General features: G+C 41.2%; 7 protein-coding genes across 15 annotated transcripts in view; 3 read left to right on the plus strand and 4 right to left on the minus strand.

The window, feature by feature from the left end:
* The window catches only part of LOC117249196 (uncharacterized), a 49,086-nt gene extending 41,990 nt beyond the window's left edge, over positions 1-7,096 (plus strand). For all 4 annotated transcript variants that reach the window (XM_078165126.1, XM_033614656.2, XM_033614659.2 and 1 more), the window contains exons 3-6: positions 2,732-2,923; positions 3,021-3,174; positions 3,738-3,923; positions 5,000-7,096. In XM_078165126.1, the coding sequence (XP_078021252.1) occupies positions 2,732-2,923; positions 3,021-3,174; positions 3,738-3,923; positions 5,000-5,330 (863 nt within the window). In that variant the 3' untranslated portion in view covers positions 5,331-7,096. The remainder of the gene's footprint in view (positions 1-2,731; positions 2,924-3,020; positions 3,175-3,737; positions 3,924-4,999) is intronic.
* An 8,176-nt stretch (positions 7,097-15,272) lies between these two features.
* LOC117249452 (basic helix-loop-helix ARNT-like protein 2) lies at positions 15,273-45,660 on the minus strand. Of its 5 annotated transcripts, none has more exons than XM_033615120.2 (17): positions 45,376-45,658; positions 35,017-35,128; positions 34,832-34,870; positions 34,705-34,746; positions 34,337-34,494; positions 34,169-34,251; positions 33,984-34,076; positions 32,765-32,879; positions 32,370-32,519; positions 25,689-25,923; positions 25,113-25,219; positions 21,214-21,364; positions 20,892-20,947; positions 20,685-20,796; positions 20,453-20,546; positions 19,676-19,772; positions 15,273-19,392 (listed from the first exon to the last, which is right to left on the minus strand). In XM_033615120.2, the coding sequence occupies exons 1-17, from the start codon at positions 45,572-45,574 to the stop codon at positions 19,235-19,237; spliced, it is 2,001 nt and encodes a 666-aa protein (XP_033471011.2). In that variant the 5' UTR covers positions 45,575-45,658; the 3' UTR covers positions 15,273-19,234. The 5 variants fall into 5 exon arrangements, with proteins under 5 accessions (XP_033471011.2, XP_078021254.1, XP_033471013.2 ...); XM_078165128.1 differs by having other exon boundaries at positions 20,453-20,543; positions 20,892-20,944; positions 45,376-45,657; XM_033615122.2 differs by having other exon boundaries at positions 20,892-20,944; positions 45,376-45,657.
* Positions 45,661-56,795: 11,135 nt separating this feature from the next.
* Positions 56,796-71,273, minus strand: LOC117249289 (serine/threonine-protein kinase 38-like). The gene is made up of 14 exons (XM_033614853.2): positions 70,907-71,273; positions 64,849-64,988; positions 64,162-64,213; positions 63,930-64,052; positions 63,746-63,829; positions 63,519-63,642; positions 62,605-62,759; positions 62,391-62,493; positions 62,150-62,211; positions 61,512-61,629; positions 61,264-61,387; positions 61,004-61,099; positions 59,317-59,408; positions 56,796-59,047 (listed from the first exon to the last, which is right to left on the minus strand). The coding sequence occupies exons 2-14, from the start codon at positions 64,980-64,982 to the stop codon at positions 58,923-58,925; spliced, it is 1,392 nt and encodes a 463-aa protein (XP_033470744.1). The 5' UTR covers positions 64,983-64,988; positions 70,907-71,273; the 3' UTR covers positions 56,796-58,922.
* Positions 71,274-101,385: 30,112 nt separating this feature from the next.
* Positions 101,386-104,646, minus strand: med21 (mediator complex subunit 21). The gene is made up of 4 exons (XM_033614510.2): positions 104,523-104,646; positions 104,029-104,143; positions 103,568-103,668; positions 101,386-102,013 (listed from the first exon to the last, which is right to left on the minus strand). Exons 1-4 carry the CDS (start codon positions 104,616-104,618, stop codon positions 101,834-101,836), a joined length of 492 nt encoding a protein of 163 aa, XP_033470401.2. The 5' UTR covers positions 104,619-104,646; the 3' UTR covers positions 101,386-101,833.
* A 20-nt stretch (positions 104,647-104,666) lies between these two features.
* Positions 104,667-110,507, plus strand: fgfr1op2 (FGFR1 oncogene partner 2). The gene is made up of 6 exons (XM_033614450.2): positions 104,667-104,926; positions 108,445-108,581; positions 108,675-108,792; positions 109,033-109,175; positions 109,354-109,467; positions 110,027-110,507. Exons 1-6 carry the CDS (start codon positions 104,902-104,904, stop codon positions 110,162-110,164), a joined length of 675 nt encoding a protein of 224 aa, XP_033470341.1. The 5' UTR covers positions 104,667-104,901; the 3' UTR covers positions 110,165-110,507.
* Positions 110,508-111,302: 795 nt separating this feature from the next.
* On the plus strand, positions 111,303-129,590 carry tm7sf3 (transmembrane 7 superfamily member 3). Its single transcript, XM_033614150.2, has 12 exons — positions 111,303-111,581; positions 115,221-115,375; positions 119,899-120,049; positions 120,468-120,588; positions 123,035-123,206; positions 123,367-123,544; positions 124,029-124,115; positions 125,531-125,611; positions 125,743-125,895; positions 126,480-126,580; positions 127,542-127,704; positions 127,802-129,590. The coding sequence occupies exons 1-12, from the start codon at positions 111,491-111,493 to the stop codon at positions 128,053-128,055; spliced, it is 1,707 nt and encodes a 568-aa protein (XP_033470041.2). The 5' UTR covers positions 111,303-111,490; the 3' UTR covers positions 128,056-129,590.
* Positions 129,591-133,486: 3,896 nt separating this feature from the next.
* The window catches only part of gas2l3 (growth arrest-specific 2 like 3), a 30,729-nt gene continuing 20,036 nt past the window's right edge, over positions 133,487-144,179 (minus strand). For both annotated transcript variants that reach the window (XM_033615200.2, XM_033615199.2), the window contains exons 3-9: positions 142,709-142,895; positions 141,074-141,192; positions 140,570-140,711; positions 138,041-138,104; positions 137,819-137,960; positions 136,757-136,861; positions 133,487-135,718 (exon numbers count right to left, since the gene is read on the minus strand). In XM_033615200.2, coding sequence (XP_033471091.2) covers positions 134,330-135,718; positions 136,757-136,861; positions 137,819-137,960; positions 138,041-138,104; positions 140,570-140,711; positions 141,074-141,192; positions 142,709-142,895 — 2,148 coding nt within the window. In that variant the 3' untranslated portion in view covers positions 133,487-134,329. The remainder of the gene's footprint in view (positions 135,719-136,756; positions 136,862-137,818; positions 137,961-138,040; positions 138,105-140,569; positions 140,712-141,073; positions 141,193-142,708; positions 142,896-144,179) is intronic.

Genomic DNA, 144,179 nt, shown 5'->3' on the forward strand with positions numbered 1-144,179 from the left:
ACTAATCATCTTGTTCTTTTTACTGTTATGTACTTTTTCTATGTAATTTAATGTCTTACATACTGGCCATAACATGGTATGACTCAGTGGAGTGTTAAAAGCCAGAAATCTCAGCAGCTGGCCAAGTAATTGCTGAGTCATCAGCATTAATCAATAACCCTGTCAACCTGCCGCAGATATCATATGACCATTTTGTGCTACGGTGCAGAAATAACCCACACTTACTCTCCATTTGAGTAAGATCTTTCTGAAAAATGAGGGATGTGTTGTGTGACTAGTGACGCTGTGGGTTTACATGAGATTTCCTGCGAGTCTCAAAAATCCCTGCAGCACAATCTAACAATAGCTGCTGTATCACAAGACGACCTCTCAGAGGTATTGTAGCATAAGGAAGATAAAAATAGTACTTTCTGTCTCTCCATCTCTCTGTCTGTCTATCCAGTGAAAGTGCTAATCTCAGGCTCCCTGCATAGATAACAGACACAGAGGCCGAGCTGTGTCTGTGTTTGACAAGAGAGTGCAGAAAAAAGTGACAAGAAAGGAAAAACAAAAAAAGAAAGTGTGGGATAAAGAGAGTAGAAAGAGTCAGACAAGGACAAAGGAGAGGGGCAGTCAGAAAAAGCTATTGAGACAGAGTTACAATCTTCAGTTCAAATCTGAAACAAATAACGTATCCGCATACAACGGTTCATATAATATTTAATTAATTAGCACCCATTTTCACATTACATACTTAACATTAAGCTATGTAGGCTAGGTTTAGGAAAGTGAAGTTAGGTAGGTTAAGTTTAGGAAAGTAAAGTTGGGTAGGTTGGATATAGGGAAGTAAAGTCACGGAGGTTAGGTTTATGAAAGTGAAGTTACGTAGGTTAAGTTCAGGAGAGTGAAGTCATGTATGTTAGGTTTAGGAAAGTGAAGTTAGGTAGGTTAAGTTTAGGAAAGTGAAGTTACATAGGTACAGTTTAGAAAAGTAAAATCACAAAGGTTGGGTTTAGGAAAATAAAGTTAGGATGGCTAGGTTTAGTAAAGTAAAGTTACTTAGGTTAGGTTTAGGAAAGGGAAGTTATGTAGGTAAGGTTTAAGAAAGTAAAATCACAAAGATTGGGTTTAGGAAAGTAAAGTTAGGTAGGTTGGATCTAGGAAAGTAAAGTCACGTAGGTTGGGTTTAGGGAAGTAAAGTTACATAGATTAGATTTAGGGAAATTACATAGGTGAGGTTTAGGAAAAGAAACAAGGTGATGACATACCTAAAATAACTCAAAGTTTACCAGGTTTCAGACACTGCTGTCCTGGGGGAAGGTTCTATGTTTATTTAACACATCTACCACCCCAACCTACATCCTTACTGTACGTTCACACCAGAAGCTTCCAAAGAGGCAAAGTCTGTCGCGGACGCCCAAGAAGCACGACTGTCAAAAATATTTGTGGCAGCTTTGGTTGCTCTAATAGCTCATCATGTGAATCATTGAACGTTCGATCGTGCTTGTCAATTTAAAGGAGCCGCAAAGCGGACTACTGGCCTGAAAGCAGCATAGTTGCTGTTGTCCAGTCAAAAAGCTCACAGTTGGCCAACAGAAAGTTATGTTTGGTCAATGAAAACAGAAAACGTATGTCATCCCATTCAAACCAAGCAAAGAAGACTTGCATGCTATGTCGCAACATTAGCCTGCAATTCTCTCCTCTATTACTAACATTACACACTTTAAAACTCACCAGACCAACCAACTACTTCCGCGACACGGTCCCACGCCTCATTCTTCTTATTTTGGTCTCTGTAACTGAACAGTGAAACATTATACAGGACTGAGTGGGCACGAACGCAAGTTATCAACTTTATCCATTGTCGGAACAAGTGTGTTTTAGGAACCAAAGTTACATGGCTTGTTCTCTGGGACCCGCTTCATCGAAGCACGTCAGCATTCTGATTGGTTGCCGCCAAACTGTGTCAGAGCTCATTACCATAAAGTTGAACAAGTTTTAACTCCCCTCCGGAGCTGCTACGGTCGCTTTGGTTGCCCAAGACGCGCGGCTGACGACCAGGTCGCCCAAGTCACCGGGCTCTCATTGAAAATTAATGACTTCTGCCGCCTTGGAAGCTCTATGCACTGTTGGTGTGAACATACAGTTATGAGAACTCTTGCTCTTTCTACTACTCCTGTCAGCACATTGGTCATGTGATCACAGCCCTTCTGATTACATAGGTTATATTATACAAATTACTGGCTCATGATTATGTGGGTTATATACAAATTCTGGTGCAAAACTTTTCATAGGTATATGTACAAACAGTGTAGTGAGAACAGCCTGGTAAAAAACTTTTGCTACAAACATTGTAAGTGTCTCATTATCAAAGAAAGGCCATAATATACCAATGGTCTACAATCATACATGGTCCAGGATATGACTAATATACAATGAAGCAAGAGGATGTGCAGTTTTTTACCTACGGAAAGAGATTTTTGCTATTTCTGAAGTGATAGAATTCAAATAACTCCACTAATGTTGAGCCCACTTAAAAAACTCAGCGGATTGCAAGTAAGCACCTACTCTCTGTAGTTAGAAGAATACTCATGTCTGTATGCTAAATATGAAGCTATATCTGAAACATTTTACAAGGACGGATTAGCTCTTATGAGTCAAAACCACTGTTCTTTCTTACCTTCAGCTCTAAATCACAAAGTGCTTTGTTGATTTATGAAGTGACCGTCTGTTTCATCCCCTCTCCTCTCAGGTCTATCCTGTATCCCTGTCCTGCCACCACGCCGGGGTTCCTTCTATGTGGAGAGCGGCACAGGCGTGTCGATTGGTAGCGTGTTGGCCTTCTGGTGCAGAGAAGGATACCAGCTGGTCGGCAGTGACAAAATCTACTGCAATGTCAGGAATGGCAAACCGCAGTGGAGCAACTACCTGCCCGTCTGTGAAGGTGAGCGATTCATTTGGCTACAAATGCACGCTTGACAGTCATTTTCTTGGGATCTGCTGATTCAATAAATCTTTTAAAATGTAATTCATTCCCACAGCGATCCCCAGACCTGAGGACCGTGGTCTGAGAGTGGCTGTGTTGGCTTCAGTGGTGAGTGGCATTGTCATCCTGGCCATGTCCCTGTCCTTCCTTATCTGCTGCCTGCAGGAACGATCCAGTCGGGACCGAGCCAAGAAAGAGGGACGAAGCAGGTAGGACTGACAAAAGAAGTAAATATTTTTCTCAAATACCAACAGATATCGGTCTGACGAGCCTCTGGAGGCAACAGTCAATATTTTGGGGATTTCAATGTAGCCAAGATATCAGAATATCAGGGTCAAAACTACTTCTTTGGTGTGCCGGCCATTGTTTACAGAGCAATTAGCAATTTGAGACGCAAGAATGCAATTGGAGTTGAGAGATGTCGCAACGAGCGAACTGTCTCACAAGTAACCAGCTTATAAAGCTACATAATTGTCAGACAATAGCCAATGATTCCAAAATTGCATTTCTGCCTCTTTTGCTCTCCACATAAACTGTTTATCTAAGTGCAACCAAAGCCCTCAAACATGATTGGTCAGAACTACTTGGACTACAAACGGACTACAAACAGAAACCAGAATGCTTAACAAAATCTTGTCCCATTGCTTACGGATTCTGCATTCATATTAAATAGAGCTTATCCTCGATATAACCCCACCTGTTACATTTAGTTCTCAAACTTTCTCTCTGCTATATGAAGCCTACTGAGCTGACTAAGTTCTCTCCTCCTCAGGCGCAGAGAGAAGCGCTCGGCCCGCCGCAGCGAGTGTTGGCTAGAGAGAGAAGAGGGAGAATGGGAAGCCTTCCCTCCTCCCAAGATCTTCCATCTCTCCCAGAGGATGAACCCCCGTCTGGCTCCTGACAGCCCCCTCTACCTGACTGGGGGGCTTGGTGGATATGAAAACAGAGGATACCAGAGGTAAGCTGGCAGAGAACCAAATACATCATGAAGGTGTATGTTTTAACAAATGCATATAAGCAATGTCAGTCTACTGTTATCCTAAACAAATTTGATATTTATTCCTACAAATCATAATGTGAAGATGTTTCTGTTCACCAAGTTTCATAGTAATATGTTTGAGCTAAGAAGAAACAAAAGGACAGAAGGTTTAAGTCTATAGACTGTACTCAGGGCAAATGTTTGACACAAGCAAACCCATCATCTTACACATGTCTGCTTCCCAAGATCGAAATACACGGGTATATAACATGACAACATGCAAATACAAAATCGATAGAGAAATTTGTCTATGTCATAGAGCTCCATTGCTGTCCAAAAACTATTAAAAACACACTGTTGCACTGGCTGACATAGTCCTTCATTACCATGAACACATACTATAATTTTGAGTGAGTCCCACACACAGAAAGTCGTCCCTAACATATGCACCATTTTCCATGAAACTTTGAATTTTTGACCTGTTTTAAAAGATTTGCCTTCAGTGGTAACCGGTGGGCTTGGAGCTAAGTGCCATACAGCATATAGCAAAGTGCGCTAGTTATTAGGCTAATTTATGCAACAGGAAATGTCATAAGCACATGCTAATAACGTTAGCATGTTGTATATGTGAGGTAAATGTGTCTAGTATAAGACAATTGTTTTGTCTGTGAACTTTGTGAATAATAATGGAGCCGAACTTTGTAACGTTACATTTGCTAAATGCTGCTGATGTTCGCAGCTTAATAGAGGAAAAGTCTGCTAGTTACAAGGCCAATTAGGCTTTCACTAATAATGTTAGCATGAGTTATAATGGAACCAGACTTTTCACCTTTGTTTAATATTGTCGCTATTACGCCATGTTTTATGTGTTTTAGTTGAATCAATCAAACACAGTGGCATAGAAACCCACCGCCACCTAGCGTTTTGGAGGTATAATTGCAGAATGTCACAGACATGCCACCGCACAAGTATAAATACTGTCATTGGTAAAGGCCAGTTGCTGAAACATTCAGCTGATGTGACTCTCTTCCTTTCTTCTTCTGTCTTTCATTCAGGAGTCAGGAGAGTTTGCTGAAGGCCTCCCTGCCCGGACTCTACCGCTCTGAGTCTCAGCTTTACCCACACGTCGTCCTGCAGAGGGTCCCGACTCCAACAGCGCCTTCTGCCCCTTCTGCTCCATCTGCCCCCCTCTACCTCCACCTCCCCGCCTCCTCCTCCTCTGCTTCCTCACCCGTCCATGCAACCACCCACGGTCAGCCTCCCATGATGCCGCAGTATCCTACCCCGACGTACCCGCCCAACCCCAACACAGCTGTGCCCCCCTACCCAACACCGGCGCCTATCTACCCCAACCCCAATCCAACACCACAGAGGCCATGGCAGTAGCTACACCTTCCCCTACACATAGTTAGTGGGCGCTGTGCCGTCCCTGTTGAAGACGTCGGAGGGACAGATTCACAGACACATTTTGGGGACACGTGAAATCTTTTTACTCTCCCTCATTCCTGTTTTCTCCCACTGAAGGCTGCAGGTGCAATGATCAACACGGACACAAAGAAAACGTGTACAACTGGAGCTGCAGCCAGTTTAGAAGCCCCCTCTGTTACTGCATGCTTGCTGAACTTCTCCTGCATTTTGGACTTAACAGGAACTGGGCACTCTAGATTTTTCTTTGTCCTTAATTCTTACTGAACTGCTGCTGCTGCTGCGCTCTCCACAAGAGGAGATCTATGGAGAAAGTTGTGCTTTTTTAGCCATCAGATATTACAAGAAAGCTTCGAGTAGCCAGTTGACAAGGGAACACAGGGAGTTTAACTCTAAGGTATACTAATTTGGCTTAACCATTGATGTTAATGAAGGTTTTGAAGGATTATAAAGGACTTTGACTGTGGCCACCACCATTTAGGCAGCTGAAATCTCCCAGCAGTGTAAGCGTTTTTTAATAGTTTATTGGTAAGAAAAAGATTCCTATCAGCCTTCCTAAAGTCTATATAATCTAACCTTGACAGATATGTATAGTATACATATATACAGTTTATTTTTGCTTTGAAACTAAAGACTTAACATACATTTCTTATATCTCATGTGTGATGTGACAAAAGACTTAGTCTCTTTACAGCTCTTATTAATATGCCCTGATATTTTCCCACACTGTGAGGAGAAAACAGACTGATGATGGGGCTTTATGGGTAGCAAACACACTGTGATTAAAAAGCATCTGTTGCTGTAGCCACTGAATGCAGCCAGTGATATGGTGTTTGTATGGATTTCATGATACAGTCATTGTTTTAAATTGATCATTTCTTTCTCGCCAGAATTGTTGACGAAATGTAAAAAAAAAAAAAAAAAAAAATCGTGTTTATTTTTCTCTGTCTGTACTGCCATAACTCATTCTATCACCAAAAGCTAAAGCATTTTGGCAAAGTCATTCATGACCCCTGATGGATTTAGGAACATGTAGGGTATACATGTCTAAAATACTGACTGGAAATCTGAGCGGGGTCTAATGATAATTGCAAATAATTATCACAGCTTCAATTAATTATAGGCTAGTTTGAGCCATAGGTTCAGATAGTAACTTGAAAACTGATTTTTAACTTCAAGACAACCTCTTGTGCGATGTAACTAAGGTTCTCTGTGTGTAGCAAACATAAGGAGGTCAGACACACTGTGAGACTATTTTGTCCCTGATGCACTGGAAACTGCACAGAAAATGCACTGATAAGTCTGAGCAGCGAGATGGAGAAGCTTCCGGACCATGTCGACCTATAAACTCTGATTCACTTGAATTCTCTAAACTTCAGCTGCAGTTGTGCAGCTTTACAGCAAATGTTGAGATTGCTCCTAATTTCATTTTTTAATGAATAATCAACCTTTATTTTTCCCTTGGTCTACTGTATGTTCATGCATTTTAATCCTTAACTTTATCCAAGAGCCCTTTACTGTTGCTACTCTAGCTGTGGGGCTGTCTTTATTTTTAATAGAAGGACTTGAGTAGACACACTTACAAATCTGCACTTTACATTTTTTTGAAGGGGGGTTGAAACAGCTTGGACTGGACAGTCCTCAGTATTTCTTTTACTGTAAACTATTTGTTGTATAATAATAAGACTGCCATAAAAGCTGAATAAAGAGACTTTTGTTTAGTTGAACGGATCAGCATGCGTTTTCAGTGTGTGCTTTTCTGACTGATTCAGAGAGGAAGAGGAGGGAACTAGATAAAGAAAGGAAGGAAATAGACAAAGGAAGAGGGAGAAAGAGGGACAGTCAGGAAATTCAGAGGAAGATGGACCTAATTCATCACAGCGTCCTGACAGCTGAAAATGATTAGATGACCTCATTTGCCTGCAGAGCGGCACTGACACATGAGGAAGATGGAGTGGTTTGTCTGTTCACACTGGACTTGAGTGACAGGAAAGGAGATCTCAGATGGCGATGACAGCCATCTCTCATACTTAAACCTAAATAAAAGATGTTTGATGCTATTACGTGGGTTGAAAGGTTGATGTAGCAGCAAACATCTTTTATTTAGGTTTAAGTATGAGAGATGGCTGTCATACTTAAACCTAAATAAAAGATGTTTGATGCTACATAAACCTAAATAAAAGATGTTTGATGCTATTACGTGGGTTGAAAGGTTGATGTAGCAGCAAATAGAGAATTAGGTACTGTAACAGATGCTGGCTTTAGTTCACTGGCTGGGTCTCTGTAAAATTACTTGTTACTAGTTAATAGGGATTACAGCTGTAAATGAGCTTATAGCTATCTTGAATGCAGCTAAGAAGTTGTGCATTGTTCCTGTCAAATAAACAACTCAAAACAACTGAAAAGGAGAAGAAAATGTGTGGGGACCAGCAGTTTGGTAATGGAGGTGAAATATGCAACCTGGCCTCAGTATTGCAATTTAGTGAGAGGAAGATCATTTTAAAGTTTGGCAACATTTAATTCATGGGAGGTTACTTTTTTCTATCAAAAGAAAAAAAGTCAAATTTAATAATATTCACATAAAACAGCCCAGCCATCAGAAAAAAATGTTGGCATTGACGGTATCTGCAAACTACTGATATTTATATTTCATACATTGTATCATATAATCCCTGTATGACGAAAGTGAGAGCTGCGTCTGCATACTCAGCGTAAAGTCAAACACGTTCTCGGTGGGTGTTGGCCTCCATAAGGGTTGTCCCTTATCAGTGATTCTGTTTGTGATATTCATGGACAGGATTTTGAGGTGCAGCAGGGGGAGAGGAAAGGGTCTGGTTTGGGGACCTCAGAGTTGCATCTCTGCTTTTTGCAGATGATGTGGTTCTGTTGGCTTCATCAAACCGTGACTTCCAGCATGCCCTGGGGAGGTTGCAACGGAGTGTGAAGCAGTTGGCATGTGAGTAAGATGGATCAGAGTTTAGGTGCTGTGTCTGCAGTGATGTGGGCGCTGCATCGGACTGTCGTGGTGAAGAGGGAGCTGAGCCAAATGGTGAAGCTTTTGATTTACTGGTCCATCTACATCCCAACTCTCACCTACGGTCAAGAGCTCTGGATAGTGACCGAACAAAAGAGATTGTGAATACAAGCGGCCAAAATGAGTTTCCTCTGTGGGGTGGCTGGGCTCAGCTCTAGAGATAGGGTAAGGAGCTCGGACATCCGGATGGAGCTTGGAGTAGAGCCGCTGCTCCTTCACGTTGAAAGGGGCCAGTTGAGGTGGTTCAGGCATCTGATCAGGATGCTTCCTGCACGCCTCCTGTTAGAGGTGTGCTGGGCACACAGATGGATGGATGGATGGATGGATGGATCTCCAGCCTATTGTCCTTTTAGACCAGCAACTATTGGACTCATTCTTCAAATAGTATTCTTTTAAATGTCCCCAGGGTGCATTCAGGGCTTGGTAAAACTGCTTTCTCTTCTTATGCACCCTGGGTATGGAATAAGCTCCAAAATGTTGTTACCTTAGAGGTGCTCCCCTCCTTTAACACTTTTAAGTCTTTCAAAAACTGCCTTGAAGGAAACATGTTGCTGCTTTATATACTCCTTGACCTAGGTGGGATGTGTATGGATGTCACTGGTATGGCTCCCTTCTCCTTTACTACTCTCCCCTTTATTGCTTTATGTATTGTACAGTATGTGTTTAACTGTGTTCCTTTCATTTTTCCCCTGTTAAAGAGTTTTTGTTTTTTTTCTTGTCCACTGTGAGGGTCCAAGGACAAAGGGTGTCATATGTTGCAAAGCCCTCTGAGGCAAATTGTGATCTGTGATATTTAGCTATATATTGAAAAAACAAATTGACTCGAACAGTTGAACAGATTACATTTTTAAAAGAGTAATAGTTGTTACAATCTTTGACTAAATAAGAGTGATGGACAACACTTTCAAACAGTAGCACGTATAGCTAACCTTTTGGGAGTTATCAAAGATTTAACTTTGATAATGAGAACTGTCCCCATATAGAAAGAAAGACAGGAGTGAGCTGCAGATCTTTTGGGTCCTCTCACCTACACAGGAGACCATGAGCATGCTCTGTGTGCAGGGGAAAACTGGCAGTAAAATAAGGCAGGCAGACTGCAGCAATGCAAATCACCTATACTGCAAAGAAAAATACATTTTTGCATTTATTGGTGGAAAATCAACACTAAACACCTGCTCATTTGTTTCGTCTACCCTATAGATAGCTGTGCGTGTGTGCGTGTGTGTTTACATCATATGTTTTGAGGGCTGAACTGGCTTTCAGTTGCAAGTAACAAGAACTGTGAGAGACAAGAGGGGAAAGACTTACACAGAGGTAAGTTGGAGTCTTCTGTTTAGCTTTGGCTATGTTTAATTTAGTTATGCATAAAATACATCTAAAATGAGTTTGCAATGGCAACTTAAATACATTTCAATACCTTATATTTATATACCAGTTTTTGTGTATACTTTAATAATACCATCTTAAAGGGCCAGTTCACCCAAATTACAACTAAACATATTTTCTCATTTACCTGTGGTGGCAGCCATGCAAATGGTTTTGGCTGTATTTCTCCAGGTTCTGAGATGTCACCCTCTGAGATTTATGCCTCCAACCTAAAACAAAGGAGTTAAACAGAGTTTTATTTGTAGTTTTCACAGCTTTGAAAAATGACATTTAAAGAATTGAACAGCAACCGCTATTTCCAGAAACAGTTACCTCGTTACTCTAATTACTGCACTTATTCCACCTTTGTGGTGCAAATGAGGCAATGGAAGCAAAGAACAAAACAGACATCTGGTGAAAGTCTGAAAATACCCTGAAAACTCAGCGGGATGTTCCACAGTATGACTCTCTGTGTGCTCAAAGACACTTCTACTTCCAAAAATAATCCTCTCATTGTGTTCAAGAGCCTAATGCATGGCAGAAACAAGAGTCTGAGAGAGTTTTAAGGACGTTCAATTTTAGTTCAATTCTACCAATTCAAATACAGTTACAGGGGTCATAAGTAATGTATCTCCTCTTACATTATAAATGTCAAGCACAGGATGAAGTCAAATGTTGATGTTCGTTCTCTTTGACTTGGGAAATTTTGTCTAGGTGTGACACTCCTTCAAAGATTGCCAGCAGAGCACCTCCTGAGATACTGAGCAACATGATCACGGCAAAGGATAAGTTTATTACAGATATCTTCAGTAGGTGTCACAAAGAGGGTTGGGACAACATGTGGTTTGTCTCTGACATCCTTACCCTGGTCACAGGGGTGGTGGCTAACATTGCCCTGCTTTGGCTATTTCTAAGGGACAGGAAATCAATGTCTGCCTCAAAGGTAGGTACATCACCGGGTTTGAAGTATTTTATTTATGTTATGCAACAGGTAGTTTCAGATATGGGTTATCCAGCCCAGTCAGAGTAAAAGGTGATTGCATCAGGTTGCCATTGAAGAACAACTAAAAACATAACATATATGACACCACTCCCAAAATTTCACCTACCTAAACCTATTCCTTTGTCTTTCAGGTTCTAGGTCTGAATCTTGCTGTGATGGATCTTATCTTCCTGTCTATAATGCCCCTCTGCTTGATTCAAGACATTGCGAGTTATACCCGAGTCAACAGTAATCATTCAGGTGAACACCACCAGAGATTAGTCATGAAGCTGACCATTACATTTTTACATTGCCATGATTTTTCTTAGGTGAACTTGGTTGTGTGATTATGCACCTTTGACCAATTGCTGACTGTCATGTCAGTGCTGACGTTTGAGTGAATGGAGAACCAGAGAGTCTAAAATAAAAGAAGTATCATATTAACAGTGTTGGGTTGTATTAATAAAGCCCTGCCCAACCAGAATGGAAACCACACTTGAAAAGACACAGTTTAAAATCCACTTTTTTCCCTTACCCTTAGATTGGACCCAAGTGCACAAAGTTGAGAATGTAGCAGCGTGATTTCAGTGATTGATTGAAAATAGCTTACAGGCAGAGAGTTAAAATGGCAGTAGGTCCAGCAGGCAGGTAACAGCAGTGAAACAAGAACTGACAGAGGAACAAAGACACAGGACTGGTATTTGTAGAGCTGTAACTAATTAGAGGGAACAGGAAGAAGGTGGGTGATTGGGTGAAGCAGGGTACAAGGTGGGTGGGGAAGGACAAACTGAGCAGATTAGGAAAGTGGGAACAGGTGTGTAGATCAGTGTGGCAGGCAAGTGATGGGGAATTGAGGGAAAGGCAGAGAGCTTCTCGAGGACAGATGGAAAATGGCAAGGGTCCTTGAGAATAGGACAAAATATGGCTGAAGAGAGGGGCAGAGGGCCAGAATAAGAATTAATATGCACAGGTGAGGCAGACTTTGTGACACATTAGCAAGCCAGCTGGCTTGGTGGACTATCATGGCTGACAAGCATTAGCTTGTTCACAGCTAGCTAAAATGTTAAATGTGGTTTGCTGCTAAGCTACAGTAATTTGCCAAACAGCCAAACAAGTAGTCACTATAACACAGAGCTTTTAACCACTCGAGTTTTGTGAAAATGGTAAGATTTTCACGGTCAGATTTGATAAGAAACCTGGCACATTTTGAGCATGTATGTATGTGGGTTAATTTTTCTTCCCCAACCAGTAAAATGTAAAGCCACAATTACCTACTTTTTTTCAGCAAACTTACTGGTCCTCCTGTTGGAGCAACGTCCTTGTGTTCTTTGGACTGAGACTGGAAAATACAAGATTGAGTGCTGGGTGTTACTCTTGTGTCAGTTTGTGTGAACTTTTAAGAGTGGAGGCAGGTTGTGGCTGACACCGCATCATAGCCTACTTACCAGAAATCCCAAGTTCAGTGCCGATCTTCTTCCAGGCATTGTTTTTTAAAGCCTCAGCGCTCATTCGCGCTCACTCACTCACCCCTCCCATCGGGTAAGTGACGGTGGCCTTGTAGGACAAAAAGCCTTGAGCAGACAGCAAAGTTTTTCGAGTTTTTCAGGAGTATCTAGCGACGAGGTGAATATTTATTTAGGAATCTAAACCATGTTACGATATGGTATAGCTTACCAGTGAGATATAGATTATCTGTGAGATATATGTTAGGAGTGTTTTATTTCTAATTGTTTTGGTAACACGAGCATTAGCACAGTAATGCTAAAATAACAGGCGAAAAGGTGTGTCTCGGCTACCCAGAGGGAAGAGGAGGAGGAGAGGGCGGCAGCCTTCGCAGCAGCGCGAGAGGAATCAACAGATTAGGCTGTAGGCTAGGCTAACCATTTAGCTGTAGCTCTGGGATAACGTTAGCCAAGGCTAGGATAAGGTTAGCACGTAAACGTAGCTGTCACTCGAACTTAGACGAGAGGGAAAAGTAGTTGCAAACATGAAGCCAAAATGATTTTAAAATATCAGATTGAATTACCTGTCTAGCAGAAAGCAGGCAACCACATCCCTTGTGAAATCCTTCTCCTTCAGGAGTTCTTTCCACCTGGAATAAGCAACGCCGATATTCACTTGCGTTTTGTCCTGTCCTCGCTGATCTTTTTCTTTTATTTGGTGGCGTGGTTTCCCTCTTACGGGGCAAAACAAATGTGTGCTCCTCCATTTAAAGTGCGACAGAATCATAAAAGTACAAAGCAGGTTCACCCAGAAGAGCCCTGGATTGATCTTCACCTTAACCGTCTCCAGTGACGGCCAAGTTCTAGGTAAATGCAAAAGGCGAAGCGCGTATATCCCTTTCGGCCACTGTATTCAAATATGGCGACGCAAGAGGGCAGCCTCCAGCAGACCGCACCCTGCCTGTGTATATAGAGAAATCATTCTAAGCCTATGAGAAGGCTTCCATTTGTATGTGAATTGCATTACACTTTAGTAAATATATATTTATGAAAGCAATAGTAAATATTTGCTAATAAACAACCACATAATTACACATTGTAATTTTAAGTGTGGATTAAAATACTGTGTTAGGTATTAGCCCTGAGCCGAAATAATCAAGTTATCCCGATACAACAGTTTGTATAATGTCTTACAAATTAGCACCCCACTAATTACTTTACGTACTCAACTTAAAGTTACGCAGGTTAGGTTTGGAAAAAAAGAAACATGGTGACAACATACCTTAAAATAACTTAAAGTTTACTTGGTTTCTCATGGTTTCCAAAACTGGTCTCTTGGGGAAAAGCCCTGTGTTTCGTGACTCATCCACAACCCCAGCTGCCTCCTTATGTAGATTGCTTCCTTCTTTACTCGCATCAGGGCTTTGGTCACATAATTACAGTGTCCCTATTTCATGGGTTATGCACAATTTACTGGGTTACTATGTTTTATATACGAACTGTGGTGCATTTCTGTTTGTAGGTGTATGTACAAAACGTACCTTAGAACAGCATGAAATTATCAATTTATAAACTGGACAAAAGGAAAGGTAATGTGATGTTCTTCATCACATGACATGTGGTGCATGTTGCTGTGTTCCAATAGCTGAACTAGTCTACATTGAAAACAATGGATATGAGGGCACAAAGCATTTAAACAGCCCCTAAACTGGATCCCTGATTTGTTTTTCAATGCGACAAACTCGTTTCCTTTTCTTTTATTATCACCCTGTTGAAATTTAACTTTTGTGTGAAAATGGAGTTAAAAATGTTATTGCTAATCTAATAGGTGGAAACATACTAACACCGCATATAGGCCTATTTGGGAACCAATATGATGACAGAAATAAACTGAAGCTCCTTCTATGTTAATACTGTCCAAATGGTTTGAGAAAGCCTTTAACCTTGACCGCAGAAGCAAAGTGCTAACCTTGTAATTGTCTATTCACCAGACCAGCAAAATTCCAACATAACTTATCCATTTGAAGAGGCAATAGAAATCTTCAGTATGTTCAACCTGGTTGGCTGTCCCCTACTGTTGACCTGTATGTGCATTGAGCGCTACCTGGCAGTGCTCAGACCCGTGCTGTACCTCAGAGTGAGGAAGTGGGAGTACCGAATGGCTGTTTCTGCTGTGGTGTGGGCTTTAACCTTGTCCTTCTGTGTGGCTGAAGGTAAGTGTTAGGTGAGAGTTCAACATAGAAACTGTACTAACTTCCAAGCAACAGCTGCTAGTATGGCATCATGTTTGGGGGAAAAATCGGTTTGAAAAAACAACTGATAAAATTTCAGAATGCAACTTTCATCCAAAGTAGAATTTAATGTTTCAAATTGTCATTTTCATTTCCCTTCCCTGTTTTTTGCAGGTTTAGTGGGCAATGTCATTATGTTGCCTATTGCCATCATCATCTCCTGCCTCTTCATCCTCATGCTCGCCTGCCTTGGGGGTGTGGTCTGGTCACTGCTGCAGCAAAGTCCTACCCACACTGCATATGGTAACCAAGCCCGCTCTGAGTCACCCCTAAAGAGACAGGCAGTGGGTAATGTGCTGGTTGTGGTGGTGCCCGCAGTGATAGCTTACCTCCCAGTTCTGGTAATTGTTCCCATGGTCATATACATATACTTAAGTGCGTCTTTGACTGAAACCATGTGTATGGCTTTTGAACTGTCTATGTCATCCCCCCGTAATGGTGTGTTAATAGGTCCTCTGTTCTATCTGTCTAAGGCAAGACAAATGTGCTGCCGCCGTGGAACAGCAAAGACATTGAATGAATAGGGTCATGGTGCTAATATAGATATAATAGATATCTATATTATATCTATATAATATAGAGTTGTTAATTAATTATTTGTGTAATGAAATGCTTACTGAAAGAAGCTACGGTCAGGCTGAACTTAACTTTTTAAGCACTCTATTGGGAAGGGCAGCAATTAAATATTGTATAAAACCTTCAGTTGCTCCTTGTTTCCGCAAAAATATGAGCTACTCACATGATATGAGATTATCAAATTACTGTAACGACAATAAAGAATCTAGACCATTTATGAAAAAATGCTTTACTTTCAAAGACTTCAACCTCTATCCTCTTACAGCAGATACATCAACAACAATTTGCACATAGAAATATTAGACATTTTGTCTTATGATAGCAGGGCATGTTAAACAGGCTTTAGTGTCCATTTCAAATGGCACTGATGGCAACTGCAAATATTGTCCAACAGTTTTGCTTATAAAGCCAAAGACAGCACATAACGGTCAATTTACAATTGAACCCTGTCAGAAACAACATGTGTTCAAGGCGTCACAATCACATTATGCTTTCAAGATTAGAGGAATCAGTGATATAACAGGTGCAGCACGAAGGCCAGTTACTGTGTTTAAAGTAAAATCCACCCCCACATACTCTGTTAATATCAGTCTACAGTACATTTCAGGGGTTATTGTTTCATCAAATCTCATTTACTGTTTCGGTGAACTTACATCCCTCATTTGAAGTTAGGCCATAAGAAAATAAATAATGTGATCATTCATGATTGTGGCCACACCCCTTACTGAGACCTCAACCAGTTTTTTTAGCTCTTTGATTTCAAAATGACACCCAAAAAAAGCCACCAAACAACTAAATTGATCCAGAATGTGGAGTTTTCTTTTACCAGAGGCTGTTTTGGTAATGGGACATTCAGAAATAGATCATCTGCAACAATACTGTCTCCGTGGAATCACAAATTCTATGGCTAATTTTTGTGCAGTGTTGGGCTGTTCATATACTATTTCGGGGCAACAGGAAGGGCAAAGCAGGATGGGCATATTAGACATGACACAACAGTAATAAACTCTGGTCTAATAATGTGTTGGCTTGTCCCTTGTTAACACTGGAAAGCATTTCCCCAAACACGTAAGACAGCCTATACATACCAGGGCTCAGTCCTTTAGTTCACATTCAATATGAAAACCTTAGGGAGAAATACTCCCAGACCCCTCATTTCAAAAATGTGTTTTCCTCTATGGAAATCAATATTTTGGACTTAACAGGAGTGGTTTTCACCTACATTCCTTAGCTAAAGCAGGAATTGTCTTTGTACATAATAAATTGATTTGTGACAGCACAACTGGTATCTAATTATTATGCAAATTATGTAAGTGCAACATGGGAATGGGAAACCTTCAATACATCCAAAAAAATTACCTTTCGGCAAAGGTTGCAACAAGCAGTTAACCTTTTGAAACTAAAGATGTATCATTTAGTTTCGGCTTCCTTCTCTTTACCTCATAGACAGCACTGGGTTGTATTTGTGTGAGTTTTGATTTAAGAAAGTTGAATGTAGAGCCTGTTGCCAACTATTTATCCTGGGACTAAAACTGTAAACATGAGTCAATATTCAAGTATTCATTTAATCAAAAACAGTCCCAAAGTAAAGCTTTGGCCATGAAACACAACTCTGTGGTAGTTTTTGATAGTGTTAGCAGTCATTGCGAATAGCTGTTATTAGCTAGTTGGTAAAATCCGACATTACATGTTGGCGGCCTCATGTAATTTAGGTGCAAGAACTTTTTGTCACAGTATTTTCTGATGGTTCAAAGTCCAATAGTTCTTTAATGCTACAGTTGGTAACTTGAACAAAACTCTGTTGTATGTGCTGAAACCATGACTACATCAACACAGTACTTACTGAGACAGATGCTGTGTGAGAAATCGGATACGTCCAAGGTAGGCTACACTCACATGCAGTACACTGTGTACACTATGCACGCAAAATTTGCCAAGATAGTAGTGTCTCAAATCAAACATAGCCATTGCACACTTAATAGAAATGACAATCGCAAGATATGGCAACCTTTTGAGCATTTTCACCAAAATTTGTCAAACATTTGTCATTTGCCAAAATACATGTTGAGCTGCCATTGCTCACTTGACTTTTTTTGTATTTATTTATTATTTAAAAAATAAATGTGCTTTCATGGCACATTTCTATATGTATGAACATCCATGGCTGATACTGGCTGGCTCTATCACCAGCTGATCTACCAAGTTAATGATAGCTGCCACATTTTGCAAAATATTTACAACTTGTCACGCTTCTGACCATAAATGTAATACTGAAATCTTCGACAGTGAAGACGACAACTTAACATGCATAAACACCAAACGTAAATTACGCCCATAGATCTTATAGCTTACTCCACAACACAAGTAATGTCAGTGCCTGATGATAAAATGTGCCTGCGTTAGCTAGCTGTGTCGTAGGCTACCAAATTATTGCAGGATTAACACAATAAACAAACTGATGGCTTATATTCAAAAAACAGTAAAGTGTTAGTGAAAAATACACATGTATGTTTGTGCAATGCTTCAGTGTTCACCGCGGTAGTTGGTCAACATTTCATAAGTTTGAAATGTGTTTATGGTGAGCAACATGATGACCACTGAGGGTGAAAAGTGTCTAATGTACCACACTAAACTTTTTGACTGATTTCAATGCACTATATGGGTGCTCACAGTGTATTGCATTTTGCCATACTTCTCAGTGTGAGTGCAGTTATGATCTAAAAATAGCAAGTGCAAAGGCATTTAATCTGAGACACAGAAAAGTAGTATGTGAAAACAATTATGCCCGTCCTCCTCCTCTTATTGCCTCTAATGGCATTTGCTAGAGCCTACTGCAGCTCATGGAAAAACCAGTCAGAGCCGAGGACTCTCTAACCTGTTGTCCATCATCAGTGGTCAAAGTGTCAAATGGGGCGGCATTGATCAAATATGAATCAAGATTCTGCTACTGCATTGCCCATTTCTTGCCTAAAATGTTTTCAGGAATGTGTTTCAGGAATATGTTAGTGTTTAGCTGTAAAATGAGAAAGTTTGTAACCATGTTTTAAACAATCAAATAAAGCCCCAGGCACCACCCACATGCCAGAGCAAATTTTCTCATTTTACAGCTAAACAGTACACTAAAATGTTTCTGAAAACATTTTTCACAGATTATCTGTCTCATGTACTTTCGTGTGGATATGGTGACACTTTCAGCAAATATGACAGAAAAATTGCTTCAAAAAAGTTTCCAACTACAGCTTTGATAATGTGCACACACCCAGCATATCTTGTTAGACTCAGCTGAGTTTATGTGTTCTGATCATGTGATGATTCTACCCCTGTTGTAGTGTATGAGAGTTGCTTGGCCACTTCAGTAAAAGTTGACAGCTGCTGTGTGTTGACATAATCAGACTTACTATCTGAATCATTTCAGAACACGATTGACACAATTAGAATCATCTGGACTTCTTTTAAGAGACTAGCTTTCTGTGGCTGTGGGAGCCACAATCCTCTGCAAGAGTGTGGTGTGATGCCTGAGGCATCTCCATATTTGCATATTCAATGAGTCTGCAATTCTTAATAAAGGGGAGAAGTGGTAAATGTTCTTTTTAGCTTTTTTCTGAACTTACCGGACACAGTATCGGATGAACATTATTATTTTTTACATGACTTAAAATGTATCTGAAGGGGTGCTTTAAAAAACAGTAAAAAATGGAACAATCAGAGCATGTTATGAAAAACATGCAAGTCATCACTGGGTACCGAAGGTTTTGCAAATGTCAGTGGAGTTTCTCTAGCAGCACTGCACATGGCAGGAGTCTGATTCTCCTCCAGACCTCAGTCACTCATGGGGGCAAGAAGAGCGAACAGAAAAGTCACTCTGCTGTCTGGGTTTACGCCCCTTTGAGGTTGCTGAAGTGTCACCGAAGAAGACACTGAATTACCACAGGCTCTCACATTCCTTCAGGCAAGAGCCAGGGGGGACCAAGAAGGTAATCACAGTAACAATTATTCCTACAAACTCCTTCTTGAGGCTTCCTCAAGTATGACATGTTGCAGCCTTTGGAACGAGTCCAGTGGGTTCAATTGTGCAAGGCCAGCTCGGTCAGCCACAGAATGAAGAACTGAACGGCCGAGATCTTGGCAAGAAAACGGCACAAAAAGCACGTGAGAGCTTGAAGTCTATGAGCCCTCTAGAAAGGCCAGTGTAAGTCGTCAAAGTCCCCGGATTGACCCATGTTTACATCCGTCTCCAGCATGCTCATGATGACCGCCATGGCTGCCTCGTCGCTGCTGAAGCTGCTGAGGCCTGGCACCACCATGCTGTCCAATTCCAGCTGAGATGGCTCGCCTGAGTGAAACAAAGCAAAGAAAACAAGACTTGTTTCAACAGTGGGGGGGACACATGAAAATGAAAATTTTGAGCATCAAACACTAAATTTCATGCATTCTGAAAATGTTTATGCATCAATTTGTGACTTTTCTGCATACACTTATAATGCATTAAACCTGCTACTTTCATGTTCTCTTGGGGGAGACAAACGTCTATATTCTAGATGCCGATGGGCACATGTCCCCTGGGTTGCCACCGGAAATCTACACCTATGGATTTATGATTATCCTGCTGATGGTACCTGAACTTTCAGAAGTTGCACTGCTGGGGCCGGCTGCTGTCCTCGAGTCAGACTGGGACTGTGATGAACTGCCTGCTGCCTCCTCTCTGCTGGACGCCTGGAACAAGTCATGTGACGTTAAAACACTACGCAAGGCCTCATGGTTGACCTTTCTCCACTGAAGTGTGTAATTAAACTCAGGAAAACAAGTTGTAGAAGTAGCTGCTTTAACATATGCATATTTCTGCAAATATACAATTTTTAATACATCTTAGATTTGAATACGACTTACAAAGACAGTGTAAGGATGTGAGCATGCTGTTGTGAAAATACAACTCATATCAATACTTTAAAAAAACAAAGTGACAGTACTTCATGTTATTGTTGCATGAGGTTGCGAACTCAATCAAATGTCTGGTCACGACCCTAGCAAGCTGCTTCCAATGATGTGCCTGCATCACCACAACTCCCTATGTCAACATTAATTTGCTTGAAAATGTACAATATATGAGAAATAGCCTTTAATTTGCATGTAAATACCATATAACACTGACATTAGCATAAAATTACATATGTCAAAGCACATTTCTCCCTTTAAACTCCAGAGCCAAGCGTTTGAATTAAACATCCATTTGCCACTATAACTGACAGTGAAACAAGAACAAAACACAAGTATAATGAGGTAAGAGTTTGAAGTCCCAAAACATGGAAAAACGAAAGTTAAGTTTACACTGAAAACTGAATGTTTTGGTACAAGTTTAAAGCTGAATGTGCTGTGATGATGAGGAGGTCACTCACACTTGTGCTGGTTTGTGGGGAAACCAGTGGAAATTTCTCCTGGGCTGGGCCAAACGGACTGGAAGCTCCGCTTGATGGAGAGGAGTTCATCCTGCTTCAAAACAGAAAAATACGATTTTAAATATGAATCTATTATAAATATTTTTCTATACATACCTTATTTATACCCCATTCCTACACGATGTCCCCTACCCCGACATGTCATTGCATTTACTCATGTCCCATAATGCACCTGTAAGAGTCGATGAGCTCATTTGCGATTTGGGTCCCTATGCTGCCTGCGTAGATCATTGTGCCCACACCACTGGAAAGGCCAGGAATTATGGGTAATTGCTTTGTGTCTTCTGTGGAAGAAGTGTGCGTTAAGATCAACCTTTACATTAAAAAAAATACACAAAGATATAAATGCCTATATTAATACACAGTATGTGTTTCTTACCCTGAAGTGCTTTTGAGCTGCCTGCCTCCTCATCTTTTGTAGAACTAGTCCCCCTGCTGGTACAAAGGAGTATTTATGCTGCCATATCCATGAACAAACTGTATTTTAAAGCTGTGTTATGGCAACATGATCACAAGCATAATCAATACAAAAACAAAGGCTTTGGACAGTTTGTGTCGAGTAGATTGTATCAGGATTGCCCCAAAGAACAAGTTGTTTTTGCAGCTGTAAAGTGGATGAGTTCGTAACACCTTCTGATAGTGACATTGTATCTGAGACATGTAACACCTGTCCACATCTTGATAAGTAAATCAATACTTACGAGAGAACCCTGTTTAAAGACACGATAAACTCAACTTCTTTGGTCCATGGATTTGTGAAACTAAACCACTGACTTTGGAGTGAAACATAGCAGCCATGTTTTGTTTTGAACCTGTAGCACTGTGTCTCAATCTTCTCTTTGCTTCGAAGAACTGCCAAGAGAATGGACACGAGTATTATCACAAAGCACAAAATAATGTTGCAACAAGCCCCCCGTCTGATGTAAAGATGAGGTGTTGCATATTATTTGAAAAGGTCTACCAACTCTCATCCCCAGGGCATCAAATACTGCAGCTTGGTTGGTGGCCCTCAGCATCTGACAACGATGCACAACACATCCTTTTAGCATCTGTATATGAGATGCTTCGGCTTTCTATTAACTCCAATAAAAACTAATCCACAGCAATAAAAAGTGAGAAAGTCCATGTAGGATGGCGAAGGAGGGATGGGTGTTGAATGAGTCAAACAAGCTCAGGGGCCTCATTTATAAAGCTTGCTTACGCATAAAACGGGCAAAGGTTGTGATTTATAAAAATAAACTTGGTGGGAGAATGTGCGCACCTGTAAGCAAACTCTGAGTCATGCGTGCGCACATTTTGGAGACACTGGGAAGTGGCGACGCAGACGGCGAGGTGGAGAAGTGGAGTCAGATTTTTATTGATGTCTCACACAAATTTAATGTCACGCTACATCCACCTTAGATCCACGTTATCATTGAAATTAAATCCAGCAGCCTTATTTTGCGCTTGGAGTGAGTGATAATTGTTTCATAAAAACGTTTTAAAATCCAACTCAAATCCTGAATTGAAATTCTTTCTAAAAACGTATTTAATCTGCACTGCCTCTAACGTCTCATTGTCCACGCTGTGAGCGCAGGAGGGGGAGAGGATGGCGCGACTGCATGGAATATATTCATTTATTTAGCGAAATATTTCCAGTGCATTTATCATGTCTCGAAATACAACCATCAAGCACAACCGTTACACTCATTTCATCAGCCCTACTTAGATATGTGCTGTTCATGACAAAACCGGCATGAAGAAACGTGTTTGCCTATTACACTTTCATCTTTGAATTGTATTTCAAATTACACGTTGTATTTTGGGATAGGGATACCACTGGTTCATGCTGTAATTCAGGCCGGGAGTCTGATCAGACTAATTGCCATAAACATATAAATACTGCGGTGACCCTCGTGCGTAATTGCGCAAGATGGCGCTGGCACATACTCCTTTTTGCCTCCACCTTTAATAAATGTGATTCTTTATGTCGCACATCACTGTCAAACATCCTCAGATTTAAAAGCAACACATTAACTACATGTTGGTAAAGGAGTAGAAATATTTGGTGTACCTTTAGATCAGACCACTTTTTTTTTTCTCTGTCACTGTCCATGCAGTCCCACAGACACAACTGACAGCATCAGCAGCGTTGATGTGTTGCCACTTTTTTTTCGCTTTCTTTTATTAGTGATCCCGCTGCTGTGGCCACCAAATAAAATCTTTCTTCAGTCCTCCGCCTCCCGTTAAAGGGTCTCTAGCTCAGTCTCGGAGAAATTCCGTTTTTTGGTTCGTTTTTCACACCTGTCGCCGTGACTCACGAGAGAACACTCGCATGCCGGCTTATTTATATGCAGATCGCATTCATGAGGCGATTTGCATGACCATTTATGGTTGAACTAGGATGTGTAGAGGGCAGAATATATATCTGGGTGCGAACAATTCCAGGAGGTCTGTGATTTATAAAGAGAACATTGCATGCAAGTGTGCATGCGCACGGTTTTAGAAATCAGATTATTTTTTGGCACACACCATTTTCAGCTTTTGGGCGCCCATCAACTTTTAGTATGAATCCTAAGCACTCTTTTATAAATGAGGCCCCAGGACTTTTACCCAGGAGACCACTGTGTGTGTCCTGTATAAAAAACAAAAGTTTTTTGTTACCAGGTAATGTAGTTAACAAACGTGACATAGGTAGGTATGACACTGGTCACGTGACATACACTGCTCAAAAATTATAAGGGAACACTTAATTGGCACAGTATAACACCAAGTCAGTTTAACTTCAGGAATATCAATCGGTTCATTTAAGAAGCACAAGTGATTGTGAATCAGTTTCACCTGCTTTGGTGCAAATGAAAGAGACAACAGGTGCAATGGAGAGGCAAAAGCGAGACAACCCCCAAAAAGGGAGTGTTTTATATGTGGTGGCATCAACCCAGCAGCAGGACCAGTATCTGCTCCTTTGTGTGAGGAGGAACAAGGGGAGCACTGCCAGAGCCGTACAAAATGACCTCCAGCAGGCTACTGGTGTGCATGTTTCTGACCAAACTGTCAGAAATCCATGAGGGTTGCATGAGGGCCCGATGTCCTCTAGTAGCACCTGTGCTCACAGCCCAGCAACGTGCGGCTTGATTGGCATTCACCAGAGAACATCAGAATGAGCAGGTCCACCACTGGTGCCCTGTTCTCTTCACAGATGAGAGCAGGTTCACACTGTGCACATGTGACAGACTTGAAAGAGTCTGGAGATGCCGTGGTGAACATTATGCTGCCGGTAACATCATCCAGCATGACTGGTTTGGCGGTATGTCAGTGATGGTCTGGGGAGGCATATCCTTGGAGGGTCGCATAGACCATGTCATAGCCAACGGTACCCTGACTGCTGTTAAGTACCGGGATGAAATCCTTATAGCAATTGTCAGACCCTACGCTGGTGCAGTGGGCCCTGGGCTCCTCCTGGTGCAGGACAATGCCTGGCCTCATGTGGCCAGAGTGTGGAGGCAGTTCCTGGATAACCAAGTCATTGATGCCATTGACTGGCCCTCTCGTTCCCCTGACCTATATCCAATTGAGCACCTATGGGACACTATGTATCAGTGCATCTGACGCTGCCAAGTACCGCCACAGACTGTCCAGGAGCTCACTGATTCCCTGATCCAGGTCTGGGAGGACATCCCCCAGGACAACATCTGCCGACTCATCAGGAGCATGCCCAGATGTTGTCTCAAGTGCATACAGACACGCGGGGGCCATACACACTACTGAGTCACATTATGAGTTGTGATTGTGTGATTTAAGTATTCCCTTAATTTGTTTGGAGCAGTGTAGTAAGTTAGGTAAGTTTGCATACTTTTTCTTTTTACGTTCGGTACATACTGCAGCTGCCCTTACAAAGTACCTCCTGTTGCATGAAGTATGCACATAATTGGGACATACAACCTCGTCATAACATTGTAAGTAAAAAAATGCGATTTGACATTGGCCAAGCTCACCAGGATAGATCTGCTGTTGTTTATTATAGTTATTGCAGCTTCTGTCAGTTGTCAGTAAGCTGTTACGTGCTCAGTCGATGTGATGTAATTTCTGCTGCAAAATGAATTGTGGGTCAGACAAGCCAAAAAAGCATGCTGGCTTGCATACTGCACAAAGCAACCATATGCAGCAGGACATTCTGGTATTTTTGGCAGGCTGCATTTGACGTAGTATATACTGGGACATACTAAATCTTTTTCTGGCACACTATGTTAGTGTGGGTACTGGAACACGTTGCATGATCTTTTTTCTAAACCTAACCAAGTAGATCTGTGGCCACAAGCTGAAATCTAGTTTTTCTGTGAACACAGAAGTTTATTTTGAAAGGACCCTGTAGCATGTAACAAACAGATATGATGGGGTACCTTGAGCATCATAGTTTGATACATAAGCCCACTTACCAAGCTGCTGTATGTGACGAGTTGGGAGTGAGACTATCTTGCAAAGGTCTTGAAATTTTCTAAAAATGAGTGCTGCACTTTTCAAACCCAAATATCTTGTTTTGGAAAGAGTTATCTGAATTAAGTTCTTAATTCAATCAGGTATAGGATTTAAGTTTTCAGTTGTGGTTGCTTTGCTCCATCACCTTGCCTGTGTTTCTCTGCAAGGTGCTGCAGGTCGTCCTGGTGGAAGTACTCATAACACGATGTGCCAAGAACTTCCTGCGGCAAGTAACCGATAACTGTTGTGGCTCTAGGAAAGAGAGAGGATACAGTGGCTGTTTACTTCCTTTGGCTTTCTCAGTCTCTTTCGCCATCTCTCAGGATTGTGTTCGTTCAAAAACAGTGACCCATGAAAATAGAATGAAAGTAAATACTGTATACATAAGCCTCATCAACATTCAGCAGTCACACATTTGGGAAATCTGATTAAATGATTCACTATACTTGTGGTGAAATTACTTCCAAAAAATGAGAAGAGCTTTTCAGGTGATGCCATCAGGATGCATAGCTCCTTCTGAGAAACAATGGCAAAGACAAAAAGGATTATCTCCACTGACAGTTGAACTGACAAAGTTCTGTTAATGCGCTCAGAGGCCTCCTCGCCACAACTCTGCCATTACTTTCTCAGTAGAACCTTGTGCTTAGACCAAATCCATGACTCAACAGAAAGATAGATGGTTACTTGTGTAGGTGGAGGAAGTTAAAATCGGAAAACTCACTGTTGTTCTACAAAAGTGAACTTGCCATCAATGGCACAGCGGGTAATAAACTCAGAGGGCTTAACGCTGATTTCTTTGGACGGCTGATGGGACACCTGAGTGAGGAGGCGGCACACCGTCACCAGGCAGGTCAGGCTTGAAGTTTCCTTGTCAGTGTCACCCTCTGATTCCAGCTGGCTGCTGGGCCAGCTCCGCATGTATCCAGTGCAGTGGAGGGTACAGTATCTGTAAGTGTCTGTGGGCACAAAAACAAGTCATTTGTAAATTGTATTATATTGGATTTTATACTTTTCAACTGCTTCTATCCAAACATTTAAGAAATAGGCTATACATCAGGATCACTATATAATGGAAACTGAGAATGACTGTGCTTCCAATCATTTTTTGCTGCCGTCATCTCAAGATCACGAGGTAATTACCTTATTATATCAAGAAAACAACTTTTGTCATCATGTGATAAAAAGATAATCAACCCATTATCACAAGAAAACAAAAGGATGTTATATTTTTCTATCTAAAGACTATGAGATAATTACAAAAAGGTCATATCCTGTTACTAGACGCATGCCAGACACACCTTTAGTAATTTCATGGCCAACCTACTATGATGTACCTGTGGCGCACTTGGGCACAGGTTGGGATCAGACAGAATGCATCATGAGTGGATGCATTAGAGGCTGTGACAATCACGGCTTCACACATTCACTACTTTCACACCCTTTTTTTCATAGGGCTCCCTTCATGATGATACACTAACAGTTTGGGAATCCTGTGGAGTCTTCCTCAGAGGACGCTTATTGTTGTCTGGGACTTGAGATGAAAATAATTTTTAAACTTGAGTTTGTAACCTGAACAATCTCATCAAGATCAAGATAACCAAGATTGTTTCTTGAGATGACAAATAAAAAAATAGCATTTTGTTTTCTCATTTTAACAGATTGGGGGCTATTTCCAGCAGCAGAGTAATACATATTTCGTTCTTAATCCAGATCAGTGAGTGGTTCTCAACATTTTTGATTTGATGTACTCACATAACTATATTACCTTTATTGAATTTGCAAAAGAACAAACACATTATATTGTGTACTTTTTTATTTAATAAAGTCATGTTACATTTGTATTACTCCTACTAACTGATCAGCCACACCAATAACACCAATAGTAGATGAAGTGAGTTACTTTGATGATCTTGATACAATGCAGTATTCTGCTGGGAAACCATGGGTCCCGGCATTCATGTGGATGCCAACTGACACGCACCACCAACCCAAACGCCACTGCAGATCAAGCACACCCTCTCAAGGCAACAGCACTCTGTGATGGCAGTGCCCCCCCAGCAGGAAAATTCAAAATGCCACACCACAAAAACTGCTCAAGGTGTTGACTTGGCCTCCAAATTCCCCAGATCCAAATGCAATCGAGCATTTGTGGGGACATGCTCATACCACAGAGCCAAGTCACGTTCGTGGAACCTTCTTGGATTGGACTTCAATTGGACCTTTCAAGGCATGGGCACAGAACCTCTGGGGGTATTCTGGGATGTCTGGCACCAGGGCATTGGCAACAGATCATTTGATTACTATGGGTTGTGAGGTGGGGTACAGGCAAGTCCAACAGGTGCTTGATCGGACTGGGATCTAGGAAATTTGGAGGCCAGGTAGACACTTTGAGTTCTTTGTCACATTTCTCAGGCCATTCCTGGGTTGTCTTTGAAGTCTGGCATGGCACATTGCCCTGCTGGGGGGGCACTGCCATCAGGGAGTGCTGTTGCAATGAGGGGGTGTACTTGGTCTTCGATGGTGTTTGGGTGTGTGGAGCATGTCAAGTGGCATCCACATGAATGCTAGGACCCAAGGTTTCTCAGCAGAACAATGCATTGTAATTATTTAACATCATCATCAGTGGTTTTAATGTTGTGGCTTATTGGTGAATAGGGTATATGGCAGAACAAAGTCACTATAAGAGAAAATGATGGGACCAAAAACTTAAAAAGGCATTGCCTCCCTTCTTTATATACTACAGTGAAGTTGTTGAGATTGGCCACTGAGTGGCGCCACAGCTCCTGTTTGTGTCACCACAATTAGGTTTACAGTCAGTGGGATTTGGGCCATGTTGTTACTATGTGGTTATACAATGCTGTATCACTGACCTACTTCCTGTGCAGGACCACTTGTTTTTTAAATTGTAGCATCTGTTTGGGAAAGTCTCATTCAAACTCTGAATTCTTTTCACCAATAAATCACTCAGAAAAACTGAACCACATTGTGAAAAGTCCAGAAGTGACAAATTGTATGTGTTCTAACAACAGAAATTCATTTGTACTCAGAATTAAACTGAAACTGAAAATATTATGTGTGAAGTGGGGAACCTGATGGAGAAAAACAAGTGGCAGTATTATATTACCTTAAATAAACAGAACAGGAACAGAACAAGAGAGTAGTTTTTGTTCCTTCTGTCTGTGGAAAATGAGGTCACGCCTTGCCATACAAACAAAGTTTTAGGCTCACCTACTTGCACTCAACTTTAATAAATTTTTGCCAACAGGTGGAGGGAGGGGTTAGATGAGATAACAACCAAGCTACGCCCACCCCTTTTCACCAGATCTAGATCAGATCCTAAGGGCAGGGCATATTTTCCACTGTATTTTGTTTGTTTTCCACTGGCTGCCCGAACACTGACCTCATTGCCTAGAAACACATTTAAATATATTATTAATCTTTTAGTAAACATTCTCAATCCTCCTCCTCATCTGTTTGGGCCAAAGTGCCTCGCTGGCCCAGGACTGAACATGACTGTATATACAAAGCTGAAAAGTTTCAATCTTTTCAAGAAATAACTCAGTCAGGCAGCTCTTCTCAGTTGGATCACCTCAAGTGCTCTCGAGAGAGCAAGGCAACAGCAATAAAATGATCCAAAATAGCACTGATCCACAGGAGCTTTGGATTAAAGAGGGTCAGTGTGTTTCTCTTTGTATATTTGTAATCTGTCATGTTAGTATGATATTATGGCCAACATGGCTTTAAAGATAACACTTCTGAGATTACAATTGATCTCACCTAGCCTGAAGTGGCAAATGAGTGGGGTGTGCTGCAGAGAGCCCATTCAGTAGTGTCAGCTATCCAGGGCTCAACCAATATGAGATTCTGAAAGCAAATGCAAATCCATCTGGGGCTCAAAGCTCATAGCTGCAATATTATTTTGGTATTTGACCACTTTCAAGCCAAACGCTTCCAAAAAATACAATGAATCAGTATTTCCTGCGCAACAGGGTTTTTTTTTTAGAAAAAAGAAAACAACTCATAATCATAAAACTGTGTTTGAATCCATATTTACAAACAGTCGTTGAGTTGCCTTCAGCAGCACACCCCATCCATCTGGTATTTCAAGAAGAGTAAAACTGAGAATCATTTGGAAGTACTTACTTTAAAATAGGACACTGCTCTGTGCAGGAGCAGAGCCAGATTAGTGCAACTAGTGGTCATGTGCACTGAGGGAAAGTCAAAGCTTTGGTCTCTATCTGTGCATATTTGTCCAAAATGAAGTTAATTCATCATTTCACAATAAAGTGTCTCAATGGGATTATTTAAAGTCCTACCATTAGTTCAGACAGAGCAAACTGCACTGCATTTGTATTTGCTTATTAGTATAAATGGTTTCATTCATACTTCACAATCGCTCAACAATTATGTGGCTTTCAGCTGATTTGTCACAACCAATCTTGTACATTCAAACGTTAAAGGAGCTATATGTAAAAAATCTAAAGCAAATAGTCGTAAAATCCTCCTAATATGTCACAGAGACTAAGGAATAATGTTCATATAACATACTGATCTCACCGACAACAATAGTACGACCAGAATATTCGCATTTAAAAAACATTTTTACAGCCCGCAAATCATGTTTATGTTTTGAATTTGTGTTTTGGCCTGTTGCGCCACCCACCGCCGTCTACCAGTCACACAGTCAGTAGAGTCTCAGCATCAGTTACAGTTATGACTGAGCTACAGCAGCACGGCAAGCAGCATTAGCAGTGTCCCGGTACATAGCATTAGCAGCCGGCTCCTCCTCTGCTGTATCCCGGCAGCAGCGTTAGCAGCAGAGAAGCCGGACTTGCTCGAATGGTCCGCTGGAAAACCGAAGATCAAGGACGTGGTGACATGGCCCTGCTACGGCAGCCGCCCGTGGGCAAACAAATCAGTCTCCAGCATGCCGCTGTCCAGCAACCTCGAATCTGTAGGGGAGGGAGGGCGGACACAACTCGCGGCAGTATTTTGAATTTGAGGGCAGTAACCGTTTCGGCCACATTCTTACATACAGCGCCTTTAAGCAAGGACATTATAACCTAATATTCCTTCTTATGGAGTTCTCCAGGGATGATGTATTTCTCTAGGCTGATGATGACGTTTATGATACTTACAGGTTTTGTTCAGCAAGATAATCTTCACAAATAACACCATTTTCATAATAGATGCAATTACCAGAGGTTAAAAGCTAAGCTAAGCTAATGTTAGGCTAAAAAGAAACTACACCACTGTTGCATGACTAAACAACACCACCATAAAAAAACTAAAGCCACGTTTACTGTAGCTCGGCATGATGACATTCTGTAGTCTCATTTAGCCACTTGATAGCAACCACCTTTTTAAAAATACAAAGAAACTTCAAACTTCATCAGTGTGGTATTTACTGACACATTTTATATTGAAGAACAAAACGCAAAAGTCTCTTAAACAGACTTTGGGCTCTAGTTTCCCGGCGCAGCGCAGGGTGGCGAACCCCACACAGAGCTAGTTTCGAGCAGCCCAACCCGAGGCGCGCTCAGTTTGGTAGTTTGGCAGACCGAGGTGTGCTGAGATGGGTGTGGCGGCGCAGCAGGGGGAGGTGTCGACAGATCCAGCTTGGCGCAGTGACAGTTTCGTGCCAAAAGGCTTCGCCGAAGGTGCGCTAAAAGCTCGCCATCTGAAACCAGGTCTACTGTCAGCATAGGCGGAGCGCAGCTGGTGTAAGCCGAAGTTTGGCTGACCAGCGGACAGTGCGCACACGTCACCAAAACCTCACAGGCAGGTTTCCAGAATATCAGGCACATTAACAATGCAATAAATACCCAAAAAAACACTAGTCAATGCAACTATCTGCAATCAGCACTTAAATGTATCTCTATATCGACTGTCCCGTCACATCTGATGTCAGATCAAAGGGGATTGGCACCGTTTGGCACGTTTGGCACACGTAATGGAAACCCAACCTGATTTGATTAACAAAACTAATGAGTTCACATCCCTCTCAGCCAACCACAAACAGCCACAGCATCAGATAGGGAGTATATATTCAGCATCTGTCATCTTAGAAAAGTCAAAAGAAAAGAAACAGAGTGAGACTGCGAGAGAGAAAGAAAGAGCGCGTGCACGCGCACGAGAGAAACGCAACATTGATTTACAATTGTGGTGACCTCCTCCCAGGCTACCTTTGCATCATCAGCCTGTGGAGGTCTGCTCGCAGTTCCGTATATTCGGACACTGCGAGCTTGGACCTCCCAGACCAAAACATCAGTTTCCTCCTGGGAGAAGTTTGGCCGTCTGACGCTGCTGCTCTCTTCTGCCATGGCGAATTGAGTAAACTCTAATTACGCCTTCGCGCGGTGCATTTAAGGACGAGGAGAGGGGCTCATTTGATTGGTGTGATGTGTGTAAAACCCACTCCACGCCTTCTCTCCTCCCTCTTTCCGACTTGTGCAGGTAGGAGGGACGGAGGTGGGAAAGAGGAGTAGCTGCCAAACTTGCAAAATCCGCCTGGCCACACCCAGTTGGCGAAGCGCAGGTCCGCTGCGCCCCCGCCTCACCTGGTCTGCGACACTAGAGCCCTTTATTTCAGGCATCTAACCAAAAACCTGTTCAAAAAACCCATTGGCTTTGAGACAAAGGTAAAATGGTGGTAAAAATGTGGTAAAATGCTAACTCATGCTAATGCTAACTCATGCTAATGAGTTAGCACAATGCTAACTTCCAGGTTTTAGGACTCATTCCTGGGGGACTCTCTTGCTGATACACTCATGGCAATGCTGTTAGCTGCCGTCAGCTCCTTCCACAAACCCAACATGTGTTATATATTTATTTGATTGAACTAAGATTTATGTCCATACATGAGTTTATTGTAAATCAGAAGTTAGGTGTCTCCAACCAAAAAACGATTGGTAGAAGACACATATCAAATCTGGCAACTTGGACAGTGACCCTAAACTTACAACTATGATGCTTAAGGTACTCCACTAGCGTTGGTTTTGAACATTCAGGGACAAAGTGTCAATTTTCTGCTTGTTGCATACATTGTGTCTTTTCAAAATAAACTTCTGTGTTTACAGGAAGTGTAGGTTTTGTAACCAAAACTACCTAAGGATTAGGCAACAAAACTATTTGGTTAGGTGAAGACGCATAGGTGTGATGCATGTCATGTGACCTGTATGACAACACACATGCCAACTCAGTGTTGACTTTTGGTTGCACACGGGAGACAAATGCCAACCTCCTAGGTAAGAGTCCCCTACATGGACTTTCTCGATTTTCACATGACGTTATGCCACAGGTCGGGTTACACTGGAGCTAGCTGAGAGCCCAGTACGTCTCATGCGGACACTAGAAGGTGCTTTGTGCCACAAAATCTGATGCTAACAGCCACAAAGCTCACCTTTCTTTTTGGAAGTACTGGGCAGTGAGTGTTTGTCCCCTTGCTTCCCTGATACCCGACTGTGCTTCATCCGACAGAAGAAGGATCTCCGAGCTCCAGTGGAAAAGTGGGGAGGCCTGACGGGGGAATCCACCTGGACCTGAACACCAGCTGCACACAACAGACAGCATTTGCAGCTATAACACGAAGTGATTCTTGTCTTACTAGCTACAATGTTAATACGTTGTCTTCAACTCTTCCACACTAAGTTACAGTGTCAATTTTAGTTGTTCCTCAGACCTGATAGCCTGGCATCACCAGACCAATTGCAAATGCATCTGCCAAAGCAAGAAAAACCTGTGCTGGCAGAGTCATCTGGTTCCAAGGCTACAGACCAGACATGGCAACAGACGTACTTGCAGCATCAATGAGGCGTTGGCGTGTGTTCTCCGAAGATGACAGCTGTTCCTTCAACTTGTTGATGTCTTTGGGGTGGATGAAATCAAACAAGCTCTGCCCAGTCAGCTCCACCTGTGAAGCCAGATTACATACATCCCATCCACTTATTAGCACATTATTGTGCATTTATAATCTGCTGCCAGTTGCTTGCTTGTTTAGTTGTGTATCCTTTCCTGCTCTTCTACTGCCCTGATCGTCATACTGCACATTGTGTCAAAACTTAGACAGATACATTTCAAGAAAACTCACTGTTTGTCAGCTCTATATACAGGACATGTATCTGGATTGCTACAGCATGTTTCCAGTCATGGTTCATTGGTAAACCCAAAAATAACACATGCTGCCCTGCAGACATGGTGTCAGATTACTTTAGTAGCTTTTCTCTTGCATCCCTCTGTAACTCCATTCCTCTCTGCTTGCCTGCAGTGCATCTCATAGCTGGAAAATGTGGTGAAAGAATGTAGAGCAGGTGTGGTTATCATTCTGGCTGCCAAGCCCTACAAACTGACGTTAAAGAAATATATATGTAAAAGCTGAGACATTGCAGGCCCTGCAGAAGAATTTGACTGTGAAGTTTTACTCGCTATTATCAGGCCTTCATCAGTGTTTCAATAAAATGTTTCATGTGCTTTTGTTTTCCAATTATATCCACATAAACAATTCTGTGTCCACAAATGCAGTTTATGTGAAGACTGAGGTGTAAAAATGCGGCTCCTTAACCACAAAATGATTATGTGGCACCAGCACAAACTGGTGCACATAATGTGAGCAGGAGTCTTTTCTATGGTGCCCCAAACTGACAAAATGCAGAAAAATTTCCATCACCCACCAATCAGTTTTTCAAGGACATTAAAAGCATCATACATGTTACCATAGTTACCGAAAGCATAATTAGGTTTTTCTACGTAATACAGATCAATTTTAAATCGCCAATATGTTTTGCAATCAGCAGATGGATTTATTAGTAGTTTAACTTTTGACATCATGATCCCATATCTGCTGTCATAAATGTTTAAAAGAGAGAAAATGAAATGCAAAAATAAAAGGTAAATTTGCACTGAAGTTAAACGTTGAGCATCTCAGCCGGCCGAACCATCAACATGGTTTGCAACTTTGGTTTTAATATATCTGGGTAATGACAGCAAAATGAGTGTGTTGTGTAGAAGTGGAACACACCCGGTTAAAGTTGAGGATCTTGGAGACGGACTCGGAGATGAACAGGATTTTAGCCCTGTCACAACTTATAACTAACAGGAAACCGTCCGCAGCCTGGTGGAAAGATAGATTAACAGACATATTAATACAGACAGATATATGTGATAATAGAGTAAGACTAGTTGGGGTCGTAAATGAGCACCCACCCTGAGCAGAAGCTGCCTGGTGTCATCATGAGGCAGGATGGAAGGCTTGTATGCGGTGTCTGTAAAGGCGCTGCTTGTCCCAGCTAAAAACACAGGGGACACAAGATTTTAGATAAAACCGATCAGACTTCACTGACATTTTAAACGACCAGGTGGGTTTGGGGTTACCTTTGAGGGCTTTCAGGTGTTGCACGGCCTTCCGCAGTACAGTGAGTTTGTCAAGTTTCCGAGCCATGGGCTGACAGGCAGGGATCATGGCGGACAGCTCATCGATGAGGGTGTTCATTTTATCCCTCCTCCGCTTCTCAATCTGTCGGTGAGGCTCCCTGCAGGCACAGTCAGAAATCAGACATTTCTACCCACTGTATCTATTTTGGGGAGGAATAATTACTTGGAGTTCATCATGCAATTATTTTAAAATTACAAAAGTCATTATGGTTTTAAAATAGCTGGTCACATTAAACGACATCAATCTCAGTCACAAAGGCTTTTTAAGACACAGATGGCGCAGTAATTTGATGTAAAAATAGCATTACCTGAAGCATTTCATTTTGACTTGCTGATCCTCCCCTCCAGATCTGCAAATAAAAGGATCAAAACTCAAATTCATTGCCAGTATTCTCTATAGGGCAGTGTGTAAACAAAGCCAAGAAGTGAGTGTACCTGCTGAGGTCACTGTCCATTTGGAAGTCATCGCTCTGCCTGTGAGGTCAGACATATTGGGTCACAGGCTGGTCATTTAAGAGGAATGTTTACATTCTGCAGTACGGTAAACATATTTGCTCCAGAGAACAAAAAGTAAAATGACACTGAGTTTTCTTGACAAACAACATAGGGGCTCCTCTTACTGTACATGGGTGTGTGACCTCTCCTCCACATCTCCCTTTCGTTTCCTTGGCAGCTCGACAGCTGACAGCGAGGGGCCAGCTTGGCTTGGGCCTTCCTCCTCTGCAGCGGGATCTGATACATGAAAACAACCATCACAGTGATGTGAGCAACTGCAAATAAATATGTCAGCCTCGACAGCTCTGTAGCACTGGCTTGTCAGATTTCCTATTAATGATTCATCTTAAATAAATTAATATGACCTGCTCTGCCACTTGTGTTCAGTGGGTTCATTGCTAATATCAAGAGCAAATAAAAAACATTCTTCTAGAGGAGTGAGGCTGAATAAAATCTGGTTCTTATTAAGGGAAAATGCCTTGAACCAGATTTAGAAAAAAGTGCATGACGAAACAGAAAATGAATACAAATACAAGGCCACACATGGACTGTAAAAGGAATGCTAACATGGGTATATGATATTGGGCAAATAACTGGCAATGCTGGAAACTGCTGCACCCAGTTTCTTTGACTTTTTTTATATTTCAAAGTAATCATAGAATTGCAGCTTTCTTGATTTATGTATTTCTAAACATTTAAGTCATCATAGCAGTATTGTCAATATGATTTTAATGAATAGCCTACAAAAAATTGTGAATAGTGAAAACAATTGCCTGAAAAAGTTATTTTAAAATATAAAATATACAGAAATCCATATGTCTATGGAAGCCAGTAAAGGCCAAAACTATTTACCACTAAATTAAAACCACTGGTTTTGTTTTACTTTGAAAAACCATCTATTTGAATTTCTGTGGTTTAAAGTCTATTGAATCGAGATTGACTTTCTTCTGCAGCTTTAATGTTCAATTTTAAATCTTCCATTTGAATTTTGTATTTTGTATTTTCTTGTCTGAATTTCACCATTAAATTTAAGCATTGTTTTAATTCAGAATTTGAGAATCTTTCATTTTTTATTTTAAACTTATGAATTTTCTCTATTTGTGAACTTCAAGAATTTATTTTTAATATGCTTTTTTTAAATTGCACAACTGGGGGGGAGGGCGGCACGGTGGTGTGGTGGTTAGCACTCTCGCCTCACAGCAAGAGGGTTGCCGGTTCGATCCCGGGCGTAGGAGCCCTTCTGTGCGGAGTTTGCATGTTCTCCCCGTGTCAGCGTGGGTTCTCTCCGGGCTCTCCGGCTTCCTCCCACAGTCCAAAGACATGCAGATTGGGGACTAGGTTAATTGATAACTCTAAATTGTCCGTAGGTGTGAATGTGAGCGTGAATGGTTGTTCGTCTCTATGTGTCGGCCCTGTGATAGTCTGGCGACCTGTCCAGGGTGTACCCTGTCTCTCGCCCGATGTCAGCTGGGATAGGCTCCGCGACCCCCAAGAGGATGAAGCGGTTAGAAGATGAATGAATGAATGAATGAATGAATGAACTAGGGGGGGAAAAAAATTCAATTCAATTCAAGCCATATAAATTCAGATAGATGCTTTTCAAAGAAAATTATTTCAATGCATTAAATTTAGGTGTATTTAAATTTTTAGAATGAAGTAGTCAGCCATTGTTAAATTCCATAATTAGATATTCAGCAATCTTGAAACCCATCAGCTATCGGTCTAGCTGCTGGGGGCAAGCGAATTCAAAGGTTACTAGCGGGTATCCTGATAACGGATATCCAGGTCAAGACTTCCCCTTTCATGTGCCATCAGAGAGGTGAGAATGGAGTTTGAGTTAAAAAACAACTAATCTTTATAAACAAATATCTGCATATGAATGCAGATTGCTAAAGAAAAGCTACATCATTGTCAGAGAATTGTCGACAGGTTCTGAGATTGTATTTTAGCCTATGTATGCGTGCAACCAAACTCTGCTCAAACGTGACGGGACAATACTAATCGGACTACAAACAGAGAGCTTATCCTGCTGCCTGCAGATTCATTCATTTGTAGATATCTATTTATAGAGATTAGATTTTCAGTTGCTTTAAAAATTAAAATTGTCATGGCAGTCTAATGTAATTTAAGTAGCTGGAAAGACCCTATGGGGCAGACTGCAGGGTGGTGAAGGAGTCCAACAACACCAGATTGTCACCCGGGAGGTGACGTGCTTTTGTTTCCTTAACCTAATGTGTGTTTGTTGCACAAGAAATGCATCTAATAAGCAAAAACAGTACATTTCCTGTGAAAACGGAAGTGTATTTTGAAAAGACGCAATGCATGTAACAGGGGTAAATTGACACGGTGTCCCAGAACATCAACAACAGATGCACCCAGGATACGGAGCGCGTCATATTTAGCCAGAAAAGTCCACTGAACAAGCCGCAATACATGAGAAGCTGGGATGAGAACATATTGCTCTGAGTGTTGCACTACTTTGCCTTGTTTTTATTCTTCTTAGTAAGTTTATTGTACATTTAATATAAATTGCAAATTCCTTGTAAATAAAACCTGCCTCGCAATAAATTCTTTCTAATTGTGATTCTATGAAATCATCCAAAACAGCACTTACCACTAGCTACTATTAATTATTATGGGCTGTATTAGCTGCCGTAAGAGTTCCACAAAGCAGACATGTGCATAGATCTGTATTTGCCAATCATAAAGGGGCCCATCTTGTGTGTTTGTGTATTCTTCATGTTCGTCTGTTTTTCTGGTTTTAAAGTTATTCTAGCACAGTCCACAAAAGCCCGATATTTTTGTGAGCAAACAATCAATGACTCATAAATGTGTTTGCGGTAGTGGGTGGCAATCGTTTTTAAAGGGCTGATATCTCACTCAGGAATGTTCGTCTAACTGTGGAGAGGTTTTAAAAGCTGACCCGTGCCTGCCAAAAACACTTGAAACAGAGCAGGACTGCCAAAATTCTTGTCTTTTCTAGTCTTTTGCCAAACCAACTCCCCCTCCCCCCCTCACACTCTCTCTCTCTCACACACACACACACACACTTTAAAATGCCTTGGCTCAGTCTTCTGCCGTCATCTGTTCCTCTCTCTGTGCACTGGCTGAAGGTTGCCATTGAATGGCGCCAAACCTCCAGCTATGCGCAGAGTTTGTCAGTTTAACAGGCACGTGAGAGCAAATGGGGTTTGGGCTATCGTCTTACCTAACATTTATATAATGCTGTAACACTGACCTACTTCCCTCTCAGGACTATCCTAATTTAAATTGTGACATTTCTTTCATGAAAAAGTGTTAGGAAAAAAGTGAAGACAGCTTTTCAACGTGACTGCTGACCGTGACTGACCCACATTTTTCTCACTTAAGGAAGAAATGGCATACTTGTCATAATGAACCCATATATTCTACTGCTTTTATAGCATGAGCTGCAACATTTAAAAACAGTGTTTTTCAAGCTCCCCTCAACTTTTAGACAGTGATATATGAAGAATGCTTTATGTACAGATTCCTAAATGAAATAAACCTGCAAGGAAGCATGTACTAAGGGATCACAGTGAGCCTTTCCACTGGAACAAAAGTCAAACCTCAAAAACAAACACAGCTTTTCCCGATATTGAGATAATTGTCGTTAATCCCTCCGGAGTTAGTAGGTCATCACTGACGCAAAAATGGAATGTGGGAGAGAACGCTTGCCAGCTCTCCCTTCCACCCACCCACCACACCTCTTCACCAGTGACGCAGCACAATGCACTGCCTCCAGCGTCACACTTTTTCCTGTTTCCTTAGAAGACAGGAACATTTTCCCGGGTACCTGTGTGAGCCCTGCCAGCAGACTGCTTAAAACATGCCATGTAGGAAATGAGTGTGCCTGCTTTGTGCAATGCTGTGAGCACGCCTGAGCCAAAAGCTCCTGTCGTGACAAGAGTGCTGATGAGAGGCAGAGCCTGCAGGGCAGCAGATGATGTTCCATATTACTGAAACGCAGAAACGTAGACCACCACCCACGGTGGAGAAGCACAGGAGTGTAACGAACTCAGTGTGACCAACAGCACAAGAGTACACACGATATGACCTACATGCAGTTCTTTGCGGCTGTACATTTTCTAACAAGTGTACATTTTATCCCACTTGAAGAACTTCATGGTATTTGGTCGAGGAAAATAAAGATGACCTGATTTGCATTATAGACATGATGATTTATAGCCAGGAAAAGTCCACAAGAACACCAGTGAATACCCTTATTTGATACAATACAAAGCAATATACATCTATTTCAGCAATAAAAAGACAGATACTGTCGTAAAATGGGCAATAAACCCAAAACCCAAAAATCTGAAGCATCTGCCAATCCCTACCTGGCTTGTGACACACTTTTCAAGAAAATACCCCACAAAACACAGAGGATGATTGCAGACAGTTCATTTCAGTCCTCTGCTCGAGCTCAGAACTTCTTGCTTAAAATTTCCACATAACCAAAGCAAGTGCTGCAATGTTTCCTTCGCCACCGAGCCAAGTAATAACAGCACAAACACAACAGGGAATGTTAAACAGAGTGTTTACAGAGCGTAAATTACAGTGACAGTTTGCACTAAACAGCCATAGCAAAGATCTACAAGCTGGGTTTAAGGGTTGGCCACTCTTGTGCACATGAATGACTACTCTTTAATTAAAAAACTCCAGCAAAGTGGAAAAAGATTTCCTGGTTTGAAAGTAAGACAGCATTAAATATTCATGAGGGTTGCATCTGTATTTATTTAGTCTGCACTTAAACATGGGAGTGTGAGGCCTACGCTTTGAAATGTTGATAAGAGGGCTGCAATCCTAATTCTAAAGAAATGTCTCCCAGTTTAGCAGGTAGAGGAAAAACATAATATTGAGGGCAATTCACAGATTAATTAAAATAAGTTTACCAATAATAGATGTATTTATTGGGATTTTTAGTGGTGTAATACTGATTTCTTTCAAATTTTTGTAAATATATGCAAATACATGCCCTCTACAAACACATGCTTCTAAAATGAAAATTAAAAAAAGAACAGTTGTACAAAATGAATGTAAAATGTATGGAAAATAGTTATAGTACTTTTTAACGAGGACTTCTTTTTGATGTGGAAAAATCTTCTTAATGTTAAACATACAGAACTTTTTAAATTTTAGCCTGGTTACTGTATGTTGGAAATTAACTCCTATGTACATTTACTGGCATGGAAAGTTTACTGAATGGGCCTACGGGGCACAGGCCAAGGGGCCCTAAAGGGTCAGGGGGCCCCCTAGCCTTCACCTGCGCTCTGCCTCTGAGCCTCAGCCGCCCCAAAAAATGACCACAAAGACACAAAAAGACCACAAAGAGATTAAAAGGAACTGCAAAGAGACACAAAAACACCACAAAAGTGGGCATAATAACCATAAATAGACACAAAACAACTAAGAGACATAACATGACGACAACGACTACAAATGTTTTAGGTTATATGGATAGGTCATTATTTTATTAATAGTGCTTTTGTCGTGTTGTTTTTGCACATGTGCCTTGTCATGTGCTTTTCTCGTGTGCCATCGATCCATTTTTATCTGTGCTGATGTGTTTCTGTGCTTTTGTATGTTGTCTTTTTCTTATATACACATACACCATCAACCTGCCAGTGACCGCAGCTTATAAATGCAACTGTCCTCCTTTTTTACCACACTGAGATACAAAGGCGACTGAATATTTCTATAACAGGATTCCATTCATTAGATCCCTGCTTTGGCCAAGATAGAGAGCATGTTGACTACCCAAACAAACATGCACAGCGGCAGTTTTAAGTGTGAAACCGTATCCTGCTTAGCCTGAAAACATCCTTTCAAACTATACAAATATCTGTCATTTCTCACCTCTGACTCAAACATCCAACCTACGCGCACAAAAGGATGGATAGTCTGTATTCACACAAAACATTTCAGCTCAAGCATAGAAGAGCACTTCCTTTTGTTGATAATCAACACCGGATGGCTGCTTCAAGGCCACAGCTTCCAGATCCATCAGCAGTGTCAGAATCGCTTTGCAATTTAATTATTCCATTAGTGCTCCATGTTCAGACCACTAATGTGTGCAGTATGTAAACAGCGGCTTGTTTGCTCTGTAGTCACTGCACCTTTATTTGTTACACATCCAAAATGCAATAACGTCTGTCTAGACGTCTTTTTAGTAGATTTTACCAACACAAACAGCTACAGTAGCTTTTATAGTTTACATTTGTTCCAGTTTTCTGAAAAATGTCATTAGTAATACTGTAATTAGGACTGCAACTAACACTTGTTTTATCACTGATTAATGTGTTGATTATTATACTGATTAATCATTTATTCAATAAATGTTAGAAAATTGTTTGTTGCATAACGAATCTATAATCAGTGAATCAAAAAATATCTGCGTCTCTGATAAAAAGTTGAAGGTACAGCTCAAGCCTGTATACATCAATGAACGATGTTATTTCAGCAACAAACATCCAATCACATAGCTTCAAATTCCCTCCCATGCATCGATGATGGTGGGTAAATATTGCTGTTTCAATTTGTTCACTTTTATTTCAAGCTTCACTTTAGTTGAATGCAGCAATGGCATTTTGGTAACAACAAGCCTTAAATTCACTGCTGTTGATTTGAGGAGAAGCAAAATAACAAAAAGACATAAAATAACCACAAAGAGATACAAAAAGAGTAAAAAGAAACAAAAATTGCAACAAAGGTCTTAAAAATAGCTACAAGGAGACACAAAATAGCTAGAGATGCCAAACCACCACAAAGAGATGCAAAATGACAACAAAAACACCCAAAATGACAACAGCAAAATGACTACAAAGAGATAAACCACTGCAAAAAAAGCAACAAAACTACTACAAAGAGACACACAGCAACTACTACGACAAGCAAAATAACTACAAAGAGAAGCAAAACAACCACAAAGAGACAAACTTAAGACAAAGACATGTAAAATTTCCACAAAAATACTCAAAATAACTAAAAAGAGACACAAAATTACTACAAAGACACACAAAATGGCTACAAGGATAAATGAAATGACTACAAAGATACTCAAAACAACCACAAAGAGATACAAAATAGCTAAAAAGAGATGCAAAATCCCCATAGCAACTGTGTGCAGAAAGAAAATAACTTCAAAGAGAAAGAAAACAATGACCAAGAGATGCAAGAGATGAGACACAAAATTACTACAAAGACACTCGAAATAACAACAGACACAAAACATCTACAAAAAACAACACAAAATTACTACAAAGAGACACACAGCAGCTACAACAACAACAAACAAAATAACAACAAAGAGACATTTTTTCTATAAGGATATGCAAAATAACTACAAAGAGACAAAATGATGATGAAGACAAACAAATTAACTTCAAAGAATCTTGAAATAACTACAAAGAGATGCAAAACAATCAAAGTAAAGCACGAGATTATGACCAAGAGACTCACAACGACTCCAAAGAGTCACAAAATACCTGCAACATGTAAAATACAATCAAGTGAAATATTTCTAACTGTCTCGCGTCAGCTTGAGGTCAGCTTGAGGTCAGCATGATGCGATTATTTTACAGTGTGAGTTTGAGTTACAGAGTTTCTGTTTACTTCTAGAATCATAATGACAAGTATTGTGGTCTTGGATGGACACAGAAACAGCAGGGGGGCCTTAAATCCTACAGTTACAGTACAGTATGTTCCAGGTTATTTCTGGGTGACTGACCCACAATGCCTGCAACTCCTTACAACTTACAAAGCATGTGCAAGTTTAGATGGCTTTTTCAGGCAGGAAGCTACAGTGGGCATATGCATACGAACACAGACGATGAACGTTCTCAGCAATAATAGCAGAGGCTATACGTCATGTACTCAGAAACACAGTCAGTCAAGCATATTTGAAACAAGATCACACAGTAATAAATCACTTTGCATGCATGTATTTTATTCTTTTTTTAAAGAGATGCATTCAATGTGTGTCACTCAAACGCTTCATTCACTTAAAATGCAAACATTGTCAGCAGTAGCCAACACTTTGGTGGAAAAGTCATATTCAAAAGTTTATACGTGTTGCATATTGAACATTTTTGAAATAATGCAACCTAATTATTTTCCTTTGGTGAGACATGTTTTACTCCCTTTGCTTGCATATCAGTGAAAATATTTCATTTTTCACTGTAACATATGAATGGTATCATTACCAGAGGTTTATACTATACTTAAAATCAGAATCACAAACTTGCAATTCGACTGTTACACCAACAGCTTGTGACTTCAGTTAGACTTTAGACATTTGACATAAAACACAAATAAATTATGGTATCTAAAAAGTAATTAAAGCTTTCCATTTAACTACACTTTTTTGTAAACTGTGACCTGTTTTGTATGTTAAACATGTGAATAGGGGATGTGTGTTGCAGGAGTTCTTTGAGAAGTGTTCTCTGACTGTTGCTTCCTTTACATATTTCATTTTTTAAAAATGTATTTAAATTGTAAAGCACTTTGAGCTGCATTTGTCCTATTTTTCCTATTCTTTGCATTTTAGAGTTTTCCCTCTTGACCTAGGCTATCTATGTACATTGTAATGCACTCAAGGTGACGACAGACCTCCAGGTAATTCACTAGCTTTGCAAACATTAAAACAAAGAGCCCTTGGCACAGTAAATATCCTGATATGATCTTAGCATCCAGCTTACATGTCGTGTTTCGAAATAAAAAGCAGTTGGTAAAACACGTGTGTGTTTACAAGTGAAAGACAAAGAAGGAGAGAGAGACAAAATGGAAATAAAGAGAAAGACCTCTTTGTGCTTTTGGATAAATAAACTGCAGATGTTTTGTGTTAAGAGTTAATTTGCAGGACTTTGCATGCAAAACATTCCATAAACATGATGAAATGTTAAAGTTTTAACAACCGACACCATCTGGATTTGACAGCCCAGCTATAATATTGACATATTTAAAATGAACAATAATGTAACACAGATAGGAATTATTTTTGTATTGATATAAAGGGACATTTTTTCAATATGCATTTATATATAGCATATTGGCTACTTTTTTATGTCCTATTGTCTGCTTTAACTTAATTAAAGCTGATTGTGAAATACACTTTCATTAGAGTATTGACAGCGTTCTAAGCTTATACAGACTGCTGCCCCAAGGAAGAAAATAAAAGCCATAAAAAACATACTTAATAGGGAGTTTCCATTTAATAGCCAACTTAAAAAAAAATCCTACAGTGTTCTCTTGGGACTAAATGTAATGAATTTATGTGGAACCTAATGCACCTGTATATTTTACTTGTCTATCTGGCAAATATATTCTTGGCTAGTATTCATTTAACATTCCAAGATGGTTTTAGAGTGTGTCACTGAAACTGAGGAGTAATTTTTATAACATCATCACAGACAATATAGATTACTAAATTACTTTTTTGGAACTTTTCATTTTAACTCTTCTTTGCAATTTATTAGAGTTTAATTTATACATTAATTATATGTTTAACTAATGATGGCTTCAGAAAGTTTCCTTGCTGACATCACCGTATGCTCCATGGTCTTGTTAAAGCGCCAGGGAGCGAGTGCCTCCCCCTGCTGCACAGTGAAGGCAGCGTTGGTCTACTGATCTACTGACCCACTTTTGAAAGGAGCCGCACGTGAAAGAGTACACGGACAAACCTCACGAAACCACGTGACACGCTAAACTCCCGAGGACAGTTTAGTAAAGGTTTATCAAATTAAAAACACTTGGGCACGTTTGGGAAACACTGGCACTGCCAAAGAAACTAAATGGCTACGAATATGTTTTAAGGTTAGGAAAAACGCCATGAAAGTCGCCATGGTTACAGTCACGTGGTTTCGTGAGGTTTGTCTGAGTCCTCCGCGGAAGGAACAAAGCCCCCTTTTCCGCGCGCGTCCCGCCTGACACGAGCACGTAATACGGAATAATGAATGGACAGGCTTCCACCGGTGGGACTACGCACCCGGTACGGTCGTTCACACCGGCTGCCAGTCGGTATTTTAGGTACAGTACATACAGTCTATAGTAGGTTAGACATAGTGATGCGTTACCTTAGCTAGTAGTAGGTTACTTCCGGTCGGGTAGCCGGTGTCGTTACAGCCGCTAATGATGTTAGAAGTGGTCGCTTGTAATGTCAGCACCTCTTAGTGTCACCATAAAGTTAAATTAACAAAAAATATCAGTAAACATTGCTTCTTACAGTCTGTATCGCTGTTTGCCGTTAGCCTAACTTGTCGCGTGCTAAAAGTGGTTCCGACATACTTTCATGACGTTTTACCGCTGCTTTGATTTTTTTTTTTTTCTGTCATAAGATGGGGAACAATCGGCACAAAAAAGTCCCGCGGGTCACTAGTAATAAAAATTAAAAGTAGCGAGCTGAATAAGGCTGCACACATTTATGACACTATAAAAACTGTTGTCCTCAAGCAACCCCGAGCACCTACCTGCTGGCTTGTCCACCGTCCCGTCAGAGTCACCGGCTGCCGACATGCCTACAGACTGGAGCCGGTGTGCCCGGTGAGCGCCGCATGTGGAGCCACCAGCTGTAGTAGTAGGCTCCCAGCTCACAGACGAGATGAGGAGAGGAGAGGAGAGGAGAGGAGTGAGCTGCATAGAGCTGGGGTGTTGTATAATTGACTTCATTTTTCTCCTCACCCTCCTCCTCCTCCCGTAATTTTTTTTTTAACAAAGTAGGCGGAGTGGCGGGAGGTTAGGGGGGAGAACCGTGAGGGATGGGTGAGAAAGGAACATCCATCAGCTCAACACTTGTCTCCTCCTTTCTGATTCATTCATGCCCGCGTTTGCTTTGAAAGGGTTAAAGGCGTTTTACTAGGACGGCTGCAGTCCATTCATGTCAGGTCGTCTCACTCCTGAATCGGCATCCCTTTAATTTGGGAATAAAAAGCATGCGTGTCTCTGCATGAAAGTGGGTGATTTTTGTGCTCCGTATGTATTTTTATGCGTTTTATGTGACGTCATAAAACACAAAAATAGACTATGCAGATGAGAATATTGTGCATTTTGGCTGAAGAAAACAAAATGTTCCTCTGAAATGTATCTCCCATCACCGGGATCGGAAATCAGGATTCTCCTATGATGGTTAGCCGGTCTGACAGCATCGTCAGGGCTGCAGTAAGATTGTCAAAATGCCGATATGAAATTTTTCCAGACTGGTTTCATACAGAAGCACCCCAGCTTTGACAGCGCCGGTGAGACACTGATTCCTCCAGTAATGTACACATTTAATGACCTGCAAAAATTCCGTGAGCGCGTCACAGATCTGACTCTGCTATTCTCTCGCTTTCCCCAAAACACAGCGGTGGCACGGAGGAGGTCTCACTCTGTTCCTATTTCCTAGTATGACATGATCGGCACAGTCACACCGTGGGTGAATCACAGAGATGGGACCAAGTGAGTGTGCTGCAAGTCAAGTCTTTGCAGTCAAATACAGTCAAGACTGACAAGTCCCAAGTCATGTCCCATCTCCTAAACCTAAAGTTTTGAGTCCTGAACATGTCATAATGCACTCTGTACCAAATGTAATGTCATTTTAACAACAGTAATAATATAGCATATCAAATGAACAAAAATCATGAATGCTTTTTTACAGTTTTTATTGATTTGTTAAAACATATTTGTTAAAACAAGTTCATGTTACTGTCCTGTCCTGCCTTGTTGTATTTTACTCATCTTATTTTCCCTTTATCCCTTCCCAAATTTGTAACACATTATCTGTATTACTGTTCTCCTTTTAAAGTGATATTGTGTGTTGTTGCATATGTTATGTTTTATATCTAAATGAAATAAAAAGATTAATGCTAACAGAAAATATGATTTGTAGCATACTTTTTAAATACAATATTCACATATTTTGCAGGCTTGGGGTAAGGTATCAGGTAATCTATAGGCCTATGTCAAAAGGCTCAAGTCCAAGTACAGTCACGAGTCAATGGTGTTAAGGTCCAAGTCTATTTGCAAGTCTTTCTGGATTTTGTCAAGTCTAAAATCATCAAACTTGAGACTTGAGTTGGACTCTACCTGTAACTGTGACATATAAAGAACTGCATAAGAAAAAGCACATTGTGTCATTGTCCATTTTTCAAGATCCACAAGATGACACTATTAAAAATTTGATTTTGTTTGAGTAACATCAGCTCATATAGGTTTTTAAAACATTTACAATACTCTGCTGTGAATAATGGTTTGTATCTGACATGGCCCCTCTACTACAACATTCAACTACATGGTAAAAAAGGCTTCTTAAAGTTATATTGGTCCCATTCTCGGAACCCATCGGCTGTATTCGGTGTGTGACTTCGGGCAGACTGCGATACAGCCTCTGGGGGCAGACCCCCAATTTTGTGGCATTCCAGTTTGATTTGGGCGAAGGAGGCGAATGTCCGTTTCCGACTTCCGTTTATATATAAGTAAATATGCTGAACCACTGCAATGGATTCAGAGTTTGCAGTGACGCCAATTATGTTCCGCCTCGTTAGTTCACCGCAAGGACCGTTTAACCTGGCAACAACTGCAGCCGGCTCAAACGTGATTGGTCAATATCACACGGACTACAAACAGCCTACAACCGAAAACCAGCGCTCTTCCGCTCTTCTTCCGGAAGCAAGATCTCCGGGGTTTGCCTACAGACTTTACATTCACTGAATGTAGAGTCTGTATATAGAGACTACATTGGTCCTTATGGTCTATGTGGACACATCTACATCACTACATTCAACTCTGACAAAGGGGTTATGATTGTGAGGGGAATTGTAGCTGTGTTTTAAATAAAAATACATTAAATATAGTGACATTGTAGGGCGAAAATGTAGACAAAGTCCTATATATTTTTGGAAATTAGGTTTCCATCTTCATGGGTGTCTCAAAAACAGAAAAAACATCCAGTGTAGTTAGTTATTATACTAATGTTGTCTTAATTTCCCCCAGCTGAGTGATACCTCTTCTCATGTATTAACGATCTTCGGCCCTCACCTACATAGTGTAATTCGAGACCTTTGCACGAGACTTTACGTAAGACAGAAGGCTGCACGTGCCAGCGAGAAACGTGTTGACCTATATATTATATAACTGGACGGTCACGTGGCGACGGTTGGCTCGTTAACCCATTTCGAGGCCGTCTGCGGAGAAAGTACACTGTCCCCGTGCACTTTACAAACCCGGAAACACCGTAAGCGGACAGGAAACAGGAAAAAACCTATACAGTGACACAAACAAACTTTTAGGGATAGGACGTTTAAGGGGTGACGACTGAGAAACTTATGGATAGATAGATAGATAGATAGATAGTAGGGTCTACTTTATTGATGCCAAACTGGGAAACTCTTGTGTTACAGCAGCAAGTATTCAAACAGTTTGTGGACATTTGCATACAGAAATATAGAAATATAAAATATATACAAAAATGAGTCGTGTTAAAATTTAAAATACACAAGAAATATGCAGGAATAAAATAAAAGATATCAAATTGCAAGAATAAAAAGATCAATAATATACACAACACAGTGTATGTAGAAGTTGAATAGCCTATATAGACTTATCTGTATAAAAATAAGTCTACCTTGGGAAATGTTCTTAATAATCTAAATTCAGCTCTTTGATTTTCTTATATTATTTATTTCTGTGACGGCCTTACTAATGTGTCTGTTCCTTCACAGCTTTTCCTTGTGGTTGAAGAGGCGGCCGTCCATTCTTCCTGGCCACACCTGAGGGTGTGGTCTTACTTTATAAACGGCCTCAGTTGTCAGCCTGCTCTCTCTCTCTCTCTCCCCCTGACTGAGCAGCTGACTGCCACATGGCCAACAGGGTGTAGTTTGGTTTGCTTTTGTTTCATTTGTTCTGTTTTACATACACACACACACACACACACACACACACAAACACATACACACACACACACACACTGCAGCCACTCACGACACGACAACATGTGTTACTTCTTATTTTGAAGTAGATTTAGTTAAATAAATCACCTTTGTACCTTAAATTGTTTGTGTAGACTCTCTTTTGTTGCAAACTGTGAGCCAAGTTTGTAACATTTCATACATTAAAATATAGGTTATTCATAGGCCTTAATGTCACTAAACGTCCATTCTGTTAACTTCTCTGTAGCGGACGGCCCTCTAAGCAAATATACCATAGCTTGTTCTTCCTTTACAGCCTTTTCACATTGTAAACAATATGAGATATATATAGACTTATTTTAAAATGCAGGTCTGTTCGGTTTAGGGAGGTAGTAAGTTTGTTTTGTAGATCCCACTGCAGGTGTGACCTATTTGTGCCTGGGTCTTGCCTATAGTTGTCCTGTCTGTGACCTTTCTCCTCAGCTCCTGAGGTGTGTTTTCTTACTCATGATGATGACAATAAAAAAAAAAAAAAAAAAAAAAAAAAGATGTCACGCTTCTCCAGGACTGCCTGGTTAGGGCTGGGCCTGCGGTTACACAACCAGCAATAATTTAGATGTCCTAGTTTAATCAATGATGTGATGAATTAAAAAAAAAAATACATGGGTCACGTTTAACCGGAGGAAAACAACTTTATATAAGCCAAAGAAGGGACAGATGTGTTAGCCTTATATTCTCTTTTAAATTAGGTCAGTTTGACACCACCTGTATGAAAGGTTTCATCTTGAATATTCCTTACCTTACCCTCCAGTCAAATTGCTCATAAGTCTGTCAAAATAGCATGTCTGTACACATAATAACTGGCTGCATTTCAACTTCACTACATGCATTGTACCTTATTCTATAACAGCATGCTACTATTGATTGTGGCATTAAGGGCTAATAGGCTAATCAATATGAGGCTAAAAAAAACAATGTTTTCTTACTGTACACTTTTAAATGACGTCATGAACGCTAAATATAGCTACTTAAAATGTACAAACAGGAAATTAAAACAGCTACTTAATAATAATAATAGTAATAATAATAATAATAATAAAACAACTAACTAGGTTATTCCTCTTATATCGGGGTCATGACATGACACTGTCACCGATGCATCAAGTAACCTGGTTGTTGTCGGCTTTCTGCAGTAACCTGATTTCTTAATGTAAACCAGAAACCCGGTTTCCTTAATCGGGGTAAGGGATTAAGAGAAACCAGGTTAACACAGCCTTTTTTTTCTTTGCTGAAAAAAATGTGTTGGTGGCCATAGACACACGTAACCGTGTTTATAACGGGGTTACACACGTGTAACTGCCTGTAACGTGCCTACTTTCTAATGTAACTGCGAGGTCGGAATAAAACAAATGGCCTATAAAAAGTTTTCCTCAGTCGAGTGGGAAACTAATATTTAGATGTCGCACACAGTAAGTAAATAAAAACTAGGTTTATATGCGGCGCAGGAAGTTTCGACAGAAAAAAACAATCATTAATCATTAAAATTCGTTACTGACTAAATGTATAAACACTAGTTTATAATAAGAAAACGTGCCCAAACATTTTCGCACTTCCCATAGTTTATTTTATATACAATGCTGTTGTCAAATACATCAAATACGTTTTAAGGGTTGCGAAAAACAGCTTTATGACCATTTTTCCTCAAGTCAATTTCAAATGTGGCATGACTATTAGGCTATATAAATAGCACAAGCCTTTATCACAAATCCAACATGACAGCATTCGCACAGCCATGAAGCAGTGTCCATTCATAAGATCCGCTGAGGACAAGCTTGTGTGCATCAAGCGCTCCCTCTAGTGGCCTCAGTGTGTTACAGCAACATGTGCTGCGTTTGAAAACTGTGGATAGTCTTGTTTATCATTTTTATGGCTTTTCCACGTTTTTGCCTTTTTACTTGATAATCAACAGTGTGAAGATAAACAGGAAACACAGAGTAGAAATGAAAATATCTGTATCAAATTATGTTTGTCAGATTACCACAACATGGGGCATGTTTATTACTGAATTTTAATCATTGCTGCATTTTGAAATGAATTTGTCATCATGAAATAATGCTGTCACTGAAATAGTCTGCAGTGGTTATTACCTCAGGGTTATCCAAATGTTAGTTACAAAGTGTTACCCAATGTACAGTGATACAGAGTAAGGGGCTGTTCTTTACTTATCAGAGGAGGGGGGTGTAAATTCTTTTTTTATGTTATTTTTTTTTATTTTTATGCTCCTTGAAGCTACAGATATTTTTCCTTGAGCCCCCCTAATTGACTGGTGGAAAATGTGTGACCCTTCCTCCACCATAAATTCATTATTAGATTTGATGTTTGAAAGTTAAAAGTTAAAGACAAAATCCTGGAGTCAAAAAAAACCTTGGTTTTTCACTGTTGTAATGCATGCTGGTTAGTTTGTGCAAGAGGTTAATTTTTGCCCACATTTTATAGGAAATGTAGAATAAAATGATTCTGTTGAACTATCACTGTTTTTAAGGTGGTGTGGTGCATTAGTTAGCACTGCTGCCTCACAGTAAGAGGGTTCCTGATTCCAACCCAGGGTAGGGGAGCCCTTCTTTGTGGAGTTTGCATGTTTTCTCTGGGTGCTCTGGCTTCCTCCCACAGTCCAAACACATGCAGGTTAATTGGTGACTCTAAATTGTCTGTAGGTGTGAATGTGAGCATGAATGGTTGTCTGTCTCTATGTGTCAGCCCCGTGATAGTCTGGCGACCTGTCCAGGGTGTACCCTGCCTCTCATCCAATGTCAGCTGGGATAGGCTCCAGCCCCCGTTACCCCTAACAGGATAAGTGGTAACAGAAAATAAATGAACATCACTTGAAGCTCAGATTTTGGTTATCTTTTTTTCCAATGGAAGCATTCGTCGCACATGATCTGTCCAAGGACCATCAGAAATTTTGAAATCCAACGGAGATTTATGTTTTTACAGTTTCTGGTTGTAATAAACAGTGTAATTTTGCCCATTTTTAAATAGAGTATGCCTCCATGTTTTCTTAAAAAATCTGCTGGAAATACAAAATACACCCATCTTAATTTGTTCACCCCTCCCACCCTAGCCAAATTAAAATAAAAGTCTCTCCCTCGTGCTTCAATAATTATTTGACATGTCTCCCCTTTTTTTGCACCACGTCCCCCCCCCCCCCCCCCCATAAGTAACAAACAGTCCCTAAGCATGACTTCATTTGTTGAACATGCTGCATTACAGTAAATCCTACATTTACACTAGGGCGTAGATTATGTTTCAACATTAGGGAGGGAGGACACATATGAAAAGGGGGTTTGGGGTTCCTCTGCCAGATACCTTTGAGCAATAAACACTTAATTTCCTGCATTTTGATGAATTATTATGCACTAAATTGTGCCTTTTCTGCATCAATTTATGCTGTAAATGTCTTTAATTTTGTCATTTTTATAGGGGCAGGGCAAATGCACATGTTCTAAATATTAAATTGTATATGTCATACAAGATAAATAATCATTATGACTGTATTGCTTTACTTTTCCTGTTTTAAATCAAGACACTAAACCTTACAAGACAACAAACCTTAGATACAATTAGTTTTAAGTCATCATTTAAAATACAGTGAGCTAAAGTAATACTTGAACTGCTTCTGGATGCCATAGTTCAGATACCCACTCTCTAACTCTTTGCTAACTGAGTGGCTCCAGGTTATATTTCACACTAAAACCACATTGTTTTAGTCAGTTTGGGACTGAATGGCTTGTGCTAACAACCCTGCTGTAAAAGACTGTTGAATTAACATTTTCAAGATGTTTTATAAGACCTAAGAGCTTTCCCCAGGCCTCTGCACTCTGTGTGTTTATGGGCCATGTGCTCTTCATTTAGAGAATTATTCAGTTAGAGCCACCTGCCCCCCCCCCCCCCCAACAAATAGGAAAGCTTCAGACTTTAAGTGTTTAATTTTATTATTTTAAGCATTTTGTCAACATAAAAACTCATCAACGTGAATGAATATATTAATGAGCGCTTCCTCCTTCACTCCACAGACAGTTTCCTTCAAGTGTCTACAACAATATGTACACAGCATTACACAAAAACCTCACAACATAGTCCTGGCCCGTGGAGGGTGGGTTTGAAACCTTTTACAAGTGAATCTCCAGACTGAATTCTTGCTTTAACAGGGGGGGAAATTACATATTATTAGCTTAGGAACAGGGCGCTGAGGTTTCCGAGGCAGAGACCACTTACATCTAAAGCTAGACTGAAGATGTGAATGAGCCTTTCATCTGCGTTTATCCCTTACGTTTCAGTCAACTGCTTTTTAAAAGGATAAATTAACATTTCCCTACTCTCCAAGTTAGGGGAGAGTCTCCTCTATTCTCCCAAATATAATGTGACACTGATCAGACAACACAAAGGGTGGGTCTTTAAGCTGATTTGGTCCGTCAGAAATGAATTGTCTAGCTTAACTGGTGATAAAAGTGAAACATTTCCTGAACTTGTCTCAACCTCACGGAGAAATAAAGTCACAATAATTTAGCTTCCTTTCCATAAAGTGACACAGTAATGGATTTCAAGTCATCCTGGACATAGTATATAGAATTGTGTGGATCCCAAATACAGTATTTACCCTCCTTTTTTCATCTCCTGTGCATCTACCAACAAAAAAACTGTAATAATTTCTCTATTACAACAGACAAAATGAGTTTGACATTGAACAAGGTCACACATAACCTCACAACAAAAAGCACTGAGGATCTACTTTATGAAAATGTCACTTTTTTCCCCTAGTAGTCACACACACACACACACACACACACACACACACACACACACACACACACACACACACACATTCGTTGCTCATAAACAATCCTAACTGTTTGGCTGTGAGACAGGACGCTCTGAATACAGCAGTTTGGCTTTGTCCAGATTGTGTCAGTGTGTTCAGGTGATGAGACACGACTGGGAATCTGCAGCAGTAGCCATCAACAAAATCCCCCATCATGCATCTGTCCTGCTACTGTCCTCCAGTAGGACCACATCTTCTTGCAGACTGGTCTTAGCTTTGATGACATTTGAGTTAGAATCACACATTTTGATTTTTAGTATGGGCGAAATACTGGCCTATCAGGGTTGTCTGTGTGATATGAGACTATACATGTATGTTTTAGGACGTCTTCTGTTTGTAATTAAAGGGGCACTCCACTGTTTTTTCACACCAAGATCTTAAATGTCACTGAAATTACCCTGATGATGTCATGATGATGTCATAACAGTTACCTCTGCTTTGAGAGACTACCAATTTATAAAGGCTGCATTACGAATGGGGCATGTTTGAAAGACAGGCATTTATACAAGACAGGAGGAGAATGATCAAAGCTGCTATCAAGTTGCATTATGGGAAGTGTAGAACAAACTGTTTTTTTTTTTAACTTTGACCATACAAGGGACTAAGGGTGAAGATATCTCAGCCTCTGCTGCAACAATTGTAACCATTTTTTAAAAATTTGTCCCTAGCTTTACAGAGGTGTGGTCATAGAAATAGAATGAATAGAATGGACATTGAGCTGTTTCCTGTGGCCACTGGACTAGTAATATAATAAAATGGCAATTGTTTATGCGGTGACAACATGTCAGTGGGGTCTTTTCCTTATGAAAAGAAAAATGCAACTACAAACCAATCCAAGTTTCTCTCTTTCATCTTCCTAACTTATGTTAGCTTAATTTCCTTGTTTACTCATGGTTAAAAACACACTCGACAAAAACAACATAAAACCATCTCAGCTAATTTTGTTAGTCGTCTAGTTAGTTAGTCTACTGTTTTAACAATCACCAGCTCTGGTTTAGTCAAATGAATCTTTAAGTCACTGAGTTAGGCCCCAATCACACAGAAAGCACTTTGCAGGCTGCAAAATGCCAGGTGCATCGCTTTTTTTTTTTTTTTTTAATTGCTGTGTCTTTTTACCCCATCACGTCCTTACCCTAACCTTCCCATGTAATCAATCTACTGTTTGTTTTTCTGAGATCTGTGTGGGTACATGAGACCCTGAAAAAGAGGGTGGATCACGGGGAGTACCACCAGTTGGTCCAGGAGCTTCACATTGATGATGGCAGTTTCCAGGCATATTTTAGGATGACTCGGGGGCAGTTTGACAACCTACTGTCTATCATCAGGCCGTAGTTCTGGGTATCTAGCAATCACTACCACCAGTTTCTCCTCCATTGTTTACTAACTGTAAACATGCTGTCCTGTGCACCACAGAAGGCCCGCCTCTCAAATCATCTGACTGGACAATGGGAAAAAAGATGACGAAGGAGGAGTTCAGAGCGCTCCACAAAACGCAAGGCGCCTTGAGTGCAGGAGCAATGCAAAAACGGCTGAGTAAAAAGCTTCATTCTTAATAAAACCAATAACAAAAAGGCACCTCCAGCTGCTAAAATGTTTTCTGTATGATCGGGGCTTTAGATGTAAAAAATATGTTCATATGCACGCTGTTTATCCCCTCAGTCTCAGTAATATTACATAATGTTTCAACAAACGTGCAATTAATTGCAATAAAAGAAAAATGGAAATAGCAGTTACAGTAATATTTTAAAATGAACGGACTGCTAATTTAAAAAAGTAATTCTCCACTACTCGTTCGGTATAACGGCAAAACCTCACCTCAGTGAGTGCATGACTTGCCGCAAGTTGGTTTGTTTATATGGAAGTATATACAAAAGTTGGCCCACTACAACAGTTGCAATGACATTAGTACACATAAACATGGCTGCCTCTCTGACGATTTGAATCTCCATTCTACTCTCATTCTATTTCTATGGATGCAATTCTACAATCACTGGAGTGCCCCTTTAAAATGTTAGGGAAACCAATTGATATGAAAATCATCCGATTTAAATATACAGAATATCAGCACAACATCTCATCTATCAACACACATGAAAAATAATAAATAATGCAGAAATATACAACCCTTGCACATTGCTTATGTAATGCAACTCCAAGTCCTTACGGTGCGTTCTTGGCCTAACTAACTGGATGAATTCCAGTTTAAACTGATAAAATGTAAGAGGACACACTGGTACAGGTGTATCATCATACACCAATCTACTTCATCAAACTGCAAGACCACAAACGTTCCCTATCAATTCCTCAGAAATAGCACCACACACAGTTTAATATGGGATTCCTGTGATGGCTACAGCTGAACTTGAGTTCAACATGGTAAGAGTCCTCGGTATATTTCCTGTCCCTGTGTGTACATTTATAGCTTGCGTTTTGACACTTAACAGATGTGCTAACTGAGAAACATCTGTCTCTTCTCACTCGTTTTCTAGAAATAAAAATGGCAAATTATTCCTTAGCCAAGTTTAGCTCTCTTGGAAAGGTGTTTTGTTTTGTTTTTTTTAAAGGTAGTTTTCAGTTAAGTGCAGTATAAGCGACAGCTACATCTGAATATGTGTTCAGATCACGACGTGTGATGATCAGAGTTCTTTGGTAACTATGTTTAGCGCTGTGTCTAGTCACAACTCTGAGCAGACATGTTGGTTACATGGTTGGTTTTGTTGAAAAAGACAGGACATTAGCTTCTAAGATCGAGGGGGGAAAATAACATTAAATACATCCAGTGGATACTTGAATTAAAATGAGACAGACAAAAACAGTACACGTGTCTAAGATATCCACCGTGTTGATCTACTCTTATTTAGTTTCTATTTTAGTTTCATCTTAACTTGACAAACAACGACACTTTGTTCATTGTGTTTGTCTTGGCGCATTCTGTTTTTATGAGCCCCTGGTTTAATTATCTAACCTATAAAAACCTGCAATTTTTCTATTCTGCCTTTGTTTCTGTTTTATCACCTTTATCACGTCAAGTGTTTTGTCACTCTGCAGACACACTTAATATAACCTGACACATCAGAGCTTTCCATTTACTTTAAGACAGATTTTTTTCCTTTTCTCTCACTTTTCCCTTCTTCAAACAGCTCTATATCTAATAGTAATCAATACCTTCTGATTAGTCTCTGATAACATCCGTAGAATATCCAGTTAAATATTTCTCAGCTATTTAAAGGCACTTTGCATGTTTCGTCCACCTAAGAAGGAAGCGATTGGCCCCTGGGCTCGCTAGAATTAAAATCAGGGGGAAATGATCAATTACTGTGGCACTGATCTGAACCACACGAGGGGCTCTGAAGGGAAGTGGCACACTCTGCACTTTGTTTGGCTTATGTGTGAATGGGCAACACTCCACAGTAACAGATGTCAAGCACAGGGCAAACTGCATTCACACGTTTCCTGGCAACAAGTTGTTCCTCTGTGAGAAAAGCAACAGCGCTGAGGCAGTGCCACAGGAAGAGTTGTCCCGCAGGGCTGACACAAAGTCGCACTGTGTTTACCACCACCAGGAGGGTTAAAGGAGGATTCCAGCATGATCGGGGTTTTTGCTCTTCTGTTTTATATTTTCTATCTGTTTGATGCTAATGTTACTAAAAACGACATGTTCAATTCAGTCTCCTCCATCACAGGCAAAAAATAATCATACTATGATTATGATAAAAAAAAAAAACGTTTACACCTAAAGAATTCCCAGATGTATTGAGCTAAATGCTAACATCGGCATACTAACATCCACAGACAACATGTTAACATGTTCCCCATCTTAGTTTAGCATGTTAGCATGCTAATTAGCACTTGTACGGCTGATGCTGATGGGAATGTCATTAGTTTTAGAAATATCTGGTCAGAAACAAAAGCATCTGACGGAGACATTTGACATGATGATGGTGCTAGACGTTAAGGTAAGGGATCACCAAAGGGGCATGAAAGCGTATGCCAAATGTCATCACGCAATCCATCCAACAGTAGTAGATATGCTGCTAGCATGCTAAACATAGAGTACCTACAACTGCCTCAGATAAGTTTGATGATAACTGAGCTCCACTAGCATTTTGCTAACTAGCATTTTGCTAACAAGTACCACTACGATCTTCAGTAGCTGTCTCCTCTGACATAAAGAAAAGCTGATGTTGAGGTTGCACCAGGTTCCAGTTTAAAAATGCATTACAGATTTTCCTCACTTTGCAATTTTAAATGGATGCTATCTTTGTCAGTGGGAGTAGCTCTTAAAGGAATGCCTCATCCCCCCCAAATTACCATTTGTATATCAATTACTCACACTGTGCTACATTGAATTCAGTCCCCCATCGGAAAGGGCAGTTTGTTTAAGAAGTACTGAGCATACAAGAGATACATGAGACTTGGATTACACTGCACGAGTTGTCTGAGAGTTTGTAAGCAGATGTTCAGATATAGTTTTTTGGTTGTTAAACATGGACCCCTATGACTTCAATTCACCAAGAATCTTCTATAGTTTTGGATTCTTCATTCAGAGTGTTGGCATGCAAGAAAAACAAAGTTTTCTACACAAATTCAACATAACACATGGTGATTAACTGATATACAAAAGGTCATTTGGGGGTAAAGTATCCCTTTAAATACAAAGCAGAAAGTGACCAAAAACAATAGAAATCATGCTGGAACCTTCCTTTAAAATCCACAAACAGGCTATAACAGTATGGACGAGAACAACTGAGGGGTACCAGTTCTTACTCAGTAATCTTTCAGAGTTGTCTACAGTGTATAGAGCTTGTCTTCAGTATTAGAAACTATGTTTGCAGCAGAGCTAATTTAGCCGCCAGTGTAGAAACTATCGCTGTGAAGATGTCGAAGCAGTGATTTGTACTCGATCCTCATTCCCACGGGAGTAAAAAAAATCCTCTCCAGAAGCAGTATGCCGCTGAACATGCAGATATGCTGATTTAGTGTCCTAGTTAGTGAGCTGGCCTGAGAGCTATGGCTAAAGACGGCACGTGTATACGATATAAACAACCGAGGTAATGCGGTAACGCTCCTTAATTTCCGAGCTCTTGGTGTTCTTGCAGCGGCCGAGCAGACCTAAATAACTTGTGATGAGGGTTAAATTTATACTGAGAGGCTGACAGCGCAGCCTTCAGCACCAGCGGGGCTCCACGGCCCGACCCTGTGTCCGTAAACGTCTGTTTTTTTCTCCACAACGCCATCTCCCCGTCTCGGCGTGTCAGGCCTTCCCTGCCTTCATGTATGTGGGGATGGTGCCTCGCTGGGTCAGACCCTCAAAGCGTTTGTATGTGTAGTTGAGGAACACCCAGTCCTTCGATTTGAAGTCTGGCTCCGTTGCGTTGGCTGTAAATAAACACAAAATCACATATCAAAGGGAGGTGTTATTGTTTTGCCACTTGAGGGCACAATAGATCAAACAGTGTAAATGTGAAGGCCCCTTTAAGGCCATTAGAATAATAATAGAGTCATCAGCATTGTTGAGAATCTATTTTGGAATCATCTGTCATGACTCATTCATCGCCATGATCTGTCTGAATCTGACCCAAGGCTAACGTTTCCAAATAAGGGATTTTCCTGCAGTGCGCCAAGCAGAATATCTGATAAAGACAAACCTGGCTGAAGGATGTCTGATTCAGGGAAGTCATCAAAGTTTGAGGTGTCGTCGATACTCTTGATTTCAATGGAGATGGCTGCTGGCCGCTCCCTGTGGAGGCAAGACGGAGACAATCATGGATGGTTGGAAGAACACAGAAATAAGAAGTAGTAAATCCTCAGTGTGGGCTCCTTTCCATTTTAGATCAAGAATGTCATTTTTCTGAAACTGCTTGATGCATAAGCAGCGTTACCTTTAATGCAAGAAGAACCCTTTCCTGACATAGAATATGTAACAGTGCTGGCTTCATCCATGTGATTCAGACATACTGTAGGCGTCAGTGACATAAATGTTGTGCTCGGGCTGCTGTAGCCTTGACATTCATCTAACAGCACTGCACTGAGCTGTTGCGTAAATGTTAAGAGTCTAACCTACTTGTGCCAGCTTTACACCACACGACTCTTCAAGCGATTTATCTGTCGCAGACAAATTTTTAGTGCTGGAATAAAATCATGATAGTTTTGCTCAAGTTGTGGCTCCCTTGATCTTGTTTGTGTAAGGTGTAATGTGCTCATAAAGCTCAGTTGGAGTCAGTGTTTCCCACACAACTAGAATCTATTTGTGATGGTGGGAAGGCGGGCAGCACTGGCTAGCGATGAGTTCTCTCTGCCCTGTTAGCACAAGCTAACATGGCAGTAGTGGCTAACATCTGCCGCCAAGCCATTAAATGATCCCAACAAACTCACACCGACAAAACTACAGCGATTGGACAAAATTGCAAGGTTGCACAGAACTCATGGGGATTGGTTGAATTTGTGTTAATTGCTGCAGTTTCAACTTAACAACATCCAACTTTTGGTGACGTTTCAAGATGTGAACATGGTCAGCAACCAATAGCTGCACTTTGTCTGGCACCGAACAGAAAAGCATCGAACAGGGTAGACAGTAAACATGGAGAAGTCTCTGGGTAATGGTTAATGGACTGCACTTGTATAGCACCTTTCCAGTCTACCAACCACTTAAAGCACTTTTTACACTATGGGTCACACACACATTCATACCCTGGTGGCCAAGGCTACCATACAAGGTAGCACTCACACACTCCCACACCGATGGAACAGCAATCGAGAGCAATTTTCAGTATATTGCTCAAGGATACTTTGACATGCGGACTGGAGGAGCTGCAGTGGAGGAGTCAAGAACTCACTCTACCCTCTGAGCCGCAGGGGGCAGAAGGCGAAAGAAGGTGAACAAGTCTCAGTTCTGTTGTGCTGTGGAAAAGGAGGAGAAACTGGTGGAGTTGTGGAGTGAACAAGAGTTGGTGTTTATTTGGGTGTGTATCTAATCCACCAACCTGCACTTATTTTAGTGAGAGATGTTAATTTTTGAAACGGTTCGCTTCTCATTCCCACAGTCGGAAAGGTAAGGAATTGTTAATATGTCATATTTCTTAAACGAAGTTTGGTGTAATATTTTCCACCAGGAGCAGGATGGGAAACAATTTCAACAGGAATCTAGTTGTAGTCTTGCAAATAGAGACCCTGTGAGTCTTTGCAAAATCTTATGGTGTCGAACTAAAAACTCACTCACAAAAGTCTTCTAGTGTATGGCAGGCATTAAACAGGTAAAAGTGACTCGGGTGTCACATGAGACCCTCATGTCAAACTGCCACATTTATGTCTGAATGGGGTTTAGTGTTCATGTACCTGATGTGCTCCCAGTCCACTGACTCAAAAAACTGATGACTCTTGATCTCTTCCACACTCACTGCTCCAACCCTGTTCTCAGCATCAGTGCAATACCTGAAACACACAAACAGCAAACTGTTAATCTAACTATCCAACAGACCTTTATATACACAGGGTTTGGACAAGTATTCACTGTCCACATCAACATATTTAGTAGTAGCCTTTATGGGAGTTTGTAAAAGGGGAAACTTAAACAATAAAAAATAATCTTTACATACTTTAATATCAAGTCTTTGGCCCTCTCTGAGATGGGGACTTCAGGTGGGAAGACAAGTGTTTCCTTCCAGTTCATCACCTTCCTGTATGTCTCCTGTGGTGTCTCGGAGCAGAAAGGTGGGTAACCTGAACACAGCCAACATTATTTTCAACATTTGTAAATGTACCTCACACTGAGACACTTCATTTTACAAATGTGTTTCATTAACCTCTCCGTGTCTGTCTCACACACAGACAAACGCATGCTTACCGATGAGCATTTCATACATGATGACGCCCAGAGACCACCAGTCACACAGCTTGTTGTACCCCGTCTGCATGAAGACTTCAGGAGCAATGTAGTCTGGCGTTCCCACAGTAGAATAAGCCTGAAAGTCACACAGAGAGACAGAAGGTGAGAGCTCTGGGTTGGAATATATATTGAAAATATTCAGTTCAACCAAGCAAACATGTTTCATTCAGGTCAACAGGGTCCCGCTGCAGAGTTTGCTGGGACCCATGGTGAAAAAATCATGTGTTCACGTATCAGCAGCACTTTATAAACAATAATAATGGCACTGACATGGTAGTAACAATCATTTACCGTCCCTGTTAGATGGAGGTTCATCTTGCTCTCTGCTCGGAGGGTAAGGACCCCCCGGACCTCATTGTTTTCCCAATTTGCAGACATTCTCGGCTGCTGTCATCTGTCTTTGAGTTAGCAGCTAAGTGCTATCAGCTACTTTTTAAATCTCCCAGGGGCTTGTCACACGCATAATATGTCATCAGTTGTCACACTCATCTCATCTGTGGTCCTATTCTGCTAACTCTCCCTCAGACGTCATTTTGGTGCTGTTACTTCCTCCACTGCCAGCTTAAAGGTGAGACAGTAAAATGTCAAAGCCTTACCAGCTGCCTCCGGTTCTTCTTCCAGGTTTCTGCTTTCCTTTTGGAGTTCATATTTTGAAAGGCTGCAATTTGCAGGAGTGTAAAGAGAGAAGAGGAGCAGGTGATTACTTGAACAGTTACAGAAAATATTTTGCACTGTCACAGCAGTGTCTCTCTGAAAATATATTTTGGTGGAAGTTGTCACTTATTATAGTGCACACTGATGTGGCTTTTCCTTGTGATCATCAGATTCTGAACTTACAGAAATCACTGGGCGGGTTGTGCGTCAGGTTCCTGTAAAATTCTGTGCGATGAGCCTTCTTCAGTCCCGTACACAGACCAAAATCTGACAGCTTCACATGTCCCTGTGAACAAATACACATTTAATGAGTCATCTGCAGAGAGTCACCATGCATGCACGCACCAAGCATTATGCTTTTACTGACAGTCTGGAAATGTCCGTCAGTGAGTCTCACCCTGGAGTCCAACAGCAGGTTGTCTGGTTTGATGTCTCTGTGGATGAAGCCCAGCTGGTGGATGGAGTCGATGGCCAGAACCGTCTCTGCGATGTAGAATTGAGTGGCCTCTTCAGACAGAGTATCCTTTTTCATCAGCAGGGTCATCATGTCACCTGTCAACAAGGTCAGAGGTCAGAATGATAGTGCAAACACACCTGTCTGTCTTTCTTGCTCTTGTTCAGCATGTCACAGAATAGTGACTCATCCTGTATCCAGTTCAACAAATCTGTGTTTTAATCACTCACAGTCAGTGTTTCTCCTATAATTATATGAAAAAATCTTTTCCAGTGTTTCCTCTATGTTCATTCTACACTGTAGCACCGCCGTGAACTGCAGCGGCGCACCACTGTGAGTCCTTGAATGAAGCAACTGTCTTTGGATAGTTCACATAGCTGTAATAACACCAGGACAATCAAGTATCTGTTATCTTAACTGCTAAAGTCATTTGAGCAGGTGAAGTAAAGATAACGCTGTACGTGTTGCTGACAGATTCATTGTGTTTGTGCTTTTATCTGAGCTAGACCAGAAAATATTTGGCTGAAAAAGATCGCTGATGCTGTTTTGCCCTCATTGTTGTCCGTTAAGTTTGGTTAGGAAGCAATCTGACCTTGTTTGCTCTGATTAATTTGGCATGCATTTAACATACCAGCCATACTTTTGGGAAACTTAAGAAGGAAACAATGGGAGTGACAGACAAGCCAACTTTAAAAGTGAAGTATTTCCTTATCAAATAAGTGCTTAAATATAAGAATACAATTTGGTGTGAGAGTTTAATCGTGCAATCTAGAGGAAACACTAAGAGTGAACACACAAACAGCAGATAACCTGAGATGTAAGGTCAAATAAATCTATGTGAAGTTATCAGTGCACACCTCCAGGCAGGAACTCCATGATGAGGTAGAGGTTCCTCTTGTCCTGGAAGCTGTAAAACATCTTGACCACCCAGGCACCGTCTGCCTCCACCAGAATATCCCTCTCTGCCCGGATATGAGCAACCTGCAGGCAGACATTGGACAAGGTAAGACTGTGACAGTACACGAATGCAGCATGCAGCAGTTTCAACATCCTCGAGTACTACGGTGCTTAACAAATGCTTTACCTGCTCTTTCTCCAGCATGTCTGCTTTCCTCAAGATCTTCATGGCGTAAATGTGCCCTGTGTCTTTTTTCTGCACCAAACGCACCTGAAGGAAACGATGCCACACTTAAATACATAAGGAATGTGTACATATGCAGCACTGAAAGTATAATACATACATAGGAAAGTAACAATTAACAGAATACCTCTCCAAAAGCGCCTCGTCCAATAACTTTCAGGGACTCAAAATCATCAAGGCCAAGTCGCGTCCTCTTGAGTCGTAAAAATTCAGTCTCCTTACGGGCATGCTGCGAGCGGCGCATTACCTTCTGCAAAACACAGACAGATCGACAGTGAGTCATCAGAAGACGTTTTAAAGGAAAATCTTTTAATGCCATGTGTTGAAACCTGTAAACAACAACACAAAGCATACTGTACCTCCTCGTCTGGCAAACCCTCTTCGTCCATGGCCTTCTCCAGCTTCTTCTGCCTATGAACAATACAACGTATTACATACAATTAAAATCTTGTGCTTTTAAAAGACAAACTAAGTGTGAGAATACAGCTAACGCTTTGTACTCCTATTTTCTTTATGTACGATTTTGGTGCGTAAACATACAAGGAGGTATTAGATCACCTAAAACTGGTCAGATCTTGAAATTAAATCCCTTGTCAGTTTATGTTGGGCCAGCTGTCTTTTACAATCCATGTTACCTGGACTAGAGATCAGTTCTCAAGTAATGTGAGAACAACTAGGGGTAGATTACGAGACGCCCTTTGACACCTGAGATGGCGCTGTTTTCTTTACAGCAAATGGACTGACACTTGATGCCTTAAACAACAACTACATTCACTCAAAGAGAGTACCTGAGGTAACCAGCTCGTGCAGTGTGGTAAAGATCGTTCAAGGTGAACATGAGGGAACTTTTAAAAGTATGACGTCAGGGAAGTAAAAAGTAAAGTAGCTTTTGTTAAACAGACACATACAACATGGCTTGGAATATACTGATAAACAGTAACAGATGCAATGGGACCAGTGTGCTCCTTTACACTTGTGTCGAGAAAAAGCTGGTGGTCTCATATTAACAGGTACCGTAAGCTATACAACCACAGGAGCAGTTTTACCTCATCTCTCGCTCCTCGTGCTGGGTGAGCAGAGTGCTGTAGAAGTTCTCCAGTGTCAGCTTGGCCACAGTCACCCTCTCTCGAGTGTGGTTGCTCATGGGAAGGGCAGCTGCAGTCCCTCCCGTCATGGCCATACTATCCTGTAAGACAACATAATTGAACCAAACAACATCAGCCTGTGCACGACACTGCTTCCACTCATGTGTTAAGTGTTTGTTTTACCATCAGCTTAGTGCTTTACAAAATAGTTTTACCTTCCAGAGAGGAGTTTCACCTGGAGGACTTAAAGCACACAGGCTCAGTAATCCAATCATTAGTGCAACAGCCACCCACCAACACAGACAGATTTGTGCCGACCAATAAGTTAACAGCAGCGCCACCTGTGTGTCTGTCCTTTACAATAGCTTTGAGACCAGCAAGGACAAGCAACACATTTAAAAAATAATGGTCAAAATTGAAACAGCAAAGGCAAAGATATCCTGACTTTCATTACCTAGAGAGTGTGTCAAACTCCAGAACTTTGAATCCTACATTTCCTCCATAATGCAACTTGATAGCGTCTTTCACTAGACCCTCCATTCCTGGCATATACCCATGTCTTTCAAACTTGAGTGACATCATCAGCATTATTTTCATCATCATTATCATTTATGACCCATAAAAGTGTGTGGCAGTGTGTTTATCTGCAGAGACTCTGCCTGGATTTTCTTATTCTCCTCTCATTATGCTGTGTTTGGGACGTCCCTGGGCATAGCACGCACTTGAGGTCAAGCTTTTAAAAAGGTAGTGACCAAAAGCCAGACCGTAAGCAGCAGGTATCCAAAAGGAAGCCACAAAAATCATGAATACAGCACCAAAAACCAATGCAAATATAGCAAGGCGACTAAGTGGACAAACCTGTGGTTGATGTTCACTTTCACTTTCGCGTGACAATACTGTTTACACACATCAACTGACACAGTACACCTTTCATGAAACTGCTTTCACAGGACAGTAGTTCTATGTAAAACAAATGAACTGATCTTTATGTATAAAAACCATCAAGTGTCCCTTTAAATATAATATTAAAGAGATACTTTGCAGATTTTCAACCAGGTCTGTGTCACTGTGGTGTGGGGAAAGTGTGCAGATGAAGAGTGTCTGGCTGTCTCCCAGCCAACAATTGCACAAAACATGACATGTTTCTGATCATCTGGTCAAGGCACGCAGTGACACAGACCTGGCTGAAAATCTGCGAAGTATCCCTTTTATGAAGTCCTTTAGGCTTTCAAATTCAAAACACTTCACTCTTTTTGCTTCAGTGTACAAAGTAACCAAGTATTATCAATTTGGAACAGATGCTTTGACCACAGACTAACAGGAGTTCGATGCCTGGTACTGAAACATTTTTTTCACCCCAGAGGAGGGACAGGAATCATGTGCTGGATACCTCATGGTCTGCAGGGTTTTCATTCCAGGGACTAATCAGTCTAACATCCACTGATCTCCCTTGGTATGCATTCCTTTTTCATCTTTACACATCTCTGATAATATCAAAGTGACAAAAAACAATTATAAAATGACGGCTGAGGAAGTCACATCACATAAGAACTGCGCTTCGGTCCTTATTAATGCCGAAATTGTTATTCTCTCCCTGGCAATTTGGGAACTACTTTCTCTAGAGGAGCACATACTGACATCTTGGATTTGATGTGTAGCCCTCCTGTGGGAGGAATGCAAACCACAGAGAGTAGAAGAAACACACACGTACTAGTGAGGTGAAGGCCACAAGCAGTAGCTGGTTGTTTGAATAAATGCAAAACATGAATGGTGTTGTAAAAGGCCCCAAGGTAAAAAAAGTAGGAACTAAGGGAGGAAGTTTAATTTTTCTCTGAGAGTAGGTGATCTACATGAGCAGATTTTAACATATTATGTAATAGACGGAAAGAGGAAGCGGGTGAATGTGTACATCTTGAAACTATTTCAGTAGTATGCCATCAGATAGTTATGTATGGGCTTGATTAGCTCACAAAGAGATAAAACAGCCCTGCAGCCCAGAGATAGGACCCATGTTTCATCTAGTCACCGGTCCTTTTCCCGTCTCGCCCCCCAACGGTCCCACAACAACGAGACACTTCCTGACTTCTGAGAAAAATCACTGAATCACCGCTGCAAACTACTTGGTTTGGGGGTTTGTGTCAGGTGGAAAACAGGGACAACACTGGCAAATAAGGGTGTTAAGTTACTGAGACCTGTACAGATTCACCTGATACTGAAAGCTCAGCTTAAACAACAAACACAAGGCAGCACAAGCAGACTTAGTACACTTACTGTGGTCTCACATAGCCCATGTTGGCCCTATGTAATGTTACATTTCTGAGAAGATGCACATCAACAATGTAGGTATGACACCACCTTACATACTGTAGCTACCACAACAGCTTGACACATACACACAATTCGTCTGTGGACTTGTGTTCTTTTTGGTCGACCAAAGTGCAAATTTAGGTCACCCAGTCTGTCGGGGACGCTTAGTGGATAATGTGTAAGCGGGCTGAGTAATACAGCGCTGTGTTTCAGTAGCTGTAGGAACCAGGAGAGTTTTCTCTGTTGATCATTGAAACTGACAATGATCAACCACAAAGCTTTTACTTTCACTGACGATACAAACACTGCGGACACCACTTTTATTAAAGGGAAATTTCACCCCCAAAATCAAACATGTATATTTCTCCTCTTGGCTGTGATGCTATTTATCAATCTAGATCATTTAGGTGTGAGCTGCTGAGTGTTTGATATCAGCTGTAGAGATGTCTGCCTTCTCTCCAGTATAATGGAACTAGATGGCACTCAGCTTGTGGTGCTCAAAGCGCCAAAAACTACAACAGCTTCTTCCGACCAAGTAATTTGATTGGACGAGAGGCATTCCATGAGTGCTGATATATAGTACAACATCACTGGGACATGTAACAGTAAAATCACTCCGCTCACAGGTGTTAAAAATATGAATACAACCGTTAATTAACCAGCTGTCACACCCGCTATATTGACGCAAACTGACACTGTAGCATTTGAATTAAATTATGAGTGGTCGTCAGGAGAAGACGAGGAAAAGGATAGCCAGGACTGTTCTGTGCAGACCTCCAGGTGTGTTTGAATCCAGCCGTGCCAACATCCAGGTTTGCCAACGTTTTATCAGCCGAACTGGATGAAGTTACACAGTTGCAGATCAATGTAAACACAAAGTAGATTGTGAGTTCCTGTCGTGTGTGCTGCGTTGCCTGGCAACAGACTGGGGGAACTGTTTTTTTTCGCGGAGCTACATAACATACTTAAATAATTTATTTCATCACCTTTTGTTAACATTTCCTTACTCAGCATTGCTCTTCAAGCTGTTGTTGAACTGTTGTATAAAAGCAAAATCACGCTCGAGGTCATGACATTGTACTGTATATTGTCACGGCTGTAATTGTCTCCCTGTGACCGAATCACAGCCGTGATGATATACAGTACAACATCACTCCCTCTCGTGTGATAATGCTTAATTTGAAAAACTCAACAGCAATGTCTCTTTCCAGAAATTATGACCAAATTACTCAAGATAATCCACAGACCTTGTTGTGAGCAGTTTCACATAGGAACTATTTTCTATCTAGAAAACTACACTTGCTAACTGTATCACTGCACAGGAGGACGAGTACATCCACTCACAGATGAGAGGCTCATGCTCGTGACAGCACGAGATGTAAATATAAAAGGCATCCTTCTCGGGCATGCTGTAAAATTAGCTAGCTCAGTGGTGCTAGGTGAGTTAGCAGTAGATGCACCCTTCCTTCTGAATGGTGGCACAACTTGGCGAGTGTAGTAGATACTGAAAATTTCAGAATTTATGGCCGTATCAGGAGTATTCAACATTCATTCTACTTTTACCCCTGTTTTTGGTCTCCACCAGCTCCTGTGGACAACATTAGGATCTTTAGTTGCTAAATGCTCCGCTGGCTAGCTGCTAACTTTGTTCATCATTTGGTAGCATACAGTGGGTGGAGAGAGTGGGCTAAAACGGTAAAGTTGTGGGCCATGGAACCAAAACACTGACTGGACAGTGGTTATTCTTTGGGTTCCCTCCATTAGAGTGTCTTAAATTATGTTTTCAGTTGTCTGTGCAGATCTACAGATATCTAAAAGATCAGTATTACAGTTTAGATTAGAAAAAAACATACTGTAAAGCCATTAAACAAAGCTTACAAGCTTTTTTTCACCAGGTCTGCCAGTTTGCTGTACAGAGTTGAAACTGAGCAATGGAATTAATGCACACACTCGAGGGTCTGGATGGATTTTCTGCTTGTTTCTCCACCTAGGTGGAAAATGTCGGGCCTTTAGCTCTGTCTGAGGGGATTCAGTTTAGCTTGAAGTGAACCAGATCCACCCCCTAGCTAAACAAACAAGGCTACACCACTCAGGCACTTATAAGGAAGGCATTATGAAGGCAGACTCACTATTTGAAGACTCAAGCATGCAGCCTATAACGGGACGGGCCAAATCTGGCCAGCCAAAACTATAATATATAACTAGAACACTTAAAACTTGCAATGTGTTTCCTCATCTTACTAAAACTGTTAAAGGTTCAGTTCACCAGCACTTTGTATGTGTGTGTATTTCCATACAAACACACACTCCACCCTTCAAGTACTGTAAGTGACTGGACAGGAAACAGTTTCCATCCTGAATGAAAGGGCTCAGTCATGACGCCAGAGAGAGGAATGGGGCTCTCAGACAAACACACACACACACACACACACACACACACACACACGGCTATAACAAAAATATATTGTCCCGAACTTTCCTTTGATTGTAAAGGGGAACTACGCCTGTTTTCAAAATTCATAAGTTGTTGCTATGGTCTAAGACAGTCCAAAAATATTAGTAAACATAAACAACTCTCCCAAATCCAAAAACTAGAGTGCTAAAGCTCAAACTTGTGATGATGTCATGAGGTGTAAAGTCTGGAGCTGCTCCATAAACAATAAATGGCGAAAGACGTAAAAGATGACACTGAGAACACCCAGGGGAATGTTCTGAGTATAAGGGTGCATTTTCTGTTTCAGCACTGAAACACTCCAATAGAATAACGCTCAAAAATAAAACAAACATTCTGTGGGTCCACAAAATCACGCGTCCATGAAGCAGCTCCAGACTTAATACTTCATGACATTTTAAGTTTGAGACTCTGGTTTCCAGCTTTGAGAGAGAGTAGCTCATGCTCACAAATATTGATTAAACTTTGCTATGCCATGGAAATAACATTGGAATTCCTAATTTAGGTGGTGCTCCCCTTTAAACTAAACAACCACTTTTGTCTTTAAAAGTCACCTTGACATTCTAATAAATGGAACTTAATGCTGTGTATCAATTATTTAGTAATATCCATAAGATTATGCAGTATTATGTTATGGAAATCTGTTATATATCCCTATTCAAAGTGTTTGTTTTTTGCAATAGTAATATATACTTGAGAAAATGCTTTAAATGGGAAAGACATGTCAAGAGCTCCATTAATTTCAAATAAATTGCATATATATTGTGTTTTGTAAGTGTATTTCAAATTAAAATAAACTTATTTTCATGTTAAATCTTATTGTAATTGCCATGCTTTCCATCCAGTGTGCTGGTGTACCCTCCATCCACCTGCGGAGATGGTGTGTACTTGCATGGAGCATTACCCCAGCTCACAACACATTAATGTCTTGTCAAGCTAACCTTTCACAACTCACTTAAATTGAAACTTTTGGGGCCACCCTGTCAAACCTCTATCTGCCACCTCTGCTGGCACTGCTGCCACTCACATATAGGTCATACTGGATACTGGTTAATATTTTATATTATATATATATGCCATTAAGTTTAAATAATATGTGGTTACTTAAAACAAACATTGGCTCAGTTAGTTGCTGTGATGTGTTAGCTAGCTGTGTGTCCGTTACATTGCCTTTGCGTCTCTGTCTGGCAGGTTGACAGCAACAAATAAAAATCCGACAGCATACAGATAAAGAGCACTGAGTGAGGAAAAATCACCTACCTCCGTGTCCTGCTCCAGAGTCAATTATTGGCTTGCCGCCACCCCACGATATAAGAGAAATATGGTGTGTTTCTTCGTATTTTCCTGCCTAATATTTAGGCAGTTGAAGGCTAAAGGCTCCAGTTATTGGCCACCCTTTAGAGGAACTTATAAGGCAGCACCGTAAACATCGTCGATATCAACGCCAAATCATAACAAAAGTCCCCTGACGTCGCCTGCAAGCTAACCTAAAATAATTTGAAATTATTTTACTTTCTTCATTTGTACACCCTGACCTCGAAATTCAACGCTTCCTCCGTCTAAATCGCTATAAAATATGAAATAAGCACCGCTGCTTCCTGGGACCGTCGGGCACATCAGACGCTCCGGCGACGCAACGGCGTAGCATTTGATTGACGTTGGAGAGAACCAATCAGTGATGAGAAAAGGGACCTGTGGTTTCAACTGGCCAATCACATGCGCAATGTATGTGGGAGTGACATGTTTGTCAGCCAATGAGAAGATCTGATCCGCCCAGCAAGGGTTGTGTTACAGGACGCAGGTTCATTTGGCTAGCAAGCATTTGCAGCTATGAAAGACAGTACTGTAGCTCCAGTAGTTGTAATATTGGTTACATAATTTTATTGCTTATGCTTAGAGGAAACCCTCAATAAAAGAACTGATATTATTATACATTTTTAAGGATAATATTACACAGATTACACAGAAAATAATACATTTCTTAACACTGAATAACCTTATGAACTACAAGAGGGTATCAAAGGTCAATAAAAGGTCATATTGGGATCAAAAGAAACAAATTGCTGTTTTTTAATTGTTACCGCTGGCAAAGAAACATTTACAGAAAAAAACGGAATAATTTACATCAAATACCACTACTTAGAAAATACAAAACACCCATAACATTTTATAGGACTACTTTAACCTACTGACAATACAGGAAATAAGACACCATAAAGACAAGATAAAATAAAATCATAATAGAGTGTCACAGACAGACCACAGCTTTATTCAAGGAAAAATACAAGAGATAGTTGTGCTGAGGGAAGATATGAGACCTTTGGTGTAACATTTTTGGCAAAAAATATGTAAGATGTGTTTATTGTTTAACCTAGATGCTCCAGATTATTTTTTCACACTTCAAAGATGTAGAATTTCCAGAGGAAACTGACACGTTTCCTGTAGTCCTCTCAGCAAGGACACTTAGAGACACTTAGAGACACTGATTAACCCAATCTGAAATCTTTCATTTCCTTGTTCACATGTGTCTATATGTCAAAGGTCTATAGGACAAAGAACAGGTGTGTGCAGTAGAAAACACTAATGCCAACTAGAAAAAGCAGATAACAAAACTGTAACACCAACAACAAACTTGTGTTGACCAAAACACAGTGAAAAGCCGTGCCGGCAGCCATAAATTTCCTTATTTGGGTGGGTTGAGTGATTTTACTGTAAGAGCCATGATGTCAACATGCACAGAGGTGGGTGTAACCTGCTAACACGTCTGGGTGTGGTGTCCAGCAGACAAGGCTGTTTTTATATTTCTTGCATCAATGGGGCCCACTGAGCTGTGACACAGCACCTATATTTAGATTTGGGCTATAAACTCTCTGGCCTTTAGCCTGAGCTTCATAAAGTTCAGTCTGAAACTCAGACCACTGAGCCACACTTTGATTTGAGTGATGCCACATGACAACTGCTGTTGTGTAAAAAACATTTTTTTTAAAAGATATTTTTTGGGGCATTTTTTGCCTTTAATGGACAGGACAGTTAAGTGTGAATGGGGGAGAGAGAGAGAGAGAGGATGACATGCAGCAAAGGGCCACAGGCTGGACTTGAACCCGGGCCGCTGCAGCAACAGCCTTGTACATGGGGCACCTGCTCTACCACTAAGCCACCAACACCCCATGTAAAAAACATTGATTTTCAGATATTAACAGTTCAACCAAATAATTATTTTTTTAATTCAGACTGTACTTAAATGATATTCAGATGAGGCAGAGAGGTTATTTTATTGGATTTAAAAGACATAACACAAAAACCTAAGATCTACTATATTCAGCACTCTGGACAAGCTTCACCTGCCCTGCCCCCAAAATATGAGAATGTACTATTATTGCTATTAATATTTTCTTTTATATTTATTGTGTTCATCACAAACAAGAACAAGAGCTTGTTAAGGACTGGAGGTAGTACCCCTATAACAGGCCAACCATTAGCATTTGATCTTTACATAATTTTTCCCTTACGTTTGATTTTTTTAATGTAATATATATATATATATATATATATATATATATATATATATATATATACAGTACAGGCCAAAAGTTTGGACACACCTTCTCATTCAATGCGTTTTCTTTATTTTCATGACTATTTACATTGTAGATTCTCACTGAAGGCATCAAAACTATGAATGAACACATGTGGAGTTATGTACTTAACAAAAAAAGGTGAAATAACTGAAAACATGTTTTATATTCTAGTTTCTTCACAATAGCCACCCTTTGCTCTGATTACTGCTTTGCACACTCTTGGCATTCTCTCCATGAGCTTCAAGAGGTAGTCACCTGAAATGGTTTCCACTTCACAGGTGTGCCTTATCAGGGTTAATTAGTGGAATTTCTTGCTTTATCAATGGGGTTGGGACCATCAGTTGTGTTGTGCAGAAGTCAGGTTAATACACAGCCGACAGCCCTATTGGACAACTGTTAAAATTCATATTATGGCAAGAACCAATCAGCTAACTAAAGAAAAACCAGTGGCCATCATTACTTTAAGAAATGAAGGTCAGTCAGTCCGGAAAATTGCAAAAACTTGAAATGTGTCCCCAAGTGGAGTCGCAAAAACCATCAAGCGCTACAACAAAACTGGCACACATGAGGACCGACCCAGGAAAGGAAGACCAAGAGTCACCTCTGCTTCTGAGGATAAGTTCATCCGAGTCACCAGCCTCAGAAATCGCAAGTTAACAGCAGCTCAGATCAGAGACCAGATGAATGCCACACAGAGTTCTAGCAGCAGACCCATCTCTAGAACAACTGTTAAGAGGAGACTGCGCCAATCAGGCCTTCATGGTCAAATAGCTGCTAGGAAACCACTGCTAAGGAGAGGCAACAAGCAGAAGAGATTTGTTTGGGCCAAGAAACACAAGAAATGGACATTAGACCAGTGGAAATCTGTGCTTTGGTCTGATGAGTCCAAATTTGAGATCTTTGGTTCCAACCGCCGTGTCTTTGTGAGACGCAGAAAAGGTGAACGGATGGATTCCACATGCCTGGTTCCCACTGTGAAGCATGGAGGAGGAGGTGTGATGGTATGGGGGTGTTTTGCTGGTGACACTGTTGGGGATTTATTCAAAATTGAAGGCACACTGAACCAGCATGGCTACCACAGCATCCTGCAGCGACATGCCATCCCATCCGGTTTGCCTTTAGTTGGACCATCATTTATTTTTCAACAGGACAATGACCCCAAACACACCTCCAGGCTGTGTAAGGGCTATTTGACCAAGAAGGAGAGTGATGGAGTGCTGCGGCAGATGACCTGGCCTCCACAGTCACCGGACCTGAACCCAATCGAGATGGTTTGGGGTGAGCTGGACCGCAGAGTGAAGGCAAAGGGGCCAACAAGTGCTAAACACCTCTGGGAACTCCTTCAAGACTGTTGGAAAACCATTTCAGGTGACTACCTCTTGAAGCTCATGGAGAGAATGCCAAGAGTGTGCAAAGCAGTAATCAGAGCAAAGGGTGGCTATTTTGAAGAAACTAGAATATAAAACATGTTTTCAGTTATTTCACCTTTTTTTGTTAAGTACATAACTCCACATGTGTTCATTCATAGTTTTGATGCCTTCAGTGAGAATCTACAATGTAAATAGTCATGAAAATAAAGAAAACGCATTAAATGAGAAGGTGTGTCCAAACTTTTGGCCTGTACTGTATATATATGCATATATCGTGGATGCAATTTTGACGCCCTTCCACCACTGAGTTTTGGATTACCAGCGTCCTCTTAGGCTGCTTGTGCTTGGGAAAACAGGTACATGCAGTACATAAGGCATTCTTTCTTATTTGTAGAGACTACATAAAAATAGTTGAGAGTGTTTGTTACCATAAAATACAGGAATTTGAGAATCTTATGCAATTTAAGTGCCAGCATTCCCCACCCAAAAAAGCGCAAAGTACACTACAAAAACTCATCTTAAATGTGTGTCTTGTGTTTCTTGCTACTTGGAATTTTCAGATTTCTCATACTGGATCTTACATTGTCTAACATTACCAAATAACTACATGTTTAGGTCATCAGCAGCTTGCTTCCCTTTTTTTTTTTTTTACCTCTCAGCAGCTTGCCTCATTTTTTCCCATGCTATTTTCTAACTTACTTATGTCATGAAAAACTAAAACCAGCAATTGGTTCCTGAAAACATTTTGGGCATTTTGAAGAGGATCTAACTGTGCAGCATCAGCATGTTAAAGTTAAACTGAAGTGTGGTCACACTGAACATGACATCATTTCAGCAAAATTCAATTTACAGTGATCTTTACCTGGCTAAAGCTCCAGTGTGAAGGATCTAGAGGGATATTTTGGCCAAAATGGAATATATAGTATTATAGCTATTGAAAATAGCAATTGTTTTTTATAACTTTAAAATGAGCTATCTAGAGCTGCATAGGGACCAGGTCCTCACCAATGGAGATCACCATGTCGCACCACCATGTTTCAACAGTAGGCTCTAGTTAGAGCCATTTGTGTTTTTGTGTCATTTTAAGGGGTCCAAGCAACAACTGCTGCTGGAGCCCTATTGTTTTTAGGGGCCGGCCAGCTCTTGTGCTCACCAATATTCTTCTCCTTCTAAGGAAATTTAACTTCCCATGCATACAAATAAACCCAACTTGGCACATAGTCCAGTCTCATGCTAAACTTCCTCAATGGGAACTGGGGGCCAATACTCCTGATGGCGGCGCTACACCAACTGTTTACAAATTCACAACAAATCACCTGTACAGCAAACGGTTTTACAACTTTTATTAAACTGTAGGCTGATTTGTGAGGACACATTTATAAATCCATCCTAGCGCAAATTATGAAGTCCATCACTCTGTTTTTATTAGAAACTGTAAAACAAATTAAACCAATCTCCTCCAACATTTTGAGGTCAATTCACACCAGACTTGCTACACAGGATCTTCAGACTGTCCCACATATACGCATCACACAGATTTTTGAATGACTAAAAATTGAACCCACAGTGCATCAAAATGAGTCACTAAACAAAGCTCCAATGTTCATGAAAAAATGACAATATTTTGCTGTGAGGGTTTAGTGTATTTTAATTCAGAATTGTATTTTAAACAAATTGTATTTTTGATGGCATTTTGAACTCTGCCATCATGTAGCCTATATGGAAAAAGAGCATCTTAAAGCATATTTTTTTCACTTGTGGATCAATCAATATTTGTAAAAAAGACATTGCGCATGTTTTCTGTGTTGTGTCAATGAAGTATGCAAATTCTCAGAATTTTGTCTTGATAACCGAATTTTTGACACTAGTTTGAAATCTGCCTGTAAATACATGTACAGCTGTTACGCTGCACCCTGGTGGTTGGTATTAGCGTGAAATCACTTTAAATTTTACACTGGTGACGTAGTTCAACTTGATAACAACTTGCTATTGGTGCCTAAAGGCAGGAGTTCAAGTCCTCGGTGATTAAAGATTAAACATGCTTTTACCTCCTCAGGCGTCCCCACACAGGGTTAGAAACACATGACTTCAATGATACTTCTCAGCCTCAGCAGTCACCATGTTGCCTTTGTAGACAGATTTTGATAAACAGGAACAGCATGTAACGCTTTGCTTGTCTGTGACAGGTAAGCTACAGTCCATACATTAAGAGAAAAACAAAAACTACAAAACACTATTCTGTGTGAATTCTGTTGGGGAACGTCAACACTACTTGGACAAACCACATACAGAACTGTGGTGCGCTGTAATACTAGAACCAGTTGTAATAATAAAGGCAGTTAGTCTAATTTTGTTTTGATTATGATTACATTTGCTCACAATCATTTGGACGGCAGCGGAGGGTTGCCTGTCGTAGGATGGCAACATATTTTAATTCTACTTTCCAGGTAAATTCTTATGTCGTTAGGCCTAGATCTTAATTTGACAAAAGATTAAGGTTGGCGTTTGACGGAGGAAGAGCCAGTCAGGACACTGTTGACCTCATTCCATTACAGTTAGATGGAGGTGTGCCGCAGAGAAGGAGTAACAGACACGTCACTTGTCTGACAGGAAGTGACGGCAACAGTGTGGCGTGGTGCGAGAACAACTGAGATGAAAACCATGAGATCTGTTAACACTGTCTTTGGTCAAGTGTGCCGAATAAATGTAATTACATCAATGTTAAACCTGAATACTTTAACTGTAATATCATATTATACATGTGTGTATATGTGTCCTACATGTCTGTATTATATTTAAATGATTTATAGTTACATTTATTTTTATAGACTCTCACCTACGTTTTTCAGTGATGTATTATTTGTGTCCTTTTCTGTTTGTGACAGTTCCACTGTGACGAGACATCAAATCCATCATCTTCTAACAACTGCCTCATCATTTAATATCTTCTCTACTTCCTGTACTCCATAACAATAGTGAACATCACTCTGTGTAAATCCACATAAACCTGAACACTTATGTACGCCATACTGTAAGCAGAGCTACTTTACAATATACACAGAGTTGTACACACCGGTCAGATTCAAAAAGGCGCTGACAGCTTCCTGTGTGTGTTTGTGCATGCGTGTGAGGAGCGCCACGAATCCACCAGCACAGAAGAAGCAGACATTAACAGCGTCCTCTGAGCTGGTAGGGACGGGGCACTCCTCATTGTTTCCTCCGGTGGATGAAGAGGGTGGTGTCCTGGGTCAGGGTGGAGGGGCGTCCTGGACTCACTCGAGAGCTGAGAGTGGTTCAGTGATCTGCCATGGCGCTGGGTCTTCCTGGGATGACTGACGTCCACTCTCAGCTGCTCCAGGAGTGCCAAAACCTCAGAGGAGTCTTGTCCTATAAAACAGAAACACAAGTAATGAACACTTTTGAACTTGACTATACATGGAACGATATTAAGAAGGCTCCTGTAATAAAAAATAAATCACATATGTAAAGTTAACGTTATCTGAGTACAACTTTGTGTCACTATGGTACTTTGAAGTCTTAGTGAGGGGATTACTTACTGAGCCCACTGACCAAAGGCGCCCATCGTCCTGTAGTCATCTGTCCTCTCATCTGGTCCTGTCTTGGTCTTCCATGTTGCTGCTTCCTGTGTGGGGGGGTCTGTTACACCTGAATATAACTGAGTAAAGAGACTTGGAGACTTTTCTTTATGTTAGTAAATATTACCTTCCCTCTGTTCGTTACATCCACCTACACCTAACTGAAAACACATGACAGTAAAACAGAGTGAGCACAATAAACTATGTGGTATTATTATACTGGTTGGTGGAATACACAGTTGTAGGAGACTTGTCTTAATGTTGTCATTAAGTATTAACTTGGTACAGTTCCTTTATCCTTGAGTCTTGAGTATAGTTCATGTGTACTTTGGTACAGAAGTAGATTGCTATTTAACTCCAGCGGCAGTTGGCGAGTAGAGTTTTAAAGGCATTTCTTATGCAGCACCAAATGCTGATCACATTCAGAGCTGTACAGCCACAGAAAGAAGGTGTGACAGGGTCGTTCTTGACATTGTCTTCAGAATATGGACAATAGTAGGCATAATGCTGAGGTTATCTCCTTTATATGAGCATGAGACCTTGTGATTGGCACATTTTTCTACACTGTAGCAACAAAACAAATGTCACATAGATGATGATGGCAGTGTACACAGGTACAAAACATTATTACCAGCCTGTTCTCATTCACTTATACTTTATAAGATGTCCAAACAGGCCGCAAGTGGAGGGGCCAGGTAGAGGTGAACAATGCTATCAGAAGGCTGAAGCATAAGGAGGACATGGGAAGAGTGCAGGAAGGCCGGGCTGGGTTTGGCTGGGGAGAACCAGTCAAGTTCTGGTCCAAAGCCTCGAGGAAGGAGAGGAAGACCATGTTCATGGAGGAAGTGTCACGGGTGGAGTGGGAGCGCTACCTCATCAAAGCCGTGTCCCAGGGAAAACAGGGGGCGTGGACTCGGTGGGAGGACACCATCCACAGAGCCATGATCTGGAGGGACATTTGGCAAACCTAACAGGCACAGCTCAGCTTCATGGTGAGGGCAGCGTATGATGCCCCTCCCTGCCCACAAAACCTGTCGCAGTAGTTTGGGGGTGAGGTAAAGTGTCCCCTGTGCAGGAAAAACAACTCATGCCTCTAGCACGTCCTGTCATCATGTGAAGTGGCACTGGCACAGTGGCGCTTGAAATGGCGGCATGACCAGGTCCTGTATACGCTGGCGGAGCTCCTGGAGAAACGCAGAGTGGCTGTAAACACTTTTTCTGGCAAACGGACACCAGGCGTTTCCTTTGTCTGACCAGGAGAGAGCCAGCAGAGGCCAGTGGCAGGCCATTCAAAATCACTGCTGACCCTTGGAAAAGACTGGAAGATGCGTGCGGACCTCGGCAAGCAGCTGGTCTTCCCCGACAAGATCGTGCAGACGACCCTGAGACCAGATGTTGTGATGTGGTCCACAGCTGCCAAGCACGTACTCATCATCAAGCTGACCGTCCCCAGGGAGGAGGGAATAACAACGGCGCATGAGCTGAAGCAGCTCAAGTACTCTGAGCTGGCTGCAGAGTGCAGAGAGGCAGGCTGGGAGACGTCCATCCACCCAGTGGAAGTTGGGTGCAGGGGCTTTGTGGGCAGGTTGGTTAGCCAGCTTCTCCAGGCTGCTGGAACAACAGGCACATGTCTGCAGAGGGCCATCAAGGAGCTGGCAGAGGAGGCTGAGAGAGCTAGCTACTGGCTGTGGCTACAGAGGAGGGACAACGTATGGGACCAGACACCCCAGTACGGCCAGCTGCAGGGCGTGGCAGGGAGACGTCCCAAGACAGCCACTAGGGGCTAGGGGGCGAAACAGCTGAAAACCCTGCAGCTGACCCCAAGTGCACCGGAGGTGGTGCAACAGGCAAGAAGCCGGGCAGGTTAATACCAGCGACAACCTGTACGTTCCATCAAGAAAAGACTTAACAGTATAACATGTATTAACTGCACTAACCTTACCACTAGTGCATGCATATGAAAATGTTGAATGTAAATAAAAAGCCCTGGTGCAAGACGCTACCGAGGGCTGTGTTAACCTCGCCAGATGCGAAGGCTGCCTGGGGCTTTATCAGTCCTGCCAGACACAAAGGTTTCCCATTTAGTGCCGTCAGTCTTCATCCGAGTCGCTGTCATCGGGGTATCTAGGACTTGGCCAGTGTCTTCTGAGTGTGGGGAAGCTGAGGCCTGAAGTGGAGGGTCTTGGCTCTTCATCGCTGTCCTCACTGGTCTTCCTCTGCCTCTTCATACCTACCTGTGGTGTGTCGCTGTCTTCCCTGCTTCTCTTTGTGGAGCTGCTGAGGCCTAAAGTGGAGGGTCTTGGCTCTTCGTCGCTGTCCTCACTGGTCTTCCTCTGCCTCTTCATACCTACCTGTGGTGTGTCACTGTCTTCCCTGCTCCTCTTGGTGGATGAGCTGAGGGTGGAGGCTGGGGGAGCGGAGTCTTCAGACCTGACAGAGACTGGGGGCAGATCTTCGGGACGTTCCACTGGCTGCACAGGAAGCTCCGGGGAAGGAACACCAGGGAGGGGGGGGTCCTCTTCATCTTCTACGTCCTCTTCGCCATCTTCGTCTTCTTCGGTCATGTCTTCTGATGTCAGGGAGCCGTATCCAGAATCTTCACTCGTCAGGTCAGACCAGACTACATCATCGTCGGGGTCTTCTTCCTCTGCCGTAAAGTCAGACGCATTCTCATCATCGCTGTCGATCCAGGGAATGCAGTCATTTGCACCTACCTGAACCTGAACCTCTCCGTCAACCATAGCAATGATCCCGTCCATACTTACCTCATCCTCATCATCAGAGGAGGGTAGGGGAATGAAGTCAAGTGCACCTACCTGAACCTCTCTGTCATCCTCGACACCTATCTCATCCTCACTTACCTCATCCTCATCATCAGAAAAGGGTAGGGGAATGAAGTCATCTGCACCTACCTGAACCTCTACGTCATCCTCGAAATCAATCTCGTCCTCACTTACCTCATCCTCATCATCAGAGAAGGGTAGGGGAATGAAGTCATCTGCACCTACCTGAACCTCGATGTCATCCTCAACACCAAACTCGTCCTCACTTACCTCATCCTCGTCATCAGAGTAGAGTGTGGGAATTAACTCACCTGCACTTACCTCATCCTCATCAGAGGAGATGTCGATGGGGCGTTGACCTTCATCGTCGTCCAGGATCCTGATGACTTCCATCCTCTGGCCATCTGGTGTGGGTCGCTCGATGGTGTAGAAAGGACGACCTGAGGAGGAAAGATATTCAAATTGTAAAAATTTATCATTCAATCTCTCATTAAATATTTAGGATTAAATTAGCAAAAATCAAAATTTAAATTGGAAAAACCTACAACATACCAATATACTAACTACAACTGCACTACACCTGTAACAAAGCAATCAATACACAATGGGCTACACCTTTTAAAAGTAATATCAAATATTGTACAGCCTCTTAGTTTGTACAGATGAGGGATGAGACAATCAATTCATGCAGCATAATATCACATAACATAAAGCTGCAGAAACAATGTGTCAATGGGCCAATGAACCGACTGCTGAGTAAAGACACTTATTTTGCACCAAACTGTCAGAACTCTAAATGGTTTCCAACAAACACCATATATCAATCCAAAAATACCTCAGTAAACTCTTTGCAGACCGAACCAGTAGTTTATAACTCATTATTCTCACAGTTTGCACATCACAGCGCGTGTAGCAGATGGTGTCATCCTGGACACAACGCGCACACGGAACTAGTGCCTCCGTGTGCGCGTAACAAATCCTGTTGTCCCTCCAAAACAAAATACCTCACTAACAAGCAAAGCGCATTTCAATGTCAAATGTTAAACAGAGGTTTATTTAAGGTACGAGCTATTTTCACCCTGCTGCAAATATCAACATATTTGTACCGGGGTACAATTAGAAGTGGATGCTATTCGTACCCTGGATTATAGTGATGTGTGCTGTTTATACCCATCTTGGTGCAAACATCTGTACCTTCATTTCGTACAACTAAACTATTATCTTCTCAACCTCAACCTTCAGGACCTAGGTTAGCTACATAGCTAACTATCCTACTATTACAATGCAACCATGCCAAGTGTCTTTTCTTTAAGCAGATTTATGGTTGTGCGTAGACTCTACGCACGTCGCCCACGCCGCTGTGAGCATTTTTATTTCTGCGGTGGTTTGTCTGTGTCACTCTGCAGTTACACCTCCAAAACACTGGTGGGCGGCTCGGGTTTCAGTGAAGGGCTGTAAAGTTTAGTTGATCAAAACACACCCAAAACACGCACTAAATATGTCTTGAGATGGTTTCAAACACAAATACACAAATCAGCTTCACAATAGCTCGCAGCATTCACAGACAAACAGACAAACGGGAAAACACATTTTCCCCACAAATATAACATGCTAACGTTATTAGCACAAACCTATTGCATTTTACATTGTATAAATTAGCCTGGCTATTAGCGATCTTTCCCTCTTCTCATATAAAACCAGGGACAACGGCAACATTTAACAAAGGTAACGGCACACAATTTGGCTCCATTACAACTCACAAGATTCACCGACAAAACAACTGTCACACTGAACACGTTTTCCAAACAAGTACAACATGCTAACGTTATTAGCACAAGCCTAAGGCATTTTACATTGTATAAATTAGCCTAGCTACTCGCGATCTTTCCCTCTTCTCATATAAAACCAGGGACAACGGCAACATTTAACAAAGGTAACGGTACACAATTTGGCTCCATTACAACTCACAAGATTCACCGACAAAACTGTCACACTAAACACATACAAATACAGCATGCTAACGTTATTAGCACAAGTCTATGGCATTTTACTTTGTATACATTAGCCTAGCTACTAGCGTTCTTTCCCTTTTCTCATATAAAGGCAGGGACAACGGCAATATTTAACAAAGGTAACGGCACACAATCTGGCTTCATTACAACTCACAAGATTCACCGACAAAACAACTTTTCCAAACAAATACAGCATGCTAACGTTATTAGCACAAGCCTATGGCATTTTACATTGTATAAATTAGCCTAGCGACGACCGGAGATTTCCTGCACTCACATGAAGCCAGGATAAATTACACACAAGACTTAAAATGCTATTGTAGTGGAGGCTTTACTGTCTTCACAATTTATAGTTTCTTATTTGTGAAATAAATGGTGTCAGTATACAGAAACAGACAGGAGGTCTGCCTCTGTTAGGTTTTTTGGACATGCAAAGTTTGTTGTCACACCTCATACAGGGGTGAAAATAGCCCAGCTGAGAGGCCAAGGACATTTATACTGGGGTGCAAATAGTCACTCGTTTATGGTAATGTGATACTTAAGGAACAATAAGGACCTTTCTAATCAGCTCTGGATACAATATGTCAAGCTTCAACAATCAAAACAAACCAACTCAGAGGCACGTGCCCTGGTTTGATTCCACCTGTGCGTCTCTGCGTCCTGACGTTCACTCATAATAGTTCGTCTCCATGGCGACAACTAAAGGCATTTTTAGCAATATTTGAAATTGGAACCAGTCACCATATTTGTTTTAGTACATCCGATCACAGCTTGTCACATTTTGGGAGATTTGATACCCTCAAACAAAAATAACAGTGTTCACTATAAATCACTACATGAAGTGTTAACACATCGCGCACCTGTCCTGGTAGATTTAACACATTCTGTCCATCAACAATCAGTTTACACCAGAAATCGTGAATGAGTGTCTATTTGAATCAAATCTGCAGTTTTCCAACAGGCCTAATAGCATGGTGTGAACTGTCCACCTCTACTCTCACAAAGTTACACGATTTCTACACTGATAACGCTTTTAACAATTTAAGAGGTCGAATCAACAGTAAAATACTAAAATAAATATAAAAGTTGTCTTACCTGCGCGGTGGGTGTCCGGCTCACGCAGGTGCTCCTCCCAGGTCGGTGGTCTGCGGGGGTCCATTTCGGGCTCTTCGGTTTATCACAAACCTTTTGAACTTTTGAATAATCTAAAGTTTGAAAAGTGTTTTCCAAAAGATGTGCTTTCTGCTTCAGTACTCAAAGAGTTATCTTTGCACAAGGTGGCTCTGGTCGAAATCCAAGTGTAAAGGGAGAGATCTGAGCGGTGTGGAGGCCTTATATACCTGACCTCGGTCGGGTCATCGTTCTGTTTCCATGACATTTGATGATGAAAGCGCTTTGGTGTCAGAAAGATGGACATTTGAATCCATTTTTCATATTTGTTCATTTATTCATTTCATTTATGGGCTACTTTCACTGAGTGTTTTTTTATTTTTCATCTCTCTCTGTGATTATAGTTTAACTGCCATGTCCGTGTAATTACTGCCGCATAAATAAATAAAAATAAAACATAAAAAAATATATAATGAAATAAAACATTATAAATCAAAGCACAATCACCCTTAACATTATAATGCAACAAGGCCATAGCCATGGAGACAGCGCTGGGAGGGACCAAATCTGTCAGGTCTCCCCTTGTGTTGACACGAAGCTCCCAAAAACATTTCACAATTCAGAAACTCATTTCCTTTTAGCCATTTTGTATATCCTTTATGATTTATCAGAAGCAAGTACAGCTGTTGTGATAAAGTCTGAGACTGCAGGTGGACTTCTCCATCTAGAACGGACTTTCCTTTGGTTAACTGGCATGTTACTTCACCTTTCCCTGTGCACCTCAATGTCCAACCAGTATGTTACATGCTTCTCCTCTAATACTGACAATGACAGCAGAGTTTTCCTAATGATGGACATTACTCCCTGCATGAGTTAACTAGGTGGCACCTTTGCTCACTACACTGTTGTGACATGTGACGTCATCACGTTCAATAGGACTCTATGCTGTTATTCACGCAAGAGAAGTGTTATGCACTCCAGCTTTACACTTCTCCTCTAATACTGACAATGATAAGAGTTTTTCCTGATCATGGACATTACTCCCCGTAGGAGTTACAGACTCACTTAGCATGTTTAAACTTTGACTAATCACACCTCTGTTTGATTAACACTGTTATTGATAAGTAAGGTCAACATACTTGACTACATGTACACATATTATTGTCACACACAGTCACACGGTCAGCAGAGTGTTATGAGTGTTAGCGTGCTAATGCTATTGATAGTAGCATCTGTGTTAATAGGATGATTAGTTTGATTATTATTGTTTTAAGTTCTCCCCTGTTAGTAACTGTAGCAGTATCATAACTCAGAGTACAATTACTGCTAAGCTCTGTATTCATTATCAGCAAAGCCTAGTTAACTTTTTTGTCGTTATTAATAACCTGGTGTGTGTGTTTTATTTTCTATGTGTTTCAGACCACACACCTGCATTCTATACATGCCATAACTAGGTCTGCTGTACTGCTGTGTCGTATCAAGGATAAATCAGTCACTGAATGATTAAATCCACATCCTGTCTCCTGTCTGTGTGTTCTGACCGACACCCCAGAGTGAGTGCAGTCCTCGATATTCCTTAACAAGTCCCTCCTATATTTCAGCTATATACTGCTACAGGGATGATGCTTTTCCATAGGCTGACACAGAAGTCAGCTTTGCCCTGGCTCCCTCATCAAAAGGCCTATTTTTCCATTGAATTTTGGATTACTGCCGAAAATAAGGTCTGCAGCAAACAAAGGTTTATGACACTTATACGTTTTGTTCAGCAAGATAATCTTCCTAGACCAAACGAAAGTAAATGTTTCCTAGTGATCCCGACACATAGGATAATTAATGACAAAAAGATGGAAACTATCTTATATGCACTGCTCAAAAAAAATTAAGGGAATACTTAAATCACACATCAGATCTTGATGAACGAATTATTCAAGTTGAAAATCTTTACTGATGTACAGTGTATAATTTGTTGAGAACAAAATGACATAGCAACAGTCAGTGGAAATGAAAGTCATCAACCCACTGAGAGCAGGATTCAAAATCACACCAAATATTAAAGTAAAAAATTGAAATCACAGCCTGATCCAACCTTTATGAAGCTGATAAACTATACATTTTTGGAATCGTTAGAACACAAGGAATATGAAAACTAATGTTTCCATTTTTTTCAAACTCTCCATGGTGGCCATTTTGAATTTCAAAATAGCTAATGTTTATAACAGCATTTTGCACAATGTGCCTTGTGGGTCAGGATTCAGCTGGTGAAGGCTGGCTCGGTGCTCCGTTGCAGGTGCGGAGTTGAAACTGAGCAATGTCAGCCAGCATGCTCTGGATCTTCTACAGCAGCATATCCCTGTGGTAAACCACCTCCTCCAGACAGGCTGCTGTCTCATGGTTCCCCTCCTCCAGCTGCTGCAGACACAGCCAATCAGATTCAACGATAGGAGGTGGCATTTTCTGTGTTGTTGTGCATCTAATGACTGATGTGAGAGTGTATTTTATTTTAATTTATACAAATCAAGTTGTGGAGCAAACAAGCCTTTAAAATGACCAGTGTTCAAGCACACAGTACAAACTGTGAGCTTCCACCTAATCCTTTGACCTAAAACCTCATTATTTATGACTGGAGGTTTGGTGACAGACAATCTCACTAACCTGCTTTATGCACTGTGACAACAGACATTATGAATAACTATGTTCAATCTTTGAGCAGCAATACATGGATAAACAAGAAAACATAACTGGTTTAAAGGACAGTTAACCCAATGAAAAAAAAGCCTCCTAAAAGGTTTTAGAGGCAAAATGTCATTTCAGCACATGAAACTGAAAAGTGAAAACACTGATGTGTTAGTACATCATACTCTGTTTCACTGATCAGTAGTTACATGTTTTTGCCATCAAGAGAAAGCAGCCAGTTAGCTGTAATTGATTGATGACAGACTGAAGGCTCAGCTGAAAAAAAATCAAACAGATGTCTGGGTCTTGATTCACAGGTATGCTCTTGGGATGTTCATCTGCAGTTGATGGGTTCCCTTATAATTAGCAATGCTTTTAAACCTGGGGGTCCCAACCCCTGCTAGAGGTTGTCAGAGCTTCATGTATGGATCACAAGGGCTTCTTGATTTTAAGGAGTTCAGGAAAGTATAAATATATATATATATATATATATATATATATATATACAGTAGGCCTATATCTCAGCATTTAATTAATTTATGTGGAGGAAAAAAAGACAAAAACAGCCTGATCCTGCATTAGAACAATCAGCAGGCATCAGGGAGAAAAAAAATAGAATATTAAGTTTGTACGGTTGTTAGAAATAACAAAAATACATAATACAGACAGAACGTATAAAAAGTTCCTGTAAATATCAGGAAGAAAACTCATCGGTGATGCAACATTCACAAGAAATAATCTCAAAATTCATCCTAATTACTTGTTTTACGCAAACTTACTGCAGTTACTGTGTTCACTACTTGGGTATTGTACATTTTATCACTGTTACTGTTAAGTATTTAATATAACTTAAAACATCCATTAAATATTTTACTTAGTCAGAGGTCCTCAGTTTACTCAATAACAGAAAATAGGTAGCTTTAGGAAAAAGGTTGGGATCTACTGATTCGTAGTATTTTTTTTTTAATTTTATTTGTTTATTGGGTTTTCCAACAGACCATAGTTAAACAAAGGAGCATATTGTACCATTTTTTAAAGGAAGGTGAAGAGTCAACAGTTTAACTGGAAATACCCCCAACAAAAGGAGAAAAACCAAAACAGAAAACAAACAAGAAAACAAAACCTCAACCACACACAAAAAAACCCCAAACAAAACTAAACAAAAAAACCCCAAAAAGATCAGTCAGTGAAAAAAGGCACATGTTACATTGGTTACACAACCCTTACTGTCAAATATGTAGGTTGCTCTGAGGGAACCTAATCCTTTTAACATATTGAAAAAAAGGACCCCAATTATTGTTAAATTTATTGGATAAACCAATAGCTGAGAGCCGAAACTTTTCCAGTCTGTAGTAGTCCAGGAGTAGGTACAGTGTATAAGCTTACATTGAATAAGGCAATGTTTCGTGCAAGTTGAGGATTTATGTACCCTGTTTAGTACCTCTGTCCAAGGTTCGTCCAGTGAGTGGATTTGGTTGTATTTAAGTGAAATTGTGCCTTTTAAGGATGCAGTGGGTTTGAAAAAATTATCTAAGGGAGTACCACTGGGTAGGTTGGGAAACTCGGGAAACAACAAAACTGTGGACCTGTAAATACCTTAAAAACTGTTGTTTAGGGAATGAAAAATAATCTGAGAGCTGCTGGAAAGATGCAAAGATGTTGTTAATATATAGATCTTTAAAGTTCTTTATCCCCAAATTTGACCAAACCAAGAAGGCATTGTCTGGTAGAGATGGAGGAAAAATGTGGTTTGCAAATAATGGAGCATAAACCGATAAGGACTGGAGGATAAAGTATCACTTAAATTGAACCCAGATCTTACATGAGTTCCTAACTGCCAGGTTCTTAGTATAGGGAGAAATAGAGGAGTGAATGGGCACATGTACTAGAGCATTCAAGCCAGCCATGTGGGAGGGGGATGACGGGCCTCAGCTTCGTGCCAGTATTTTACAATCCTAATATTGGCGGACCAGTAATAAAACCTGATGTTTGGCAAAACTATTCTAAGCTCTAAATTAGTTCTAGCTAGACTAATTTGTGAAAAAAAGCTCAGAGGAAGGAAAATTGGTAGACACTGAAAAAGACCGGAACGGATCGGAAATGTATTAAAGCAAGTCATCCGCATAAAGAGAAACCTTCAGCTTTGTATCATACCTGCACCAGTAATAAAGGGGTTAGAACGTAACGCTACAGACAGGAGCTCAATGGCTAAAGCAAAGAGTGGGGGGCTCAAAGAACAACCCTGTCTCATGGAGCAATATTCCGAATGAGTATTATCTGTCCAGATTGAAGCCAGAGGTGATGAATAAAGCAACCTAATCCAAGAAATAAAAGTCTTTTTAAAGCCAAATATCTCTAGGGTGCAAAAGAGGTAATCCCACTCCACTCTATCAAATTCTTTTTCTGCATCTAAGGATATCAGAGCTTCTTGAGTGTTGGAGGTGGAGGGGTTGTAGATAACATTATAAAGACGTCTGAGGTTGGAAAAGGAGTGCCTATTTCGAATAAATAATAATAGATGGGAGTTTAGATTCCAGGCATAAGGCTAATAGTATTTTAAGGTCCACATTAAGCAAACTTATAGGCCATTATGAGATACAGGTTAAAGCAGGGCTCCAGACTAATTTGTTTTAGTAGGAGCACTGTAGCCCCTGACCGAAAAAATTTAGGGGCACAAGCAGAAAATGTAGGGGTACACCTTAAATCGTCCTGCAACACAGTTATTCACATTTTTGGCCATTTTAACTGTATCATAAACTATATGTAGTCTACTGTATATTAACATTTGACTGTTTTAATTATTCAAGTGTTTAATATCACAGAGACTGGTGGTCAGTGGGATGTGAGGACTCTTAAAATAACATCTGTACAGATGTGAAGCCCTGATTATATCTGACTGATCTTTAATGAAAGCTGTTGTCTTGTATTTTTTTCCTCTGAAAATATTAACCTTATAGTCAGACACAATTTATTTAGCCTATGTAGTTGAGGGGACAGGTCTCCTCTGCAGCAGCAAACTGATATGATGCTGACTTACATGAGAATTCATGTACAATGGAGACTGAACCATGAACATCAATTACAAAATGGCCTGTAAAGTATTTAAATAAATTAATCTAGCACAATTATAACAATTGGAGACTGAGAACAAACTGATATAGCAGTTCATTTGGATTCAGCCCAAATGTCCGGACTTCACTGCACTTGCAGGCTCGCGGACTTTGCAGGCATGTTCCTGGGAAGTCTGGGAGTGCTGAGGGCTGTCCAAATCCACAATTCATCCAGGTGACAAGGAGCCTCAAGTGGACTTTCTGCAAACTTCCAGACAGTCCGCTTGGGGTGCAGATTTCAGCAGACTTCACTGATATAATAACCTACAATTCATTGCAATACGGACGTGATGTGGGTTTTTGAACTGCCAAAAAAAACAACCTTATGAATAGTTATTGATAGTTAGGTCTATTAAAATGCTACTTTAAATAATATTCAACCACATCATGATACAGGATATAATATATAAGTATTGGCTGTAGAGGGACTGAAAATGCATTTCATTTTTGTGCCTGGTCAGGCTGTGCAATGAAATAGGCTTAAAAATAATTGTCCAAAAAAACAACAAAAGAAGATTTCTAATGTCAGTAATGCCCAATTTATTGAGTTATAGTCCTTATTTACAACCATTTCTGTTTTTGAACGTGTAGCCACACGTCGCCCATGCCGTTGTGAGCATTTATACTTGTGCCGTGGTGTGCGTGCTGTAAAGTTTAGTTGATTCAAAACACACAAAAAACACACATTAAATATGGCTTAACAGAGACAATTTCAAACACAAGTACACAAGTTGGCTTCACTATAACTCGCAGCATTCACAGGCAAACACTTGTCTTTATCTGGACAAATTTTACCCACAAATACAACATGCTAATGTTATTAGCACAGGCTTATGGCATTTTACATTGTATAAATTAGCCTAGCAGCTGTCAATCTTTTCCTCTTCTCATATTAAAGCAGGGACAACAGCAACATTTTACAAAAGTAACAGTACATAATTTTGCTCCATTCCAACTCAAAAGGTCCACTGACAAAACAACTGTCTTGTACTCAACAAGTTTCCCAAACAAATGTAACATTCTAATGTTATTAGCAGGAGCCTATGGCATTTTACATTGTATAAATTAGCCTAGCAGCTGGCAATCTTTTCCTCTTCTCATATTAAACCAGGGACAAAGGCAACATTTAACAAAGGTAATGGTACATACTTCAGCTCTGTTACAATTCACAAGGTTCACTGACAAAACAACTGCCTTATACACATTTGTGTAAATTAGCCTAGTGACAAGCAGAGAATTCCTCTGCTCATATGACACCAGGATAAATCCTGGACTATAAATCCCTAAAGGATAAATTACACACAAGACTTAAAATGCTATTGCTATTTTTGTGGAGGCTTTATTGTCTATGTTGCCAAAATGTCTTATAAAACTCAGATGGATAACCACCTGCACTTGGGCTCTTCCCACATTGTAAGGATGTAATTTGCAGCATTTAATTCAGTGATAGTAATTGGTTCCTCCAATTTCTCAGCAACAGCTTGTTCAATAGAAGGAATATCCAAACCATCAAACTGTCAAAATTGAGAGGGGCAGTTAGGGCTGGTTCAGGCTTGTTTTGGACCAGCCCCTAGTTAGGCCTAGTCTGCCAGGGGACCTCCTATAATACATCACCTATAATACACTTAGCCCCTTCTCTCCTCTCTCTCTCTCCTTTGCTAACATTATTGATTATTGTCACATACATATAGTATCATATATTAAAGCAACACTTACCTTTCTGGAAATTTTACACTTCTCTTTGTTTAGGTTAAAATGCTATTAATAAGCTGATGGCACACTAAAATGTAAGTGAATTCCACCAGAAATAAAAACTCGTAATTATACCATTCTCATATGGTTCTAAGAAAACTCCAACCAATCACTGCATTCGGTCTGAATGCAACGACTGGAGTTTTCTCTTGTCCTGTCTGTCTTCCACGTGAGGCCTCTGACTGACGTAACTGCTTGCGTAACATCCAAAATGTGAACCTGCTCTCATATGTGAAGAGAACAGGGCACCAGTGGCGGACCTACCAATCTTGGTGTTCTCTGGTGAATGCCAATCAAGCTGCACGGTGCTGGGCTGTGAACACAGGTCCCACTACAGGACGTCGGGCCCTTATGCCACCCTCATGGAGTCTGCTTTGGTCAGAAACATGCACACCAGTAGCCTGCTGGAGGTCATTTTGTAGGGCTCTGGCAATGCTCCTCCTGTTCCTCCTCATGCAAAGGAGCAGACAGCGGTCCTTGCTGCTGGGTTGATGCCGTTCTACGGCCCTGTCCAGCTCTCCTCGTGTAATGGCTGGTCTCCTGGTTTCTCCTCCATGCTCTTGAGAGGAGAAAATCTTCCTGTGACGGATGTGCCATCCTGGAGGAGCTGGACTACCTGTGCAACCAGATTGGGCTGCAGGTACCGCCTCATGCTCCCAGTAGTGACAAGGACACTAGCAGAACACAAAATTAGAGAAGAAATTAGGAAGGATATGAAGAGAGCAACTCTCTGTGGCCACCACATGAAAACCATTCTCTTTGTGGATGTTGCCTTGCTTTTGCCTCTTCATTGCACCTGTTGTCACTTTCATTTGCACCAAAGCAAATTACTTCCTGTATGGACAGATTGATATCCCTGAAGTTTAACTGACTTGCTTAAGTGTCGCCTCGTTTGTTTTGAGCAGTGTATTTACCAAAGTCCTTTAACAAAGAAGGCCTACAACAGGCTTTAGCGTAGAACTTTATTGCAGTGAAAGTGATTTATTCTGCTGCCACTCAGATTTCCCTCCATCACAAAATATCACCCTCTGTGTCACAGTTTCATCCTCCCTGTCTCCCCTCCTATCCCTCTGCATCAGTAATTTTCCACTCTCCCTGCCTCTGCTCCACTCTACCTGCCAGCCACTCCCACCTAATCAGCCCAACTACACTCACCTGCAAGCTCAGCTGCAGCTCAATCCCAATCAGCCCTGCATATAACCCTCTCCAGCGCTCTCATCCTTGCCAGATTGTTCTACTGCATCCATGCGAGGCTTTCCAGCACTCATTACCTACCTGATCTACTGTTGCTGACCGTGCCTGCCTCCGACCTGCTCTCCTCGCCTACCTCCTGGTAAACTTATCTGCCTTCTGTCCTCGACCATGTGCTCATCTGTCGTTTCTACTGGCTTCGACTCCTCCGCCTGGCCCCGGCTTCCCTACTGCCCGCTCCTCACCGGCACCTCTGCTTAAAGGAATAATAAAACTAATCATCCTGTTAACATAGATGCTACTATCAATAGCATTGGCATGCTAACATTCATAACACTCTGCTGACCGTGTGACAATATACATTTGTACATGTAGTCAAGTATGTTGACCTGACTTATCAGTAACAGTGTTAATCAGACAGAGTGTGATTAGTCAAAGTTTAAACATGCTAAGTGAGTCTGTAACTCCTACAGGGAGTAATGTCCATGATCAGGAAAAACTCTTATCATTGTCAGTATTAGAGGAGAAGTGTAAAGCTGGAGTGCATAACACTTCTCTTGCGTGAATAACAGCATAGAGTCCTATTGAACGTGATGACGTCACATGTCACAACAGTGTAGTGAGCAAAGGTGCCACCTAGTGACAATTAAATCAGCAATCATTTGTTCAGTAGGACAATATTCCAAGATTACCTTTCCATTATTTACAGTTACCCTTATGAAGTGGTACTTAATACCAATGTGCTTGCACCGTTGCCTGTTAACAGGGTTTCTGGCCAGTGCAATAGTACCTTGGCTGTCAAGTTTTGGTTCAAATGGGGTCTCTCTGGACCTGCAGTGCAGCATTTCAAACCTCTCCAATATTTTAGTCACACATTTTTTCTGTGACATTTTGATTTCACCTTCTGCTTGGTCAAAATCTCTGCCCAGAAAATGTCTCAACTTTCCCAAAGAGAGAGAGAGAGAGAGACACACACAGAGAGACACACACACAGAGAGACACACACACAGAGAGACACAGAGAGAGAGAGAGAGAGAGAGAGACACACACACAGAGAGACACACACACAGAGAGACACACACACAGAGAGACACACACACAGAGAGACACACACACAGAGAGACACAGAGAGACACACACAGAGAGACACAGAGAGACAGACACAGAGAGACAGACACAGAGAGAGACACACACAGAGAGAGACACAGAGAGACACACACACAGAGAGAGACACAGAGAGACACACACACAGAGAGAGACACAGAGAGACACACACACAGAGACACAGAGAGACACAGACACAGAGACACAGAGACACAGACACAGACACAGACACAGACAGACAGACACAGACAGACGTCGAACCTGGGCCGTGGCGGCAACAGCCTTGTACATGGGGCACCTGCTCTACCACTAAGCCACCAGCGCCCCCGTTGTTTCTCTTTTGTATACACACAATGGTCTGCAGGGTTCTGTACAAAACTGTTTTCACACAGATATGTATGTAACATAGCATTCCAGTTTCGCCCTGCCTGCTTTAAACCATAGAGAGACTTTGGCAGCTTACACACTAGTTTTTCACCTGCCTCTGACTTTTTCTCATAGCCTTCTGGCTGCTCTATATAGAGTTCACAATCAATTGGTGCGTGCAAATAGGGTGTCTTAACGTCCATTTGATGTAAGACTAGGTTCTCCTGCACTGCCTTTTGCATGATCACTCTACTTGTCATGTCAGCTGTGGGTGAGAATGTCTCCTCATAGTCAGTTCCTGGTTTTTGGCTGTCGCCTTTTGCTACGATTCTCGCCTTGTATTTATCTGATCCATCAATGTCACTTTTGAGTGCGAAGACCCATCTGCCCCCCACTGCCTGTTTACCTGGTGGCAAACATTGAGGCTGAAGGTCTCATTCTCCTCCAGTGATTGCATCTCCTCGTTCATGGCATTTTTCCAGTGCCTTGACTTGGTCGATGCTATGGTGTCCTGGTAAGTTTGAAGAATGTCGCATACTGCTCTGTAACATGAGTCCACACGTTTGCAGTTTGTTCGCATCCTCAGTCTCAAATTCCTGTAGGCCAGGTGGTTTTCTCTTGGTTCTTGGTGGGTTCCTTCTGATCACAGTCTCAGTGGCTTTACCTGACTGTGTGTGTTCAGTCTGTTCAGGTAGAATATCAGACACAGCACTTTGAATACCCTGACCAGGTAAATTTTCCACATTTTCATTAACAACATTTTCTTCATCGTCATTAACCCTGGGATGTAGATCCATATCATTGTACTCTGCATATGACTCAGATGTTTGTGTTTCTCTTTCTCTGGTTGTCTTGGCTGCGAATTTCACCAACCTGTGTTTTTGAACTTTCTCTGTATCTGGGTAATACACTACGTAAGGTGGGCTATTTTTGTCATAGCCAATGAAAACACCTTCACACCTAGAGTGTGTTTTTCTTGTTTGTAGGCAAAACACATTAAACCAAATTTCTGGAGCTTGGATATGTTTGGTTCCTTGCCTGTGAATAGCTCGTATGACGTTTTCTTTGTGCGCCTACTGTAGCACCTGTTTCTCACATAAGCTGCTGTTTGCATGGCGTAGTACCACAGTATATTTGTGCTCCTCCACGACCATTCTGACATCATCTTGCGCCCCCCCCCTCTTGCAAAGGGATTCTTGGTGTGTATTATTTTTGCAGTAACCGCACCACACACGCTAGCGTGTGTCTTAGTGTGGCCTCGACCTTGCCTTACATGTGTTTTCATCACATTATCTGTAGACTCTGCTGTGTTTATTTTTTCCGCTTCTTCATAGACCCATAGTCTTCTTTTAAAGTCTGAATTAGTGTTGCACAGTCTACTGGTATCAACGGTAGACCGCAGTACTAAAACACCACGGTACATATGATACCATAATGTTGGAATACCGTAGTACCACTACTGTGGGATAAGTTCAAAGTCCAATCGCAAGAGGGTGAGTGTCCATGCGCTGTCCAATAACGGCGTGCGCTGGCCACCTGGCACCTGTCTTCAAGCATGTAAGGTGTGTGACGTAACGTTAAACATGGCAGAAGGGGGTGAGACGAGCTCTGGTGCTGCCGCGCCACCGACATTACTGAGGAAAGCAAATTCCAAAAGTTTAATTTGGAATTATTTGGGGGTTTTGGCCGACGAGCACAACAAGACGGTTGACGACGGAAAACCCAAATGCCTTAAAAGCATACCAGCCAAGAGAAATATATTGAACCTCTTTAAACAGCGAAATGTGACGCACCCAGAGCAAGCGGTGGAATTAAAGAAGACTCAAAGTCAGAGTGAGGTTAGTGTTATACCTTTTTTGTTATAGGACGAATTAGCTAAGATATTTTCTTATTGTGTCAATACAATACCAGGGATTCTGGAACTTTGAAAGACCGCATTTGCTAATGTTAGCTAGCACTAGCCTAGTTCTAGCTAACAACAGCACACGTCACTAAGCCACGTCTTTGTGTTTAGCTAGTTAGCTTGCTGCTAACGCTAGCTAACACTAGCCTAGTGCCAGCATTGCCAGGTGGGAAATGTAGGATTATCGTACCAGAGACTCAAAATTATTGTTTTTTTTTGTTTTTTTTTTTAAAGATATTTTTCAGGCATTTTTAAGCCTTTAATTGATAGGACAGATGAGCGTGAAGGGGGGGAGAGAGAGAGGGAGTGACATGCAGCAAAGGGCCACAGGCTGCGGCAACAGCCTTGTACGTGGGGCGCCTGCTCTCCCATTAAGCCACCGACGCCCCGAAAAAAAATTATCGTATTGTGAGGGAAATTATCATACATCCATCAAAACCAAAATAACAATCCTATTGATGCACTATAGGCAAATGTAGTCACTCTAGTGTTTACTTTTTTGGTTTACTTTTTTTCCATTTTCCTTGCTTCTGTTTTTCCTCTTCTTCTTCTTCTGTTTTGAATCTCATTCTTGCTCAACTTCCTGACGGGGGGGCGGGTACAGCTGACCACTCAGCCAATCGTGCTCATTGTTCAGAGACAAACGTCCCCCGTATCTCACGCTAATCAAAGTGCGATTGGCTGGAAACATGTCACATGGGAACAGATGCCTTCAGGACTCACATAAAAACTCCGGCATACTGATTACAACCACACATTCATGAAATGGTCAAATTATTGTACATTTGGCCTTGTTTGGGATTATTGATCATACATCGTAAAGAGGGCCAAATTATCGTACAATACAATAATTATCGTACACCTGGCAACGCTGCCTAGTGCTCATGAGCGGATTATCATACGGGCAAACTGGGCATGTGTCCGGGGGCATGGAAGTGCCCAGGGGGCAGAGCCCAAAGGGCAACCAGTCAGGTAAATCATGGTTCTCCACAGTGACAGAACCCTGCCCAGCAGAGGAGAGAGTGGAGAAGTGGAGACAGTCAGTCAGAGAGACGGGGAGAGGAGAGGAGAGGAGAGGAGAGGAGAGGAGATGGGAGAGAGAGGACAGGTATGTGTCTGACTGTGTGTCTGACAGTACAGCCTACATTAGACATGTTATGTAAAAGCAAAAATGATCTACTGTGTCAACATTAAAATGGGAGATAAGTTTACATTGATTGGTCCATGTTGTTATTTGCAATGTTTTATAATTGGAAGGGAGAAGTGCAGACAGACAGACAGACACACACACACACAGACCGAGGAGAGGACAGGAGAGGAAAGAGAGAGGATAGGTATGTGTCTGACTGTGTGTCTGACAGTACAACCTACATTAGAGAAATGATTTACTGTGTCATCTTTAAAATGGGAGATTAGTTTACATTGATTGGTCCATGTTGTTATTTGCAACCTTCAGAAGGCAGAAGTGGAGACAGACAGACAGACAGACACAGAGACCCAGCAGAAGAGAGAGTGAAGAAGTGGAGACAGACAGACACAGAGACCCAGCTTTATCGAAACCATTAAAGAGGTGCTTGGCCCATTGAGAAGATTTACAGATGCACTGAGCGGAGAGCAACACCCCACTGTCTCTGCAGTCCAGCCACTTGTGTGGGAGATACAGTCATGTCTTACAGTCTCTGAATCTGACAGCAACCTGGGACGTGACATGAAAGAGAAATTAAGTACTGATCTACAAAACAGATACCAAGACCGGGAACTACAACAAGTATTAAACTGTGCCACATTTCTTGATCCTCGATTTAAAGATTCATTTGGTTCAACGGAACAGGAGGTCAAAGACATGCTGCTGGAGCAAGCACGTACTCTCCAGAACTCCAGAGAGACCACCCGACAACCTGAGGGAGATACAGAGCCAGAGAGCAGCAAACAAGCCATCAAACGGGCCAAGTCAGACATGGGAGGACTTCTTTTGAGCATCAAGTCAAAAAAGAAAAGAAGACAGCACTCAGATGTCAGTCGGTGAGACCTCTACGCTTGGACCCAGGGAAAAACTTCAGAATGAGATCGAAATCTATTGCAAAATGGAGGAGATTGGTGCTGAGGACAGCCCACTTAATTGGTGGAAACAGAACACAGGAACTTTTCCTCTGCTCTCATTGTGTGCAAGAAAATACTTATGCATTTCTGCATGGAGTTGCGCCTTAGAACGGGTGTTTAGCATCTCAGTGACAATGTGCAACCCAAAACAAGTTAGGTTGAGACAAGAAAACATGAATATGCTTGTTTTCCTGGCAAAAAACTTGCCTGAAATGAAGCGACGTAAACTGTAAAAGGACTGCTAATGCTGCTGAGTGGTTAACCCAAAGTTTACGTGCTGGTCTTGTGCCTTGTTTTCCTGTGGGGAGAAAAAGAAGAAAAAATGTAGCCTACCTGAAGTAGGGTTGAAGGCTGTTAACGCTCTTGCATCTGAGCTGCTGAGTATATCAGGTTAACCTATTTAAACATTTACATATGTGTGCCTTGTTTTCCTGAAGTGAAAGGAATTGAATTATAAAAGCACTTGTATTAGCTGAGCTGATGAATATAAGCACTGAAAGGGTTTTTTTTTCATAGCCTAAGCCTTCTAAGCCAGATTTGTTCAATAAGCTGCTACAGTGGTTTGGGTTTGTTTTCCAGTGACATTTATTTATTTATTTTTTGTACTTGTAGGCTAGATTTGTTGTTTTAATATGCTACAGTGCTTTGTTTCCACTGTATTTAAGTGCTACATTTGTTATGTTACAATGTGCTGCTGCAGTGGTTTGTTTTCCAGTGACATGTCAGGTATTAGCTGAGCTATTGAGTATCTTTAAGCAGTGAAAGTTATTATTTATTTCTTTTTACTTGTAGGCTAGATTTGTTTATATATGCTACAGTGACTTGTTTTCCACTGTATTTAAGTGTTAAATAAGTTAACAGACAAGACTGGTGTGGGGTCTCTTCATTTTTACTGCAAATAGTTATAATTACATGTTAATCACTTATTGATGCTGTTTTTGAAGTATGAATAAGTCAATAAGTAATTTATTCCATTGAAATATCATTGACGTATTATAGAAAAGTGATTTATCTTTTTATAAATGACAAAAGGCACATCTGCTTCATTTTTGCTGTGGTATCGTGATACTATTCAGAGCCGTGATACTTTCACTGGTATCGTACCGTGGGTCCCAATTTTGGTACCGTGACAACGCTACTGTGAATGTAACTTTATCTTCATTTTGTGTTACATTCTGGTAGCCCACCCAGTATCATGGCTATGGTCAGCCCATCACTCAAAGTTTCACCTGCATCTCTCAGAGCAATAATGGTGTTCTCTCCCCTTATCAGATAGTCAGTGACCCCCCACACAGGAAGCAGCAACGTGGAAGAGCAAGACAGGACCAGATGAGAGGACAGATGACTACAAGACCAGATGAGAAGGACGGATGACTACAGGATGATGGGCGCCTTTGGTCAGTGGGCTCAGTAAGTAATCCCCTCACTAAGACTTCAAAGTACCATAGTGACACAAAGTTGTACTCAGATAACGTTAACTTTACATATGTGATTTATTTTTTATTACAGGAGCCTTCTTAATATCGTTCCATGTATAGTCAAGTTCAAAAGTGTTCATTACTTGTGTTTCTGTTTTATAGGACAAGACTCCTCTGAGGTTTTGGCACTCCTGGAGCAGCTGAGAGTGGACGTCAGTCATCCCAGGAAGACCCAGCGCCATGGCAGATCACTGAACCACTCTCAGCTCTCGAGTGAGTCCAGGACGCCCCTCCACCCTGACCCAGGACACCACCCTCTTCATCCACCGGAGGAAACAATGAGGAGTGCCCCGTCCCTACCAGCTCAGAGGACGCTGTTAATGTCTGCTTCTTCTGTGCTGGTGGATTCTTGGCGCTCCTCACACGCATGCACAAACACACACAGGAAGCTGTCAGCGCCTTTTTGAATCTGACCGGTGTGTACAACTCTGTGTATATTGTAAAGTAGCTCTGCTTACAGTATGGCGTACATAAGTGTTCAGGTTTATGTGGATTTACACAGAGTGATGTTCACTATTGTTATGGAGTACAGGAAGTAGAGAAGATATTAAATGATGAGGCAGTTGTTAGAAGATGATGGATTTGATGTCTCGTCACAGTGGAACTGTCACAAACAGAAAAGGACACAAATAATACATCACTGAAAAACGTAAGTGAGAGTCTATAAAAATAAATGTAACTATGAATCATTTAAATATAATACAGACATGTAGGACACATATACACACATGTATGATATGATATTACAGTTAAAGTATTCAGGTTTAACATTGATGCATTTTACATTTATTCGGTGTACTTGAATAAAGACAGTGTTCACTGCATCATTTTAGATTGTATTCCCACAAAGCTTTAAGTTAACAGACCTCAGTACCCCAACAGAAGCTGTTGTTCAACTGCTGTGGGTCAGTGTCTAACACTGTTGTTGGAGCCATAATGTTGTTTTTGTTAGTTTTTTATTCTTATCTAAACACAAGGTAAATATAAATATAAAAAGCTAGTACAAATGTAGTCAAGAAATACACATTTTCACTGAACGTAACATCAAATATTTTGCTTTTTGTCAGTTAAAAAAAAGACACCAAACATTCAAATCTGCTTGGACCCCGATAAACGCCGCTTGCAGCTTTAATTGAACGTGAAACTGCTCTAATACTGTTTTTTCCCATTTAAATTACCGTGTCTGTTTGTTAGGTAGAGACCTCTGGATAACTTGCTTGCAGTCAAAATAATAAATAAATAAATAACCCTCAATATCTGGATCAGAAAAAAGACAGTACAAAGACACATTAGCAGGGGCTGGGTGAGAGCGCCGTCTGTGATGTGCCAAACAGCTTAGGAGAAACACTGATTGCTAAAGCCCTATAAATCTAACACATGGTTCAATTTATAAGGTTTAATAATTTTGAAATACCTACTAATTTCACCTCCAAGCTCAAATCTTCCAGGAAATCCATCAATAAAGATACAAATAGTTTAAACAAATGAAGTCTCCAGTGTGTTTGTTCAAGCTTTATTTCAACAGAGAAAGATATCAGAGTTACAGTGAGTTGAGTGGGTTTGTTTACTTGTCTGAAGAGTGTTGAGGTTTTTCAGTAAAGACACTCCAAAAATGAGAATTTAAACAATTTTATTCAGACATATCTACAAAAAACGATGTATCAACATACAACACAGACATAAAAAATCATAACAGGGTGACCCCTCACACATTCAGACCAGAGTCGTTTTGACCCCACAGTTGTATTTCTCAAAAGCTTTTTGTATCAGCAAAAAGCTCAGTGTAGAAAACAGTGTGTGTGTGATGACATCTTCAGCCGCCATCTAGTGTTTCACACATTTTTCAGTGTCTCTGCCTTGAGACCAGCGGCTGCTGTGTGACAGTAACACTCCAGCTGATGTTTCATTGATTGTATGGCACCTCACATTTCCTTTACAAACATATTCAGCACCTTCTGATGCTTTGAGGCTTCCAGCTGATGTCTGAGAGCAAAACTAAAAGGTCAACATGAGTGGGACATGACTGAAAATTGTCCAGAGCTGCATTATGTCCATTGTGGGTCAGGATTCGGCTGGTGAGGGCTGGCTCGGTGCTCCGTTGCGGGTGCGGAGTTGAGACTGAGCAATGTCAGCCAGCGCGCTCTGGATCTTCTCCAGCAGCATATCCCCGCGGTAAACCACCTCCTCCAGACGGGCTGCTGCCTCATGGTTCTCCTCCTCCAGCTGCCGCAGACTGGCCGCCTGACAAGAGGTCACAGCCAATCAGATTCAATGTAAGGATACATGGATAAACAAGAAAACATAACTGGCTTAAAGGATGGTTAACCCAAAGAAGAAAAAAAGCCTCCTAAAAATGTTTTAGAGGCAGTATCTCATTTCAGAACATGAAAATGAAACTGTAGGGCCAGATACGTGACAGCCCCAGGCACAAGTCATTGTCTTTTACATTGGCCAAACCAATACATACCCTGTCAAGGTATATTGCAAAACCATTAGATCTACATTGGCTTTACATGTTAGTTATTGGTTTGAACAAAAATTGTGAATTTATAATGTCTCCATTAAAGAGGATGAGATATTACAGTTTCATGGTTGTAAGGCTGTTGAATTATGGCATTAAAATCTTATAGGCCGTAAGACATTTAAACATTTTGACATGTCACATTAGGAAGAGCACAAACATAGATCATAAAATAAATGATTGCGAAATTCTGTTTAGCTAAAACTTTATAAAACTTTGTTCCAACAATCACTGACTCTGGTTTGGTTGAAATAAACCTTTAATTCATTCAGTTACATATGAAAATATACTGGCTGTGCACACGCTAAAATTGTTGTATATTTAAATGTAGTCTGGTGACTCTGGCAATAGCAATTTTAGGGCTGTTTCTGGTTAAACAAAGGGTTTTCCTACTCTTTAACAAAAGGTCAGTCTCTGTACGGATCATTTTCTAATGTTGTCAGACACTTAGAATAATAATCTGTGCCTGTCAGTGGCAAAAGCAGGCATGTTTAGTGGACATAAATTGACAGTGCATAACTACCCAACTGGTTACACTGCAGCCTGGTTTGCTGCTGCCAGCTGCAGACCTCCCACTCATTACTGGACCAGTTTCAAAAATGATTGTTCCTATTACTCACTTAGAGTCTGTGTATTTTAGCTGCTGAAGACTCTAGTTGGTCTAACTTGGTCTAACTATCATTGAGTTCAAGAGTTCAAGAAATCAAGAGTTTCATCAAAAATATCGTTCCAGTATCAGCAACGCAATCAACACAGAAATAGCAGCAACCCTTCCTCTCTATTTCCACTTATGAGAAGATAATGAATTTACTTAAAAAGCCATTCATAAAAACTCACTGACCCTGAAAAAGGTAAGAAATGTTGGATCTGAATTTCAAAGGTAAATGCAGTACATTTTCAGTATGTGCACTGATCTGAGTCTCTTTAAATGACCAAACCTCAAACTATATGTAGTACGTAACTGATAAACGAGTGTGCATGTGTCAAAAATTAAAAAATGTTTATTCAAGAGTTTATTAGCAGCATCTAGGCTTCTCACGGTTAATAACCAGAGGAGTGGCCTGAAAACTGACTGCAATCATTTGGTTATTTGTTTTATACCATAAGCAGACATCATTTTCTTTGTCAGAGTCTTGAGCTGTCAGTGTAGACAGCAGCTGTACAAGCATTCACCTGGCTCCCTCTGCTGACCAGTAGCTAGAAGTACTAAGTGGGATTTTGGATTTGTTTATCATGGAATCTGCATGTCAGCAAGTGCTTATGAAGGCGCCAACCTGCAGAGCTGCTGTGGACTCCTCACTGGGCAGAGAGTCTATTAATACATCCACATCTTTGGCTGTTCTGGCGATCAGGGCTGCAAACAGCTGGGCATACTCTGAAGAGATTAAAAAAATGTCAATGTCATCCTCATGTTGAACAAATCATGTTTCTCCATCCTGTAAGTCATTAGCAAACTGATAAGACTGGTAACATTGAGGAGAGAGAGATATATGTAGGAAGAAGACAGTGTGGAATAAAAATGTGTTGCAAATGGTGTCAGTGACTGGTCAGTAACAGTTTGTTATGTGTTGTGGATTAGTCACATCTGGCAACACACGATCAATGTGTTAATTAATATGATCATTAATGGATTGGCACATCAATAATGTAAACCAGGGAGTGATGAGAGACGAGATCAGTAGGAGAGGAGTAAACAAAGGAGCAACAAAAGTAAAGTAACAAAGACATAGATTACCTTCGGTTGGGTTTGCTGGCTGATCTCTGTTGATAGCTGTTTGGATGTTACTGAAGGAGGCAGGAGGCGCACATTGTTGCAGGACGCCGATTGCATTGCAAAACTGATCTGCAAGCTGGACATACAAAACAACATCGATTGGATTACACTTTCTTTCAAGCAGGGAGATATGAAAGCTGTCAGTCAGCCACTCGTTTGCGACTCAGCATTCTTAGTACCTAGACTTAATAATAAATATGAGTTACTTTGAGGTTCTAATGTGTTATCTCTACAATACTGTAGCAAATGTTTCTGTGTGAAATTTAACATTAAGCTAGACTTGTTCATAGTAACGTTTCAGGCCCCTGGTCGTTAGCTACACAGTGATATAGCTAGGTTGACAAATAACTGAAAAAAAGGGGTACTGCTTAGCAACCACCTTTACGTTGTATAACCAGTCAAAATACAGTGATTTGTCACTTTTTTGTCGTCTAAAAACTCCTAAATTGCCTTACCGAATTGACAGCGTCTTGAAGTTGAGTTAGCCTGTCCGCCATCTTTTCTGTATTATAATAAAATCCCGCTGCATTGTCGCGAGAATTTTCTGACATTAAAACATATCGCGAGATGTGGACGTTATTTGGAAGCTTTGGTTAGCACATTATCGTATAGGTTAGCTGTAGCCACTTAAGTCATCTCAAGGCTAACTTTACAGCAAACGTTTGTTTAAATTAAGTTAACAGTTCGTGTCTACTGACATCTCCGTGTGTTTTAAAACGTAATAGTGCTGCACCAGAACCTCTACTTGTTGCTCCTGGATGGAGACTAATGTTAGCCTGTAGCTAATATTAGCTACTAAACATCAACAGGAAGTAACAGACTAGCTAAACACAAATGTCTTGCACTGTGAGCTCTCCAGGTAAGATATTTTCTTCTTTAATCAATTTTCTAACTTTAGTTAGGAAGAACTATTTTAAATGCAAGTCTACCAGTTAGAAAATGTTTGTAATATGAGCCCTAAATGCATGACAGTTTGTGTGGGTAGCAAGTCAGCTAATAAGTTAGCAAGGACTATTAGTTGTGCTGCTGATAATATGTTATTCCTAGTCAGTTAACGTTAACTGAAGCAGAAAAATAGTGTGCGTGCCTGATTCCGCATTAACTACAGCTAAGATAAATGTGGCGCACCAGTAACTAAATTTGTCACTTACAACATGGTAATGTTAGCTTGAGCTAATTAGCTGACACAGCAGCTGTCATCCAAGGTGGGACGAGAAGAAGAAAGGCAGGGTTAGCAACGAGCTAAATTCATGGTGCTTTATATTTTATGTCTTTTATTTTATTGTAGTCGGTGTCTTGTGCAGTTAATGTTAGTTTTATTTACTTAATGTAGTTACACATGGGGAGCATCAGTTTTTGTTAGTATGACCCCTCACCTGAGGTGGGGAGGTACAAATGATGTCATGAATAGGTTGAGAAGACATAATTTGCTTTATCTGGCCCAATTTATTGCCCCAGATAATAATCTGATAAAAATGCAAAGTACAGACTTGTAAAAGGCAATAATGAGGGCTTGGCAAGTGATATTCAAATTTCACAATATATTTATATTACTGTACAGTACCATACCACACCATATTATATCTGATATCCTGTTTAAATGTTATACTATATTATGCTATACTATACTAGTATCAGTATATGATACTGTACAATGTTATTATGTTTAATATTGTTATCATTATTATTACCTTATATTAGCCTGTATGTTATACCTCAAACAATACAAAACTGTCCTATATCATGCTATAGAGTTAATACTATCTTACTCATCATATGCTGTATTTTAATTCTATTTTTGCTATATTGATATAGACAACACACTAAGTATGATTACTTAATCACAGTATATATTATTCTAGTGTATGGTGTAGACTCGCTGCCATTATTCATATGGTGTCACCTTAACTCATAACTTTGTCTTTCATCTGTCTGTCATTTTTTACTTATACTCTTATGCTAGTTCTGTATACAGTACAGGCCAAAAGTTTGGACACACCTTCTCATTCAATGCGTTTTCTTTATTTTCATGACTATTTACATTGTAGATTCTCACTGAAGGCATCAAAACTATGAATGAACACATGTGGAGTTATGTACTTAACAAAAAAAGGTGAAATAACTGAAAACATGTTTTATATTCTAGTTTCTTCAAAATAGCCACCCTTTGCTCCGATTACTGCTTTGCACACTCTTGGCATCCTCTCGATGAACTTCAAGAGGTAGTCACCTGAAATGGTTTCCACTTCACAGGTGTGCCTTATCAGGGTTAATTAGTGGAATTTCTTGCTTTATCAATGGGGTTGGGACCATCAGTTGTGTTGTGCAGAAGTCAGGTTAATACACAGCCGACAGCCCTATTGGACAACTGTTAAAATTCATATTATGGCAAGAACCAATCAGCTAACTAAAGAAAAAGGAGTGGCCATCATTACTTTAAGAAATGAAGGTCAGTCAGTCCGGAAAATTGCAAAAACTTTAAATGTGTCCCCAAGTGGAGTCGCAAAAACCATCAAGCGCTACAACGAAAACTGGCACACATGAGGACCGACCCAGGAAAGGAAGACCAAGAGTCACCTCTGCTTCTGAGGATAAGTTCATCCGAGTCACCAGCCTCAGAAATCGCAAGTTAACAGCAGCTCAGATCAGAGACCAGATGAATGCCACACAGAGTTCTAGCAGCAGACCCATCTCTAGAACAACTGTTAAGAGGAGACTGCGCCAATCAGGCCTTCATGGTCAAATAGCTGCTAGGAAACCACTGCTAAGGAGAGGCAACAAGCAGAAGAGATTTGTTTGGGCCAAGAAACACAAGGAATGGACATTAGACCAGTGGAAATCTGTGCTTTGGTCTGATGAGTCCAAATTTGAGATCTTTGGTTCCAACCGCCGTGTCTTTGTGAGACGCAGAAAAGGTGAACGGATGGATTCCACATGCCTGGTTCCCACTGTGAAGCATGGAGGAGGAGGTGTGATGGTGTGGGGGTGTTTTGCTGGTGACACTGTTGGGGATTTATTCAAAATTGAAGGCACACTGAACCAGCATGGCTACCACAGCATCCTGCAGCGACATGCCATCCCATCCGGTTTGCCTTTAGTTGGACCATCATTTATTTTTCAACAGGACAATGACCCCAAACACACCTCCAGGCTGTGTAAGGGCTATTTGACCAAGAAGGAGAGTGATGGAGTGCTGCGGCAGATGACCTGGCCTCCACAGTCACCGGACCTGAACCCAATCGAGATGGTTTGGGGTGAGCTGGACCGCAGGGTGAAGGCAAAGGGGCCAACAAGTGCTAAACACCTCTGGGAACTCCTTCAAGACTGTTGGAAAACCATTTCAGGTGACTACCTCTTGAAGCTCATGGAGAGAATGCCAAGAGTGTGCAAAGCAGTAATCAGAGCAAAGGGTGGCTATTTTGAAGAAACTAGAATATAAAACATGTTTTCAGTTATTTCACCTTTTTTTGTTAAGTACATAACTCCACATGTGTTCATTCATAGTTTTGATGCCTTCAGTGAGAATCTACAATGTAAATAGTCATGAAAATAAAGAAAACGCATTGAATGAGAAGGTGTGTCCAAACTTTTGGCCTGTACTGTACCTCCTGGTTTATTCATTCTTATTCTTATTTTTTACCTCTGTATTTCTACTTATTTATGTATTTGTGCTGTCGCAACATCTGAGTTTACCCTCTGAAGATCAATTAAGACTGATATTATGTTATATTATATTGTATTACATTCAAGTTAATGTTTCCCTTACGTGATATGGCCCATTTACTTGCAAGAACTTTGAACCAGTCATCAGGTAGAGGCATTCACTGTCATTAGCCCAGCTTTTACAACACAGTTTAAGATTTTATTGATTACTTATCATAGGCTTACCTGGTATTTATTACACTGAAATATCTCCCATCTCTAAATTGTAGAGATGCTCCAATACCATTTTTTCTTTCCCGATATCAATTCTGATACCTTAACTTGCATAGAGGCTGATACAGTGTACTGATCCATACCCATTCTAGAAGCTAAATAACAAAAGACAAAGTAGAGGCCAGTTAAAGTAAGTTTCTCGACCATAGAGTTCCGGAGATATTTTAAAAGTAGTAAATAGAGTACTTTAATCTCTCATCATCAACTTCATTGAAGTTTATAATAAATTCCATGGTATCAGACTGGTGCAGCAATCCAGTCCAGCTTTTTAGGCAGTACCAGAGGCATGTCCAAAGCTGTTATTGGTATCGAAACAACTCTACTAAATTTCAACATTGTCTAATTATAAATTGAGGAATCTACTCTTCTCTATCAAAATTACAATGCTGTAGTCATTAAATCTTCATAGTTCCCTTGTAATTATGACTTATATTTCCTCAGGCATGAACTGTACCTTAGAGAAGGTCCTGGCAGATGCCAAATCTTTAGTGGAGAGGCTTCGTAACCATGACAACGCTGCAGAGATGTTAATTGAACAGACAACATCACTCAACAAGCGAGTGGAGGCCATGCAACAGGTATGGTGTCACAATATGATGCTGCCACTTAAATATGAATGTTCTGTTTATAGATGCTTCAATACATGGAGAGAGATGTTTTTTTGTTGGCAGTACCAGGAAGAGATTGACTCATTAAACCAAGTAGCCCGACATCGTCCTCGTTCTAGTCTGGTCCTGGGAATCCAACAGGAAAACCGTCAGATCAGAGAACTCCAGCAGGAAAATAAAGGTAGGCAGTTAATTTGTTACTCTTATTATGGGATGGCTGCTTTGTGGTCCGTTTGTAGGAAAACATGACGAAGAAAATAGATACTTTTTTTAATTAATCATGCAGTTTTTGGAGTGGACTCCTGTTGGTCACAACCACATGGAGGTTTGGTTGTTAATCACAGCAAGGTAACATGAAGCTGACAGATGTTCTTGTAGAGGTTTTCTGCAGCATTGTTCTCTGTGTTCACTCTCCCTGCAGAGCTACGGACATCGTTAGAGGAACACCAGTCTGCGTTAGAGCTCATCATGACCAAATACAGGGAACAAGTGTTCAGGCTCCTCATGGCCAGCAAGAGGGACGACCCTGCTATCGTGACCCAGCTGAAGGAGCAGCACACCACGGTCAGTGAGGCTCACTTGTTACTTCAGTTGCCTGGTAATTTTGGGAATATTAGGTATACATGTACATTTTTTTACCTCAGTCGATTGTAAACTATTTTTAAATATTTTTGTTATGTATGTACGCGCTTTCCCAACTCTACTGCCTTTTATTTCTATTTTTGTTTTTCATCTTTTGTAGGAAATGCAAGCACACATAGACAAGATCAACGAGATGGCCTCTGTGATGAGGAAGGCCATAGAGGTGGACGAGGGACGAATATGTGAAGACGAGGAGAGGATTAAACAGCTAGAGGTAAAAGAAAATGTCCTACTTTGTTCCACACACACTTCCAAAGGTTGTCCAAATAAAATTATGCTGGAAGTACTAGGCACTGAAATTGATAGAAAATCCTAAGCAGCTCCTTTTTTGACCGACATATGTTGGTTCTGGCCAGCTAACTTGACACATGGAAGTCCAGAGAAAGTTGGCAGCTTTAGTAGCAGTAAGAAAGCTAACTGAGAGAACATGAAATTGTGAGCAATGTGTGACCAAAACCATCAACAGGCAGCACAGATTAAAATCACAGAGGCCCCTTCATTCCAGATATACAGTAGTAAGATCAGCATGTATGGAAATCGTGCCGTCACCATCAACTTAAACCAGACCATAGATGTACTGTGCGTGTAACATTATTAGTGCGTAATTTGGATGGTGTATGTGGTGATGTGACTGATTTGAAGCCACCAACATGCAAATGTTCCTGATTTAGCATTCCATGAAAAGCCAGGTACACATTTGTAGTGATAGTACTGTAGTAGTAGCAGTATTTCATCTGAATGTATGGCTGTACATTCCTGTTTCTGTATTCTAGCTGGAGAACACTGGACTCCGAGAGCTACTGGGAATCAGTCGGGAGGCTTTCCTGGTTCTGAAGAGAGAGGACGCATCAGAGAGCACATCACTGTCGCCATTGCTGACCAGCGCCGAAGGCAGCTTACGGAAGAGTTAGAGAGCCTGTGGTGACACCCCTCCCCCCCACACCTCCTCCCTGCTGCTGCCACTACTGTGTACAGTCTATTGCCACACACCACGTCATCTCTCACCCTACAGATCCTCTCAACGATCCTCTCCCTTCTCCTGGAGCATTTACAGCATGATGCTGCAGAGCTGCATCCCCGTCTGGTGATTCAGACACAAGCAGTGTGAACACACATCTTTGTCTTTTTTTTCCGTTGGTACTTACATTATGATTGCTAATTTTGCCAGCATGCATGAGTCTGTGATGCCTGCAAGGTTTTAATGTGTGAATGGGTAAAAGAACGGCTTGAGTTATAATAAATCTGTAAACATGAGATTGTCTCTGCTGGATTGATGTGGATCTTATTTTACTTTGAAACCATGTTCTTGGTTCTGCTTGGTGGTCTGTGTGGGCATTTTCTCAATTTCACTATCCATGTTGTCATAGCGTATTGTCATCGGCAGCTTTAAAGCAGGAATAGAAACATTATTCAACATACAGGATCTGGTGTAATATCCAACTTCCCCCTTTTGCTGCAGAACTGCAACAAAGCAGAGGAGTAATGTTGAAAAGCTGTCCTCCAACATGGTTTGTATATCAGTAACAGCAGAATATTTATTTAACTGTAACTAATCAAGAACAGTAACCTTTTTAACTACTTTTAAACAATTTTGGTGCACATAAAAAGGTGTGTAAAATGGGTTCCTGATGGCTCCACAAATAGCAATAGCAACTATAAACCCACTTGAATGTCTCATAAAGTTGCTGTACAGTGTACCACTGCTGCCCCCCACAAAACCCTCTAGTGGTGGTGCTTCCACCTACTGTATGGGCTTCTTTGCCCCATAGAGTCTAGGATCACCACTGCAAAGAGCTCCCTCTCTGCCACTATTATTTCCAATATCCACAAACATCATTTTGAAGCCTTTATCAAGTTTTATTTGAGCTTGCCCTTGGTGATGTAATGTTATCATATAAGACAACCCACCAGTTATGACTAGACATAAAAAAATGATCTAAATCAAGTAAGAGGCTCCTAGAAATGTCTATTATCCATCACATGTTTTTGCTCATTAGCTATTCATCTCTGGCTGGAGAGGGAGGAGGAGCTATCGCGGGATCTAGGGCGAGATTCTCGCGGAGGCATCGTTCAGCCGTCAGAGCGGCAGGAGAGGGCTGTCCTGCCGAGTCTCTATGTCCAAACAAGCATGTCGCTTTTTCGTTTGCAGGGACTCCTACTACCCAAACACAGGAGAATGCGAGGTTACCAATGATTTTTAGTGACCAGCATACAGAAGTGTGTTGAAGCCGAGGGAAATGCGTCGTTGGATTTGGTGCCCGCTCCTCCTCCTGCTGCTGCTGCTGCTGCTGCTTCTCCTGGGTTGTGAAGTTCAAGCTCAAGAGGAAAGTGAGTTATCGTACCAGAGACAGCAGTTATCTTTACTTGCGTTTTCAGCGACGTTATTTATCTGTCTCAATCTTTAACTCGATAGGTATGGGGTTATATATTAGCTAACCGTGCAGAACAGTTAAAAGGCCGCTTTGTGGCTTTTTAATACTGAATGTAAATCACAGGAGTGTCACCAGGCTTAACTTGTTACTGTTGGTGGTTTTAGCTAACGTTAGCTAGCTGTTAATATCATATTTTCTCACAAACAGATTCTGGGTCCAATGTTTATTTAGTACAGTTAATATATCTCAACCCCTCAAACCTCTTATAGTGGACTTAATTCAGTTATGTATGGGGTTTGAGAAAAGGCTTTCTGTTTTACATGTTTAAAGGATAATGTAAGGATTTGTGGTCATCACAGAGCAATGCTAACAAAAACTGTTTTCAATATCCTCTTAATATTCATATAGGGATGTTAGCTGAATATCACAGCTTTGGAATCACAGTCAGACAGTATCCTACTGACATGTATTACAGTATAACAACAGTGGCACCCCATGAGATGTTGGCAAAATTCAGCATGTGAAAACAGATGTGATTTATCTGCTTAAAGTAAAAAAGAAAACTCAGAGTTCATCTAACACTGTCAAACTTTTGAGACCTTTGAATCCAAACAAATGGTGGGTGTTGTGAGAAAAAAGGGTAGTGAAAACAAGCACAGTCACAGTATTTACTCTGACAGGTAAATAAACTCTATACTGGATAAGTACACAGCAGTAACAAGTTGAGATGAAATAAGATGACTTGACACTTTGCCATCTCTGTTGTAGTTTGACAACTTGTGGAAGTCACAGATTGCAGCTTCAGGGCTCAAGTAACAAGTGAATTATGTCCATATTAAATTATTTCGAATTTGATTAAGTATTCAGTGTTTCTACTTTTTCATTTTGTCAGGGTGGAAAAGCCTCTGAAATAGCATTTAGCCCCTTGTGGGACACCAAACTCTCCGTTGGAACTAAAGAAATATTTTTAGCAGCTCCTAAAAGCACCAAATACAACCATTCAAGAAAGAAATGTAATATGACTAGCTTTGAATAAGGCATGAAGTTATGAGAAAAACCTCAACAGTTGAAAGAATGAGTAAAATGAGCAAAGTAGTCAGATCTGAGTGGAATCTTTAGGGTGTTCGCGGTGCACATTATACAGTAGAATATCTCATATTTAATATTTTTATTTATAGTAAAGGAACATACATTTTTATTATAAAGTACACGAGAGACATTTAGATGCTATTTTCCTTCCTGATACCAATTCCAATACCTGAACATGAGTGTCAGCTGATACCAGGTACCGATCTGATGCCGTTGCATTTAAATAAAATTAACAGCTGTACACTACTGACCCTGTCTGGATGTGAAATATTGCCTTTATTGTTGTATGGCATGACTCATAACTCTTTTATAAAACATGATGGTGGTGACCAGTGCCACCCCTCAAAACTAAACCCTTGCAAACTGTACACATTGCCTCTTTAATGGTGGGGCTTTTTGGTGTAAAATGTTGCCACATTGCTGACATTTTGCTGACAGCTAACATTTAATCTATTGTTCTTTGCTGCTCTAAAACGCGCTGTGCAGGGTACTGTTTTAAAACAGTGAAGAAGAATTGATTTCTGGGAAAACTGCTGTTTTATTCAGATGTGAAACTGCTTCAAAATTAATGAAATCATGTGGTGTCAGATCTGTGCATAGACTCACATACTCAGTCTAGGAAAGGCAGTTTCAGAGGCATTTCTGATACCAGTATCGGTATCAGAACAACTGTAAAATAAAGTCAGGTATATATCCTGGAGTATGGTTTCTACATCACACAAGCCCTCTCTGTCTCACTCTGTCCCTTTGGCTCACGTGTCAAAAAAAATCAAGGCAGCAGGTCACTCCTGAGCTGGAGTCTGACCTGCAAACAGTCAGTATGGATAAGGCAGCACGTGTGACCTGCAACAAATCTACACAGCTTTAGTTTTCATACTTGACATTCTTCCATTTTGTATGAGAGACAAACAAGTGGCAACAAGCATACAAATACCATAAGACCATGCATGCATGTGATTCAAGCCATGTAGCGCTCAGTATTATATTGCTGAAAATGTTTTTGTTTAAGTCTTCAGACAAGTACTTAAATTAAGTACTAATGAAGTGTGAATCTGATAGAAGTCGATGGTTACAGGCAGTGGCACATGTAAAATTGGGTTCCAGCTATTTCAAAAAGGTTGTAGGTCATGTTATGCAAGTGCTGTGCACATTGCAAGTAGGGACGAGCAACATTAGAAGCAGCTATCAGCAGACACTTCCTCAAATTTTGAGGCTCACTAAAATCAATCAGATAAAGTTCACTCTCACAGTCACACATTGAGTTGAAGACTAGCAGTGCAGGTAGGGCTGAGGACTACATGTTCCAGAGTTCTGTTTAAGTTGCTTCGGTGAACTGTAATGTTTACTTTGGACAGATGATTTAGAACGACATTGTCAGTTAAATACCTACTGCAGAACTGCTTGCCATAGTTTTTTGTTTTTTTTTAATGTATTGGTCAAACGACACATGCTTCTCAGATCTAACCTCGTTGCTGTTGCAGTGTGATCATCTGAAGTGGTCATGGTATCACACAGCACATCAAGATTCAGTGCTTTTCTGCACATTCCACTCAGGCAGATAGTTAATGGTCACTTAAGAGTTAATGCATCCATAGTTGATCAATTATTACTGTTTTATTTGCATAGAGAAAAAAAAGCAGTGGCATAAACCCATGATCAGAGGATAATGTGCGCAGGTTTTCAGATAAAAGTTGAGAAATAACTTTCATTTGATCATTTAAATTGAATCTTACAGTTGTTTTGTAATTTGTATTTAGTGATTTTGACTTTTAGCTAACAAGAAATAGTCAGCTGACATGTTTCCTGTTACTCTAGTAGCTTTTAAAGATAAATCAGGTAAAATAATTGTAGCCCACAGCAAAATGGAGGTTGAGGAAGTTTATACTGCGGTGATTTCTTTCAAGCACTCAAACAAATGGTAGCATGCTTCAGTGTTTCAGTATAGTAGCTCATCATTGCTCAACACAGAGTGTACTTCTTCATTCAGCCTTTTCTGGGAGATCCCTCCTTGATGTGCTGCTGACCTGGTTTTAGGTCACCTACTTGGCTTAGCACCAATTGTAGAAGCTGCTGTCTCTGATGTCAGGCTGTTTACAGTTTACTCTACGTTGCCTGGTGTCCACCACAGTCAGTGGTTGTTGTTCTCCACCTCAACTTACATTGACTGAAACAAGAAAACAAACTTTATGTGTTTAAATTTATGTACATCCATAAGCTGAGTAGTGATGTGATCGTGCTCTTGTGAACTTGGAGGAAAAGACAGAACTAATTACTTGACTATCCCAATAATTTTATAGCATTAAATACTTGTTATCTCACCTTGTAATATTTGTGGTCAAAAAATCACAACTTTTATACAGAGCACACTGTATCTTATCTTACCTGAGCCTGTCTGGCTCAGGGTATATGGGGACACTGTGGCAGATCAGTTTATAAGCAGCACACTACAATCAATCTATTGCAATAAAATCATGTGATCAATCAGACTTTTCCTTCTCCGTCACAGACCGGGTGGTTTTCCTTCCGGGAACGTTCCAGAACGTGAGCCTCTCCCAGAATGAGACGGTGCAGGCAGTGGTGTCCAGGATCCCCGCGGAGGTCGCCTTCATTACTCTGCAGTTCCACACGCAGCACCGCAATGCCACTCTCTCCTACACCAGGGTGAGAAAGCGCTGACGTACACTTTTCTTCAGCTTTGACTATTGCAGTCACATTCTAATATGGCTCCAAAATTCTAAAATATTGACAGCCGAAAAATGCCAAACTCCATAAACCAATGAACGACATGGTAGCTATGGCCATTATTTCTTACAGTCAATGTACAGGACATATTCTCTTCATCTTTAAGATGAATGGTTGCATGTTTCTCCCCAGATTTCTGAGTTGCTGTAGGTAAATATTTATTTATTTTTAGGTCGGGTTGCAAAATTAACCCTATCCAGTAGCCTAATCCCGGTGGATTTGCTTAACTCACCAGCCAAAGGCAATGGCTGGTAAAATTTGAACATTTGCTCGCCATTTGGCTGCCCAAATGTTAATTGTTAAGTTAATTTTGCACTCTGCTTAATGGACTGTAGCAATGAACCTGAAAGTTGGCAGAAAAAAAATGGTTAAAATGTGATGAGAATCATGGTATCAGTCAGCTGATGTGCAGCTCATTGTTTCCAGTCTTGTTACCTGTAGCTTTGCATTTGCCACCGCTGGTCTTGCTGACGTGTTCTTCATGGTACAGATAACTGAGCATGACACTAAAAGTGGCATCTGAAGATATATGGAATAGAGGCAGTAGAGGCCATTCGCAGGATGAAAGCTCAGTGCTGTAAAATAAGCAAATCAAGTGCCTAATCATTTTGCCGAGTTTCTCCGCATCCTCAATCAAGTCGTCCTCTTTGTGGTTACAGTAAAAATGTCAACTAAAGTGTAAAATTAAAGGTTTGCTTCGCAGTGTATGAGCAAGCAGTTACTTCTCCCCGCAGTTAATGAATGAGGCTTTGTGAGCGAGAGGTCGTCTGACCCACTGGGAGAAGTAGCAGTCAGCTGATGTACAGTCCACTGGTCATGAGCAGCAGACAGGGCGGCCCTAGGGGGGAAACCTTCTGGCGTCGGTCCCAGAAGTCTCAGGGGATGGCTCGGTTTGGGTCCACGCTGCACAGATGAGCGGAGAGACTAATGTAGTTTGGCTTTATTTTTTGGGAAAGGAAATTCACAGAGAAAACAGGAAGTGTGTTTTCAAACAGAAAGTTTAATGAAGAGTGAACATGCACACACACAACACACTTTCCTTTATATTGTTATCTTCCTCACTCATTTCCTTTTCTCTTTATTCTAATCACTCACTCACTGCAAGTCATAAACCACAAGATCCTTTTTTTATGTTTGTCGTTACCTGTTTTATCAGCTAGTGTGGTTATTGCTGCACATGCTGATCGTCCATTTCGCCTTCTCTACCACATAAACTTCAGCATATGAAAGCTGGCAATGCTTTTATGAAGTGAACACACAGTATGCTTGGCTGAATCACTGTTGTGTGTGAATACTGTTGGTGATTAATGAGAAGTCACATTAAGCTGCAAAATCCTTTACACACTTGTGATTATAGTGGTTTGAAGTTGCTCTAACACTGTAGCGTATTAGATAAATCCAGTAAAAACCACATCGAATGGAGTTTCTCTGCCCACTCCAGCACTGTCTGACAACAACAAGACGAGTGTCGTACAATGGAGTCATTGTATGAGCAGTTGGACTGAGAGTTATACAATGTGGGCACAGCGCTTCGATGCAGCCAGCTCTCCTCATGCCACAGTAATACAACATTTGCTCACAGAAAAATATTTGGCTAAATACATGGTTTACTCCCCGAAACCTTGCCCTTTGCTGTCTGTCACAGTATGACAGATCTGACAGATTCTTGCGAAAACACAGCCCTATGTCTGTCTATGGGCCACTTCACAGCCTACGTCTATGTGACATAGGTGTCGTCCACCCATGTCTGCGAAGGACCCCTGTGCAGACGTTTGCATGCAGCCCGCTTTTTGTGACCATGTGGACTGTAAGCATAGAAAGCACGCTGACTGCGCATTATGCTCCAGTCTCGCGCTTCACACTCCAGTCCAGTCCAAAACACTGCTGTCGAGCCACCTGCACTCACCACTGTGAAGTTAGTTTTTTTAGTTAGATATCATATTCCACAGACTGTCACTCCGGACCCAGCAGCATCTTCTTAGTTTTACTTTCACTGGGCGCTGGCAATAGAAGGACAGTAAGCTCACCTCCCAGCCGCCCCGTTTACTGCCTGGATCCGAAGCCGGCCGTCAGTTGTACAGTGAAAAGAGCCCCGTGCACGTTCACATCCGTGTGACCTCTGCAGACGTTCAGTCCCTAAAGTATGTACAAGCCATAAGTGTTCACGTTAGTAAAATATTTCCATGGTAAAGAAAATACAGATATGTTGATACCCTGACAGATGTGCAACACTTACAACAAAACCAAAGTCTGCCTCTATAATGTGAACAAAAATAGGACATATAGCACCAAAGGTAAAACCCTCTTGGTCTTCATTAGGGTTTGTAAAACTAGTGGTGATACATGTTTGGTTTTTTTTTTTTTTTTTGCATTTAGATCTCTGTGAAGTACCATTGTCATTTTTTCCATTTTGTGACACACATCCTATTGTTGCCGGCCAACTATTTCATGTGAACTGTGAGTTTACCAGTTCAGGATGTGGTGGACTGTCACGCACTTCAATGATTGACTCATTCTGCTGTCAACACAGAAACAAATTTGGTTGAATTGCTAAATATTATATCCAAGGTGGTGCAGTGGTTAACATTGTCGACTTGCAGCCAGAAGGTTCCTGGTTTGTGCGTGGGGTGAGGGGTTCAAACCCTGGGGTAGGGAAGCCCCTCTGTATGTCAGCTCTCCCTGTGTCAGTATGGGTTTTCTCCAGGTACTCCAGCTTCCTCCCACAGTCCAAAGACAAGCAGGTTAGGTTGATTGGTGACTCTAAATTGGCCGTAGGCATGAATGATTATCTCTATGTGTCAGCCCTGTGATAGTATAGTGACCTGTCCAGGGTGTACCCCACCTCTCACCCAGTGTCAGAAAAGGATACGTTTTTGGACAATAATGGAGCTCTATGGCACAGAGGAATAAGATATTACGACATGAAGATATTAAGATATACTTGTTAGTTGATACATTCATTGTTGGTGTCGGCTTTTCATTGGATTTGTTGATGAAAAATATTCAACATCACCGGACTGATCTGTGAGCAATCTGTGAACCTCTGGCCTAATTTGAACTCCTCACTTGAAAAGAATTAATCCAGTTTCATTGAGTTTATTAGCAGCTAATGCAGTTTGTTCCAAAGAAGGTTTCCAAGTATTATAGAAAGTGAGTCTTGAGTTAAGGACACTTTCCAAACACAGTCACAAGCATTTTGTTGACTTTTGGTCACCACAGTCTCATGATCCTTATCATAAGCTCAGCCATGGAAATGTTACTGTCTTAATGTGTTAATAACACAATAATTCATGGAACAAAGGACCAAGAGTGTTGTGATGTTTTCAGAAGAGAAAATATTTTGTGTAATCACTGGTTGGCAGAAGATTGTCTCGCCATTTTTGTCCAGACTGAATATCTCATCCACTTTTGCCTCGATTGCTGTGAAGTTTTGTACAGATATTTATGGTCCTGAAAGGAAGAAGCAGCCTACTGATCCCTTGACTTCTCCTCTAGTGCCACCATGAGCTTCACATTTGTGGCTACTGTTGGATACATTGTGGTGAAATTTGTCAGAGACATCCATGTCCCCCTCAGGATGAATTGTATTATCTTTGGCGATTCCTCAATTTGTCCGTTCCTGTGACATTTCCTTCGACCTCAGCTGTACTTTCAGTTTAGCGCTAATTAGCACTAGCTGTTAGCATGCTAGACTGCCAAACTAAGATGGTGAACATGGGAAACATTACACCGGCTGCTACAGGTCTGCATATTAGCATTGTCACTGAGGCCATGTTGCCATGCTAGCCTCTGCTTTACCCCTCTCTATTGTGGACCCATTTTTGTCTTTTTTTAGGGAGGGGGGGCAGGGGATGCTTATGGGGAGATAGCAGGTCAACAGTGGATGCCACACCAAAGTGGTATACATCATTTGAAAGCTGAGAACCTGAGGCTTTATATGAGATCAGCTCAGGACAGTGTGTCAATTTTGTTAAGTCATAAATCTGTAAAAAGCATTGTGTTTGGGTTTGAGAAATATTCAACTACAAGAAATGAAAATATTACCTTTGTACTGCATTTGAAAAACGGCATGGTTTTTGCCCAAAAACGCATAGGACAAGCATTAAGTGGGCATGTCTGTAAAGGGGAAACTCATGGGTACTCAAAAAACCCATTTTCATTCAGATATCTTTAGGTGAGAGGTCAAGGGACCTCTATGAAAATGGCCATTACAGTTTTTCCTTTCAAAATTTAGCCCTTCCTTTGGGGTGTTTTTTAGCCGCCTTCATGACATCTTTAAACTCAAAACTGATCCCACTACAGCCTCTAAAGGACAGTAATGTCACCCGAGGACACTGGTGGCGTAAAAGGGGTTTAAGTGATTTTGATTGTACCATTTTTATGTTTATGTTTATTTTCTTGTGTATTTTCCACTGACAAAATGTTGTTTGTGTTTGGTTTAGATGCCAGGCCTGGGTCTCTCTCTGACAGCAGTGGACTCGGGCATCCTGTCGGCTCTCCAGCCGGGCCAAGCGTCCCTCTCCTTGTTCCTGTCTTCTCCTGATGGTGACAATGTGTCGGGCACCGGGGTCATCCTGCCGTTCTCCAGCATCGGTACTTCTTCTTAAACTCTCTTCTGTGTGATTACATAAGGCCATTAAAAGACATGTCCGTTTTCTTCTCTTCTGATTTGCCTCGGCCTGAATGTTGCATGAGAAGTCAGAAACAGGGAAGTTGCAGCTTCTGTTAATTAAAACTGTTTCTGCATAGTAACTTGCGCCACAGGCTAAAAAAACACTCATCTGAACGTGATTTCGTCTTGAGGAAGCTCATGCTGACGATGAGTGAGCACAGGCGTTGATTGTGTGTGGTTTCTCATATGCCTTTCAAGGGTGTTAAAACACCCTCACAGCCAGTCGCCAGTCATCCTGACATGGCAGGGTGCCATTAAACCCGCAGGGGAGTGTTTTTTGTCTTCTCTTGGCTGAACATGTCGATACAGCTCCTAATAAATAAATCTGTCCTCTTTTAGATCCGGTCCCTGGAGCTTGTAACATGGAGTCCAACCTGGACATTGACCCAAACGTCTATATCCACTACAACCTCTACGAGACCACGATCAGTTTTGGACCAGCAAACTTAGGATATGAGAGGTAACACATTAGACTGATTAGTTTTGCTTGCTCAACTTCCTGTTCAGCCTGTTTAACTGTAGGCAGCAGCAACTCAGTGCTCACATCGCATCTGCCAGAACCAGTAATCAAACTGCCTCGCTGTTTATTTGTTTGGAGATGCCCTTGTGCTCTCCCTGTCACACACACATACACACACAACCTCCTCCTCCTCCGCTGTGGCTGGTAGTACTCGCTTCATTTTCTCAAGAATGTCTGTTATGTCTCACAAAGCCGTCTCGGGGCAGAGAAACAGAGGACTCGTTCACTTGTTAAATCATTTCCTGTTGTGTCATTACCTGCCAGTCTGTGGCAGCACAGACTCCTCTGTTTAGAAAACTCTAGTCAGGTTTTATCTGAGTGGTTAATACTTTTGAGGAAGAAAAGCTTTCTGCTCGCAGTTTTCAGTTCTTTATCACAGTTACTGTTGTGGTTTGGGAAGAAATAGCTTCAGGGATGTTGTGCCAGAATACGACGATTTATACCAAATACCAAACTGCATGCATAAAATGTGGCAAATTACATTTTCAGCTCATTTCCAACATTGGTTTGGACAAATACTAGTGACTTCGTTGATTGTCTTTGGTTGCCAGTCAGTTAATTTCAGTTAAAACTGGACTTTGACTTGTCTGACTGGTGTCATGTGTTATTACATCAGATAAGGATTCCACATGATGACCACACCTGTCATGCTTTCTGATTTCCAAACCTGAGCTGTGTTACACTTGCACAGTCCATACAAAATGTAACAGTCATATGTATTTACACTGAAAAAGTGACAAAATTAAGCATGCTCAGAGAAGATACCTTCAAAAAGTTGTTGTGAAAATGTGTTTTCCTTCAATGCACCTGATGGTATTTAGTTGAATGGCTGCATTTATATTATTATCGCTCTATTATTATATCATATAATCTTGGGATTGAGCTGCCCACCCTGTGATTATTGGGTGACCCCTGTGTGCAGAGACACTTTCAACTTTTTGAGGACACAAATATAAATGGATTAAAGTAGATATCTTAAAAAAAATCACAGTAATAATTGACCTTGTTTGCAGCTCAGTCTATAATTCCAAATTCAAAACTCTTGATCAAGTCTGCAGCCGCGCCCACTGTTAAGGCTGTTTACATCAGTGTTGTGTTAAACTTCCGCCCTTTCAACAAGCTAAGGCTGTACTGAATGTCTTTTTTTTTTTTACTATTTGAGGCTTCAGTTGAGGTTTGTGAATGACGCTTCAATTGTCTGTCATTAATCAAGATCCTTCTTTCTTTATGAATAACTGTAATAAATGTGGCTGCCAGGTTGCTGCTAGACTCCCCCGTTAGTACAGGTGTGTGTCTCGAGCCTCGAGTTTGGCATTTCATCTGTCGCAGTCTTGGTTCTCTGTAGCCAGAAGTGACTGTGACTGCATCTAAATGTCCACCCTCTGGACTTGAGGACTGAGCCATGCAGACTTCAGTTGTACATTTTGTGACGAGTTCATCGTCATCACGTTAAGTCTGTGAGGGCAACTGTTTTACTCGTTGCCATGGAAACGTTCGAGCGACGATGACAATCACTGTAATTGGTGTCATATTCTGTCTGCTCATCTGTCCCTGCAGATAACAAGATATAAGTCTCATGTGCAGGGTCGTTTTGTGAGTGAACAAAACAAATTTCTGTGTAACTTATAGACTGCAGATACAGATGTTTGTTAATAACAACTGGGCTATGACTAAATAAATTGGGTAGACCCATTAGTTACATCAGAAGATCTTGTGTTGCCACTTTTCGAAGCCTCTAACCTTAAGCCTTAATAAACTGTAAACGGGTAAGTTATTAAAAGAATTATGAATGTTGAAATTAGCTATGGAATCAAAACCAAATGTTTGTACTAGGCTGTAAACACGTTTATTAAAAAAAAGAAATAAATACTATTTTGGTCCAACTCTTAACAGATGCATGCATGAAGCAGGTGTGTACCTCCGCTCTGTCAGCGCTAAGTCTCTGGTTGTCAGCATTCACACATTCAGTCCACAATGGCAGCTCACATAGGGCACCGATAAACCACAGAGTTACAAAGAATGACACGAACATTATCCGATTATGTCAAGTTTCGGTTTGAGTGTCTTCACACTTACTCTCTCACTCTCAGCACTTTCAGTCTCTCACTCTTCTTATGCGTGTTCTGTCTCACCTTTCTGACTCTATTCAGTGTGTGGGTTAAATGACATTTAACCTTGAATATCTTTAGATGAAGTTTCCATGCACAGTAGAGACACTTGGTTACCAAAGCCAGGACTGTTGTTATCTCATTGAGTATCTCAAAGGCACTAAGACTTTCATTTACTGTAAATCACACTAGAGAAGAGTCTCAGACAAATTATTATTCTAACTGAATCTAACAGATAGGTAGTTTGATTTGTCCTGACTGTCCTTGCTCTCCATCAGGGGAGAAGCTCCACCAGCCTGCGACAAATCAACAGACACCAACACGCGTTGGCGGCTGCAGTACGACATCTATCAGTACTTCCTGCCTGAGAATGACCTATCGGAGCGCAGCCTGTTCAGTGGCATTCAGGCTGTGGCCGACATTCGGGGCATGATGGAGAATGGCAAACGGGTGGGGCACCAAGAACCCAGTCATTTACTTTTTTTTAAGTGCTTATGTTCCATGTTTAGATGCTACATGAGAAAACACGTTTAAGGTGGTAATGACAAATAACAGAAATACAACAGCTTGTGTGCTGCTTGCTAAGTCTTCATCTCCTGTCTCCCTGCAGGTCATGACACTGTCATCTTCAGAGAAGACCATGGCAATGTTCAACTCAATCCCCGGTCAGGGCGTCATCTACTCAGTCATCGTCAGAGACCCGGTGTTGAACACCTCTGCCTCCTACGTCCCCGTCCACACCTACGCCTGCAGCTTTGCTTCCACTTTGGACGGCTGTCAAACCCTCGGTGAGCTCCTGTGTGGGCCAGATACTGAACGTGTTATTCTCCAGACCTGTTACGGGTTCATTGCATTAGTTGGGTTTATTCATTTCTTTGCTTTCATCATGCACTAAACAAAAATGCTCTCAGTTTTTGTATTCTTTGTTCACCATGAAGGCACGTGAGATAAATGAACTTTTCTTTATGAATTTAACTTAACATGGGATGAGTTATTTATATACAAATGATTATTTCGAGGGTGAAGAATTCATTTAACAAATTGATTGATAAATCATATTGTATTATTCAAATCTTCAAGTTAAGAACAGCAAGAAATCTCCCAAAAAAGGCGAGTTGAGTTAGGTAGGTTGTCGGCAGTGTGGGCTCCAGATAAATACAGAACTAGCAGAAAACGTATTGCAGAGGCAGGGAATGCTAGGAGAGAAGGTTTGACCTTTAGCTACTCTGCTTTGAACACATTAAATGATTCATATTGTTATTTATTTTTCAGGAAAAGTATCTACAAAGGTTTTCTTCACCATTGCTGGCTTGGCAGGCCTGTTCGTCTGCTTCTTTGGGCATCGGTTCTTCAAATGTGGTGAGTAGTTTGACATCCCTTTATGTGACGAAGATCTCATTATTATGCTTAACCAGAGTGAATTAAAATTGTGGTGATGTTAGCTTTACTTTATTTGTGATATAGTTATTTTTTTATCCAACAATACAGAAGCAGTAGTGGAATCTATGAATGTGATTTACTCAGAGGTCATTTGAAGTCCAAGAATCCAGCGCCTTATGCTTAAAAATATAATATGTAACATTTCCCCATTAAAATGTCTAAAACTGATCAGACTAATGTTACATATTTTGTTGAGCTGTGTACCAACATTATCTCAAACATTTCCAACAATTTTCAGACCCAGAGAAATCTGTTATTTCAATTAAAGACACAGTCGGTGTCATTTGGTCACTGTCGCCTGTCAGTGGTATCGTATACCTTTACCTTCTGTGTCAGGGTTGTGGTTATCTGCCAGAAGCTGTCATAAATGGACTTTTCATCCAGTTTTAAGCCAAATTTACACAATACACTTTTTAGATCTTGGTTATTTTTAACTATATGTTGTAACTGGTTGAAGGATTTTAGCAATCAGATGTCTGGATCTTCAGTTATCAGAGAAACAAGCTAAGAAAACGGTAGCAGCAGCTTGGCTCCAGACCCTGCTGTGCTAAACAGTGTTGGAGAAACACTGATTTTTACTTTACTTTACTTAAGATTATTTTTTCAGGCTTTTTGCCTTTAGTGGACAGGACAGCTAAGCATGAAGGGGGGAGAGAGATAGGGGGAATGACATGCAGCATAGGGCCGCAAGCCTGAATCAAACCCAGGCTGCTGCAGTGAGGACCGAGCCTCTGTACATGGGGCGCCTGCTCAGCAACCCTCTGTTGTGATTGAAACTAAAAGTTATGTCTCTCCTGAACTTTTCCAGACACAGTTCACTGTAGGGTCAGCAGGATAGATTAGTGAGGTCAGAAGTTATGTTTGTGAGTCTGGAACTTCCTCACAGGAACAGAAAAATGACTCGGGAAGCAAAGGTCTGGTGTGGTGCTGAAACAGCACGACGAAGAGGTGTGGATACTTTCACTTAATCCCATGTAGTTTTTGGTTGCAAGTAAAACTCAGTTCATCGGGTGTGGCGTCTCTCATGTGGCCTCCCTGGCATGTGATGCAGAAATGTATTTGTTCCAAAGTGAACCCATGACTGTGATCTGCCACCGCGATCAGTAGCTCCTGATAGATGCAAACGAGCCAGATGATATGATGCAGGGTGTTTATTCTGGAGCATGTTATTTCATCCTCCTCCAGCAGCTGAATTTTCACGAGGATTTTTGTGAAGAGTGATCAGACTGACATGTCTGTCCTGGTTCTCTGAATAAAAGCCTGTGGTGTGTCACTGTGTTTTATTTACTCTCTCTGTTCCTCTGTGTTCTCCCTTTCTGTCTCTTGTCATGCAGAGATGTTTTGCATGGGATTTAGCTTTGCAGCGTTTTTCTTCTTCGTGCTGATGAAAAGGACGACAGACCTGGACTATGACAGTGAGTTTTTTTCCACTTGTATCATTTGCAAGGCTTTCTGTTTGTTCAAACTGAAAAAAAAGCTCCAGGCTACATTTCATCCTGGAGTAGGAATCCTTTGGACTGATGTGTGTGTCTGTCTCTCTCTGCAGTCTGTCTGGCGGTGTCAGCAGTGATCGGCGTGGTGGGCGGGGTCCTCCTGGTGATGAGCTGGTGGCGTTTCGGCTCAGTCATGGCCTGCATTGTCGTGGTTGGATTGATGCTTGGCTTCCTTGTCGCCTCCACCGTCCTCTTCACTCCTCTCGGTAGGTAACAGATGCTGTCTGGTCACCTAACATGACCCGAGTCAACCTTGTTTTGTGTTTTTTTTTTTTGTGGGTATGATGTCAGTGGCTCTTAAAAAGGCAAAATAAAAAATAAAAATTTTTACACAATACATTCGTTTTCAGTCTAGATTGTTTCTAGATGACCCGGTTACTCAAGATAATCCACAGACCTTGTTGTGAGCAGTTTCATGTAGGATCTATTTTCTTTCTGCCAAAGTACACCTGCCAACTGTAGCACCGCGCAGAAGAAGCGTACATGTCCTGCTAGCTCACCTAGCACCAGTGAGCTAGCTAATGTTACAGCTTAGTCAAAGCAGACACCATTAATGTTTACATCTTGTGCTGTCAGAAGCTCGAGCCTCTCTTCCATGAGTAGATGCACACTTCCTTCTGCACAGTGATACAGCAGCTCACACCAAAATAATCAAGATTGCTAAATAGTGCTACAGGTTAAAGGATAGAATATGTATTTTTGACTTTGAGGTGACCTGTCGCTTTAAACACTGTTCTATATAATATATACTGAGTGTGTTCCTTATATATATCTGTGTGTCTTTGTTCAGGTGACCTTGATGTGTTCAGACGCTCAGATGTGGTTTTCTGGGTGACGTTCTGCTGCATCATGCTCATGGTTCCGCTCATCTTTGTGCGTTGGCCCAGAGAGGTAACAGATTTACCATGTCAACCCACTCACTCCAGTGTGTGTAGGATTCAAGATCTTCACTTTGGCGTCATCTAGTGGTAGAATGAAGAATGACACTGTGATTGGCAGCACACTGAATGATTTGGAATATGGTATAATCACATAAAGATTCTACATATGGTGACTTAAAGATGGAATCAGTGATTATGGAGAAAGATTGTTGATATGTGAACTCAACACCCAAACCAATATGCCCCTTCTGTCTAACCAGAAGCTCTGGTAAAATCTCCGATGTTACTTACATTTTATTACTGTCATGGTGGCCAGCATAGTGTCGTGTGGCTTTGTCCGAGTCACTTTGTTTCACATTTACAGAGACAGGGTTGTGTATGAACACCAGATTTAGTGTTAGCACACACACAGAGGACAGACAACTAACGTGACACTTGAAAAAAATGTATTCGATTAGGATTGCTGATCGTACCTTTACCAAAGTGGGAACAAAAAGGGGCACAAGTAATTGTGAAAAAATTTCAACAGTACCTTGAACCTATAGGCAGATGAAACTTGAAAGACTCTTTTTCACAGAAGAAATAACATGACGTAACACAATCGCAATCACAAGGTGGTCAGATATACACCACATCCACTTTTCCTTTAAAGGTATATGATGCAGGAATTGTTGGTTACGTTTGTAAATGCAACATTCAAACTTGGCCCCTCTTCCCACCACTCCTTGTACGTACTACTGTAAATACTGTTACAACTGTTACATTTGTTGTAATGGGAAAGTTATTGTCAGCGCAGTCTTATGTTGAAGTATTTGCCTGCAAATGACCATTATTAGAGTTTTTTGTTGAGCTTAAGCAAAGATGCTTTCCAGCAAACTAAACACCTCATTGGAAATAAAAAAGAAAGAATAAAAAACAATGTTTTTCTTATTTAACTTGACTAAGTCTGATGTTTTTTATGTTTCTTTCAGGGAAACATCGTCACATGTGGCGTCGTCGGGGCTTATGCTGTAGTTCTGGCTGTCAACGCCTACATTTACACCAGCCTGTCCTTCATCACACTGAACATCCTCAAACGCTTCCTCAACAACAACTACAGTGCAGTGTTCACTGACGTGCCCTTCCAAACCATTGGTGAGTTCACAACTGAAGTCTCTCACTGACGCTATCAAATGTTTGGGTTTGATCTTAACACATCTTGTCTTTTTGTCTCTTCCTCCCCTTCCGTCAGACTACGCCATGATCACGGTGTGGGTGGTGCTCGGCGTCTGCGGCATCGTCCTGCAGCTGTACCGTGAGCGCTCCCGCCCGTTCTTCCCACCGAGCCCGTACCTCATGTGGCTGCAGGAACGCGAGCGCCGCGAGACCAACGTCCTCGACCCAAGCCACCATTTCCCCTCGCTGCCCAGCCGCCTCTTGGCCCGAGCAAAGCAGCTCACCAAGAAGACAGAGGTGGCTGGAGAACACACACCTCTGCTCCTTTAGTCGCCCTCACCATCTCTGTCTATAAAGGCAGATTAAACATACAGTCGGGGTCTGAACCAGAGACTAGGAGATCCCTGTGATGCATTTTTGATCCGGAGGAATACTGTCCGTTAAAACTGGTGCTGGGACATGACCCCAGATCAGCTGATTGAAAGACATTCTCAGTTGAAATGCAGCACAAATGACATCAAGAGGGATTATATCACTGACACTCTAAAGGTGGACCAGAATTTTTAAAAGCATTTGTACAAGACTAACTTTTTTTCCCCTGAACGCCACTTTTATTTTACACTTAAAGGAGCAGTATGTAGGATTCAGTGACATCTAGTGGTGAGATCGCAGATTGCAACCAGCTGAATACCCTTCCGAATACTCGCTACAGTGGCCTTCATGTGACATAAAAACACAAAAGGCCCTCTGTAGAGCCAGTGTTTGGTTTGTCCGCTCTGGGCTACTGTAGAAACGTGGAGGTGCAACATGACTAACTCTGTGGAAGAAGACTATGTAGATGTGATGTGCTCTTATTTTCAGGTGATTGTACACTAATGAAAACATAGTTGTGAATATTATATTCCCTTTTCTGCCAATAGATCCTCCTTAATCCTACACACTGGACCTTTAAATGACATCCTAACAATCACTGAAGCTGTTCAAGATGAACTTAAGAATTAGCTTTGAATGTCTAAAATGTAGCTGTCGATGCTTTATGGTGTCTGTCGCTTCCTGCACTAAAGTCACAAACTACTAACAGTTAACAACGCAAGGCATGTTATCTGTGGACACTTTGAATTTTGTTGTAGTTGTAAAGTGCACCCTCAGGCCACACTTGAGTTATGAATACTGTGTACCTTAGATATGATATAAAACTTAAAACACACTGGATCCTCTCAAAATCAACAGATAATTAAACTAAATTCTACATGTGCCATTTAGCCCTGAATGTCACAATCATGTTGGGGTCACACAGGTCAGTGCACTGAGGATAAAGGGCACAAACAAGCAACAAAACAAAAACTGACAAAGTACACAATATTGCAGAGTTTTTAACCCCTTGCACAGAATAAGGAACGCACAGTATTTTCTCTACCTTTAGTGTGTCAGGACAGATGTTTTCACCTCTTGCTCTCTCGTGTCTCTGACTGGACCACACATCTCAGTCCAGTCAGTCTCTTTTTGTAATTTGCACACTGGATTTTTTAATATATGTAATTGTTTCTGGCTTTAACGGTGCTGATTGATTATCTGTTAATAATCTGTGAAGGTTTTTTAAACTGCCGCCTGTGTGCCATGACTCTTTCTCAGGGTTTCATGAACAGCTTTGAGACCACAATGCACTGAGACTACTGCTGAAACCTGCGACTTTAAGCCTGTAAATGTCTGCCAGTATTTTATTTAGCCACTTTCTAGTATTGTGACTTTTTAATAAAAGCCAAAACAATATGTTGTCATGTTTGTGATAAATAATGTCACTAGTCATTTGTATTTGAACATGTTTTGATATTTAATAAATGCCTACAGGCGAAGGCTTTCTGATATCTCTTCTGGTTATGATGTGGATGTTGGTTATGGAAGCCCTTTTCTACCAGTGTGATGACAAAACAAATAATCCTGTATCTCAAAATAACGACTTAGTGCCTCAAAATAATAACTTGGTATCACAAAATAAGGACTTGGTGTCTTATAATAATTACTTTTGTCTTTCTAAATAATGACTTGGTAACACAAAATAATGACTTGGTATCAATATAATGTCTTGGTATCACAATATAATGTCTTGGTATCACAAAATAATGACTTGGTATCACAATATAATGACTTGGTATCACAAAATAATGACTTGGTGTCTCAAAATAATGACTTGGTGTCTCAAAATAATGACTTGGTGTCACAAAATAATGACTTGGTATCAATATAATGTCTTGGTATCACAATATAATGTATTGGTATCACAAAATAATGACTTGGTATCACAATATAATGACTTGGTATTACAATATAATGTCTTGGTATCACAAAATAATGACTTGGTATCACAATATAATGACTTGGTATTACAATATAATGACTTGGTATCACAAAATAATGACTTGGTATCTCAAAATAATGACTTGGTGTCCCAAAATAATGACTTGGTATCTCAAAATAATGACTTGGTGTCACAAAATAATGACTTGGTATCTCAAAATAATGACTTGGTATCACATTCAGTGTCTTAAACTGACCTGGTATTACAGAATAATGACTAGGTGTCACAAAATAATGACTTGGTGTCTAACAGTGACTTGGTATAACAAAATAATGACTTGATATCACAAAATAATGAGTCAGTATCTCACAATAACTTGGTATCAACTTTAATGATTGATTTGATATTTCAAAAATAATGAGAATCAATACAAAGTCATTCTGAGAAAGTTTATCATTATTATTAGACACAACGTTTTTATTTTTGTGAAGCCTTTCTCATTATTATATCTTTTATTATGCTGCCATACTAAATCATTATAGAAGAGATGAATAATTCATTATTTTTGAAGAAGTGTTTCATTGTTTTGAGACATTAAGTCATTATCTTGAGGCAGTGTTATTAAAATGACTTACAGGATCTTTGTTTCGTCACGTTGGCATACATAAGCCTCCATAAATTGTGTATATAATAGGTCGTTTCAACAGCAGACAATTTGACTTGTCATGTCAGAAAGAGCACAGTTACAGCAGCTAAATGGAATTCAGCCATCATTAATTTCGTTTTTTACACCTGTGCTTTTCGAACTGTGACAGATTGAAGGTGAAGCAAAGTTTTGTTTTACTCGCATCTCTTTGTATTTTAACACAAGTCACAGCATTTAACAGACTCAACCCCACTGCAGGGTTTCTCTAGAGCCACTAGGGTGCAGCAGAGCACAACAGGTGATGTTTGGAGGACTTGTGTTACTAAAGGATCTGCTCTGCACACCATCTCAGATGATTTCACTTATTCTGTCTGATTAGACCTCTGCTCAGTTTGATGATGGTCAGAGCTACGCTGGCAGCAATGTGACATCACTGAATCAATAACATATGTTTCACAAAAGTTTAATCCAGAAAGTCCTCTGATGAGTTGTTCTGCTTTCTTGTCTATGTTATCCCTGTCACTCCAAAATAATTTGCTACCTGAATAGATGCCAAGAGTGATGATGATGTTTCAGGGAAATACTGAATCATCTCTATTTCATTTTTCAGTGAAAGCATGAAGAAAGAAAAGTATGTTTTTCATCAGGCCCATCAAGCTGCCACAGGAGGATCAGACTCCTCTAGTCATGAATCCATAGATCACTGGTTTCCAACTGGTGGGTCGCGGTCCAAAAATGGACCGTGGGTCCATTCTGAATGGACCGCAGCTGACTCATGAACATGTTAGGTTTGTAATAAACAAACTTTGTAGTGTCTATAAAATGGTAGTCATATTTATTTTATAGTAAAATATAACAGGAACTGTTGCAAATTATATAGCATAAGACATACAGTATTTTAAATTTCTGATATAACACCAGTTTATACAGTGTAATGTAGCACGATGCATGTATTTGTATATTTATACACACTTACACACTCAGCACAGTGAAGATATATAATTCAGTCTCAGGGATGTTTTATTTACTGTTATGTATTGTTTATTCATTTATTAACTTATTTCTTTTAATGGCACAAGGATAATATACACTATCAAAATTCTGGTAAACAGTGGTGCAAGTGATAGAAACACATATAAAGAACATCAAATGGGAGTCATTTACTTTTCTCCATGGTGACCAAATGTAACGACAGCTCCTCTTACCGCTTCAGAGAGGAAGTTTGTCCCAAAGCTTGCCTGTGTTTACACCCAACATCTTGATGTAGGGAGCTTCATGAGCTGTGAAGGTGACTACAAATGCAGTGACACTCCTTGACAGAGTGGGAGTGGGTAGGGTCCGGTTTTGGAACGGCCCACAATGTTACCTTAAATTTGTGAAGAAATTTTTATTTTTGCATGCCATCACAGTGAACAAAAAATCCAGAAACGCAGAAAATTCTTCATGAATTGAAGTCACAGGGAATTGTGTTCGCCAACAGCAAAAATGTCAAAACATCTGTTATGCATAGACAGTCTCAGGCACGGACAAGTAGCATGCCTGCGCTGTTTGTGCTGAAGGTTTTAGCAAAAATGAATGTGTTTGGGAAGTACTGAACATTCGACTGGATAAACGAGACTTGGATTATACTGCACGAGTTGTGTGAGAGTTTGTAAAGAGATGTTTTGATATAGTTTTGCCTCTCTGAAACATGGCCCCCATTATACTCCAATTCATTAAGAATTTTCTCAGTTTTTGGATTCTTTGTTCACCAATGACACATGCTAGAAAAAAGTTTTCATCAAGAATTCAGCATAACACAGGGTGAGCAACTGATATACAAAAGATCATTTGGGAGGTGACGTGTTCCTTTAATTGCTCTAACAACCTTATGCTTCATTTATATTTAATTTTTCATTACTTAGATGTATTTGGTTTTTTGGTCTGCAGCCTAAAACAAAAAGATATGAATCTTTTTTATCATCCTTGACAATTTTCTAACATAATCCCTACCAACTACACTCTCTAAATCTCCAGATATTATGTAAATTGTTCCACTGATGTACTTTTCTTATTCTTCATGGCACAACTTACTCCTACTCTGTGCTTTTTATTGCACAAGTTTGCAATAAAGTTGCAGTTTTCCTGTGTGTGTGCAAGTAAACACTAGTTAGCCATTAGCATGTCACCTGTAGTTAGCATCATTACACATTCCTCTACATATTGCTAAGTACCTGTGTTGCTTTCTTTGTTTTTCCCCAAAGTCTGAATTCTTAGAGGAATTATTTAGGTATTCAGGCTAAGAGTTTTAAGGCTTTAGAAACAAATCCTCCAAAAACATTTGAAGCAACAACTTGCAACAGCATACCATGTTAGACAAACTCCGCTTAGCCGAGATAACCTTTAAAACACTTGTCCATTTATTGATCAAAATGACAAAAGGTAGCTGGAACAAGAGACACAATCGACAGAAGCAACATTCAAATTCTGACAAACACGGCGGTTTCTGTAAAGTGCCAAACAAGAAACAAAAGCCTCACTGATAATATATATACTGTATATACTCACACATACACAAACACCACATAGAAAACTAGATTTTTAATACACACAAACATTAGAAACCATATAAAAACACGTCTATACAGAGTCGATTCTGCTCTGAAAGGGTTTTTAGAGTCTGTTAAAAAGAAAAGAGGCGTTTGATCAGTAGTTCATCTGCGACTCTGGATTCCTTTCTCTGAGGAACCAAAGTCATGAGTGCTCGTACACACTGTGCAATTTTCATCAGTAAAAACCATTACCCCCCCCCCCCCCCCCCCCCCACCACCACCACCACCACCACCACCCACCGATCATCTAATACATTCTAATGCCGCTCAGAAATGAGACTTCTGATGAAGGCACACGACAGGAAGGCTTGTTCCTGATGACGCCTTGTCTGGTGCCATCAAGACAAACCTCCCACCTAGATATCATTTATACAAAAATCAGACAAGTATTACGTCTGGCTGTCCACCAGTGGAAAGTATGTTCTCACCAGGGAGAGAAATTCACCAGAAACCATGATTTGTGTTCCAGTTTCATCACTGAACTCCAGAAATTCCACAACTTTGGTAACCTGTTGGAGCAAACAGGACTCAGGAGCTGCTTTGCTACAATTAAAAACTGATCTGTGTCCTGCAGGTGTTCACCTAAGTGTGTTTTACTAAACCATGGCTGTATCCTGTCATGTTATGTTGAGCTATAAGAGCTTTGAGGTTAGTGTTTGAACTATAAAACTCCATCCTTTGTTCTGTAAAAGTCATTAGTAACAGCTATACATGTATCCAAAATAAAAATGTAAACATTGTGCAAGTTGAAGTGTTAACCAGGTTAGCTGGCCTCTCAAAAAAAACAAAACAAAACAAAAAAAAAAAATCAACCATTAAATCACCACAAAGACGACACGTACAGAAACATCTTTGACCCTTTTGGATTAAAAAAAATAAAAGACTATTAAATAACATACAAAAACCAACAAAAATTAATTTGAAGACAAAAATAATGGTCAAATATGAGAAGTGTTTTAATGAGGGTTAGTGATTAAAAAAAAGAGTCTGAGTTCCAACAAGTGCTGCTTTGTGGTAAGAAGCTGTGTGACCAGCCTGCTGGCTTTGGCGACGTCTCCAGAGACCGCCCCGTTACGTCTTCTGCCTCCTCCGACTGTTCATTTCAAAATAAGGCTCCTCACTTTTGCCTTTGCACTGTGGGAGCTTCTTGGCGACGCCCGGCTCGGTCTTGATGGCTTTGACGTTGGCGCTGGTTTTCTGAGGGGCCAGGACTGGTCCTGGAGTAGCTTCAGGTTTTAGAGTTGACTTCCCGTTGATGGGGTTGGTGGTGGCGGCTGCTGCTTGCTTTCGCCCCACCCTCTGAGCTGTGGCTGGTGTTTTCTGATTGGCTTTATTGGCGGGAGAAGGGCCTGCGTTGCCCCCTGGGACCCGCCCGGGGACAGCAGCAGTGCCGCGTGGAGGGGCAGCAGCCGGCGCCTTGCTCGGGGCCGGCCCCTTGGCTTTGGCTGTGACCTCTTTGCTCTTCGGCAGAGAGCTAGTAGGTTTTGGCAGCACCGGGGAGGCTGTCCGTGAGCTGGGTGTGGGGGTCCGGGTTTGGGGAGTTGGCGTCGCTGCAGCTCTTGCGGCCGTCCGCACCCGCCTGGCTGCCTCTAGACGGAGGCGCGAGGCTGGGGAGCCGGGGCGGCGCTGTGCAAGGCGAGAGCGCTGGCTGGCGCCCGTTGGGGGCCGGGCATCTTTAGGGGTGGGTGCCCGTACTGGTGCAGTGACGGGGCGAGGCACAGAGGCAGCGATGGGGGTGGTGCAGGGGCTGGAGGGTTTGGGGCATTTGGAAGACGGCTCAGGGCAAACTGGGCTCCTTGGCTGAGAGAGGGGGCCGCGTTGTGGCGGTCTGAGCTTCTTTTTGGAGGAGGTGCTTGGCTCAGCAGGGGCAGGTGATGGAGCTAGGGATGGAGTCGAAGATGGAGTCAGCGCTCTGCGATGGAGCTGCGCACCCTGACACCCCGGGCTGGGAGACTGTTTGGTGGAGCTTCCCACAGGTGTAGAAGGCAGAGAGGAGGAACCTTTGGTGGTGATGGGCAGGGGCAGCTGGGTGGGCTTCCTGGGGGAAGAAGGCGCCTGCAGGTTCTTCTTGGGTGCTGTGGCAGCACCCTTTCTGGGCAAAGTGGGCGTGCAGGCCGGGGAGGCGGCGTAGGACCGACACGTCTGACCTGCAGCATTTGCAGACGTTGGCTTAGAAGCCGAGCCTGAGGAAGAAGACGACGATGAGGTGGAGGAGGAAGAGGAGGATGAGGAAGAGATGAGGTTGTTGACAGCAGCGAGGGGGTCCATGTCAGGAGGAGGGGGTGGGGCTGCATTGCCGTGGTGACCTCCCAGGCTGGGGGGGCCTTTCTGGAAGGCCAGGATCTTCTGCTCCAGAGTGGTGAACTGCAGCACTCGCAGAGGGTCGTATTTCATTAGGAAGCCGCGCAGTGTGTCCCAGCCACCGCCGACACGCACCATCACATGTTTACCATGGAGCATCTGGAGGGAAATAAATTTGGATATAAAATGTCATCACTTTATCATATATCCTGTTAGACATTTGTGTGCGATTTTGTCATAATTAGTGTATTAATTCTTGAGTTATGCCCAAAACATGTCTCGTGAGGTCACAGTGACCAGCAAAATGTAGTCGCTTCATTGTTGAGTCCAAGCGGACGTTTGTGCTAACTAAGAAATTCCCTTAAGGCGTTCTTGAGATATTGCATTCATTACAATGGGACAGACGGACAACCCAAAAACACTTTGCCTCTGGCGTGGAGGCATGAATATCACAGATCTCTGTGGGAGATCAAAAATCAACAGTGACATATTCCCTCCCAAAATAGCTGCTGTGGATCTATAAATGAGCCTCTCTGTCCTGAGGCTTGGCACCACGTACAGCAGAGTAATTATGATGTAATCGCCTAATGCAATCCGCCGCTACGCGCTGTAACGAGCTTATATGTGTCCAATCACAGCCTCCGGTGATGGAATGAAGACTCCTGCGCTCTTCATCTCTGCCAGAGCTCACACACACACACACAACACAGCTTGTGCTGCCAGAGTGTGTCCTACTACGTATCCTAATAGGATATAAACACAGTATTTATAGTTGTACTACTATAGACCGACTTACTGTGATGTCATACTACAACAACAATCACTTCTAGATAGACTGGCAATAGATTTGGATTAAGGAGATATGTAAAACTGGCAAACTTGTTATTTGTGTTGACATTGTTAGCCCTAACTGTAAAAAGATACAGTTATGAACATGGTGGTTAGACCAGACTGACATGTTGTTGTGTGTATTTTATGCAGTAGTAGTATGTCCTGATTTTGTGCATACTGCAACATCAACATCCAAATGTGTGAACTTCAAAAGCCTGGACACGACCAGGCAGCTACTTCTGAATGAGACAGCTTGGTGACTGACTGGATTGTCTGGAGTACTGAAGTGAGCCAACACATGAGTCTACTCCCACTGCAGAGATTTGTGTGTGTGTGCGCGTGTGTGTGTGTGGTCAGAGCACTCACCCGAATAAAGAGGGTCTTGTCTCCCAGTCTGTAGCGTCCCTCAGACAGGTACTCAATGGACACTCTGTTGGCGCAGTTGCAGGGTGGATCGTCCATGCCGTGCTCCTACAAAGAGGACAATAGGGGATCATAAGGCGGCCATGTTGGAGGTCTTATTGGCAGAAATAGTGGAGTCTCTTTATAGACATATGATGTAGTTATTTCATTTTAGATGATCCAGCGTCACCTCAAATGGCTGGAAAACAGTGATACAATTAAGGGTGTCCAGTTTTTGCTGCTGCATAAGTGAGCAATAATGCAATTACACCCGGTGAAGAGAGCAGTGAGACATGTCTTGTTAAAACTTGTCTCCAAATATGAGATGAAAGTGACAAAGTGATGAAGACACACTGGACTAAAATAAATGCAAACATCAGTTTACCAGCTGCTGATTTGTATCTGAAAAAAAGGGAAAATGCATTTGGTGATAAATACTCTAGTCAGTGGATGCTTTTATCCAAACTGCCTTCCACTTCAATGAGTGCAACTATTTTTAGCCCAGTTGTCTCCTCTGGGAATAAAACCCCAACCCTGACAGTGTTTTACCTGCTGATCTGGACAGGGGAGTAAATAACCCCACCCAACGCTGATGGTGTCCATCAGAAATTATTCAGAAGGTGTTTATTTACTCTGCTACATAAACAGAGAGTTCATCCCTGTGTTTGGCATCCATGTGGCTGTGAGAGTGAGTCACAGGGCGCCGGCAGAGCGTCACGTGGTCAGCTGTGATGCGTCATACCCTGTGGGGCACCGATGAAGCCTCAACTGGGTCGCACATGGACCACCTATGTGAAGCTAACGTGATCAGCTGTAGCCCTTCGACGCTCGTTTGTGCTCGTTTGTGTGGTGAACACTGTCATCTACACTGACGTTAGATGACAGCTCACCAATATTTGAAGTGTTTTGGGGGCAGTAACTGGATCAGCTAACACTTCCTACCTTCGGGTTTTATGATCTGTATGTTTAAAAACAGTGCAGTGTTTATTTCCTGTTTATATTCTCCAGCTGTCAGTCAGAACTCACCCCTGCCTGGTAGAGGCCACCGTGCTGGCAGCAAACGCTGAAGGTTTTCACGGCTGGAGGCGGCTCCTCTGTCATCAGCAGAGTCTCCTCCAACTCAATCTCCTTCTCCAGCTTCACCAGCACAGGAGGCTCCACACCGTACCTGGGAGGCACATAGCACAGGTTACAAGTGCACCTTTGGCCCTAAAATATTCAACCAATCACTTATTGATTCTGACTTACTTGGACACGATGCGGCCGATCTCCAAGAGACAGAGACAAACTTGCCGAGGCTCCTTGTGCAGCACTGAGGCAGAAAACACAACAATTAACAGTAAAATAGTGAGAACAAGCAGCTGCCATCTCTGCTTTCTTTACATAAACACAACTGGAATGCAAGGACAGAGGATGAGGTGCAACAAAATTCACATGTAACATTCTAAAACGTGACACTATGAGCACATAAGATAAAGTTAGTTATTCCCTGAGGGGCTGTTGGGTGATTCATGCAGAAGAGAACAGAGCATTGGGGGTGAACAGCACAACTTTCCAGTCACACAAGGACATTCATTAAACAAAAATATATAGTGAGGAGTAAGAGAATCACAGCACACAGAGAGGTATGGCTTTGTTTCTAAATCGCTCCAATCCATTTTTTTTGGAGAGCCATTACTTGTAATGAAGTGATCCCCCATAGTGGATACTCAAGGCGATTGCACTCCACAACAGATCCTATTAAACCATTAAGAAGTAAGGCTTAAACAACAGAGCTCAACAGAGCTGCAAAGTTATGAGGAGCTTACAGCCACAGTCTTGTCTGTTTTACACAGTTAACATCCTCGAAATAAAGCTCAATATTAACTCCAAAACATGTGGTAATTAAATTCATGTTAGCCTGTGTTCTTATTAAAAAGAAGAGAGATCCAGATAGATCTATATCCTAGCAAATATTTAAACAAACTCCTTATAGGAGCTGTTTCCAACATTCAGAGGGTATCTATGATTTAGAGGTTGTCTGCACAAGGCTCTCAACATGAAGATGGCAGAGCAGGGGGCTAGCAGTTAACGGTGCTAACAGCATAAACGGTTCTGAGAACGTGAACAGTTCTAACAGAGTGACCAGTGTTACCAGCGTGAACACTGGTAACAGCGTGAACGGTGCCAGCAGTATGAATGGTGCTAACAGTGTGAACAGTGTTAGTAGCCTGAACAGTGCTTACAGTGTCAACAGTGCCAACAGCATGAACAGCAGCACTAATAGCATGAATACTGCTTATGGTGTAAATGGTGCTAACAGAATAACAGTGTTAACAATATGAATGGTGCTGACAGCATAAACAGTGTTAACAACGACAACAGTGCTAACGGCGTGAACGGGGAAACTGGAGGGTTGCTGCTTTGCAATAACCATCTCTGCAGTATCGAGTTCCCAACCATACAACCATCCCATTAATTGTGAGCAGCACCATTGGTTGCAAGCACACCAATTGGCACACACAACTGTCAATCATGACGTCAGACCCCTTTTTTATAGCATCAAATAACTGGTTAAAACCAGAACTTATCAAAACAACAACAGATCTCATCTGCTAACATGGAGGGGGCGGGGTTTATGGCCTATCCTACAGCCAGCCACCAAAGGGCGATCAAGATGTTTTGGCTTCACTTTTGGAGAGCTGTTATGTCGTCCATCTTTATTGCACAGTCCATGATCTTTACATTGCAAATAGTGGTTTGCTGCTGTATCAATGCTCTGCCGTATATAGAACCTTAAAGGATTTGTCTGGTCTTGCACAGGACTGCACCGCACTCTGGTGTTGGCCTGATTTTAAAACTGTCTTGGACTCACCCAATGCTCACTAAAGAAATGAAAGCTGAAGAGGAAAAATAGGGGAAGAATTTTCCAATAGGTAAACGGTGGCCAAGCACCTGCAGGAAAACTCATCATGATAGAGTTTCCAAAGTTTTCAAATTCAAAAGTATGGCTTGGCCAATGTGAGACAGGTGTAACAAAGTTATTTGGACTATTTTGTTGCACTTTGATCCCCCCCTACCAGAGGATTAACGTGACATTTTTTTGTTCTGCTTGTTTGGATAAACAAAACTTGAACTTTGATTCCTTCAACTTTGCAGTACTAACTGCGCCCTTTACTGGGAATTTTTATCTGGTTGTTTAAGCGGTAGGATTATGTCAAACTATGTAAATCTTTGCCAGAGCACCAGGAGAAGAACTTTAATAAGTTACTGTGGGTGCTTGCAACAACAGAGATTCATACCTACATGACCAGGAAAGGGTTGCCAGGTCATATCAGCTGAAAACAAAGTTGTTGTTTCAAAAAAACAGTCACATTTAGCTGGACTTTAACAAAATTAAAGCTGCTTTACATGAACTGAGGGAAAGGCTGAAGCCAACATGAGAGTTTGAATAGAAAGTCAATTTGAAAAAAGAGACTGCGGGCTAATTTGGCCTTTTTTCCATCCATTATCTGTAACCACTTATCCTTTACAGCGTCACAGGGGGCTGGAGTCAATCCCAGCTGACTGTAAATATAGATTTTTGAAATTCTATCTATGGCCATTTGTCATTGGACGAGTATTATACCACAACTTGAAATGGATGTAATGGATTCCACATCTGTGCCATATTTTTCATGACAAGAGAGAGGCATTGTGCATCTAAAGCAATAAAAAATACCAATAGAAAGGATGCATTTAGTCCGGAAAAGATGAAAAAAGTTACATAGTTTAAGTGATGTTTGCTGCAGCTCTTACCGAGGCCCTCTGACTCGAACAGATAAGTCTCCTCCACACCGATGTGGCGGCACCAGGCCAGGAAGTTGGCGGTGTTGTCACGAGCGAAGAAGGAACCCGGAGAGGCGTCCCGTTTACATGCAATCTTCCTTGTAGGGAAGAGCTGTTGGGAAAAATAAACTATAAATCATCCTCATCATTAAACTCAGTGTGGACATGTAGTTAACACGTAAATGAGGACTAAAATGTACAAAAAATATAGACAGGTTAATGTTCATGTGAGATGTTTGCACACATGGAGGATGGAAAACAAATGACAGAGCTTGCAGGGAGATCATCATGACATTTTGATTTACAACAGCAGGAATTTAATGCGCGTTAACTCATCTTCAAATGAACTGAGTCATAGATTTGTTTATAGTGTGACCTGCAGAACCCTCCCCGAACATCCCCCCCATGTGTGAGCATGAAAGTTGTCCTTTGGACGACGGTCCTAGCTATTTTCATCGCTGCCGTGTGACTCACCTTGCAGAGTGCGGAGGGGCAGCTCTGGGCGATCTTGGTCTGCAGCACACCGATAAGCTGGCAGAGCTTCACACCGTTATTCAGCTCCTCCATGAAGAACTCTGCTCTCACCTCTTCGCCTGGAAAAGTGAAAAGATACAGAATTAAATGCAAAAATCATCCTTTTATTTGCAAGATAATAGATGAAATTAACAAAACTAAAGATAAATTAATACAATTACAGCCCAGATTTAACAAAAAAAATCCTTTTTCACTTTGCAGTTTTTCTTCTTCTTCAGTGTCCTTTGTCGTAAGACCTTACAAAAAGACTGTTGCCTTTCAACAGAGGACTCCTTAAGGACTTATGGCTCTCCCACGACCCCTTATTGTAAATCACCGCCCTAGGAAACTAAACAAAGGCCATCTGAACTGAATTCACATTGGGAACAAAATCCAAAATAGCCATAACACTAAGTGACAAAAGATTGCCCCACAAAAGTTTATTTTTCAACTACAACAGCCAAGCCTCCGGGCGTGAAACTTTACCCGCGGCACGCCACCTGTTTCTGCAGCATCCGGCCCCTCGGGATCGACGACCAGATCGGTCAGACAGTTAAAAAATGTGGGATACAGGTCATCACGGTCACGCTACCAATAACTCTTGTTGAGTGTTTAGTACCTGCCCACATTCCTCATGAGAAAAACTTCGGCTTCTAAAAAAAAAAAACAGTTTCACCAGTTGACAATAGAGTCAGTTTCCAGTCAGCTTCAGTTTCCTCACTGCTCCATTGTATGGCAAGGGACAATACATGTCAGTATAATAGTAGAGACGGATGAAATGAGGGATTTTGTTCCACTCCTGTTTCTATGGTTTGCTGAGGCACTGTTGGAAATGGCAGCATCTAAATCCAATTACATGGGAGACCTGTGTCAATTGTGCTTTGGTATTTTCCTAGCCTCCAGGGGGAAACTGTGCACAGTGTTGATTCACATTTGCACAGGTTGCCATTACAGCAACTACAATACACCAGAAAGAGAAAAATCAACATTTGTCTTCAGCAAAATATGTCAAAATGAAAAAATACCAGGCAGTCAGAGGGGCCAAATTCCAACCCTACGTATTTCATGTACATAAGAACAGTGTTGCCTCTTTTTAGATTGCACGAGTGAAAATTAGACATCCTTAACATTTGTTGTGTTACAGTTCAGAATGATGAAGACAGTTGGAGAACAAACAGGTACAAAATAGGATGTAGGCTCTGCAGCACTGATCCTAAAACCTATGGCCCCAAGCCAAATCTGGGCTACAATTGGGTGCCAAGTGGCCTGCTGACCATTTTGTAATTCACAATGAAAACAAGCCAATTAACATTGGGATTGTTTTTGTGTATTTTGAATAAAAATAAGGTGCTATAGTTTATAGAAAAAACATTAAAATATAGATCACTTCTTACCTTGACAACTTTCATGTTGTCCCTAAATTATGTAGAGATTTTTAGTCATTCTGTTATCTTAAAAAATAGTGCATATAGCTGGCATTCATGGAAAAAAAAATCCCCCCTGGACCCTCTTTGGTTTAGGCTGAGCCCTGAATGTTTACATCTGGTTCCGCCCCTGGACAAAACCAGTAGTTCATATCCAACATGCAGCTCTTACCCAGCATGCCAGTGAGCCAAATGGCCAGGTCCTCCTGCATGGGCACCAGGGTGGCCTCATGTCGCACTGCCAGCCACTGGTCGTACTGGAAGACATCTGCGAGGCCGGGGCCGTGCCGCTGTGCTAGTGGGCTGCGAGGGCTCCTGGGGCTCAGCAAAGGGGCGTCGAACTTCTCACCGAACCATACCTAGAGACGAGAAGGGAGAAGCATGGATGATTGGTAACCAATTATGGATTCAACAAAAATCAAGGTGTTCTGGGGTTTTCATGATACCAGAATTTTAAACTTCGATGCAATCCTTGTCCTAGGCACACTTTCTTTCTTTATTCTTCATTAACAGAAAAGTCACTGAACACACACCTCCAGTCAGGTGGTGGGTTCGTTGCTGAAGAGAACAACGTAACAGCCATAGATGTAGCCTTAGGTTGAAAATCTCATTGTTGATCTGTCTTTTCTTTAAATAGCTTCGGTACTTTCGATACTATCAAATGTATAATCAACAGAGATCGTATCTTTTTAGAACCGAGGTATCAAAAAAACTGTCGTAGTTGTAGTATTTGACAACTTTAAGGTGTTCTATGGGAAAAAAATGGAAGTAACCACCAAGATCTCGGAGGAGGATCAAATTAATACGGTCTACATCATCTCCCTGTATGACTCAAAGGATTAGAAACACAAACCCGAAACTCTGACAGAATGTTTAGAACAGATTAGTCTCAGTAAGTGGGCGGCCACACTAATCTGATCTGAGTGCTACTCCCTCACTTAGTCATGGTTTTAAGATATTAAAGAAATACTTGCAGAACCAATTTACTCTCTTCACTGAGGCGTTGTGAGAGAAGTCTGGGCATGTCCTCACTTCACTGTACAACAGACGTTGACAAACCTATAGAATATATTGGTATGGATGGTTTTTATTTAACCCTGAGTATAGCTTAGCAGTTTCTCCACAGGCAGCAGTCTCTATGAGCCAACGCATTATCATACTCTAGTTACCACTCAGCATTGCTCTGTGAGAATATCAGAGGAATTTTAGTGACCCATCCATGCAGAGAGGACGTGTCAGGGATGCCGTCATACCACACTTCACTTCTATGCTCTGCAGCGCGCTCTAACACTGCCACTGGGCCTGCTAACCACTGTGGTTTACTCGGAGTAAAAACCACAGCCTCAGCTTTATCTCTAACCCCACTATTATATTTTTTAACATCTTTCATTGTCCACTGTAAGAGTCACTACCTCAGACATTATTATTTTTTCTTTTGTTGCAAATCCTACAGTCTCTGCTTTCCTTTTTAAAGGCTTTTGCAGTTGACTGCTTAAATGGGTGTCTAGCAATGGTTCACAATGCGCAGCTCAGTGCCTGGAGCGAACCGCTGATCACTGATGTCCCATCATATCCATCTCTATTGTCACACCCTTCCCTCCCATTCCCTTCTCTCTCATACTCCAGCCCTGCACTGTCTTTTA

Source organism: Epinephelus lanceolatus, chromosome 23, assembly GCF_041903045.1.
Source record: "Epinephelus lanceolatus isolate andai-2023 chromosome 23, ASM4190304v1, whole genome shotgun sequence".
Taxonomy (NCBI): Eukaryota; Metazoa; Chordata; class Actinopteri; order Perciformes; family Serranidae; genus Epinephelus; species Epinephelus lanceolatus.

Excerpts from the sequence above, each read along its gene's own strand:
- LOC117249452 (XM_033615120.2), bottom strand. The coding sequence starts at position 45,574 with ATGAAGTCAATTATACAACACCCCAGCTCTATGCAGCTCACTCCTCTC. Across the intron at positions 34,495-34,704 it reads GTCAAAATGAAATGCTTCAG|GGAGCCTCACCGACAGATTG; the intron begins GTAATGCTATTT and ends CTGTGCCTGCAG. Across the intron at positions 32,880-33,983 it reads AGATCCTCAACTTTAACCGG|GTGGAGCTGACTGGGCAGAG; the intron begins GTGTGTTCCACT and ends CTGGCTTCACAG.
- LOC117249289 (XM_033614853.2), bottom strand. The coding sequence starts at position 64,982 with ATGGCCATGACGGGAGGGACTGCAGCTGCCCTTCCCATGAGCAACCAC. Across the intron at positions 61,630-62,149 it reads AGAAGAACCGGAGGCAGCTG|GCTTATTCTACTGTGGGAAC; the intron begins GTAAGGCTTTGA and ends TGTGACTTTCAG. Across the intron at positions 61,100-61,263 it reads GCCAAAGACTTGATATTAAA|GTATTGCACTGATGCTGAGA; the intron begins GTATGTAAAGAT and ends TGTGTGTTTCAG.
- med21 (XM_033614510.2), bottom strand. The coding sequence starts at position 104,618 with ATGTCAGAAAATTCTCGCGACAATGCAGCGGGATTTTATTATAATACA. Across the intron at positions 103,669-104,028 it reads GCCAGCAAACCCAACCGAAG|AGTATGCCCAGCTGTTTGCA; the intron begins GTAATCTATGTC and ends TAATCTCTTCAG. Across the intron at positions 102,014-103,567 it reads AGTCCACAGCAGCTCTGCAG|GCGGCCAGTCTGCGGCAGCT; the intron begins GTTGGCGCCTTC and ends ACCTCTTGTCAG.
- fgfr1op2 (XM_033614450.2), top strand. The coding sequence starts at position 104,902 with ATGTCTTGCACTGTGAGCTCTCCAG. Across the intron at positions 108,582-108,674 it reads GAGTGGAGGCCATGCAACAG|TACCAGGAAGAGATTGACTC; the intron begins GTATGGTGTCAC and ends TTTTGTTGGCAG. Across the intron at positions 109,468-110,026 it reads AGAGGATTAAACAGCTAGAG|CTGGAGAACACTGGACTCCG; the intron begins GTAAAAGAAAAT and ends TCTGTATTCTAG.
- tm7sf3 (XM_033614150.2), top strand. The coding sequence starts at position 111,491 with ATGCGTCGTTGGATTTGGTGCCCGCTCCTCCTCCTGCTGCTGCTGCTG. Across the intron at positions 111,582-115,220 it reads AGTTCAAGCTCAAGAGGAAA|ACCGGGTGGTTTTCCTTCCG; the intron begins GTGAGTTATCGT and ends TCTCCGTCACAG. Across the intron at positions 124,116-125,530 it reads GCATCGGTTCTTCAAATGTG|AGATGTTTTGCATGGGATTT; the intron begins GTGAGTAGTTTG and ends CTTGTCATGCAG.